The sequence below is a fragment of the Eptesicus fuscus genome, chromosome 18, assembly GCF_027574615.1.
Source record: "Eptesicus fuscus isolate TK198812 chromosome 18, DD_ASM_mEF_20220401, whole genome shotgun sequence".
Taxonomy (NCBI): Eukaryota; Metazoa; Chordata; class Mammalia; order Chiroptera; family Vespertilionidae; genus Eptesicus; species Eptesicus fuscus.
The window spans coordinates 2,059,105-2,181,000 of NC_072490.1; the positions used below are offsets into that span (position 1 = coordinate 2,059,105).

The 121,896-nt window shown below is 66.5% G+C and overlaps 14 protein-coding genes across 29 annotated transcripts; 5 read left to right on the top strand and 9 right to left on the bottom strand.

The window, feature by feature from the left end:
- The first annotated feature begins 7,700 nt into the window (after window positions 1-7,700).
- SLC38A3 (solute carrier family 38 member 3) lies at window positions 7,701-14,914 on the top strand. Its single transcript, XM_008155428.3, has 15 exons — window positions 7,701-7,801; window positions 7,880-7,961; window positions 8,289-8,404; window positions 8,859-8,932; window positions 9,018-9,110; window positions 9,202-9,283; window positions 10,118-10,200; window positions 10,291-10,349; window positions 12,216-12,368; window positions 12,440-12,519; window positions 12,732-12,832; window positions 13,278-13,402; window positions 13,480-13,624; window positions 14,611-14,714; window positions 14,810-14,914. The coding sequence occupies exons 1-15, from the start codon at window positions 7,701-7,703 to the stop codon at window positions 14,912-14,914; spliced, it is 1,503 nt and encodes a 500-aa protein (XP_008153650.2).
- A 12,885-nt stretch (window positions 14,915-27,799) lies between these two features.
- Window positions 27,800-45,788, top strand: GNAI2 (G protein subunit alpha i2). The gene is made up of 9 exons (XM_008155417.3): window positions 27,800-28,075; window positions 40,639-40,681; window positions 40,855-40,996; window positions 41,131-41,291; window positions 43,512-43,640; window positions 43,945-44,074; window positions 44,159-44,312; window positions 44,564-44,777; window positions 45,480-45,788. Exons 1-8 carry the CDS (start codon window positions 27,958-27,960, stop codon window positions 44,752-44,754), a joined length of 1,068 nt encoding a protein of 355 aa, XP_008153639.1. The 5' UTR covers window positions 27,800-27,957; the 3' UTR covers window positions 44,755-44,777; window positions 45,480-45,788.
- Window positions 45,789-50,740: 4,952 nt separating this feature from the next.
- On the top strand, window positions 50,741-61,366 carry SEMA3B (semaphorin 3B). 2 transcript variants are annotated; one of them, XM_054729936.1, is made up of 17 exons: window positions 50,741-50,790; window positions 55,221-55,378; window positions 55,502-55,564; window positions 55,946-56,065; window positions 56,133-56,226; window positions 56,369-56,488; window positions 57,259-57,404; window positions 57,493-57,604; window positions 57,720-57,789; window positions 57,869-58,013; window positions 58,319-58,538; window positions 58,746-58,837; window positions 58,914-58,955; window positions 59,186-59,343; window positions 59,435-59,490; window positions 59,572-59,711; window positions 60,637-61,366. In XM_054729936.1, the coding sequence occupies exons 1-17, from the start codon at window positions 50,778-50,780 to the stop codon at window positions 61,024-61,026; spliced, it is 2,139 nt and encodes a 712-aa protein (XP_054585911.1). In that variant the 5' UTR covers window positions 50,741-50,777; the 3' UTR covers window positions 61,027-61,366. The 2 variants fall into 2 exon arrangements, with proteins under 2 accessions (XP_054585911.1, XP_054585912.1); XM_054729937.1 differs by lacking the exons at window positions 50,741-50,790; window positions 59,572-59,711; window positions 60,637-61,366 and adding an exon at window positions 54,490-54,609 and having other exon boundaries at window positions 59,435-59,565.
- Window positions 61,367-62,545: 1,179 nt separating this feature from the next.
- On the top strand, window positions 62,546-66,514 carry LSMEM2 (leucine rich single-pass membrane protein 2). The gene is made up of 5 exons (XM_028132930.2): window positions 62,546-62,610; window positions 62,719-62,843; window positions 65,385-65,498; window positions 65,574-65,729; window positions 65,925-66,514. The coding sequence occupies exons 1-5, from the start codon at window positions 62,546-62,548 to the stop codon at window positions 66,056-66,058; spliced, it is 594 nt and encodes a 197-aa protein (XP_027988731.2). The 3' UTR covers window positions 66,059-66,514.
- Window positions 66,515-66,554: 40 nt separating this feature from the next.
- On the bottom strand, window positions 66,555-71,433 carry IFRD2 (interferon related developmental regulator 2). Of its 5 annotated transcripts, none has more exons than XM_028132898.2 (12): window positions 71,214-71,433; window positions 69,132-69,251; window positions 68,957-69,041; window positions 68,729-68,853; window positions 68,492-68,649; window positions 68,332-68,382; window positions 68,077-68,246; window positions 67,887-67,992; window positions 67,466-67,603; window positions 67,258-67,386; window positions 67,087-67,182; window positions 66,819-66,979 (listed from the first exon to the last, which is right to left on the bottom strand). In XM_028132898.2, the coding sequence occupies exons 1-12, from the start codon at window positions 71,269-71,271 to the stop codon at window positions 66,899-66,901; spliced, it is 1,317 nt and encodes a 438-aa protein (XP_027988699.2). In that variant the 5' UTR covers window positions 71,272-71,433; the 3' UTR covers window positions 66,819-66,898. The 5 variants fall into 5 exon arrangements, with proteins under 5 accessions (XP_054585406.1, XP_027988699.2, XP_054585408.1 ...); XM_054729433.1 differs by having other exon boundaries at window positions 68,729-68,874; window positions 68,957-69,053; window positions 71,214-71,423; XM_054729430.1 differs by having other exon boundaries at window positions 68,729-68,874; window positions 71,214-71,362.
- Window positions 71,434-71,812: 379 nt separating this feature from the next.
- Window positions 71,813-81,717, bottom strand: LOC103300557 (hyaluronidase 3). Of its 4 annotated transcripts, XM_054729426.1 has the most exons (6): window positions 81,608-81,717; window positions 80,266-81,189; window positions 79,857-79,946; window positions 73,079-73,987; window positions 72,615-72,704; window positions 71,813-72,500 (listed from the first exon to the last, which is right to left on the bottom strand). In XM_054729426.1, exons 1-6 carry the CDS (start codon window positions 81,626-81,628, stop codon window positions 72,225-72,227), a joined length of 2,310 nt encoding a protein of 769 aa, XP_054585401.1. In that variant the 5' UTR covers window positions 81,629-81,717; the 3' UTR covers window positions 71,813-72,224. The 4 variants fall into 4 exon arrangements, with proteins under 4 accessions (XP_054585401.1, XP_054585402.1, XP_054585403.1 ...); XM_054729427.1 differs by lacking the exon at window positions 72,615-72,704; XM_054729428.1 differs by lacking the exons at window positions 79,857-79,946; window positions 80,266-81,189; window positions 81,608-81,717 and adding an exon at window positions 78,069-78,321 and having other exon boundaries at window positions 73,079-73,223.
- Window positions 74,689-76,494, bottom strand: NAA80 (N-alpha-acetyltransferase 80, NatH catalytic subunit). Its single transcript, XM_054708123.1, is given in 4 exon segments — window positions 74,689-75,665; window positions 75,728-75,761; window positions 75,764-75,793; window positions 76,491-76,494. Coding segments are annotated over 4 exon segments (885 nt in total). The 3' UTR covers window positions 74,689-74,848.
- Window positions 81,718-86,001: 4,284 nt separating the features above from the next.
- Window positions 86,002-90,792, bottom strand: HYAL2 (hyaluronidase 2). Of its 4 annotated transcripts, none has more exons than XM_028132847.2 (4): window positions 90,684-90,792; window positions 87,625-88,609; window positions 87,093-87,182; window positions 86,002-86,701 (listed from the first exon to the last, which is right to left on the bottom strand). In XM_028132847.2, the coding sequence occupies exons 2-4, from the start codon at window positions 88,558-88,560 to the stop codon at window positions 86,291-86,293; spliced, it is 1,437 nt and encodes a 478-aa protein (XP_027988648.1). In that variant the 5' UTR covers window positions 88,561-88,609; window positions 90,684-90,792; the 3' UTR covers window positions 86,002-86,290. The 4 variants fall into 4 exon arrangements, with proteins under 4 accessions (XP_027988648.1, XP_054563973.1, XP_027988641.1 ...); XM_054707998.1 differs by lacking the exon at window positions 90,684-90,792 and adding an exon at window positions 89,387-89,482 and having other exon boundaries at window positions 86,002-86,698; XM_028132840.2 differs by lacking the exon at window positions 90,684-90,792 and adding an exon at window positions 89,387-89,482.
- Window positions 90,793-93,747: 2,955 nt separating this feature from the next.
- Window positions 93,748-95,821, bottom strand: TUSC2 (tumor suppressor 2, mitochondrial calcium regulator). The gene is made up of 3 exons (XM_008155382.3): window positions 95,349-95,821; window positions 94,111-94,231; window positions 93,748-93,962 (listed from the first exon to the last, which is right to left on the bottom strand). The coding sequence occupies exons 1-3, from the start codon at window positions 95,729-95,731 to the stop codon at window positions 93,897-93,899; spliced, it is 570 nt and encodes a 189-aa protein (XP_008153604.2). The 5' UTR covers window positions 95,732-95,821; the 3' UTR covers window positions 93,748-93,896.
- Window positions 95,822-96,475: 654 nt separating this feature from the next.
- RASSF1 (Ras association domain family member 1) lies at window positions 96,476-102,298 on the bottom strand. 2 transcript variants are annotated; one of them, XM_008155377.3, is made up of 5 exons: window positions 101,947-102,298; window positions 98,702-98,806; window positions 98,212-98,509; window positions 97,991-98,106; window positions 96,476-97,361 (listed from the first exon to the last, which is right to left on the bottom strand). In XM_008155377.3, exons 1-5 carry the CDS (start codon window positions 102,097-102,099, stop codon window positions 97,215-97,217), a joined length of 819 nt encoding a protein of 272 aa, XP_008153599.1. In that variant the 5' UTR covers window positions 102,100-102,298; the 3' UTR covers window positions 96,476-97,214. The 2 variants fall into 2 exon arrangements, with proteins under 2 accessions (XP_008153599.1, XP_054585781.1); XM_054729806.1 differs by lacking the exon at window positions 101,947-102,298 and adding an exon at window positions 99,100-100,007.
- A 2,890-nt stretch (window positions 102,299-105,188) lies between these two features.
- ZMYND10 (zinc finger MYND-type containing 10) lies at window positions 105,189-109,085 on the bottom strand. Of its 2 annotated transcripts, none has more exons than XM_008155358.3 (12): window positions 108,862-109,083; window positions 108,515-108,623; window positions 107,600-107,716; window positions 107,451-107,504; window positions 107,205-107,342; window positions 107,044-107,132; window positions 106,850-106,950; window positions 106,386-106,558; window positions 106,027-106,152; window positions 105,827-105,948; window positions 105,581-105,706; window positions 105,189-105,502 (listed from the first exon to the last, which is right to left on the bottom strand). In XM_008155358.3, exons 1-12 carry the CDS (start codon window positions 108,951-108,953, stop codon window positions 105,427-105,429), a joined length of 1,323 nt encoding a protein of 440 aa, XP_008153580.2. In that variant the 5' UTR covers window positions 108,954-109,083; the 3' UTR covers window positions 105,189-105,426. The 2 variants fall into 2 exon arrangements, with proteins under 2 accessions (XP_008153580.2, XP_027988563.2); XM_028132762.2 differs by having other exon boundaries at window positions 105,363-105,502; window positions 106,027-106,100; window positions 108,862-109,085.
- Window positions 109,086-110,109: 1,024 nt separating this feature from the next.
- Window positions 110,110-113,593, bottom strand: NPRL2 (NPR2 like, GATOR1 complex subunit). Of its 2 annotated transcripts, none has more exons than XM_054729781.1 (11): window positions 113,207-113,593; window positions 112,608-112,699; window positions 112,350-112,518; window positions 112,099-112,207; window positions 111,588-111,724; window positions 111,402-111,499; window positions 111,226-111,262; window positions 111,014-111,077; window positions 110,822-110,939; window positions 110,416-110,558; window positions 110,110-110,315 (listed from the first exon to the last, which is right to left on the bottom strand). In XM_054729781.1, the coding sequence occupies exons 1-11, from the start codon at window positions 113,282-113,284 to the stop codon at window positions 110,248-110,250; spliced, it is 1,113 nt and encodes a 370-aa protein (XP_054585756.1). In that variant the 5' UTR covers window positions 113,285-113,593; the 3' UTR covers window positions 110,110-110,247. The 2 variants fall into 2 exon arrangements, with proteins under 2 accessions (XP_054585756.1, XP_054585754.1); XM_054729779.1 differs by having other exon boundaries at window positions 111,014-111,107.
- On the top strand, window positions 113,360-116,080 carry LOC103298557 (transmembrane reductase CYB561D2). 2 transcript variants are annotated; one of them, XM_054729783.1, is made up of 5 exons: window positions 113,360-113,427; window positions 113,535-113,566; window positions 113,971-114,122; window positions 114,551-114,588; window positions 115,247-116,080. In XM_054729783.1, the coding sequence occupies exons 3-5, from the start codon at window positions 113,996-113,998 to the stop codon at window positions 115,748-115,750; spliced, it is 669 nt and encodes a 222-aa protein (XP_054585758.1). In that variant the 5' UTR covers window positions 113,360-113,427; window positions 113,535-113,566; window positions 113,971-113,995; the 3' UTR covers window positions 115,751-116,080. The 2 variants fall into 2 exon arrangements, with proteins under 2 accessions (XP_054585758.1, XP_054585757.1); XM_054729782.1 differs by lacking the exons at window positions 113,360-113,427; window positions 113,535-113,566 and adding an exon at window positions 114,866-115,000 and having other exon boundaries at window positions 114,091-114,122.
- Window positions 116,081-116,691: 611 nt separating this feature from the next.
- TMEM115 (transmembrane protein 115) lies at window positions 116,692-121,162 on the bottom strand. Its single transcript, XM_008155337.3, has 2 exons — window positions 119,789-121,162; window positions 116,692-117,418 (listed from the first exon to the last, which is right to left on the bottom strand). The coding sequence occupies exons 1-2, from the start codon at window positions 120,637-120,639 to the stop codon at window positions 117,214-117,216; spliced, it is 1,056 nt and encodes a 351-aa protein (XP_008153559.2). The 5' UTR covers window positions 120,640-121,162; the 3' UTR covers window positions 116,692-117,213.
- Between the last annotated feature and the right edge of the window lie 734 nt (window positions 121,163-121,896).

Below are 121,896 nucleotides of genomic sequence, written 5' to 3' on the forward strand. Positions count from 1 at the left end.
CTGTTCCAGGGCACCAAGTCCCAGGCCCACGTCCCAGGGGCAGACTGACAGCTGTCACCTCCTCAGAAATAAAGAAATGGGGCCGAAACCGGTTTGGCTCAGTGGATGGGTCCCAGGTTCGATTCTGGTCAAGGGCACGTGTGTTGGTTGTGGGCGTGTCCCCAGTGGGAGGTGTGCAGGAGGCAGCTGATCGATGTTTCTCTCTCATCGATGTTTCTAACTCTATCCCTCTCTCTTCCTCTCTGTAAAAAATCAATAAAATATATTTTTAAAAAAGGAAGAAATGGGGACATGGCCAGGGAGGTCCGGCACGGCAAGGCCCAAGCCGAGCCTGGCTCCCTCCTGTCCCCCGGCTCCTGTCCCATCTGTTCAGCCTCAGTCGCGTCTGAATGTCTGGGATGAAGACAGAATTGATGCAGGGACCCCCCCCCCCCGCCCCCCACCCCGCACCATCCCTACCCCACCTCTGCTTGGCGAGGGTGAGGAGGTGGGGAGGCCGGGGTGCTGCAAGCCCCCATTCAGGCATCTCACTGGCCTCAGCCCTGCGCCCTGCCCAGTCCCCACTCCGCTCGGCTGGAGGGCCCCTCCGGCTCAGGAGGTGAGGGCAGCGCCCTTGGGGGTGTAGGGGGCTCCCAGGGAGTCTGCTTCGGACAGAGGCATCCCCCCCTCCCCCCCCCCCCCCCCCCCCAAGACTCAAGCGCGCCCTCCCGGACCAGCGGCTCTCCCCCCAGGGGCTCCCTACGCTCCCGCTGCTCTGGGCCGGCCCGCGGGGCCTGGCCTCTCCGGGACCAGCCCCGCCCCCGGGCGGCGGGGGATTGGCGGGCGGGGGGCGGGCCGGGGGCGGGGCCGCTCCTTCATCCCCTGCCCCGCGTGGGGCCCGAGCAGAGAGGCAGCGGCCGGAGAGCCGAGCACCACGCGTCCCCACCGCGAAGCCAGGTACCGCCAGGGTCCGACCCCAGCCCCGCGGCGCCGCACGGGCCGAGCCCTGCGGTCCACCCTCCGCCCGCAGCCGGCTCCGGGCTGCTCCCCGCCCGCCCCGCCGCGGCCGGAGCCCCGGAGCCCCGGAGCCCCGGAGCCCCGGAGCCCCGGAGCCCCGCGCGCTGGGACGCAGGGCTGGGACCCGCGTGTCGGGCTCGGCTCGGAGCGGGAGCAGGTGTCCCGGGCGGGAGGGGCGCCTTGTCGCCCTGGCCTCGGAGCAGGGCCGGGCCGGGCCGGGCCGAGAGGGACAGCGGGGCGGGACACCCGATGGGCTGCCGAGGCCCGGCCTGTGCGGAGAGGGCCCGAGGGGGGCCGAGCGGGCCCGGAGCGACCCCGGAGCGCCGCCCCGACGGGCACCTGGCCGGCGAGCCGGCGGTTAGCGGGCGGGACCGGGCTATTTAACCCAGCTGCGCCGGCCGGGGTGGAGGGCGGGTCGGGCCGGGCCGCCTGAGGAGCTGCGGGCACACGTTGGCCCCAGAGCCTGTGCCCTTTGCAGCCGGGCCAGCGGGCATGCGGGCACCGGGCGCTGCTGGCGCACGAGCTGAGGGCGGGGCTGGATGTGCGCTCCTCTCCGCCGGGCGCTCAGGGCTCAGGACCCCGGGGCGGGCGGGGAGAAGGGGCCGCCGCCAACGCAAGGCCTGCGCGATTGTTAACACCCGGTCTGGGAGGGGGCCTGAGGCGGGGCCTGTGGGGACCCGCCCTCCCCCCCCTGACCTGAGCCCTAAGCCCAGGTATAGGCTCCAGGTCTGAGGGGGGCTAAGGCGAAGGTCCTTGCCCTGTGGGGACACCTCCACCCAGGCGCATCCTTCCTGCAGACTCCCAGGCCTGCCTTCCTCCATGAGGGCCTGGGTCCCTGGCTCCCCTGAGGCCTGTCCCGTCCCCACACCCACCCCCCGACCCGGCACCGGCTGGCCTGGGCTCCTTCCTTCTGGAAAGCAAGCGCCTGCCTCCCAGGTGCTCAGGCTGGAGCATAGGAAGCCCCCGGGGACAGTGCCCTCATAGGGGGGAGCTTCGCACAAGCCCGGAAGGGTTCCCGTAGGAAGCACCAGGGGTGGCAGAGGTCGGTGGAGGAGGCCAGGCCCCTCCGAGGCCTGGGGTGACGGGAGCGGAGTGAGAATCTTGAGTCCTGGGCATGGGGGGTGGGAACTGTCTCTGGCGGAGGGTGGGGTACGTGTCTCAGAACTTGGTTCTGCCTGGACCCAGAGAGCCCCTGTCCCCTCGCTGGCTCCTCGGGCCACCCCTCTGTTCAGTGCCGGTGCTTTGGGCCCAAAGCACACAAACCCCCACCCCCACCCCCAGTCCAGGACTCCGGGAGGCCAGACCAAGAGCGGTGGCTGCTCCTGTCCTGGTGTCTGCTGCCTCAGCCAGTAGCCTTAGGGTCCCAGACAATTGGGGAAACTGAGGCGAAATGGGACAGGCTAGGCCGGGGTTCATGGTGTCTGGGTGGGGCCAGGGCAGGTTTTTGAACGGAATGGAGTGCACTCTGAACGTCTGGGCTGGGTGTGGGGACAGGCACTCAGTTTGAGGGGAACAGGTTTTGGGGGAGTTTGGTGTCTGTGTGCAGGGGCGGGGGGTGGCCTGTGCGTTGTGGGACGGGCCCTGAGGGAGGGTGCCCCACCAGGCATGGCCGGGCCAGCTGCATTGGAGCCAGGGAGATAGGCTGGGAGCTTGCCAAGGACCTTGGACCCCTGTTATTTGTTTAACAACATTTACTGAGCACCTACTGTGCGCCCTGTGCACACTCCGTCTGGAGGGTGGAGGGTTGGCCTTGGACTTGGAATAAGAAGACAAATGCGGGGTGGGTGGGGTGCTCTAGGGGACCAGGCGGGGCTTTGGGGGCGAAGGGAAGGCCCAGCTGCTGGGGCCGGAGGGCCCTTCCGGCCGGCAGCTCGGGGGGCCGGGCTCTGGATTTCCGCTCTGCAGGCCACGTCCTGTACGGCCCCTCAGCTGGCACGTCTTCACACGTGCGGGCCCTGCGGCTGGGTCACTCCCACCGCGTCCTCTCCGCATACCTCTCCCATTGTGTGTGGCGGACACCCCGGTGCTGCGAGGGGGTGTTCCCAGCTGGGCCCGGCCTGCGGCCCCGGTGGGCTCAGCCGCACCCTCCGGATGTCCCTGCACCTGGCGGAGGGGGGCACCACCTGCCTTTGTGGGGACCTGGAAACGCCGTGGCACCTTTTTGTGGGTCCTCCAGGGTCCTGCCTGGTCACCTCTGCAGGGCGCCCTGGGTCTGCTGCCGGCTCACCTGGGCCTCTGGCTGCCTCTCGGCTCCTGGGCCGTGTCTGTCTCTCCTCTGTCCCTTGTCCCTGGCTGTCACTGACTGCTGAGCCGCCTCTGGCTGTCCGTCCATCTCTCTCCCTGTGTGAATGTCCAGCTGCCTCCCTCTGTGTACTTCCCTCTGTTTGTGTCCCTCTGTCCATCCGCACCTCTCTGACCCCCTGTCCCCGTCCGGATCAGGGCGCATGGACAGCATGTGTCGGCGTGTTTTCTCTCTGCCGCTCCGCCCTCCCTCTGCCTCTCTCCGCTTCTCCTGGGCGTTGGATGGAGCCTCTCCTCCAGGCTGACCTTGCCGTCAGCCCCCCCATCGGGGTCTCCGATGAGTCCTGAGCTGCCCCGGGCCCCTGCTCCAGCTTTCTTTGGGGCCAGAAGTCCGGCTGTCCAAATATTTGGCCGCCTCCAGGGGATTCCGGGTCAGCGGGGAGGAGGATGGGCTGGCTGGCTCGGGGTCTTCCCTGCTCCGGGGGCCCCAGGCATGTGATGTCCTGTCCTTTGCCTCAGCTGGGCCTCCGGCTACACGTCCCTCTCAGCGGGCTGGCGGCGGGGGCGGGGGCTGCTGCTGGCTCTGGTCCCGACTCGAGCCGAGAGGTTCCAGCTACAGCGGCTCCGGGGTCAGCCTGAGCGAGGAGGGTCCGGGGCTGGTGGGCGGGGAGGCCTAGGTGTCTGGGGCTAGGCCCAGCTCTCGCGTCTGCTGAGTGTCTAGAAAACACACCCCGACACAGGAAAGTCCACCTTCCGGCCCCCCGCTTCCGGACGGACGCCCAGAAAACAGAAGCGCAGCCCCAGGCACAGGGCCGGGCGCCAGGGGAGGGGACCGGTGTGGCCCCCGCAGCGACGCTCTGGTCACCGGCCTTCCCCGTGGGCCCCTCCTGCGTGCCACCAGCCGGTGTTGGCCACGCAGTGTTGTTGACAAGGAGGGAGTGGTGGACGGAGAACTGGGTCTGCTGAGGTCAAAATCGGGAGCTGTGGTGCTGGGGGCGGGGCGGGGTGTGACACCTCCCCTGTTCTGGACGCACTCCCACCTGCCCTGGTCCTGGACCCCTGGCCTCAGCGCGCAGGTTCCCGCCGATGCCTGTGGCTGCGCCTTGAACACCCGCGATCCAGACGGGGGAGTCCTGTCTCCCTACTGGCCGACAGCTTGCCTTGGGAGGGTGTGTTCCCTCTGAAGTCTGGGGAAGCAGGCGGGCAGAGGGGTGCCAGGCTGGAAGGGGCACCTTGTCTCAGCCAAGGGGGTGAGTGATCAGGATGGGGGAGCTGGAACCGGGGCAACCCTCACCCCTGAGACCCCAGGGGTAGCCACGAAGGAGCCTCCAGGCCCGCCGCCTCTCCTCGGAGACCTGGGCCGGGTTAGGGTGCCCTGGCACGAGAAGCGGGGGGCTGAGCGCCCACGAGGCTGCGGCCACGGGACCGAGGGCACAGTGAGGCGGCCTCCCGCTCCCGCCGCGGGGCTGGGGAGGAAAGCAGCGCTTCCCCCGCGGCTGACACACGCGGCGCCTGGATCCGGGCCGCAGCGTCTTTAATTAGCCAAGCTCGGCACCTGCCAAGGTGCGCCTGACGGGTTCGCACCCGTGATGGCGTGGCGCGGGGGCGGGCGCCGCCTGCTTCTGTCCCCGCACCCTTATCTCCCAGCAGAACAAACAGGCCGGGGCAGTGGCCTGGCCATCGATTTCCTGCCCGAGCCCATGCTGGCCCGTGACAGATGCCATCCTGATGACCCACCGCAGGTCACGGGACCGCCCCGCCCACAGCCCAGCTCCGAGCCCGGGCGTGCTCTGGGGGCAGTGGCCTCGCTCTGTCCCCAGCTGTGGTCAGACCTCACGGGACCCCAGGAGGACAGGCAGACGCTGAGTTCTGGGTGGGGGGTCCTCGGCCCACGGGCACGCGGCGAGGCGGGCGGCTCAGCCGGACGCAGAGTGCACTCAGCTTTCCCAGAGTGTCTGCGGGCAGCTTTCCTTAGGGGGGGGTGGTCCCCCGGAGTCCACCCCGACCCCCTGGGAGAGAGAAGCCTGGGGAGTGGCAGGCCCGAGGGGAGGGGTGAGGGTGTCAGAAACGGCGGCCGGCCTCAGGGGAGGGCTGGGGGTCCGCGTGCCAGGCCAGTGCGCATGTCCACCCTGGGCCCCCAGCCCCCAGCCCTGCACTAGAGTGAAGTACCGACTCCTTGACTTGGCCTTCCAGGCTTGTCAGGCTTGCCTGTGGCCACGGAACCTTCACTCCCCCCGCTCACAGCCTGCCTCACGCCACACCCCAGGGCCTTTGCCCAGGCTGTGTGCCCTGCTTGAATCACTCTCTCCTATTTCCCCACCGTGGGGACTCCCACTGGAATTTCAGAACTGACTCCCTCGCTGCCGCCTCCAGGAAGCCTTCCGTGGTGCCTCGCTCTCCCCTTCTTTGAGTCCCAGCACTGCAGTTCACACGCAGTTGCAGCAAGAGCCAGAAGGTGGGGGTGAGGGGCTTGGGGGGTTGTCATTTCCAGACTGAAAGCCAGTTGGGGGTCCACGTTACCCATGTCCTCTCTGGGATCCCAGGCCAGCCCAAGAGCCAGCGGGGCCTGGTTGTGAGGAATAGGCCCTGAAAGTCTAAGCTCTGGTCCTGCTGGGGGTGAGGCACCTGGAGCCCGGCCCCCAGCACTTTGGCCATGAGGCAGCGCCTGGCTGCGGGGGAGGGCTATTAGGGCAGAGAAGGGCGCTTTGAGCAGGCTGCCGACTCAGCACCGAGGGCCTGTCCCAGCCTGCCCAGGTGGGAGGCCCGGGAGGGAACCCCAGCTCAGAGCCGGGGCGTCCGGAGTGACTCAGCACGCCAGGTGCTGGCACCTCCACAGCAGCTGGGGCCTTGGAGGGCACGGGTGGCGGGGCTGGGGCAGCAGCGAGAAGCAGGCTGACGTCAGGGATCTGGTCCAGGGACGAGGCGTGAGAAGAGATGTTCACATCCAGGGTCCCATGGGCAGGGCCGGATGGAGGAGAGGAGGGTCCAGACTCCCGCCTCAGAGGAAGGAGAGGCAGATGGAGGAAGTCCGCGGGTGCCAGGCGTGGGGTCCCCGGGAACATGTGTGGCATCTGAACTCTGGTCAGTTCTGTGTGGCTGCGACCCCCAGGACACGGGGCCCGAGGCCCAAGCCTGGCCTCCCCTCCCCTCCCCAATTCCCAGGCTTGAGGCCCTGGTCTCCAGGTTCAAGACCATCGGTTCTGCGCTGGATGGAGGGCTCGGGGCAGGACCAGGCTCCCAAGCAGGGGGTGCCGCGGCGCAGGACGAAGCCTGGCTGACCTGCTTGGCAGCGCTGTCCGCTCGCTGGTCACCGCTCTGGCCTCGGCTCTCCTGCTGGCCAACTGGCCCTCAGAATGGCCTTATAGATCCCGAGGGCACTGTGCCCAGGTGCCTTCTGGTCATAGGTGGGTGGCTCCCGTCCCCAGGGTCAGGAGAGGGGCCAGCGAGTTGTCCGGGCAGTGAGCATGACGGGGTGCGGAGCGGGGCAGGGCGGGGCTGGTTCCGTGAACCCCAGCAGAGCTACGCCCCAAAGCAGGACAGGGGCTGGCCCCGGGGCCCGGGTGCCTCTGCCGCTGGCAAGGCCCTGAGCCCTGGCCTGGGGCTCCAGGAAGGGGGGCTGCTCGAAGGGCCCTGGCAGTGGGCACCTAAGGGTGGGGGCTCCCTGCAGGGAAGGAGAGGCCTGAGGCCAGGGCTGGTGGAGGGTGAGGCCTCTGTGGCCCGGAGAGCAGGGCCCGGGGCACCCATTTCCCGGAAGGCCCTGAGGGCCCCCTGCGGGCGGCGGGCAGGCAGGTCCCAGGTGTCCGGCACCCAGCACCGCCTCAGGCCTCCTGGCTCCGAGGGGGTGGCCTCCGCGCCTGCCATTCCCAGCGCCAGCTCGGAGCCCACAGAGGGGCCTTTGTTCTGGCTGCCAGCAGTGCCCGCCGGGCGGCTGGGAACCGGGCCCACAGCCCTCACCCTTTCTCCAGCCGTCGGGCCGTGCCACTCTAGGTTGGCCAGGAGGCCCCTGGCACACAGAGCGGGCACAGGAAACCGTCTCCCGGCGTTAACTTCAGGGAGGGGACAGTCCAGGCCCCCGAGTGGGACATGGGGCCGGGGACTCAGCATCCAGCCTCCTGGCGCCACTGGGCTCTGAACTCAGGGCATCCGACTGACCCTCCCTTCCCAGATGGGGAAACTGAGGCCTAAGGGCTTGCTGGGCCGGTGTGTATGTGTTGGGGTGAGCGCTGTGTACCGGCGGAGGTACCCCTCAGGACGCCATGGCGACCCAGGCGTCCAAGCTCTGGTCCCCCACAGGCAGGTTCCGGGGGGCCGCAGGCAGAGCGGCGGGCGCGGTGCCCTGGGTGCCCTGGGAGGTGCTGGGCTGGGACCTGTGGGCCCGGGGCCTGGGCGCGGGGCTCACCCAGGGCCCGTCCGCTCTGCAGGCTCCTGAGTGTCAGCGCGAGAGCGAGGCTGTTCCCGGAGCCATGGAGGCGCCTCTGCAGACGGAGATGCTGGACCTGGTGCCCAATGGCAAGCACTCGGAGGGGCTGCACCCAGCGGGCACCCCCGCCGCAGGCAACGAGAGGTGAGCGGAGGGGCGCCCGCCAGGGCTCAGCGCAGAGCCCGGGGCTGAGCTGACCGCCGGCCTGGCCTGTGCCTGCAGGGTCCCAGGCCCGCGGCGGAGCCACGTGGAGGGCGAGGGCTTCCTACAGCAAAGCCCGGGCAAGGAGCCGCACTTCACCGACGTGAGCGGGCAGGGAGGGCTCGGGCACCCTGGGGGCGGGGGGGGCGGGGGGGCAGGGAGGGGGCGCCCTGGGCGGGGAGGGAGGGAGGCCCAGGGGCAGGGAGGGCTTGGGCACCCTGGGGGCGGGGGGGGCGGGGGGGGCAGGGGAGGGGGCGCCCGGGGCGGGGAGGGAGGGAGGCCCAGGGGCAGGGAGGGGGCGCCCTGGGCGGGGAGGGAGGGAGGCCCAGGGGCAGGGAGGGGGCGCCCTGGGCGGGGAGGGAGGGAGGCCCAGGGGCAGGGAGGGGATGCTGAGCGCAGACCCCTGCTGACTCGCCCCTTCCCACCCCAGTTTGAGGGGAAGACCTCGTTCGGGATGTCGGTGTTCAACCTGAGCAACGCCATCATGGGCAGCGGCATCCTGGGCCTGGCCTTCGCCATGGCCAACACGGGCATCGTCCTCTTCCTGTGAGTGCCAGCTCCACCTCCCACAGACGGCGCCCCGGGCAGGCCACCCCCAGGACCCCCCAGTTTCCTGTCCCGAGGCCCGGGCGGCAGGGTGGGCCCTTACACGCAGCCCAAACCATGGCTAAACCAGCCCCGGCCAGACAAACGCACCTCACCTCCCAGCGGCCCGCGGAGCCCGTGGCCAGGCCCGTGTGCACGCGTGTCCTCCCGGGGAGCGCTGCCCGCAGCCGAGGGCACACACGTCTGTTCCAAGAACTCGGGAGCGGCGGGCTGGCAGGGCCTCTTCTAGGCCGCGGTCCTTCTGGGTCACACCAGCCGGGGCTCACCCCCCGGGGGCCTGCTGAGCATGTGCCTGTGGGGGTCCAGACCTGGTCCCAGACCCTCCCCCAGACCTCCCAGGGCCCCCCCGCCTCCGCTGGCCAGGGGAGCCCAGGGGTCTTTTCCATCGTCCCAGGTTCCTGCTGACGGCCGTGGCCCTGCTCTCCAGCTACTCCATCCACCTGCTGCTCAAATCCTCGGGGGTCGTGGGTGAGCCTCAGGCGCGCCTGCAGCGGGAGGGGGGGGGCGGGGCGGGGCAGGGGGGGCACTCCTGACTCCACCCCTTGGCCCACAGGGATCCGTGCCTATGAGCAGCTGGGCTACCGCGCCTTCGGGACCCCCGGCAAGCTGGCGGCCGCCCTGGCCATCACGCTGCAGAACATCGGAGGTGCGGGCGGCGGGCAGGCCCAGGCGGACGGTGAGGGGGCGCTCTGAGGGAGGGCTGGCCGCTGACCCGGTGCCTGCCCGCCCCTCCCCAGCCATGTCCAGCTACCTGTACATCATCAAGTCCGAGCTGCCCCTGGTCATACAGACCTTCCTGAACCTGGAGGAGAAAACTTCGTGAGCCCCAGGGTGGGGGGGGCTGCGTGAGGGTGGGAGCCCAGCTGGGGCTGGTGGGAGAGGCCCCGCAATGGCTGGGGGAGGGGCAGAGAGCTGCCAGGAGGGCTGACATCCAGCCACGCCTGGCCATGAAGCACCTAGTCTTAGGGGGTCCCCCCTCCCCCCCCCAGAGCCACGTGGGCGGGTGAGGACAGGGCCCTGTGGGCCTCAGGCTCAGCTCTAAGCGCCTCTGTTCCCGCTGGGCTGTGTGAGCCCCGCCCAGGACATTAAGCCCAGGGTGTCCCAGTTGCCCATCTCGGTTCAGCCGATCCGTGGCTTCAGCCACGTGGGTGAGGCGGGCGGAGAAGACAGAGGCCGCCCTCGGCCACAGCCGGCGAGCAGAGGGGCTGCCGCAGAGAGCACAACCCCTCCCCGGGCCGGTCCCGGGGGCTGGCCTTCGGACCTGCCCAGAAGGACGGTCCTGTCCCTCGTCCCCTCAGTTCCCTGAGGCCCTGCCCACGGGCGGGGCGGGAGGGACCACAGGGGCTCAGGTTGTTGGAAAGTCCCCAGACTCGCCCCCCAAAGTCAGCTTCTTTCTTCCCGCCAGGTCCCTGGGCCCCTTGGGCCGCCCCCGGGGAGGCGGGACCAGTCCTCCGGGTCCTGAGCAAACAGCAGAGCCGGATGGAGGGGATGGAGGGGCCGAGTGCCTGGGCCTCGCCTCGCCAGGGAGTGTGACAGGCTGCCCGCTGCAGACGGGGCGGGAGGCTCAGTGCCGGGAGGGGCACCGCTGGGGGGAGGCAGGTGGCCCCACGCGAGGCTGCGTGTCTGACCTCGCTCCCCGCTCCCGTCCTGCAGGGACTGGTACATGAATGGGAACTACCTGGTGATCCTGGTCTCTGTCACCATCATCCTGCCCCTGGCACTGATGCGGCAGCTCGGTGAGTGTGACAGGGCCGGGCCTGGGAGCGGGGTGCGGGAAGGACATGCCGGAGGAGACCCGTCTCACCGCGCCCCTTCCCCGACTGCAGGCTACCTGGGCTACTCCAGCGGCTTCTCGCTCACCTGCATGGTCTTCTTCCTCATCGCAGTGAGTCCCCCTGCTGGTCAAGGGAGGAGGCAGGTCCCCTGGGCCCTGTCAGAAGGAGGAGGCAGGTCCCCTGGGCCCTGTCAGAAGGAGGAGGCAGGTCCCCTGGGCCCTGTCAGAAGGAGGAGGCAGGTCCCCTGGGCCCTGTCAGAGGGAGGAGGCAGGTCCCCTGGGCCTGTCAGAGGGAGGAGGAAGGTCCCTTAGGGCCCCTGTCAGAGGGAGGAGGCAGGTCCCCTGGGCCCTGTCAGAGGGAGGAGGCAGGTCCCCTGGGCCCTGTCAGAAGGAGGAGGCAGGTCCCCTGGGCCCTGTCAGAGGGAGGAGGCAGGTCCCCTGGGCCCTGTCAGAGGGAGGAGGCAGGTCCCCTGGGCCCTGTCAGAGGGAGGAGGCAGGTCCCCTGGGCCCTGTCAGAGGGAGGAGGCAGGTGCCCTGGGCCCTGTCAGAGGGAGGAGGCAGGTCCACTGGGCCCTGTCAGAGGGAGGAGGCAGGTCCCCTGGGCCCTGTCAGAAGGAGGAGGCAGGTCCCCTGGGCCCTGTCAGAGGGAGGAGGCAGGTGCCCCTGCTGGTCAAGGGAGGAGGCAGGTCCCCGGGGCTCCTCTGTCAGAGGGAGGAGGCAGGTCCCTTAGGGCCCCTGTCAGAGGGAGGAGGCAGGTCCCCTGGGCCCTGTCAGAGGGAGGAGGCAGGTCCCCGGGGCCCTGTCAGAAGGAGGAGGCAGGTCCCCTGGGCCCTGTCAGAGGAAGGAGGCAGGTGCCCTGGGCCCTGTCAGAGGGAGGAGGCAGGTCCCCTGGGCCCTGTCAGAGGGAGGAGGCAGGTCCCTTAGGGCCCCTGTCAGAGGGAGGAGGCAGGTCCCTTAGGGCCCCTGTCAGAGGGAGGAGGCAGGTCCCCGGGGCTCCTCTGTCAGAGGGAGGAGGCAGGTCCCCTGGGCCCTGTCAGAGGGAGGAGGCAGGTCCCCGGGGCCCTGTCAGAAGGAGGAGGCAGGTCCCCTGGGCCCTGTCAGAGGAAGGAGGCAGGTCCCCTGGGCCCTGTCAGAGGGAGGAGGCAGGTCCCTTAGGGCCCCTGTCAGAGGGAGGAGGCAGGTCCCTTAGGGCCCCTGTCAGAGGGAGGAGGCAGGTCCCCTGGGCCCTGTCAGAGGGAGGAGGCAGGTCCCCTGGGCCCTGTCAAAGGGAGGAGGCAGGTGCCCTGAGCCCTGTCAGAGGGAGGAGGCAGGTCCACTGGGCCCTGTCAGAGGGAGGAGGCAGGTCCCCTGGGCCCTGTCAGAGGGAGGAGGCAGGTCCCCTGGGCCCTGTCAGAGGGAGGAGGCAGGTCCCCGGGGCTCCTCTGTCAGAGGGAGGAGGCAGGTCCCTTAGGGCCCCTGTCAGAGGGAGGAGGCAGGTCCCCTGGGCCCTGTCAGAGGGAGGAGGCAGGTCCCCGGGGCCCTGTCAGAAGGAGGAGGCAGGTCCCCTGGGCCCTGTCAGAGGAAGGAGGCAGGTGCCCTGGGCCCTGTCAGAGGGAGGAGGCAGGTCCCTTAGGGCCCCTGTCAGAGGGAGGAGGCAGGTCCCCTGGGCCCTGTCAGAGGGAGGAGGCAGGTCCCCTGGGCCCTGTCAGAGGGAGGAGGCAGGTCCCCTGGGCCCTGTCAGAGGGAGGAGGCAGGTCCCCGGGGCTCCTCTGTCAGAGGGAGGAGGCAGGTCCCCGGGGCTCCTCTGTCAGAGGGAGGAGGCAGGTCCCCGGGGCTCCTCTGTCAGAGGGAGGAGGCAGGTCCCTTAGGGCCCCTGTCAGAGGAAGGAGGCAGGTCCCGGGGCTCCTCTGTCAGGCAGCTCTCCCATCTGGTCTAGATCAGAGCGACTTCCCAGGCAGCCTTGCCCCCTGACACCCTCCTCCCACCCCACCCCACCAGGTCATCTACAAAAAGTTCCAGGTGCCATGCCCGCTGCTCTCCAACTCGGCCAACACCACAAGCAACTCCAGCCTTGGGGAGGGGACGCCGCCCCTGGTGGAGACTTTCAGCTCAGACTCCTGCACCCCAAACTACTTCACACTCAACATACAGGTTCTGACAGGCCCCGGGTGGGGGCCGGCCGGGGGGCGGAGGGGGCGGCCTGACAGTCTGCGTCTCCCCAGACGGCGTACACCATCCCCATCATGGCCTTCGCCTTCGTCTGCCACCCCGAGGTGCTGCCCATCTACACGGAGCTCAAGGAGTAGGTCGTGCCGGCGGGCGGGCGCGGACGGCGTGTCCGCGGGGCGATGGGCCCTCCGGGCGCTATAGGTGACGGGGGGGGGGGGGGGGGGCAGGAAGGAGGCTTTCTTGTCGCGCATGCCGAGGGGGCGACACCAGAGAGACCCGGGCACACGGGGTCTGTCTCCCAGTGTGGCCAGCCCGGCACCAAGCCCCGCCCCTCCCCACCCGCAGCCCCTCCAAGAGGAAGATGCAGCACATCTCCAACCTGTCCATCGCCGTCATGTACGTCATGTACTTCCTGGCCGCCCTCTTCGGCTACCTCACCTTCTACGGTAGGTGCCGGACCGCGGGGCGGGGGCGGGCCAGGCGCTCGCCACGGGCACAGCATCAGGGTGGACCCAGGCCCGAGCCCACCTACTGACCCCCCTCCCCGCCTGCTGACCCCCCTCTCGCCTGCTGACCCCCCTCCCGCCTGCTGACCCCCCTCTCGCCTGCTGACCCCCCTCCCCGCCTGCTGATCCCCCTCCCCCCCTCCCGCCTGCTGACCCCCCTCCCGCCTGCTGACCCCCCTCCCTCCTGCTGACCCCCCTCCCCGCCTGCTGACTCCCCTCCCGCCTGCTGACCCCCCTCCCGCCTGCTGACCCCCCTCCCGCCTGCTGACCCCCCTCTCGCCTGCTGACCCCCCTCCCCGCCTGCTGACCCCCCTCCCGCCTGCTGACCCCCCTCTCGCCTGCTGACCCCCCTCCCCGCCTGCTGACCCCCCTCCCGCCGCTGCAGACCGCGTGGAGTCGGAGCTGCTGCACACCTACAGCCAGGTGGACCCGTTCGACGTGCTGATCCTGTGCGTGCGCGTGGCCGTGCTGACGGCGGTCACACTCACAGTGCCCATCGTGCTGTTTCCGGTGAGCCCGGGGCGGCCGGGGCGGGGGGCTGGGCCGGCGGGGGGGCGATGGGGCTGACGGCTGATGCCTCCCGCCAGGTGCGCCGTGCCATCCAGCAGATGCTGTTCCCGAACCGGGAGTTCAGCTGGCTGCGGCACGTGGTCATCGCCGTCGGCCTGCTCACCTGCATCAACCTGCTGGTCATCTTCGCCCCCAACATCCTGGGCATCTTCGGGATCATCGGTGAGCGTCCGGCCGGGCGGGGCCCCCCGAGAACTTCTCCTCTGCACCTCCGGGCGGGTTCCGGAGCTCACGCCCCACACTTTTTACTTATTTATTTAAATTCTTTAATTAATCGGCTTAAGGGAGGGAGGGACATCGATGCGTGGATCCTCTTGTGGATGCATCATTGATCGCTCTTGTACGTGCCCTGACCCGGGACGGAACCTGCAACCCTGGTGTATCAGAACGACGCTCTAACCACTGAGAACCCGGCCAGGGCCTCCCACCCACAGGAAGTGGTGGCTGCTGGCCATGTGCACGGCGTGGCCTCCACCTCAGGTTTTGCCTGTCAGGCTGTTCTGACACCTTTTGAGGCCCCAGAACCCCGGAGGCGGTGCCTCCACGGAGGAGGCACCCGAGGTCCAGAGTGACTGAGGGGGTCGCAGGCCGTTCAGCTGGTCGACAGGGAGCCTGGATTCAGGCCCAGGATCAGGGGACGACAGTGTAGGTGCTCTGCCCGCCGCCCCAACCCGTTGGGGGCTCTGCCCTGGAAGATCAGCAATTCTGAGACATCTTGTGGGGGACCCCACTCAGGAGCCTGGCTCCCCAACTCTGCAGGGACGGCCACACGGGCCTGGGCTGAGGATCGTGGGTACCAAGGACAGGGCCCTTGGTCGTATGTATCCAAAATCCAACTCAGAGTGAATCCAGCACAAAGGGATGTATTGGCTCAAAGAGTAGAAACGCTTTCAGGAATAGCTGTATCCAGGAGCCCAGCATCCTTCAGCCTCTGCCTCTAGCTCGTCGCTTGCCTTTCCCCTTTGCCAGCTTCATTCACCGAGATTCTTCTGACGCCAGCGGAGCCAGCCTTCCACCCCAATGGGAGGGGCGGGTGGGCCCCCGGAGTCTCCCCCAACAAGGACGGTCTGCTTTCACTGGGCCCAACCCCTGAAACGTAGCCCGTTGGTGGCCACGCGCCCCTGGTGGCCATGCCTGGTGTTTCGCAGGTGCCACGTCCGCCCCGTGCCTCATCTTCATCTTCCCTGCCATCTTCTACTTCCGCATCGTGCCCACCGAGAGGGAGCCTGCCAAGTCCACCCCCAAGATCCTGGTGCGAGGGGCCTGGAGGCCGGTGGGCTGGTATGAAGCCGAGGGCACGGCTCTGGCCTCGGTCCTGACCCTGACCCCTGACCCCTGACCCCACAGGCCCTTTGCTTCGCTGTGCTTGGCTTCTTGCTGATGACCATGAGCTTGAGCTTCATCATCATTGACTGGGTGTCGGGGACCAGCCGGCAAGGAGGAAGCCACTAGGACAGCCGTCCTGTTCTGCCGACTCTTCCTGCGCCCCCGCCCCGCTCGCACCCGGGCCAGGAGGAAGGCGTGGCTAACGTGACGGCACGTGGCCCCGCCCGCGTCCTCTCTGTGAAAGGTTTTCATTTTTAGAAAGAGCCGGGGCCGCAGCGCCTTCCTGAGCTGCGCACGGGGGAGGGGGCGGGGGGCTGCACCCCTGCTCCCCTCGTGTTGCCTCAGATCCCCCCAAACCCCGTTCCCCCCTTGCACAGAGGCAGACACTGAGTCACACCGCCTGTGGGGCACAAAGAGCGGCGACCAGGCCGGCAGCCGCCCCCCACCTGGCTGCTGGGCCACGGTCCCCCTGAGGCCCCACCCCCCACCCCATCCCCTGGGCCCCTCACAGGCACTGGGGCTCAGGTCCTTGGATGCTCCTGTCCCCTCTCCCACCCCCTCCACCAGGAGCAGACCCCCCACTCTGCACCTGGAGCCAGCAGGGTCTCTGGAGGGGGAAGCTGGTGTGGGGACCCCCAGGGACCCCTGCCCGCACCTGCACCTGCACCTGCACCAGCCCTGGGGAGGCTGGGACTCCCCCACCCGAGCCTGGGCTGAAGCTCACGTTCCCAGAGGAGAGAGGCCGGGCCCCTGGGGCAGGGTGGGGCTGGCTGAGCCCTTTTATAAATATGACACACACCCTGCGGTCCGTGTTCTTGACCTCCTGGGGCCTGGGTTCCTGGAAAGCGGCATGAGAGCTGGGACGTGGGGGTGACTGGGGGCCCTCCTGCCTCTGTCCCGGGATGGGGTGGCCACGGGGCGAGTCCCCCTCCCTGTCCCGCCGCTGCGTGCCCAGACCCTGCTCTGGGCCCCGGCCAGGCTCGGCCAGGCAGCGCACAGACCTGCTTTCTCCCGGGCGGGCGAGGTGGGGAATGAATGAGGCCCAGGAAGTGGGCCAGAGAGGCTCCGGAAGGAGGCAACGTGAGGTGCATCCAGTGCCGAGGTCTCCGGAGCCGCAGAGGCCCCGCCTCCCGCCCCCCATCCCGTCCAGGGCCCGTGCCCCAGGCCCTGCGGCTGCTCTCCCCCAGCAGCAATCACCTGGGTGGCGGCGGGGAGGGAGCCTGTGGCCTGAGTGTGAGCGAGGGCGCCCAGGCCGGGCGGGGGCTGCAAGGACAGGGCAGCCCAGGTGCCCGGCCCCGGGGGGCGGAGGGGGTGCTGGGAGGCTGCCCATTGCCTGGGGCGGGCCTGAGCCAGCGGGGCCCAGCGGGATGGAGCTGCCCAGGTCTTGGCACCAAACCCTCATTAGCAGAGACCCTGTGCCCAGCGAGGCCTCCGGGGAAAGGGCAGCAGGAAAAATCCAGTTTGAACTGGCAGGGCAGTGCCAGCATGGGCGCCCTGAAGAAAGGACTTCCTCAGGCTGGTGGCTGCTGGGGCCACGGCGTGCCAGCGGGGGCGGGGGGGCCTCCTGCGCCTGATTCCCGTCAGCCCCACGCCTGGCTCCTGGGGAGCCCCGGGACCCCAGAAAGAGCTGGACACAGGGCCCTGGCGAGAGGGCCGCCCTCGGGGGCTCTGGCTTCTTCCCCATCAGAAGCTGCAGCCCAGCCTCGGACCCTGGGCTCCTGGGAGCGGGAGGCGGCACAGGCAGGGGCCGCCCTGCACACAGACCTGGGCCTGTCCTCCCCACCCTCCGTCCAGAGGGGCCGCAGGGGACATGCCCCCCGCACACAGCGGGCGAGGAGGGCCCTGCCCGGGCGGCCTCCACCTCTGCTTCCCAGCAAGGCCGCCCCTGGCCGGATGCTGGGCCACAGGTACCCGGCCACTACACTACCGACTGAGCATGAGTGCCCGCCCCCCCCCCGCCCCCCGCTGTCCAGTCCAGACACCCAGATGGCCCAGGAGGCCCCTGGTTAGCGTTAAGCATGTTTGTGTTGGGAAGAGGATCCCAGGTCTTTTTTCCTCTTTTCTGCTTTTAAAAAACTTCTCTCACCCTGGCCAGTTTGGCTCAGTGGATAGTGTCGGCCTGTGGGCTGCGGGGGCCCAGGTTTGATTCTGATCAAGGGCACGTACTTCAATTGCAGGCTGATCCCCAGCCCCAGTCAGGGCACTTGCAGGAGGCAACCAATCGATGTGTCTCTCTCACGTCCACGTTTCTCTCCTGCTCCCTTCCGCTCTCTGAAAAGCAACAGGGAATACCCTTGGGGGCGGACTAACGACCACAACAACATTTCTCTGGGAAAAAAAATAACCCACAAAAGCCACACACACGGAAACGTGTTCTGCTTGGAATGCTGACAAGATAGAGCAGCAGAGAGTCCAGCACAAAAGGCCTGGATTTCTCGTCACTGCTTTTCTTATGGCTGCTGGTCACAGGAAGTGAGTGTAGACCAGGGCCCGGCCGGCGTGTGCGGGCTCCATCCCCAGTGCGGGGCGTGCAGGAGGCAGCCGATCCATGATTCTCTCTCATTGATGCTTCTCTCTCTCCCTCTCTCCCTTCCTCTCTGAAATCAATGATTCATTTATTTATTTATTTATTTTTTGAGAGAGAGAGAGAGAGAGAGAGAGACCAGGAAGAGGCACCTAAGCCTGGGTCCCCTGCCCCTCCCCACCCACCCGTGTGCGCAGGTGCACATCCGCCTACCAACCGGAGAGGGGTCGGCCATTCATCTGCCAGGTGTTCATGTGCCCACTGAGCCAGGCGCCTCCCCGCTCCTGTGCCCACGGCAGCGCGAGGGGGAGGCCCGCCTTCCGGGACTTGCATTCTGGCTGGGGGTTCAGACCAGAGCCGGGAAACAGTCAGTGGGTTCCGGCATGTGTGAGAGGATGCTTGGTGCTGCTGTACGGAGCAGACTGGCCCGGCGAGGGCCATGGAGACGGGTGTGCAGGGGTCAGGGGGCCTCGCTGGGAACGGGGCCTGTGATCAGAGGTTTGCAGAGGGAGGAAGCCATGTGGATGCCTTTGGTGGACGTCCCAGCTGGAGGGTCAGCCAGTGCGAAGCCCTGAGGCAGAATTACCTGCCTGTGGGGCGGCCGCCAGGCCCTCACATGGCCGATGTCAGGAGAGCGGGAGGGGCGTGGGGGCCCGGAGGGAGGGGCAGTCTCTCTGGGAAAGGCAAGAGCTCCGGGTCCCGACACAGGAGGGGCAGGAAGGACTCAGCAGCGACTAGAAGCTTAAATGGATCATTCTGGCTGCTGCCCTGAGGCTGGACTCCGAGTGGGGGCTGGGGAGCCCGGGGTGACCCTGACACAGGACTACCCGGTGGTGCAGACAGAGAGCTGAGCGGCCCGGCCCCCGGGGCACCATGGCCGGGGACAGACCCCGGGCTGGTCCTGCAGGCAGAGGCGGCACGGGTCCCTGATGGTTGGAGTAAGAGGGGAGGGACACAGACAAGTCCAGGTGACGCCCAGCCCGTCTAGGGACTGAGCTGCCCCTGCACCGCTGGGGGAGGCTGGGGGAGGCTGGGGGAGGGGCGGGCCTGGGAGGGAGGTCAGTTCTGCCCGTGAAACACGGCTGGACGTCCGCATAGATGCCCAGTGGACGGTGGGCGTGTGACCCGAGTTCAGCAGAGCGGCCAGCTCTGGAGCCTCGGGTCTGGGAGGCAGAGGGAGTGACAGTAGGGGAAGCCAGGGCCTGGGGGAGGTGGGGAGGGGAGTTGGGACAGAGGAGGGCAGCAGGCAGGTCTGAGCGCGGGCACATTCCTGTCAGGTGCTGGGAGGTGAGGCGGAACCATCAAGGCCCTGAGCAGGAGCAGCCGGGCGGTGGGAGGGACCAGGAGGATGTGGGCGCTGGGAGCCCGGCCAGCATCAGCTGCTCTCGCGGACATGAGGGTGGAGGGCGGACCAACAAGCGGGCTGCCGAGGGCCTGGACCAGGGCTGGGTCGTGCAGGGAGGGCACGTGTGACTGGACCGACGGGCGGAGGAGGAGGAGGTAGGAGCTAGAGAGGCCACGGGTGGAGATGTGTGTGAAGTGAGAGGAGCAGGGCCCACGGAGGCTTTTCAGGCAGACGGGGAGGACCACGTTGCAGTAGCCGGTGTGGCTCAGTGGGTAGAGCATCGGCCTGGTGACTGAAGGGTCCCGGGTTCGATTCTGGTCAAGGGCACATGCTCGGGTTGTGGGCTCAATCCCCAGTGTGGGGCGTACAGGAGGCAGCCGATCCATGATTCTCTCCCATCATTGATGTGTCTACCTCCCTCTCCCTCTCCCTTCCTCTCTGAGTCAATGAACATATGTCAGTTAAAAAGCCTGGGAGGAAGCAGCTATGGGAGGAAGAGCTGGGGAGGCACCGTAGGATGGCGGGTGGGAGGTGAGCGAAGGACGGGCAGGGCCTGGAGGAGCCGGGGTGGGAGGCAGGTGGCGGCGCTCGGACGGTTGGCATCAGGGATGCGCAGGTGGCCACGGGCTGGCAGCGAGGGGCATCGGGGTCCACGATGCAGCCAGGGACCCCGAGGAGCAGGTGGAGGGGCCCAGGGGCACCCTCAGACGTCGGCCTGGACCTCCAGTCCGGTCAGGCAGCCACGACTAACTGTCAAACAACTGGGGACGGTAACCGTGGGCCGAAAGTGATTTAGACAGAAAGAGCAGCGGGGGGGGGGGGGGGGGGGGGGGGGGGGAGGTCGGAAAGGAGAACTTCAGAACCACGGAGGCTGCAAACCCGCCTGCCCGGGGCTCCCGGGATGCGGGCGACCTCATCCCCCGGCGCCGGCGGCGGCCTCTGCTGCCCCCTCGCGGCCGGCGCCGCAGCCTCTGGCCCGGCTGGTGGGCTGCGGGCCGCGCGGCGGGTCCGAGGTTCCGGGCGTGGGAAGGAGGCCGGCGGGAGATTCCGGGGCGGGAGGGGCGGGCCCTCCACACGGGCATCGTGGGCGGGTGAGTGAGGAGCTGCCGTCCTACACCTGGCAGGGCCCTCGGGGAGCCAGGCCGCAGCCCCCCAAGGGCTCCCTGATCCCGGAGGAAGGGGCCGGGTCCCCAGACCCAACCTTGGCCAAGTGTTCCGAGAGCCCCTCCCAGCATCACCCGCCCCGCCTCTCATCCTGCCCACGTCTTCGAGGTCAGGCTCAGCCGGGCACCCGCAGCCCCCACGCATCGCCGGGCCGTGGGCTGGGCGCAGGCGATGGGCACGGCACCCTGACCCTCGGAAGCAGGGGAGGCGACCACCCAAATCAGCGTCCCATCGACGCTGTGCATTGGGGGAGGGGGCGGCGAGGGGGCGTCCTGGGACGGGCTGTGAAGATCCGGGACCAGCAGAAGCAGGAAGGCGGGTGACCTGGGGCGGTCTGGGGGTGGGCTGGGGGTGGCGAGGCTGGAGAGGGCCCGGAGCCGGGGGGTCAGAACAGGGAGAGGGCGTCGGGGCGTCCCGGAGGCTCCGAAAGGCTGCTGCCCCGTGCAGGGGGGCCTCTCTGGCCCCGCAGCGGCGGGTCGGCGAAGACGGGTGAACGAGGCGGGAGGGCAGGCCCGTTGCGGGGTGACAGCGAGTGGGGAGGTGCGGGGCTGGGCGGGCGTCTGCTCTCGCGCTGCGCCCCAGGCCCGCCAGGAGGCGCCGTTGCCCCGCAGAACCAGCCGGGTCGCTGGCGGCCACCGAAATCCCGCCCTCGGCCTAGAGAGGCCCCGGAAGGGGCGGGGCGGCGCGCAGGGACCGCTTCCGGCTTCAGTCGGGCGGGGCGGGGCCGTGGGCGGGGCGTGTGTGGCGGAGCGCGGGGGGTGGGCTGCGGTGGGCCGGGGCCGGGCGTGTTTTCGGGGTCCCAGGGCAGCAGTGAGGGCGGGGGCGGGGGCGGGAGGCCGAAGGCGGAGGGACAGCCGGGCCTGCGAGGCTGCGCCCCAGCAGCTCTGCCCCTGCCTGCGCCTCCCGGCCTGGTCCCCGGAGGAATGCAGCCTTGGGGTTCCCGGGAGCAGGGGTAGGAAGGCCCCCGGCGATGGAGAAATGGGAGGCGACTCCAGCAGCGGGGCGGGGGGAGAGGTCCGCAAAGGTGGGGCCGCAGGGATGGGGCGAAGGGAAGCCCTTGACACTGGTTTTCTTGAAATGCTTGAGCCACGTCCATTTGGAGGAGAGGCTACGCCTGAGGGCCCAGCAGCCCGAGCTGCTGGAGGAGACAGGCCCAGCCAGTTATTGCCGCCCCCCCCCCCCATTCTCCCGGAGCTCCGTTCTCCTGGGGTCATGAGCAGCCCAGTCTCTCACCTCCTGCACTATGTGGGGGTCACCCCTACCTCCTTCCTGCCTCCTCACCCCTCCTGGAGCCAGAGGGAACTTGCAGATGGTAGATCATGTCTCTCTGCCTTAACGCCCTCCAGCCGTTTCCGTCACACTTGGAACAAAATTTGAACTTTTCCCTGCCCCAGGGCGCCGGCCTATGGATGCTCCGGCCTCTGCTGACGCCCCCCGGGCGCGGTGAGCCCGCAGGCTGGCCTGTGTGGTAACAACCCAGGCTGGTTGGTCCTCACCTCGGGGCCTCTGCCTCTGGGCAGCTTTTCTCTCTGAGCCTGAAGCAGTCCCCCGCCAGGCTCCCTGCTCCAAGTCTATCGCGTGTGTCGCAGCATCGGCTCCGGGCAGCACCACAGAGCCAAGCCGGGCTCCCCGGGCTCCGGCCCGCATCCTCCCAGCCGTCTACGAAGCCCAGGGCCCAGGGGGCTGAGCCTGCGCCTCACTTCATTAGGGCTCTGAGCTCTTTCATTGAATTACGTCCCGGGAAGCGGTGCTAATGCCCTCAGGAGTCCCGGAGGCCACCAGCCCCGCCTTTGGCCGGCGTGGCAGGGAGGGCCGTGCACCCAGGTGAGCGGAGGAGTGGCTCCGGGGACAGGGTGATTACTGCTTCCCAGGCCCCCCAAGGACCCTGGGCTTCCAGGGGAGGTGGCCTTTAGAGACTACGTATGTGGCAGACACAGTGGCCATGAACTCTCCAAGGACCAGGAGCGGGCTTGGCTCAGACCTTGGCCCCAAAGCCCTGAGGGCACCCTGGGTCCCCTCCCAAGGCCCTGGGTCCCCTCCCAAGGCCCTGGGCAGCTCTCCCCCAGTCCGATCAGCAACACCCTGAGTGCCAGGGCCAGTTGCATTCACAGGGCCAGACCTGAGTCACTGGCTTGGAGATGGCGCCTGCTGCAGGCTCAGACCACCCCCACCTCAGCACCCATCCCCTAGGGCCTGGGGGATTCCCTCCCCGCCCACCCCTCAGGGATGCCTCTGGCAGGCCGCCCTCACACACTGGCCTCGGGCGCTCACTGCACTGGCCAGGGAGCTCCTTCCGGCTCCAGGGACCCGCAGCCCCCCCTGCCCCAGAGCGTCTGCACTTGGCTGTCTCTGCCTTTCACTCTCTTCTCTGGGCTGGTCACCCCGGGGTCCCTTCTCCTTCCAAGGCCCCTCCTCAGACTGTCCCCTCCTGCGCGGACCCCAGGGGCGCTTGGGTCACTGCGTGGTTTTCTCTCCGGTTTCCTGGGCTTGCTCCCCGAGGGCAGGCTCCCAGCTCCTCCCTCACCCCAGGGCTCTCAGCACCAGCGAGTCCCAGTGAACACCCTTTGAACTCTCCTCCCAGAGCCCCCCTCCAAGTGAGGCCCCCAGCCCATCCAGAAACTTCTGGCAAGGAGTGCTGGGGCCTGAGTTCCCCGGGACAATGACAATTGTCTCTGCCGGAGGTGAATGAGCAGGAAGGGGTACCCTGGGCCCCAAGGCCCCCCAGGCTTGGGACTGCTTCTCCGGGAGGGAGAGAAGCCTGGAAGGAGGGGCTGGGAGGAAGGAGGAGAGGCCGGCAGCTGACTCCAATCTCAGAGGCTGCTGGCGGGGAAGCAGGAAGCGGAGGTCAGGCGGCCCGGAGGTGGGGCCTGGCGCGGGCTGCAGGGAGGGGCGGCTCCAGCCACTGAGGTCTCCGCAGAAGCTGCTGGGCGCTGGCTGCGGGCTGTGATTTGGTCCCAGGGCCTCCTAGGGACTCCCAGCACCGGGAGCCGAGGAAGCGGGGTGGCCGGCATCCTGGGCTCCGGGCTCCCTGTGGGGCTCTGCTTGTTTCTGGACTCGGGGTGAGGCAGACACACCCGCCCGAAACTGCCTGTGGGGAAGTCGGCAGCTTCCCCTTCTGGAGCACAGCCCACTGAGGGTCTCTGTTCCGCTCGCTGCCCAGCCCCCTGCCCAGCCCCCTGCCCAGCCCCCTGCCCAGCCCCCTGCCCAGCCCCCTGCTCAGCCCCCTGCTCAGCCCCCTGCCCAGCCCCCTGCCCAGCCCCCTGCTCAGCCCCCTGCCCAGCACCCTGCCCAGCCCCCTGCCCAGCACCCTGCCCAGCCCCCTGCCCAGCCCCCTGCCCAGCCCCTGCCCAGCCCCCTGCTCAGCCCCCTGCTCAGCCCCCTGCCCAGCCCCCTGCTCAGCCCCCTGCCCAGCCCCCTGCCCAGCCCCCTGCTCAGCCCCCTGCCCAGCCCCCTGCTCAGCCCCCTGCCCAGCCCCCTGCCCAGCCCCCTGCCCAGCACCCTGCCCAGCACCCTGCTCAGCCCCCTGCTCAGCCCCTGCCCAGCCCCCTGCCCAGCCCCCTGCCCAGCCGGTGCCAGGGCCTCAGGACACGCTGGGCCTGCTCCATGGCCAGTGGTCACCCCAAGGCTGTCCTGGCTTCCCAGGGAGCCGGCAGCGGCCACCTCCCTCCCAGCTGAAGTGCCACCAGCTCTGCTCGGTGCCACTTTATTGTCTCTTATGGTCTCGTCAGTGGTGCTGGGCTGCGTGCACAGGGTCAGGTCTAGAAAGCCACCCTGGGTCCCCGAGTGAAGGCAGCTGGTGACACCCCTCACTAGATGGCCTGGGTGGGTCCTGGCCCCTTCTGGCCTCAGTTGCCTCAGCTGCAAAGCAAGGGGTTCCTCCAGCTGTGACTGGATTTTCTCCTCGGCCCTTCCCCGAAGCCACCCGCCCCGTCCCACCTCCTGGATTGTTCTTCCTCATCCTCTTCTCCCTGTAGCTCTCCCACGGCACCCCCACCCCCACCCCAGGAAGGCTCCCGGCCCTGGTTTCTCCCTTCTGTGCACACACAACTATGGCAAATACTCCCAGTGTCCACGGGTTTAGTCCTTACACCTCTCCCAGCTCCAGACGGACGGGAGGGGTAGAGTTTGTGGGATTCATTCATTCAGTCTGACAAGTGCTCAGCCGCCCAGGGACGGTGCTGCAGCATCTGGAATCAGAGCCTGGGTGGGAGGCCCACCGGGACGCTGGGGTCTGTCCGGGAGGGGGAAGCCCAGGACACAGCCCGGGCAGGACAGCTGAGGAGGAGGGGGGAGGGGGGAAGGGGACGGGGAGCAGGCGCGGCAGAGTACTGGTGTGCTGGCCTAGTGCCAGCGGAGGGAGCTGGGGAGACCTCAGCGGGGACACCTACTACGGGGCCTTGGGGAAATTACTATTGTGGCAACTCACCCCTACTGAGGGCTTTCCATGTGCCGTGCACATCCCGAATATTTTTTAAAATATAAATTTGAGCCGAAACCGGTTTGGCTCAGTGGATAGAGCGTCGGTCTGCGGACTGAAAGGTCCCAGGTTCGATTCCAGTCAAGGGCATGTACCTTGGTTGCGGGCACATCCCCAGTAGGGGGTGTGCAGGAAGCAGCTGATCGATGATTCTCTCTCATCGATGTTTCTAACTCTCTATCCCTCTCCCTCTCTGTAATAAAATCAATAAAATATAAAATATATATATTTGAGCCCTGGCTGGTGTGGCTCCATGGATAGAGGTTGGTCTGCAGACTGAAGGGTCCCGGGTTCAATTCCAGTCAAGGGCACATATCCAGGTTGCAGGCTCAATCCCCAGTTGGGGGCGTGCAGGAGGCAGCTTATCCATGATTCTCTCTTACCATTGATGTTTCTATCTCTCTCTCCCTCTCCCTTCCTCTCTGAAATATATATATATATATACATATATATATATATATATATATATATATATATATATATATATTATATTTATATATTTATCCTCACCCTGAGGTTATGTTTTACTGATTTTTTTAGAGAGAGGGGGAGAGAGAGAGAGAGAGCGAGAGAGAGAGAGAGCGAGAGAGAGAGAGAGAGAGAGAGAGAGACATTGATATGAGAGAAGCATCAATCAGTTGCCTCTCCTATACACCCAACCAAGGACCAAACCCGAAACCTGGGTATGTGCCCTGACCAAGAACTGAAACCTCAGGCCTTTGGTGTAGGAACAATGCTCCAACCAGGGCATGCGTATTTCACATACTTTCCCTCCCTTGTCCTGACCTCAGCCTGTGCCGTGGGCAGATAGTAATATTGGGCCCATTTTGCTGACAAGAAAAGCGAGGCACAGGGAGTTTCTGGTACTTGTTCAAAGTCACATGCAGCCAGCAAGTCTGCAGACTGTTCCCCAGAGTCCTTGCGGTCAACCTCCACGCTGCCCCCTCTGCCTCCTGCCCAGTCCAAAGTGCGTGTGGGCTTCATCTCGGGGCACTGGGGAGCTACGGGAGGGCTGTAAGCCGGCTGGTGTGGCTCAGTGTTGAGCGTTGATCTATGAACCAGGAGGTCATGGCCCACGCCGGAGTTGGGGGCTGGATCCCCAGTAGGGGGCGTGCAGGAGGTAGCCGATCAGTGATTCTCTCTCATCATTGATGTTTCTCTCTCCTTCTCCCTTCCTCTCTTAAGTCAATCTACATACATAAGGAAGGTTTGTGAGCAAGAGAGTGGTGTGACTTCTTTTTTTTTAAAGATACTTTTATTGATCTTTTACAGAGAGGAAGGGAGAGGGATAGTCAGAAACATCGATGAGAGAGAAACATCGATCAGCTGCCCCCGCACGCCCACCATTGGGGGTTGAGCCCGCAACCAAGGTACATGCCCTTGACCAGAATCGAACCTGAGATCCCTCAGTCCAAGGGCCGATGCTCTAGCCACTGAGCCAAACCAGCCAGGGCTGATGTGGCTTCTTTCATCAGGATCCCCTTTGCTGCGTGTAGAGGGTGAATTGTAGGGGAAACGGAGAACCGGGGGAGGCGGGAGGCCTAGAATAAGAGACTCCAGGGACAGAGACAGGGACGCATGTGAAGGGGAGCTGTGGAGGGGAAGACATTGACAGGATGCAGGGGTGTGGCGGGGTCATGGCTCTGGATGGTGAGAGTTCATAAAGTCAGGATCCCAAGACCAGGGCCAGTGTGTGTGGTTGCGGGGGGGGGGGGGGGGGACGTGCAGTGTCTTGGGGAAGCTTCAGAGCAGTCTGGGACACGGGCTGGTGATCGGGGAGAAGCTGGGCTGGAGATGTCCGGTGGGGTTCTGAGCCCCTGAGTGGGACGTATGTGACCGGAGGAGCACGCAGAGGCCTAGCCCTGGCCCTGGGGACCCCCCTGGAGACGGAGACGGAGAGGAGAGGGCGCAGCTGGAAGGGTAGAGGCAGGGGTTGCTGGACTCTCTAGGAAAAGCACTTAACTGGAAAGGAGGAGCTCAGAGGTGGGAAGAGTGCGAGGACCCCATAACCTGACTGGGGCTGGAGGCGGCCATGCCTCCCAGGGCCCCGTCCCGCCCCGCCTCCATCCATTGGGGTCTGTGTGGGCCCACCTCTGGTGAGCCTGGCCTCCAAGGAGCTGACAGGTTCTCCCTGTTGCCCGGCAACTGCAAGAGCTGTTGGCTGTTGCTAGGAGCCCACTGGGGAGGCCAGAGGAGGGAGGATCAGCTCTCAAGCACGGGCGGAGCTGGTGGGGGGGAGAGGCGAACCAGGCTGGCTGTGTTCCCAGCTGCGGTGCCGTTTTTATGGTGTTCCGTGGGTCAGAGGCACCTAGAGAGCATAGCTCTGCGTGTCTGTGTCCCACGTGGGCATCATGTGTCTTCATGTTTGCTGCATGCTTGCGGCAGCGCCTGCCTGAGCTTTGGCTCCAGGAAGGAGGGAGGCCAGGGGGAGCCATTGGAAGACTCACAGGCCAGTGGCTCCTCAGCCAGGCGCCGCTCAGACAGGGACCCACAAGGCCGCCCGAGACCCATGAGCTGCAACAAGATGTGTGCCAGGGAGGGAGGGAGGGAGCCGGTGCTGCGGGGGTCTGTGGGACCTTCCTTGAAGTGGGTTGAGGCCTCCCCTGTCCCACTAGAAATGCATAGGGTCGCAGCCTCTGTCTAGTGGAAAGGCCATAGGTCATGGCCACTATGTTCCCAGAAGTCAGGCGGCATCTCTCTCCTTCCTCTCTCTCCTCCTCTGGGTCCCAGTTTGGGGTCCCAGGCTGCAGTCCAGGATGGCTACCTGTAGGAGGATGCCTCCTAGGCGATCAGAGAAGGATGGGAGATAAACCCTGGGTGCCAGAGAAGGTGTAGAGGGGCAATAGACTTCTTAAATTGATTTGAGAGAAAGAGAGGGAGGGAGAGCGAGGACTACCGTGTGTCCCCGGGTTTAGGCGTGGGCTGTGGTGGGGAGGGGGTCAGGAGGCCACGCTGAGCGCCTGTCCGGGAGACTTGTTTTGTTTTGTGTTTTAAACCGGCCAAGCCCTCCTGAGGACGGAGAAAGCCTCGGCCGAGAGGCTCGGGGCTCCGTGGATCCCGGAACAAGTTTATTGGGTTCATCAACTCGAAGCAGCGACGAGGACACGCCTTCCCCGCGCCGCGCACGCAACTCGCAGCAGCTCCGAGGGCTGGTTCCTGCTCGGCGCGAGGTGCCCCGGATCCCCGCCCCCGGGCTCCGCGATCCTCCCGCCCCCGCCGTCCGGCCGCGGAGCCAGGCGTTCCGACCCAATCGGAGCCCGGCCTCGCCGGCAGGCGGCCCGAGTCCAATCCCTCCCGGCTCGGCTCTGCCGCTGCGACTCTCCCGCGGCGAGGCCCCGCCCCCAGCCTGGCCCGAGCCTGGGCGGCGCCTCACGTCTCCGGTCCGCCCGCGAGCCAATCAGCGGCCCAGGATCCCCCACGGCCCCGCCCCCGGGCCCGCCCCGGCCCAGTCCCAGGCCGGCTCGCCCCGGCCCCACCCCAGGCCCGCCCCGCCGTCGGTGCGCGGAGCCCTGGAAGGCGCCGCCCGCAGACGCTCGGAACTACGGACCCGAGAGCTGCCCGGAGAGCGCCGGCGGCGGGAGCGGAGCGGGTCGCGCGGGGCCGAGCCGGGCCGGGGGCCGTGTGGGGGCCGGGCGGCGGCCGGGCCGGCGGGCGGCGGGATGGGCTGCACGGTGAGCGCCGAGGACAAGGCGGCGGCCGAGCGCTCCAAGATGATCGACAAGAACCTGCGGGAAGACGGCGAGAAGGCGGCGCGGGAGGTGAAGTTGCTGCTGTTGGGTGAGGCCGCGTCCTGCGCTGGGACCGCTATTCCCGCTCCCAACCCCCAAGGACTTGGACACCCAGGCTAGGGCTTTGAACCCCCAGACTGGGCCTGCACCCCCCGACCCGGCCTGGCCAGGATAGATACCCAAATAATGATTCAAAACGCTGGCTTGGCCTAGACCTCTGATCCATAGTCCAGACTCTAGGTCAGACCCTCATCTCATCCCAAACCCCCAAACCCACCCACTCTGCCCCTACGTAAGCTGCCCTGAACTCTGCGGGACCATCGCCCTGGGCGGACCAAACGCACAGACCCTCAGAACCCCCGTCAGCGCCCACCCTCAGGTACCACCTCTTCCCCCTACTTGGTCCTCCTATTCCCACTGGCATGAGTATCCCTGAGGCCCCTGCCAGCCCCCCCACTCCCTCCTTCCCCCTCTGTGCCCATCTCTACTCTGGACCCCATACCCACCTGTGCATCCTGACCCCAAGGGGCCCTGTGATTGGGAAAGCTGACTGCTCATGAGCCCTCTCTCCAGCTGGAACCCCCAAACCTTTAGAGACCCCTGCTCCATGCATCACTTCTCACACCCGCTCCCCCCCCCCCCCCCCCCCCGCGTCCTCTCCCACACTCTGGCCTTCCCCAGAGGCCCCCATCCGCCCTGCACCGATGGGCCGGGCGGGCGGGCGGGAGGAGAGGGCCCGACCCCCGCCGGAGACTCCACTGCCCCCCTGGGGGAGCTGCTGGGGTCTGCTCCCCAGCGCCTACGCCCCGTGGGGCTGTGAGGGAGGCCGGGGACAGGCCGAGGCTGCGGAGTTTGGGTCGTGGTGCCTTCCAGCCCAGGGAAGATGGTGGCTGCTGGAGGGGTGGGGGGAAGTGGAAGTGGTGAGACAGCCGACATGTTGCTGCCCTGGCGGGCGGGCGGGCGGGCGGGCGGGCGGGCGAGAGCTGCGGACCTGCCGGGCTTCCCGCACCCCTTCTGGGCCGCACGGCTGGGAGGGGGATGCTGAGCTCTGCGGGGGGCCGGCGGGGAGTGTGGCGCAGTGGGGGGCTCGGAGGGGGGCTTTTGCAGAGGCTGTGGGCCCTGTACTTGTCCCCGGCCAGCCTCCCGCCGCCGGGAGCAGGTGTGTGCCCCGTGGCAGCCTGGCCTGGGGGGTTTCAGGGTGCGGGGGAGCCCCCCCGCAGCAGCTTGGAGGCTGGATGGTGTGGGGGGGTGTGGCCCCTCACCCCGAGTCGCTGTGGGGTCCCCGGGCTGAGAGACGGGGCCTTCCCCGCGGCTTAGGGCCGGGGCGGCGTGTCTTCCGTCGGCCGCCCATCTGTTGACTGTCCCTGGGGGCCTGGCCTCAGGGGCACAGCCCGGAGGTTTCAAAATGGCATCCGCTCTCCGCGGGAGGAAGAGAAGGGGCGGGAAGGGGCGGCGGCCGGCCTCCCGGGCTGTTTTGCGTCGGGCGCTCGCCTCTTCCTGTCTCCGCTGCGAACGGCGGCGAGGGGGTGCCTCGCGGCGGAACGCCCGCCGGGCTGGGAGGGGGCCCCGTCCTGCTGCCTCCCGGTCCGCCCCGGCCTCCAGGCAGCCTCTTCCCGGCCGGTACCTGGGGCAGCCGAGCTGTGGGGCGGGGAGCAGCTCGGGTTGGGGCCCAGCTCCCCTCCGCACTGGGCCGGACGGGGTGCAGGGTCCGGCTCCGGGGCCCCCTCAGCTTCCTGCCCCCTGGCTTTGCTTCCTCTGTGGGACGGGCTCCCCGGGTTGGGGCCAGCGTGGTGCCTGCCGGAGCGGGGATGCTGGGACCCCACAGCGACCACGCTCTGACTGGCACTGAGGGCCCATCTGCCCTGGCCGCCCGGGAGCGTCCTGGCCGGCGGGCCCTTTCCCGCCAGGTGCCGGGAGGCGATGGGAGCCGTGGGGCAGCCCCAGTGCCGGGCGCCCGGCCCACATAGCGGGAAGGCCCCGTCCAGGCAACGGGACTCACGCTGGGTCACTGCCAGCCTGCCTTCCCGGCCAGAGCCACGCCTGCCGCCCCGCCCGCACCCTGGCTCCTTCCCGTCCCGGGGCGAGCGCCAGCGGCCGGGCACTCTGTCACCCGGGCAGAGGCCCACGTGCGCACGGGGAGAGGCTTTCCTGGCTGCGGGGTGGGGACCGGGGGGTTGATATCGGCCCCACTCCAGGGACACCGCCACCCATCGTCCCCAGGTGGGACCTGGGCCTTGGGCTGGGCGTTCGGGGAAGGGAAGCCAGAGCCTGGGTTTGGGGTGTCTCTGATTTCAGACGGGCTTGTGTGGGCCGAGGAGAGTGTCCGTCGCGGCCGGGAAAGCCTCGGCGTGTAAACACAGCGGCTCCTCAGCCCCTGGCGCTCCGCCTGCCCCCTCACTTGGTGTGTTTTCCGGTTCCACCGAACTCATGCCTCCTCTTCAAGGCTCTGCCCGGGGACCGCCACCGGCACCTTCCTGGCAGTCCCTTCGCCAAGGCTGGGTGCACCCCTGGCTCTGGCACTGCCGCTTCCCCCTCAGAGCCTGTGTCGGGGCACAGCTGCCCGCCCACCCTTGAGATGGCAGGGCAGGGCTCCTCCTGGGCTAGGCATGGAGCCTGGCACCCACTGGACGCTCCTTGTCTGACAGTTGAGTGAAGGAAGTGCTCCTGAACTTGGTCTTGGGGATGGTGGACGGAGTGAGATGAGCTACGGCCCGGCGTGTCGTGGGCCGGTAGGTGGCAAGGGCTTGGTGCCGGGCCGATGGCCAGGATTGGGGGGGTCCTGGGACAGAAGTTTCGTAGGCTTTTTCCTGCTGGTCTCACCACAGGCTGTGCCCTCCCCCCACTCCGGGTGGGACTCTCGCTGACCAGCCTGCAGCCTGTCCGGGGCATGGCACACAGTAGGGACTCCAGTGGCTTTGTGGTCAGCCCCTTCCTCTCGGGGTGACCTCAGAGGGGCCCCAGCTTGCTCAGGCTATCTGGGGACTGTCGCAGGCCTGTCTAGCTCTCGGGGCTCAGACCGGAGCAGGGCTCAGGAGTCCTGGCCTGGCCAGCGCAGACTACATGCCAGGGCCCCATTGGGGTCAGGAAGGGCGTGGGTGGCCTTTGTCCTGTCTGTGTCTCTGACAAAGGGCCTGGCCGGGTGGTGGGTGAAAGCGGGGGTGCCTCCTAGGAAGGGGCCTGCTGGGTAGTCTTGAAAAATGACATTTGCTAGGGCCAGACAAGGGGGGCCACGGGGCCCACTCTGCAAGGTACCGAGGGGGGAAGACCTGGCCTGGGTTCCAAGCCCTGGGGTGCCGGTTTCCTGGCTCACCCTCCCTGGACCAGCTCTTGGGGTCACCGGATCTGGGTTCAAATCCCAGCCCCACCTGGTGCACCGGATGGGCAGCCCAGCACGGGTACACCTGGTCCGCCCTCCCTCCAGGGCCCGAGCACCGGCGCCTGCTGCAGCCACAGGTGGGGAGTGCACCAGAGCCGTGCGGGTGGGAACGGGCCAGGGCCTTCTGCGGACCCCTGCAGAGCTGAGAGTTTGGCAGGGAGGGGTCTCCCCAGCCTCCAGGCTGCTCGGCCCCAGTATGGAGTTTTGGGAACCCCCTTCCTTGACCTCAGGCAGTTGCTCACAGCCAGTGGGGAGACCATGGCGTGTAGTGTAGACAGTTGGTGCCACCTGGAGCGACAGACTGTCCTGGGGACCTTGAGCCCCGGGAGTGGCGGGGGCTGAGCCGCCTTCCTGGGGGTCTAGGGACCCAGCCTCCCTCCAGTCCCTCCTTTTCCCCCCACCGCCTTCGCCTTCCCGGCTGGAGCTCATTAGCATTTGAATGGGGGCGGGGCAGCTTGGGCCTCCCAGTCTCTTCTTCCCACCCCTCCCCCAGGCTGGGCAAGGCTTTGTCTTCCCGGGCGGGCAGTGCGGGAGCTCCGGCACTAGGAGTGAGGGGGCTCTGATCCATTTCTGACACCTTCTGCCTGCGTCGGGCCCGGTCCCGCGAGCTCAGCCCCTGCCCGGTGCTGGGGCCGGCGGCCTGAGGCTCCCGTAGGGCGGGTGTGAGACGGGTCCTTCGGGGGATGCCCTGGAGCTGGGCGGCTGGGTGAGGCTGGGTGGCCTTGCAGAGGAAGCCACGCTGAGCTCAGCGGAGGGTGTCCCAGGAGGGTGGGCGGAGAAGCCCAGGCAGGGGGCCGCTGTGGTGAGAGGAGAATGAGCCCTTGTGGCTGGGGCGGACGGGAGGCAGCTGGAGCGCAGGCCTCCATGCCGGGCCCCGCAGCCTCGGGACTCCATTGTGCTGGAGGGCAGCCGGTCAGGTGGGATCCAGCGAGGTCCCCAGTCCCTGGCTGTGTCTCTCTTGGTCTTTGTCTCTAAAAGCCCCATTATTTTATTTTATTTTTAATATATCTGTATTGATTTCAGAGAGGAAGGGAGAGGGAGAGAGAGAGAAACATCAATGATGAGAGAGAAGCATGGATCAGCTGCCTCCTGCACGCCCCCACACTGGGGCTCTAGCTGCAACCTGGGCGCGTGCCCTGATGGGGAGTCAAACCGTGACCTCCTGGTTCATAAGTCGATGCTCAGCCCCTGAGCCACGCCGGCCGGGCACCACCCATCCCTTTGGCAGGAACAGGATGGAGGAAGCTTTGTTCACAGCAGCTCTTAGCCACCGAGGGACCGAGCCCTTGTCGCACAACCACACCCCCAGCAGGTGATGAGAGGTCTGACCAGAGCCCCAGTGCTGCCCCCCTACACCCCTTGGTGCTGTGGGGAGACAGGACTGGACAGATGGGGGTGGGGTGGGGTGGGGTGGGGGCAGGGCCCTGGCCAGTCTCTGTCCATCTTCCCAACAGCGCAGGGCAAGAGTCCCCACCTAGGAGTTCAGTGAGGGGCAGGGCTCAGCGGGTTCTGCTGGGCCACGGCTCATGGGCCGCCTAAGAATGCCCTGCAAGGTGCCCTGGGAGCTAGGCTCTTAGATGGTGGCCCTGGTACCTGGTGCTCTGAGGCAGCCCCTCCCTCAGCCATAGTCCAGGGTGGGGCCTCTGCCCAGCTCCTCTAGCCTGGAGCTCTTGTTCTTACCGAACCCCAGCCCAGCTCTGGCTGGTGTGGCTCAGTGGATAGAGCGTCAGCCTGCAGGCTGAAGGGTCCCAGGTTGTGGGCTCGATCCCCAGTGAGGGGCGTGCAGGAGGCAGCCGATCAATGATTCTCTCTCATCATTGATGTTTCTGTCTCTCCCTCTCCCTTCCTCTCTGAAATCAATAAAAATATATTTTTAAAAAACAACAAAACAGCACACCCTCACCCCAATGCTGCTTCTTGGGGCGGTGGCCATCTTGGCGGCTTGGGAAGGACAGTCTCCCTGGGACAGCCAAACGTTTGCAGGGCGCCCTGCGTGTACATCCAGGGCTTGGCAGCGAGAGCCAGGCCAGCGGGAGCCAAAACCTACAGGTGGGTGGGACAGGGCTTGTTGAGGTGACCTTGTGGCTTGGTGCGTCCCTGGTGTCACGGCTGCTACGGCTTCAAAATATGCAAAGGGGGTGGCAATGGCGGCGCCCACTGTGTCCCGGCAGGGACTGTGTCGGGGCAGGCGGAGGGCGGTGGAGGCGGCGGCTGGGGAAGTGGAGTCCGAGCCAGAGGAAAAGGAGGAAGCAGCTGGAGGAGGAGGAGCCCCAAAGAGGAAGAGGCCAGAGGGCCCCGCTCTGCTGGGGGCGGGCCGGGGAGCCGTCCACGGGGAGCTGGACGGGGAGGCCACCTGCTCGGGCTCATCGCTCCCCCTGCGCTGCCCTGCTGGGCGCCTCCGGGTGAGAGTCAGCCCGGCCTGGCCCTGCCCAGCGCCCCTGGCCTAGGAGCCAGCGGCCGCGGCGATCCTGAGGCGGCTCCCCGCCCCTGCTCTGACCACAGGAAGTGGGACGGAGAGGGACACGGGCGGCGGGAGCCGGCAGGAAGGCAGAGCTGCTGTGCGTTCCGAGCGGCCAGGGCCCTCGGGGCCGGAAGGCCGGCTGCAGGCCCATGAATGCCCGGAAGCGGAGCCGCGGCCCCGCATGAGCTCACTCCGGGTTTCCCCTGCCCGGGCTGGACAGAGGGGCCCGTGGCCCAGGGGAAGGAGTCCCCCCTGCTGCTGGCCACTGGCCTGGGCCCTTCGCTCGGCCTCTGGGGACAAGAGCAGCTGCCTGATGGAGCCTGGGCTGTCGTGGGGCCGGACTCTTCAGGGGCGGGTCTGACTTACACTCATTTCACTGATGGGGAAACTGAGGCCCGGGACATGACACGACTTACCCAGGAAGTGGAGACACCAAGGTGTGACCCGGGCAGGGGTTTTGAGCACGACCGTGGCCTCACAGGAGCCTGTGCCCAGCTGGCCGGAAGGAGGAGCCGGGAGACCAGCCGGGCTGTGGGTGCACACGCGTGCTGCTGGTCTGCGTGGGCCCATCTCTGAGGAGAAGGAGAGGGGACTGTGTGCCCCAGGGCAGGACCCGGGGCTGCGCCTGCATCCTGTCCCTGCTCCAACCAGAACCTGCCCTGGGCCGTGCAGCGCCCGTTTTTGCTTCCTGCCTCTCCTCCCAGCCCCTCCGGTCCGAGTCAGGCACCGCAGAGCTTCGCTCCCGCTCGTGTGACGCTTGCTCTCCCACCGCCGCCCGGCGAGGAGACTCGCCCACGGCTCGGGGCTGGGTCCTGAGAGGACAGGGTTCCCGCAGGGGGCTCCGCCCTGAGCCCGGGCTGCGGGGGCTCGTGTGTGCGTGCGGGACGGTGTGCCACGGAATGTGTCCCGGGCCGAGGCAGGTCCCCGTGCTGCTTGGCCCCAGGGTGTGTGGCCTCCCCGCTGCGCTGCACGGGGTCCCAGGGGCTCTGCTCTGTGTGGTCAGGGCCCGGGGCCTGAGGGGCCTGAGGGACTCAGGACACCCAAGCAGATGCCGCAGGCCTCCCGGGCTGTGAGCCACGCGGAGCCTCACGACCCCTCAGGCCCTCCGGCCCTGGAGCACCCGCTGCCCCTTCCTCTGGGCGGGACCTCAGGCTGCCCCTCCCCCTCAGGGCCCAGTGCTGGGACGGAGGGTGCCATCATTCGCAGCCTGGCCCCAGGGCTCGCGGGGACACGGCTGCTGGCTTGGGGGAGACCCTGGGCTAGTCTGGGGTGAGTGTGAGGACCAGGGAGGCCTCCGGGCACCTCCCCCAGGGCCACCATAGTGACTGAGAAGTGGGGGGTTAGGTGCTCTAAACAGCAAAGGGGTTCCTTACATGAAGAAGCAGGGGGAAGAGGGTGTGCCCAACGGCCTGGCTCCCCTTGTGCCCCGGGCATCTCGGGGGTGAGACCTGTCGCCTTAAGGCCCAACAGGCCTCAGGGCCTCCTCCAGGCCGCCTTTCTGACCCAGTGCCTCAGTTTCCCTCTGCACAGTGGGCAGGGCTCCGGGGAGGCCCGTCCTGCCCTGCACACCCTCTCTCTGTGTGTCTGTCTGTCTGTCTCTCTGTGTGTCTGTCTCTCTGTGTGTCTGTCTGTCTCTCTGTCTGTCTGTCTGTGTGTCTGTCTCTCTGTGTGTCTGTGTGTCTGTCTGTCTCTCTGTCTGTCTGTCTGGCCGGCGGGTTCCTCTGGCACAGAGAGCGCTGACTTGGCAGAGGCAGGCCGGGCCCATGGTTGGCACTTCCCTGATGGACGTCGCGAGCCCCTGGGCGCTGCTGGAGGCCGCCCCAGTGGAGGGAGGGGGTTCCGGTTTGTTGGGGCACCTAGGGGGAGGCAAGGCCCATCCCAGACGCCCTCAGCGCAGACCCAGCGGAGCCCCTTCCAGGGAGCAGGGCCCAGATCGGAGCGGCCCCTGGAGGAAGGAAGAGCTGCCGGGCGGGGCTCCAGGGCCTTTGTCTGGCGGCCCCTCCCCTCCCCCTCTCCCCCCCATTGTTCCCGGCGCTGGGTCTCCGCAGACCCCGGCTTCCCAGGCTCCGGGCGGGTGGGTGAGGGTCCAGGCCCCGCCCCCAAGGGCCCGCCGGAGGCCGCTTTTCAGAAACAGATGCTCCCCAGCACCCCCCTCCTCCCGGCCTCCGGCGCCCCCTGGTGGTGGAGGCCGGGACCTGCGGCTGCAGGAGGGGCGGGAGCCGAGGGGGGAGCCGCACCGCGGGCTGGGGCCGGAGACGTGGCACCGTCCTGGGACGGGAGTGGGAGGTGGTGCTCGGGCCGCCTTTGGGGGGGCTTCCCAGGGTGCACCCCACCTTCCCCCGTGCCCCGGGGCAGGCGGTGGAGGGTGGCGCCGCGGGGCGGGCCTGAGCTGTGGGTTGGAGCTGGGCTGCTTGCCCGCTGCCCTGTGGTCACGGCCCTGCGCTGGGCCTGCCACGTCGGCTGCGGCTCCGGCCCACGTGTCCCGGCAGCCCACCCGCCGGGGCCCTCCGAGTGCGGGGAGTGCGGAGGCCTGGGCCGTGTCCCGTGAGCGCCGGGCAGGAAGGAGCCGCTGTGTGGGGGGAAGTGGGACTCAGAGCAAAGGGCCCGCAGGGTGCGTGGCCCCGACTCACACAAGCCCCGCAGGACCCGCCTGCTGAGCCAGCGCCGCCACCATCCCTGCCCCCGGCCCCCCGGCTTTCTCGGAAAGCCCGAAGCTCCCTCCCGCCAGCCGCGGGCAGGTTGTGGCTGGAATGGCCTCGCAGCAGGTCACCGGGCGGCGCTGCTCGGCGAGCGCTCGGGGAGATCTGTGATCTTCCCCAGGGCAGCAGCTCTGCTAATAACTTTTATCTCGATTCTCCTGGGCGCCGGGCTCTGAGAGCTGCGTGCTCGCCCTCAGCCCGCTCCCAGGAGGAGGACGGTGTCCTGTTTCACCGGTGCGGTGCCAGGACCGGGCAGGAGGGGCTCGGCTCAGACCGCAGGGAGGACCAGCGTGGCACCGGGGCGGGCACAGGTCTGGGTCCCCCTCTGGGCGAAGCTCTGAAAGTGAGAGATGAGGCTCGGCAGTGTCTGCGGAGGGGAAACTGAGGCCAGAGAGGACAGTGGCGTGTCAGGGCCTCCCAGCAGGGCAGAGCCGGGGCCAGGAGGTGGAGGGTCCTAGATGGACAGGCAGCAGTGACCTGATGCTGGCCTTCGGGTCATGCAGCTGGCCTGGTGGCTGAGCGCCTGCTGCAGAGGCCCTGTGGCCTGGTCCTCCTTCCCCATCTGCTCCCTCCTCCATGCCCCCCCCCCCCCCCCCCCCCCCCCGGCGCTCGGAGTGGAAGCAGATGTTCTAGCAGACCATCCACGGGGCCAGCACATCAGGGCAATTACTGCCGCCTCCCTCCCGGGGCCCAGCAGCTGCGCCCGCCCTGGGCAAGGGTGGAGAGGAGGCGTGGCCGTGGGAACACTCTGGCCACCCCGGGCTCTGCGGGGCCTCTGCACGGCCTTCTGAGCAGGAGCGTGCATGGTGGGCCCTCTGGGCAGGAGGCCCCTGCCGCCCCCCCCCCCCCCCCCCCCCGTGGAGGCGCTTCTCTGCACCTTGGCAGCAAGCCGGAGCCGGCGAGGGAAGCCGGTGGGACTGGGTGCCCAGGGTCAGCGAGGTGCAAGGTGCAGGCAGACTCCGAGCCAAGTGCCAGCTTCTGTGGTGGCAGCACCGTAGGCCGCGATGGGAAGGGGGCCACCGGGGGAGTGATGAGTGAGACTGACCCCGAGAGCCAGGGTCCTCGTCCCCCCATCCCACCAGCGCTGTGCTGTGGTCCCACCCCCTCTGCCCCTGGCCCCCTGACCTACCCTCGCTGTTCCTGCCCCTGATTCTGTCCCCGTGTCCCCCTGCTTCCTGCCTGGCCGCCAGCACTCCGCTCTGTCCTACCACTCTCTCCTTCCCACCGAAGTCCAGGATGGGGCTCCGGGACCTTGGCTGCCCACCTGTCAAGCGGGAGTCTTTCTGCAGCGAGCCCTGCTCCGGGCAGAGTGCCCTCTGAACTCGTAGGATGTCAGGGCAGGGCCACTGAGGCTCCCCAGGGACAGGGAGTGGGCCCTCGGCTGCCGGGACAGGGAGCAAAGCATCCTGGCTCCTGCCCGCCTGCCTGGGTGCTGCCTGCCCCGTGGTGTCTGCCCCGCCAGGAAAATCAGATGCAAAGCGCGTTCGTGCTGTCATGCCCGTCACCGGGCAAGGTCCCTGCCTTGCCCACACCATTCACCAAGAGAGTGGTCCCCGGGCCAGCAGGGACACTGGCTCAGGCGGACGGGGCCGCAGTTACACCAGAAGCGACAGCCCTCACCCTGACCTCAGTCCCGAGCGGGAGAGCTGTCACTCTGCGTGTCCGTTCGCCAAGGTGGGGATGGCGTGCTGATCTGACCCATCGCCGCACATCCTGGGCCTCCGCTGCCCCGCGAGGCCCCGATCCTGGCCCTGGCCGAGACTCCGACTCTGTGGCTCCCGGCCCCTCCCGCCTGCCCCGTAGGAAGTTCCCGGGCAGGAGGGACACGCGCAGTCACTGGGCAGGGCAGTCAGCAGGTGGGTGCGAGGGCGGCGGGTCCTGGCTGCTCCGCGGTGCGGGGCAGGGTGCTGCCATCCGACCACCGCCCACGCCCAGCGGACACCGGGACGGGGCCTCCGGTGCCCGGGGACTGACCCCATAGAGCAGGGGTCCTCAAACTTTTTAAACAGGGGCCAGTTCACTGTCCCTCAGACAGTTGGAGGGCCGGACTAGAGTTTAAAAAAAAAACTATGAACAAATTCCTATGCACACTGCACAGATCTTATTTTGAAGTAAAAAACCAAAACGGCAAAAACACCCGGCGGGCCGGATAAATGTCCTCGGCGGGCCGCACGTGGCTCGCGGGCCGTAGTTTGAGGGCGCCTGCCATAGAGGGCCTCACTGCCCCCCCCCCCCCACGCCATACCCGTGCTCCTCTGCCCACGATGCCAGGCAGCTGGTGGCGCCTGTGAGGGGAGCCCAGCCCATCTTGGAGGGCCTCTGGGTTGGGAACACACCCAGGGCCACAGCTGCGCCTCGGCGCCTGGCAATGCGCGGCTCTGGGGCGCGGGGAGGTGGCTGCGGGCTCTGCTGCTGCCCGGAGGGCCCTGCGGAGACTGCATGGCGTGGACGTGGTCCGGCTGCCGCCCAGGCATTCGGGGCTGCTTGCACTCGGACAGACGGCCACACGGGACTGCGCCCTGGGAGCAGCCTCCGCGCCCCCCCGGGGCAGGTGGGCTGAGGACAGAACAGGTGGTTACTTAGCGGGTGGGATGGGCCTGGAGCAGCATCTGCTGGAGTGGGCCTGTTCGTGCTTTGCTGTGGTCATCACTGCTGTTACTCTTTTTAATCTGTTCTATTGATTTCGGAGAGGAAGGAAGAGGGGGAGAGAGAGACATCCATGATGAGAGAGAAGCATTGCTTGGCTGCCTCCTGCACACCCCCCACTGGGGATCGAGCCCACAACCCGGGCCTGTGCCCTTGGCCGGGAATCGAACCTGACCTCCTGGTTCGTAGGCCGACGCTCAGCCACTGAGCCACACGGCCAGGCTGTTGCTGTTATTCTTGTTGCTCGTGTTAGTTTGCGTGTCAGCCACTCCATCCTCTGAGGCGTCTTCACTGACCCCGAGGGCCAGAGTCCCCACATGGGACCTACCCACTCACCCTGCTGAGCTGCTCAGAGGCACAGACCTGCCGCGGTGGTCAGGAGGGTTGGGGCACATGTCGGTGGGGCGCGGGGCAGGTGCGCCCAGCAAGGAGAACTCCGTGGGCAAAGGCCGGGCAGTGGCAAGAGGCAGTGCCTGGCAGGTGCAGCTGTGATGGGCAGTGATGGGGCCGGGGTAGCGGGAACAGTGGGCAACCCTGGGAGGGGGAGCCGGGTCCGCGGGAGCTCAGGGGGGAGCAGGGGAGAGAGGGGGGGCCCTGTCCCCGCCGCTCCACCCCCTGGTCGGCACCCTCCCCTGGGGAATGCGGGCTTTGGGCCGGCCCTCTGGACCTGGCTGTGTCTGGGAGGACACCAGGGAATCTGCGGTTTTAACTCTCCCGGGCATCGGCCCACCGGGTCTGAGCCCTAACTGGAGAGGGGCTGGGCTTCTGAGTCCTGGCCCATGATCTGGGGACCAGACTTCACTTTTCTGAGCCGCATTGTCCTCTGGAAAGTGGGAGCGCTGTCCGGGCTGCTGTGCCCGTCCCAGGAGAGCTGCCAGCAGATCCCTCACCCTGGCCAAGGGGAGACACGGGGTGGGTCTGCCAGGCCAGGGGAGCACAGTGAGAGCACGGTGGGTGCCTGCCTGCATGCCTGCGTGCGTCACACTGCCCGGCCCCCCGGCCCGGTCTCCATCTGCTCAGGGCAGACCTGGGCGCCGCGGCAGAGGGCTTGGCCCTGGGCCAGGTCTGGAGACAAGAGCATGACGCCGTGCCCATCCCAGGGCCCTTGGCAGCTCCGCCAAGTGTGGGAGGAGGCCGCTGCCCTGCTGGAGCGTGAGGGCGCCTTCCTGCCAGCGCCAGCCTGCCAGTGCGATGGCAGGGCGACTCCTGCAGGCCGTGGGGAGCACGGTGGGCTGTGGGAGGCCAAGTCTGGGGAGAGGCCACTATAGGGCGCCAGTGTCTCGGTTGCCCCGCCTGCTCTGCTGCCCGCCTGCCCCCATCTCCCCGTGCAGTTGGTGGGAGGGTGAGCTCGGCCTCCAGGGCTGCAGGTGGTGGGGCCCTTGGGCCCGTGGAGCCCACGGCTGCTCCCTGACCCGCGCCCTCCGTTCCAGGTGCCGGGGAGTCGGGGAAGAGCACCATCGTCAAGCAGATGAAGTGAGTGCTGGGTGTGGACGGGCCTCCCAGCCTCGGTCCCCCCTCGGTCCCCCCTCTTCCCAGAGGCAGCCACCCGTCCTCAGGCCCGGGGGGGGGGGGGGGAACCCTGCAGGCCCCGCCCCCAGGTGGCCGCGCTCGGTGGCCCGTGGCCGTTAACCCGCCCCTGGTGCTAGGATCATCCATGAGGACGGCTACTCCGAGGACGAATGCCGGCAGTACCGGGCGGTGGTCTACAGCAACACCATCCAGTCCATCATGGCCATCGTCAAAGCCATGGGCAACCTGCAGATCGACTTCGCCGACCCCTCCCGCACGGTACGTGGGCTCCTCCCTCCCGCCTCCCACAACGCCTCAGGGCACGTCATGTCCTAGGGGACCGGAGGGTCCCCAGCCTGGGCCCCACTCCCGGGCCGCCTGCCCTTGTGACTGCTGACCCCCTGCGTCCCCAGGACGACGCCCGGCAGCTGTTTGCGCTGTCCTGCACGGCCGAGGAGCAGGGCGTGCTCCCCGAGGACCTGTCCGGCGTTATCCGGAGGCTCTGGGCCGACCACGGCGTGCAGGCCTGCTTCAGCCGCTCCCGGGAGTACCAGCTCAACGACTCCGCCGCCTAGTGAGTGCGCCCGCGGGCCGGGGCGGGGCGGGGCGCTGAAGCTGGGGCTGTCAGCTGAGGTCTTGCGGGGCTGGCTTGGGGCCGGAGGCATGGTATGTAGAGGCGGGAGGCATGGTATGTGGAGGCGGGAGGCATGGTATGTAGAGGCGGGAGGCATGGTATGTAGAGGCGGGAGGCATGGTATGTAGAGGCGGGAGGCATGGTATGTAGAGGCGGGAGGCATGGTATGTAGAGGCGGGAGGCATGGTATGTGGAGGCGGGAGGAGGCCAGGCAGGGCTTACAGAGCCCGTCCCCTGCGGGCCGCCGGCGTCTCCTCTGTCCTCACACACCGTCGTGCTAAAGGAGCGTTTGCTGCCACCTGCTCTGTGCCAGGTCCTGGGCAAGGCTTCAGGGACACGGGCGAGTGGAGCAGACAGGCCCCCAAGCAGTGACACCTCGGGTATCTGTGGTGGTGGCCGCTGGGGCAGGGCCAGCGAGGGGTGCCTCCGGGGAGTCTGCCCTGGGCTTGGGGGGATGGGCAGGGCCCGCAGGCAGCGCCCAGCTGTGCCAGCTCCCGGGGTAAAGTGCTGACTGCCTGCGGTCACGGGGAGTTCAGGCTGGCTGGGCGGGGAGACGGGCGGGGGGGGGGGGCATGGTCTGGGCAGTGACACGTGTGTGGGTGGAGCCCAGGACCCCAGCGCTCACCCTGCTGGCCCTTGGCTGAGCTCAGGACCGGCTGCGGCGTCACGGGATCCCAGGAGCCCCGGAGGCCCAGCCCGCAGGACGATGCCCTCGCCATCTTTCCTGAAGTACCTGCCACGTGCCAAGCCTGGCGCAGGGCGCCGAGTGCCCGTGGGGAGTAGGACAGACAGGCTGGCGGCGGTGCTGAGGCTGCAGGGCTGTGGGCAACACCCGTGGGCCGTGGACGGTGCCCCCCAGATAGGCTGCGACCCTGTACTCGCCTCGTCCTGGCCTGTACATACCATGCCCCACTGCCCACCCGGCCCGGAGCCCGTCCGCGGGCAGGGCCTCAGGAGGGGGTGGGAGGCATGCCACGGGCCGTGACCCCGAGCCCTGGCCGTTATGTGGACAGCCCCCGCCCTCACAGAGGTCTGAACCCCCTGTGAGCGCACCCCCCACCCCCCGCCCCACACGCTGCACAGTCTCAGCCAAACACGGGCCTCGGGGCCTCTGCGCTGCCCTCCCACGGTCACAGGCTCAGCACCAGCAGAGCTGTGGGCCCTGTCAATCAGTGCCCAGGCCTCAAAGAGGGCGGGCACGAGCCGCCTGCCAGGCCACTTCCCCCTCCTCCCCCGTTCCCTTCTCCTTCCCGTCAGCGCCCGCTGGGTGCCCAGCACTGTTCTGGGTGGGGATTCGGCAGCGAACGCGGGCCCTGCTCTCCCGGCAGGCTTATGCCTTCACTGCGGGTGGGGGGGGACAGGGACGCCCCTCTCCTCAGCCATCCTCCAGGGCCGCCCTGGGCAGCGGGTCCCTGGGGTGAGCCCTCCCATTGAGCAGGGAGAGACTGCTGTGAAGCCACCCAGGGGCCTGCAGACTGGAGGCGCTCGGGAGGGGGCGGGGCCTGGTGTGGAGGTGACAGCACATGCGTCACGGCCCCCACGGCTCTTCCTGTTTTTCTGTTCTGTCTGTGTCTCTGAGGTCATTTCCCTCTGGCCAGGCTGCTGGTGGGAACCAAGGCCGGCCTGCAGCCCTGCCCCAGGGGCAGGACATCAGCGCTGGGCGGCCTGGACCAGCCCCGGACACAGCAGGACACAGGCCGGCCCGGGGCGGGCCGGGCGGGTTGGTGCTGACACGGGAGCTCATAGGGGAGCTGGTCACACGAAGCCCCTGTTGATGCCCGCCCCTGAGGAGCCCAGGGCAGTGGGTGCTGGGCAGGAGCCCCTGGCCTGGCCGGCCCACTGCCCATCCGCCAGGCTGCTCCACAGCTGACCCCTAATTGCAGATTGGCGTCCCGAGTCCCTCACTGAGAGCTGATCTGTCCCCTCCCCCCCCCCCCCCCCCCCCGCACCTGCAGCGCTACCCCCGGGCCCCCAGCTGAGGCAGGCCTGGCTCAGACCTGGGCGGGGCGGGGCCGGCCACAGGCACCGAGCTGCCCCTCCCGGGCCTGAGGGACAGGTGGGCGCCCAGGGGTTCCGGTCCAGGTTTCCTCATCTGCGCAGCGAGTGCCATGCAGGTCAGGAGGCCCCTGCTGGCCCCCTGACGCGCCCCCCCCCCCCCAGCTACCTGAACGACCTGGAGCGCATCGCGCAGAGCGACTACATCCCCACCCAGCAGGACGTGCTGCGGACCCGGGTGAAGACCACGGGCATCGTGGAGACGCACTTCACCTTCAAGGACCTGCACTTCAAGTGAGCGGGCAGGGCGGGGTGGAGGCGGGCGCCGGCCCGGGTGACGGGGAGGGGCCTCCCCGGGGCTGCTCCTGGACCCCCAGCCCCACTCTTGCCGGCAGCCCCGAGCCTGCCCCGCTGACCCCCGACCCTGCCGGGCCACACACTCCCTGGCCCAGAGGCGGGGGAAGGGGACACGTGTGGAGTCCGTGAGGGTCGCCGCCCACCCTGAGCGGCTCTGTCCTCAGTGGCCGACCTAGGAAAGGCGCGGGGACCCTCCCAGAAGCCCCTCCCTTCCCTGGAGCTGAGGGCCCTGTGTCCGCAGGATGTTCGACGTGGGCGGCCAGCGGTCGGAGCGGAAGAAGTGGATCCACTGCTTCGAGGGCGTGACGGCCATCATCTTCTGCGTGGCGCTGAGCGCCTACGACCTGGTGCTGGCGGAGGACGAGGAGATGGTGGGCGCCGAGAGGCCACGGGGGGGAGGGGCGTGAGGGGCGGGGGGGACAGGCGGGGGGCTGACCGCGCTCTCCTGCCCCCAGAACCGCATGCACGAGAGCATGAAGCTCTTCGACAGCATCTGCAACAACAAGTGGTTCACGGACACGTCCATCATCCTCTTCCTCAACAAGAAGGACCTGTTCGAGGAGAAGATCACGCACAGCCCCCTGACCATCTGCTTCCCCGAGTACACAGGTGGGGCTGGGCCTCGCAGCGCCCCCTGCTGGACGGAGGGTCACTGTGGGGCCCTCGGTCCGGCCGGTGCTTTGGGGACTTAAAGGTGGGGCGCCCTTCTTCCCACCCTGGGGGCGGACCCTTCCGTGTGCCCGTGGGCCGCCGCCTCCCGCACACAGGTGTGTCTGCGCGCACACTCCTCCTGCGCACATGCGCGCACCCTGTCTGCCGTGGGCGCACGCAGGCAGGCCTCACCGCTCTGCCTCCCGCAGGGGCCAACAAGTACGAGGAGGCAGCCGGCTACATCCAGAGCAAGTTCGAGGACCTGAACAAGCGCAAGGACACCAAGGAGATCTACACCCACTTCACGTGCGCCACCGACACCAAGAACGTCCAGTTCGTGTTCGACGCCGTCACCGACGTCATCATCAAGAACAACCTGAAGGACTGTGGCCTCTTCTGAGGGGCAGCCGACCTGGCAGGACGGTGAGCCAGGGGGCCAGGCAGGGAGCTGGGGGGCCAGGGCGGGGCCAGGCAGGGAGCTGGGGGGCCAGGGTGGGGCCAGGCAGGGAGCTGGGGGGCCAGGGCGGGGCCAAGCAGGGAGCTGGGGGGCCAGGGCGGGGCCAGGCAGGGAGCTGGGGAGGGACCGAGCAGGGCCACTGGCCCAGAGTCGGGACGCAGGGGTCCAGGTGAGTGCCCAGGGGGAGCGGAGGACGAGGGGCGCACAGGTGGGTGAGTCAGGAGGGCCCCCCCGCACCCCCCACCCCCAGTGCCTGGCACCGAGGAGGCGGCCCAGGCGGGGGCTCTGCTGCCCGTGGCCCCCCCACAGAGGGCCTGTCTGTGCGCTGGGACAGAACCAGAGGGCTGCTGGGCCCTCCTTGGAGAAAACTCACTTCCTCACCACCAGGCCCTGGGCCAGCCCGGAGGACGCTGGGGCCACCACCTGCCGCTCAGTGACCGCTCTGTGCTCCTCCCTCTTGGCCTCCAACCTTGAGGGTCCTGAGCGGGGCTGGCTCCCTGGGGCCTGGGGAGGCGGGAAGACTCTGCCAGTGCTCAGACCCCCTCCCCCAAGGAACCCAGCAGCAGGCACTGGCTTCTGGGTGGCCGCTGTGCCCCTGGTAACGAGCGGGTGGGAGGAGTCACACAGTGTCTGCCTCATGACCGTGCCCTGCCTGCCCCCCACCTCAGGGCCGTCGCCGAATCTGCTCCCCCAGTTCCTGAGGAAGTTGGGGGCACGAGGACCACGCCCCCCACCTCCCTCCCCACCGCTTCCCCCCTCTCTCTGTTCTCGGCTCCCCGTTGCCTCCCTCAGCTCCCGAGACTTGGGGAAGGGGGTGCCACAGGCTTCCCCGTCTGAAGCCTGCCCTTGTCCCAGGTGCTGGGAACAGCTGGGGTGCCCCCTTCCTGGGCATCTGTGCTGGGTGTAGCCCTTGTCCTGTCCTGTGATGGGGGAGGGGAGCACAGCCAGCTGGGACCCCGCTTCACCCAGCCCCTGGCCCCTGCCCAAGGCCAGATGTTTACAGGGAGCCTCCTGCCCCCCCCCACCCGCTCCGCCGCTCGGAGGCCCCAAAGGTAAAGCACAAGCAGCGTGAGACGCCACCATTCCGGAGACACAGGCCACCGCTCATCCTCTTCGCTTTTTAAAAAAACGAAAGGAAAAAAAAATCGCAAACTTAGAAAACTTTTTAGAGGAAAAACTATTTAAAACTGCCCGATCCTGACCAGCTCCCCGCCCAGCCCCATTCGAGCAACTCCGTGCCTTGAGTGTGTCTGTGTGTTTACACCCGTCCTCTGCCGGCTGCCCCTGGGCGCCCCCGCCCCCCACTGCCGGGCCCGAGGGCTGCCAGCCTCACAGAGGCCTGTCCCGGGCCGGCCCGGCTCCATTAACCTCCACGCAGCCCTTAGCGCTAACCTAGGAACCGCCGCTGCCTGCTGAGGGCTCACGCCCCTCGTGCCCTCCCCCAGGTCGGGTCCTTCAGCGTTGAACACTTCCTTGCTTTTTTCACGTTTTATGGAATTGTTCACCGGGTTTGAAATAATAAAATGTAGAAAGAAAAATACCAAGAACTGCTCCGCTGCCTTCTTTGGGGGGCAGAGACCAGGCTGGTGCCACGCCGATGGTGGTGTGGACCCTCAGCCTCACGGTGGGGTGGGGCCCCGGGCGCTGGGCTGCCGGGTCAGGCCCAGGGCTCGCACTCCGTATGTCGCCCCTCTCCCCAGCACCTCTGTGTCCTGGGGGGCAGCATCCTCGCCTCGCTGGAGCGCCAGGGGGCACATTTCCAAGGAGAGGTGCCGGAGGGTGGCAGGAAACAGACTCGGCTCCCAGGCCCAGGGCCCAGGGGCTGTGTGGTCACAGGCCAGCTGGCCGCACCCCCTCACCCCCCCCCGTGTCCGTCTCCCAATCGGACGTGTTGCCCAGAGCCGAGGCGCCGTGGGCTTGACTGGACAAGCTGGGGACAGTGGGGTCCTCTGCCCAGAGGTGCCCTCCAAACCTGATGTGGGCAGGGGGCCACCCTCACCTGCACTGGGGCTAGGGCTCCAGGAACGGGAAGCTTCCGGCGGCGGCCTCTGGGGAGCGCCCCCACGTGGCCGCAGAAGGAAACTGGCTGATGGCCGCGGGGGCCTGGGGGCCAGGCCAGCTCTGCAGGACACGGCGGCCTGGCCCGTCCGGAAGCCAGCCAGGGGCGGGGCGGGGCGGGGCGCCTCTGCCCTCGGCCGCCAGAGGGCGCCTTCGCCCGCGCTCGCCCGCAGCGCGGGTCCCGGAGGCTGACGTCACGGGGTCCCGCGGAGGCCACGGGCACAAAGGCCGCTTTGTGGGGCCGCGGGGCTCCGGGCTCGCCGCGGGACAAAGCGCCCCGGGTCGGGGTCGGCGCCGTGGAGGCGGGGAGGGCGGAGAGGGGAGAGAGGGCGGGGCCGGGACCCCGCCTCCGCACACCTGCCAGTGCCCCGAAGCCGGGGGGTTGGGGGTCCCCCGATGCTGGCGGGAGAAGAGAGGCTGCAGCCGCCGCCCCGTCGGAAGGAGATGAACGCGCCCCGGCCGCGCCCCACCGGTTCCCGGGCCTTTCCTGCTCCCGCAGCCTGAGGGCTGACAGACAAGGACAGGTCCCGCCCCCAAACTTGCATCCCTGCCTCCCCCCCCACCCCCCCGCGGCCAGGCCCGGACCCCTGAGCCTCAGGAGGGCGGGGCCCGGGGCCCCCAGCAGGAAGCGGCCGCAGGAGTCGGTTCCTCTCTTCCCTCGGGGGGACCCTGCACAGAGGGACCATTGAGGGCCGGCATTGTCTGCCGGGCGCACCCAGCGCCTCCCTCCCTGGGTGGGCCACGCAGGGTCTGGCCAAGATCCCCTTGTCCCGCTTGGCAGTGGTCCTGGGTGGGGTCCTGGCCAGCAGGGCCGCCTGGGTGCAGACCACTCCCCCCACCTGCCCGTGGCCTTCCTGCCGCTGCTCCCACTTCTGGGGCACAAGGCCCCATTGTCCCAGCGCTGGCGGGGGCGGCCCCTCAATGCCTCCCTGTCCCTGGCAGTTGGGAAATTCCCAGCCGTGGAGGTGGCAGGCTGAGGGCATCCCAGGTGCCCTGTACCCCAATAGGAGGGACTCTGTGAGGCTGCCTCCTGGGGACCCCCACTGCCTGTGTCTGCCCGGTCCCTGGGAGCAGCTGGGTGAGGGGAGGCAGAGATTCAGTGCCCCCCCCAGCTGTCCCAGCCCGAGGACGCCCATCCTCCAGCCCCACCCGTGGGCGGCAGCAGCTGCGAGGCCTGGCACCTTCGGCAGGCAGGGACCCAGCTCCTGCTCCCAGACGAGCGCGGTCCCAGTGTGCGGGGTGGGGGGGGGGGTGCTGTCTCTCACCAGAGAGACCGCCCCAAGGCTGACCCCCCTTCCAGAGGGCCGCTCCTCTCCAAACACTTGCTGGGGCTGCTGCTGGGCGGCAGCAGGGTATTCTCAACCCATTTGTCCCGAGGGGTCAACGGGGAAGACAGAGACAAGCTCTGAGTCAGAGGCCCGAAGGAAGAGGGCAGCCACTCCCAGTTCCCCTGGCCCAGACCCTCCCGCCTCGGCCCCCCCCCCCCCCCCCCGCAGCAGGTGCTTCGAGGCCCAGAGACCGGCTGAGGACCGAGGGGCCTCCTTGGGGACGGGGCCTCTGAGGCTGTGGGGGCTGCGAGGCCTGGAGGAGGCCCTGACCACGTCCCGGGCAGCCCGTGGTGGTGGCTCGTCCGGAAGCAGGAAAAGCTCCTCGCCTCTCCGAGCAGCCCCTCTCCCCCACCCAGGGTGCCACGCCGGCCACCAAGGCTGGAGGCGTCAGGCCGCAACGCGACTGCAGCCACCCAGCCTGTGGCTCGGCCCGCCAGGCCCGATCGGCCCTCAGGGAGAGGGTGGGGCAGGGCTGCAGCGTCTGCCGCCTGAGCTCCGGGCCCAGGCCCCGCACACACAGCTGCCCCAATCCTGTCTCTTGCCCCAAAAGCTTCCAGGGGCCTCGTCCCTGCCGTGAGGCTCTGCCTTCTCCCAGCCCCTCGGGAGTGCCAGCTTCCACACACCCAGGTGGGCCTCAAGCCAGTTGGGATATGTGTGTCCATGCCCACCAGCCACTCGGCCCCTCAGTCCGTCGTCCCCCGGTGATGGGCGCAGGGGGCAGGGGGCAGGGCCATGGACCCCTTTCTCCCCCTGCCGGTTTGCCCCTGGCCGGCGCTACAGCCCACAGGTGATCTTGGTTAGAAAATCAGTTTGCCGTCGACGGGAAGCTGTTGACTCTGAGGGGCTGGTGCAGGGCCGAGGACAGGAGAGGTGTCCCTTCTCCATTAGCCCCCATCCCTCCGTGGGCTCCACCGGCCCTGGAGGCGGGGGGCTCCCTGCAGGCACTCCCCCCGGCCCCGGCGTCCTGGGCCTGGCCTCTGCTGGGCCTGGGGCCCCGTGATGGAGCTGACAGCTGCGGGAACCCGGAGCTCGGCAGAGCTTCGCCCGCTCCAGGCGTCAGGGCTGCGTAGGGAAAGGGCTGCGCGGAGGGGAGGGGCGGGGACGGGGACGGGGACGGGGAGGACAGCAGGTGGCAGAGGGGCAGGCCCGGCACAGCCCTGGCCGGTGAAGTCCTGGGCGAGAAGGAGCTGCTGCCCGGCCGGCCGTGGGGAGGCTGGAGCGCTGGCAGGCTGGCCGGGGCCGGGTCAGGCGGGTGGTGCGAATGCCAGGCTACAGCCTGGGCCCCAACTTCATGAAGTCTGAGTCAGGGGATGGGCGGGTGTGAGGAAGGGAGGCCACGGGGGGGCGGGGGGGGGGGGGCAGAAAGACCCGGGACACAGCCTGGGGCAGGGTGAAGGGGTCAGGCTGCAGGCTGCAGGGCGAGGAGGCGGGGCCTGTCCCCAATGAGACTGAAGGGCCTTCCAGAGCTGGGGGCTGGGGGCTGGGGGGTGGGGGTGGAGGGTGGGCTTGGGCAGGGCTGGGGGTGGCATCAGTGGAGCGGGAAGACTGAGGAGTCCCCAGGGGAGGAGGGAAGGAGGTTCAGGGGGCGGGGGTAGAGGAGTGGGGGGCTTGGTGGCCGTAGGGCAGGACGGGGAAGAGAGGGGACAGGAGAGCCGGGAAGAGGAGGTGAAGGGAAGGGGCTCCCCGAGGCCCGGGCCTGGATGCTGCAGGATGCCCAGGGTGCCAGCCCCCCGCCCCCCCCTAAAGGCTTACAGCTGCAGGACTAGTGAGGGGCTGAGGGGAGCATCTGAGAGGTTCCATTTCCCCGGGGGACGCACAGCCTGGGAGCGGAGGTGTCAGGATTCATTCCGCCCCTCCCCGGCTCCTTAGGGGCTCGATCCCTGCCCCCCAACCCGCCAGAGCCTCTGGAGCCCCCCAACAGCCCTCCGGGGAGTGTAGCGAAGTGTTAATGTCTGCTGATGAGTGTAGGGGCAACCGCGTCCGCTGTGGCCGCGTTCCTGGCAGGCCTCCCCGCCCCCCTCTTCCCCCCCCCCCCCCCCCCGCCAGGCTGTGGAGAAGGAGGGGAGAGGGAGGCCCCACCCCCGGCCCCCGGCCCCCCTCGCCGGGCAATGAGGAAAACAGCAGTGAGTGAAGAGCTGTGATGTGGCTGGTGGGGGGGCTGCCCCATCCCGGAGGGGCTGACCTCAGCCAGGGAGGAATGTGCAGGAGGCGGAGGGTAGGGGCGGAGCGGTGGGGGCAGGGCCGCAGCCGGAGGCCCAGGGTTCCTGGCGGCCCCGCCCTCGGCCCCTCCACCTCAGCTCTGACATGGCCCTCAGAAGGACAGGGGAACGGGCAAGGAAGGGAGGAGCTGATCTTTCCAAAAAGGTGGGCCAGGGGCCCCCTGGGAGCGCGGAGACCAGGCTGGGGTGGGTGGGGAGACCCCCTGGGGTGGCAGCGTGTCAGGGGATTTAGGCCTCAGTTAGGCTCTCTCCAGCGCCCCCCCCCCCCCCCCCCCCGCTTCCTGAGTCCCCAGGGAACACATCCCAGTGCCCACGTGACCAGAGGAGCACGCGGAGGGAGCCGGGAGGGAGCCGCAGCCTGATGGCTAAAGCAGGTGTGAGTGCGGCCCAGGTGGCCCAGCCAGGCCGGGGGAGGGCTGGTGCAGCCACGCTCAGGGGAAGTCCCGCCCCAGCCCAGCACCCAGAGGCCAGGCCGGCGCGGGGCAGCCCGGCGGGTGGTGCGGGTGGGGCGGCAGGTGCTGGGACTTGGCTCAACAAACCAGTCGTTTCCAGAAGGAAAAGGGAGGCCCTGGCAGCCGATGCCACTCCCGGGCGGCACCAAGCGAGAACCCAGGAGGCCTGGGCCCACGGAGGCCCAGGAGCCGGGGTGGCCCAGGGCAGGGGTGCAGGCAGGGGTAGGGCCTTTAGCTGCCTCCGTGCTGGTCTGTCCCATGCTGTGGGGACCCAGGCCCGGGCTGCCTGATTCCAGAATCCTGGGGGACTCCCCGAGCCCCCGGTGACCACAGCCTGACCCTGCTCCTAGCGTCCCTGTGAGGCCCTGCCCGGGGCCTGGCCTACACCTGGGCCTGAGGAGCAGGAAGGACACCTTGTGGGGCCGGGACAACCTGGGCTCCCCGTCCCGGGGGTCGCCCTTCCTGCCGGGAGGGGGCACATCGGCAGGAAGGAGGGCGAGGCCGGGCCTCGGGGCCCGGGGGGGGGAGGGCAGCCCAGCCCGTTGGCGTTGGCGGGCGGCGCGCTGAGCCCAGGGCTTTGGGAAGATGGGAGTGGGGGGCCTGGCCCATCTCTCAGGAGGACCACAGGGCTGGGGCAAATGGGCAGGGGCTGGCCCTGGGCCTGAAGACCCGAAAGCCGTGGGGGCAGGCAGGGGCGCAGCGGTGCGGGTGGGGGGCCCCAAAGCACTTGCTGATCTTGGCTGCCTGGGCGGAACGCTGTAAACAGCCAAAGAATTTTGTTTGCTTGCAAGGGGCGGGGGCAGCCAGGTCCGAGGCACAGAGCCTGGCGGAGGGCGAGGTGCACCCTGGAAGCCCTGAAGGTCATGCAGGGTGTGTCCCTCCTGACGCCCCTCCTTCTCCCACTGACCCTGCCCTTCCCTGCCAGCCAGCCAGCCAGGCCCAGGCTCAGGGAAGGGGCGTGACCCCACTCTGGCTGGGCACAGACACGGCTACTCCAGGGCACTCGGCGGCCACCACCTCCCTCGCTGACCCCGGGGTGTGCTGACCAGCCTTGGGGCCATTCCGGGAGGATGCCTGGCGGGGGCGGGGGCGGTGGAAGCCCTGGCATGTCCCCCCAGCTGGGCCTGAGGTCCCCACTCACTGTTGTCGACTTTCAGCCCCCAGACAGGGTGCCCACCAGACCCAGCTTCAAGCCGAGCCCCCTGACCTTCCCATCCGAGGCCCCAGGGGCAGGAGCCGTCGCTGTGCCAGCGCCCCGTTGGGTACCTTGCTGGGCGCTGGGTGAGGGGCAGTTCCTCCCCGTTTCAACCTAGACGACAGTCCCAGAGCTCACACAGGCGCCCTCAGCTCCCAGCAGGGGTGCAGGACCCCAAAGCGGGAGGCCACTCCCTCAGGCCGGGGTGGCGCCCGCAGGGCCCAGACCCTGGTGCAGTGAGACCTACCCTGTCCTCTCTGCCCTCCTCCCGCCCAGACCACGGCCAGCAGGTGGCAGGGTCCTGGCCCACGTGCAGAGGAAGGACAGGGACTGGTCCTGAGGGCCCAGCTGAGCACGCCCTTCCCTTCCCCCCACCCCAACCCTCCCATCCCAGCTGGCTCCTGGGCCCCCTGCCCCCGCCAGCGCCCCAGCTGTGGAAGGACAGGTGACCAGGGGTGACCCTACCAGCTGCCCCTCTGCCTGCCGTGCAGTCGCCTGGGGCTGGGGGCGGGTCTTTATGGCTTCTTCCTCCTTTGCTTGGACTGGGAGCCCCCCTTTCGCTGCTTGGGGCGCCCTATGGCTGTGAGCCCCGACAGGGGGTGTCGTCCCTACTCCCTCCCCCCTGTGCCCGCTCTACTGGCCACCGTCTCAGCCGTCCAGGCTGCCTGCCCAGTCACCCGATCTGCCCGCCCGTAAACTTGACGGCGCGCACGCGCGCGTGGGGCGGTGGCTGGCTTGGTGGGGGCGGGGGCTGCTCCTTAAAGGGGCCGTCGGAGGGTGCCCTTGGGCCCCTGGCTTCTCCCCTTCTCCAGAGCGAGAAGGGGCGGGGGGTGCTGGAGTTCTCGGTGGCCACCGGGGAGGCGGCTGGGTCCCCCAGCCCAGAAGAGGCAGCGGCAAGTGTCAGTGGAGGGAAGGAGGGAGGGGGCCGGCATGGGGGGGCCATGGGAGAGGTCCGCGAGCGATGGAGCTGGGCAGGGGTGCAGGGAGGGGTCTGGAACGGGCCTCCGCAGCTGTGCCCCCTGCCCCGTCCCACGCCAGGACCTGCCCCACCCAGGGCTCTGGGCCGGCACCTGCGCAGCCTGCCCGAGCCTGGCCCAGCTGGGTCCAGGGAGGGCGCCGGCTCAGCGGCGGAGGGGCTCCCAGTGGGGAGACCTGGGCTGAGGGCAGGGGAGGGAGGCTCCGGAGGGACGGGCTGCCCTCACTGGGGAGAGGCTGCCTCAGGCCCTTGGCTCTCCTGCTTGATCCCTCTTGGGTCTGAGTCTGAGCTCAGAGTTTCTGTGTGACCAGCCCAGTCCACTTCTGGGCGGGAGAGAGGCCCGCTCAGCCGGCTGCTCCCTCCATCCAGCAATCCCCACCCAGCAGTCCCCATCCCATCGGGTCCCCATCCCATCGGGCCCCCATCCCATCAGGCCCCCATCCCAGCAGCCCCCCATCCCATCAGGCCCCCATCCCAGCAGCCCCCCATCCCAGCAGCCCCCCATCCCATCAGGCCCCCATTCCAGCGCCCCCATCCCCGCAGTCTGGCTACGGCCAGGCTTCTGCCAGCCCCTGGGGCTCCTCTGAGCAGGGGTCCAGGAGTGTCTCCGGTTGAGGGCCGTGACGGACTGCGGGTGTTTTTGCTCACCTGCATGTCCAGATAGACACACACACGTGCATGTGCACACACATACATACACTTGTGACATACATACTACAGACACGTCCATGAAGTGCACACACCACGCAGACACACACCGCATAAACACGCAGACAATGCCGTGTGTGCACACACATGCACGCCACATATCTACATGGTAATAAACGCCCGTGCCACGTGGCCTCGTGCATGCACACACACCACACACACGTGCAGTGCAGACACACAAAGGGACCCTCAGGAACATCCACACTCGCGGGCTCCCGCACCACGGCTCCCGCCCCAAAGGCCCGTCCCTGGGCTGTGGGCGCGGCCGCCTGAGCCCCCTCCTGTTTGCTCAGGCACTGGCACCCGCTGACCCCGCCGATCTGAGTCCCTCGGGCACGGGGACCTGGCCGGTGTCCCCCCTGTCCCCAGCCACGTCCCAGGCTGGCGTGAAGCAGCCCCGTGTGTGAATGAATGCCTGTGAGCGAGGCTCTGGGAGGGCCGGGTTCTGGGGAGGGTGACGTGGTGGGGCGGGTGCCTGCCAGTGTGGGTGACCCCGAGGGTGTGCCCCGCGTGGTGTGCCTGTGATTGTGGCCGGCCGGGCACCCTCCAGGGAGGGAGGGCTCGGAAGCGGAATGCGCCCCCAGCCGCCTGCCCCTGGGGCTGTAACCTGATCCCGGGACTCCCCCAGCGCCGCCCTCGCCCTCGCCCTCGCTACGACTCCTTCTCCCCAGATCCCGGGGCAGAGTCCAGGGCGGCTCAAGGCTCCTCGCACAGGCACTCGCCGGCCGGCGCCTGCTGCACCCTGAGCGCCCGGGCCGGCGCGGCGGGCAGGCCGCCATGATCGCAGCCCTGGTCCTGCTCTGGACGGCAGTGCGGGGGGCTGCCTCCCCGAGCCCGCCCCGCCTCCGCTTCTCCTTCCAAGGTAGGCGCACCTGGCGGGCAGGGGCCCAGGGCGGGCGGGCGCTGCTCGCGGCCGCGCCACCTGACCTGGTTGCCACCTGCGCCGGGATCGGGAGTCCCCCCAGGCCATCGCCAGTTCACCCTGTCCCGGCCCCACTCCCCTCTGCTTTCCCAGGAAGACCCCTCGGTCTCCATGGCAACAGGTCCTGCCTCTGTACCATCCCCTGCTCCCAGGGAAGCTGAGACGTGGGGCCGTTAGAGCCCCTTCCCCGCCCCTGCCCGGAGCGGCTGCTGGGCACGGAGCCAGGCTCCTGGCAGGACGGCAGAGCCCGCACTTGACTAGGGAGTCGGTTCCGGCTTCCCCTCCATCCTGGCCTCCCCAGCCCCGGCCCCCCAGTGCGCTGCCGGAGACACTGCTGTCGGAGCGCGCCCCGAGTCAGCCCGCCTTCCCCTCGGGGCGCGGGGGGGCGGGCGGCCCGCACTGCCCACCTGGGAGCTGTGCACCTGGGTGGGCCCTCGCGGGTGTCAGCTCACGTGCGTGTGAATTCACGTGTGTGTGAGCCTGAGAGAGAGAGACTGGGCCCAGGGAGGTAGCACTGTGTCCTCAGGGGGTCCCCCCCCCCCTCCCCGCAGAGCTCCAGGCCCAGCACGGCCTCCGCACCTTCCGGCTGCCCAGGACCTGCTGCTACGAGGCGCTGCTGGTGGACGAGGAGCGCGGGCGCCTGTTCGTGGGCGCCGAGAACCACGTGGCCTCCCTGAGCCTGGACAACATCGGCAAGCGCGCCAAGAAGGTGCGCCGGCCCCGCGGGTGCCCGGGGAGCCCGGAGCCCGCTCCCCATGCGGGGGGAGCCTGAGGGACTCCCAGCCCCGAGCACCGGCGTCCCTGACCTGTGCCCGCCCCCCCCCCCCCCCAGCTGGCCTGGCCGGCGCCTGTGGAGTGGCGCGAGGAGTGCAACTGGGCCGGGAAGGACATTGGGGTGAGTGGCGGCTGCGGGGGAGCAGGAGGGTCAGCCCCGCGCCACGGGCAGGCCGCGCCGAGACAGAGGCCTGTCTGTTCGGCGGGATGGGGGCAGGGGGCTGAGGTGGCCGAGTCGGGAGGTAGTGAGTCAGAGTGGGGGCTCATGTGACGCTTCTTGGGGGCCTGAGTCACGGGCCAACACGGACCTTTGCTCCCCGTGTGCCCGTTCTGGTGGGCGGGGGGCTGGGCTGGCTGGTCACCCACAGGTCCCTGGAGCCCATGTGGGCACTTGCCTGAGCTGATGCAAAAGAAAGGAAGAGGTGGGGTGCCCTGGAGAGCGGGAACCCCTGAAGGCCGCCTCCCGGGGGGCCTCACCGTCCCGCCCCGGGCTGCCCGCTAGACCGAGTGCATGAACTTCGTGAAGCTGCTGCACGCCTACAACCGCTCCCACGTGCTGGCCTGCGGCACCGGCGCCTTCCACCCGACCTGTGCCTTCCTGGAGGTGGGCCACCGGCCCGAGGTAAGGCCAGAGCCAGGCGGGGGCTGGAGGGGAAGGAGGGCCCGGCAGTGACACCCCGCCCCCCCAGGAGCCCGTGCTCCGCCTGGACCTGCGGAGGCTGGAGGATGGCAAGGGCAAGAGTCCGTACGACCCCGGGCACCGCGCCGCCTCCGTGCTGGTGGGTGAGTCCGTCAGAACTCCGGGAACCTCACAAAGCCCCAAGGCCCTCCCTAGAGCCCCAGGGGTCCCCCACGAGCCCTCAGAGCTCCACAGGCCCCCCAGCCGAGAGCCTTCAGCTTGGCTGAGCCCTGGCCCTGTCTGCAGGGGAAGAGCTGTATTCCGGGGTGGCCGCAGACCTCATGGGCCGGGACTTCACCATCTTCCGCAGCCTGGGCCAGCGTCCGAGTCTCCGGACTGAGCCACACGACTCCCGCTGGCTCAATGGTGAGAGGCTGGGGTGGGGGGCAGGAGGGACCCTCATCCCCATCAGAACAGGTGCTGAGGAAGTGAGCAGCGCAGGCAGCCAGGTCTCACCAAGTACTACCACGTGGCAGGCCTGCGGGGAAGGCTAGATAGGCATCACGCGCCCCTTGAGTTCACAGACCTCCTCACGCGACAACACCGACCGCAGTGGTCATGGACCCAGGAGAGCTGGGGAGGAGGGAAAGGTGACGAGGTTGGGTAAAGGAAGCCGCTCTGTGAGCATGGGTGTGAGCTAATCCCCAGCGTGCAGCAGGACTGAGGGAAGAGCATTCCAAGAAGAGGGCACAAGCAGTGCAAAGGTCCTGGGGCAGGGACACGCCGAGGAACAGATTTCTGAAGAGAGCAATGACGAGGGGCCCGGGTAGTTTACTCTGGGCAATGGGACCCGGCAGAGTGTTTGCAACAGGTGTGGGGCCTCTGCTTCCTGCTAGAGAATAAGATTCGTGAGTGAAGGTAAAACCGGAGACCCCATCTCCACCCTTTCTCAAACCACTGGCCTGGGGAACCCCCGAGAGGGCTGCCACTGGCGGGATCCCGCTTCCTGCTTGCCCAGGCGGCCCGGCCTCTGCTGCCCTCTTGTGGCTGCTCTTCAGGACTCTGCCCGCCGCGCACCCTCTGAACTTGGTCCTAGAGGCTGAGGACTCTCAGATGCTGCCCCACCTGCTGCGTGAGAGGAGGGGGAGGCGGCACCCGGGTGACTGCGCTGACCCCACACCTCTTCCTGCGGCCAGAACCCAAGTTCATGAAGGTCTTCTGGATCCCGGAGAGCGAGAACCCGGACGATGACAAGATCTACTTCTTCTTCCGCGAGTCCGCGGTGGAGGCCTCGCAGGCGCTGGGACGCCGGTCCGTGTCCCGCATCGGCCAGATCTGCCGGGTGAGGAGTCCCGGAGCCCATCCACGGACCCCGCGCCACCCCGTCGCCTTTGGGGCGCGGCCCTCATCCCCTCCCACTGACCCCACAGAATGACGTGGGCGGCCAGCGCAGCCTGGTCAACAAGTGGACCACGTTCCTGAAGGCGAGGCTGGTGTGCTCCGTGCCGGGCGTCGAGGGGGACACACACTTTGACCAGCTCCGTGAGTGCCGGGCGTGGAGGACGGAGCGGGGGGCGGGGTGCAGGGGCCCAGGCTCCGGGGCCTGGCCGGCCGGCCGGGCTGAGTGCCCTCCTCCAACGAGGCCCCGTCCCCACAGAGGACGTGTTCCTGCTGCCGTCCAGGGAGCGCTGGGCCCCGCTGCTCTACGCCGTCTTCTCCACGTCCAGGTGAGGGCCGGGAGGGGGCCCCGCGCGGGGCAGCCTGGCTCCGCGGGCCCGTCATCCTCTCGGCCTCCCCTCCCCGCAGCGGCGTCTTCCAGGGCTCGGCCGTGTGCGTGTACAGCATGAGCGACGTGCGCCGCGCCTTCCTGGGGCCCTTTGCACACAAGGAGGGGCCCACGCACCAGTGGGTGGCCTACCAGGGCCGCGTCCCGTACCCCCGGCCCGGCGTGGTACGTAGCCCAGGGACCCCCCCCCAACCCACTCACTGTCTCAGGGTGGAGAACGTGGCCTGGGTTTTCCCGGTTAAATGTGGCGTCTGCCTTTCGTTATGGTGGGAAAAGTCACCTGCATCAGGCAGGGCTACTCCGGGGAAGGCCGTGTCTCCTCAGATTCCCAGACGGGGCTCTGTCCGGTCCCCCACCCCTGACCCCCACCCCGACCCCCCGACCCCCACACACTCCGGGGCTGGGAGGCCTCTGTGGAGGGCTGCCCCCCAGCCCTCACACCACGTCCGCCGGGCCTCCTCGCCCCCCAGTGCCCCAGCAAGACGTTCGGTACCTTCAGTTCCACCAAGGACTTTCCCGATGACGTCATCCAGTTTGCCCGGAACCACCCGCTCATGTACAACTCCATCCTGCCCGTGGGCGGGCGCCCTCTCTTCCTGCAAGTGGGTGCCGGGTACACCTTCACCCAGATCGTTGCAGACCGAGTAGCAGCAGCGGATGGCCACTACGACGTCCTCTTCATCGGCACAGGTCAGCCCCCGGCCGTGGGCTCCCGGCAGACCGTCCGGGCCGCGGCTGTTAGAAGCGCCCCTTGTTCAGCCCCCTCTCCGCCTTTCCCTGGGCTGTGCCCCGTCTCTGTCTCCCAGGCTCCCCACTGACCCCCCACGCCCAGGGGGAGGGAAGAGCGCCCGGGCCTGGCTGTCAGGGACACGGGCTCCGCCCCCTCTCACCCCGCAGACGCCGGCACCGTGCTGAAGGTCATCTCGGTCCCCAAGGGCAGCCGGCCCAGCGACGAGGGGCTGCTCCTGGAGGAGCTGCACGTGTTTGAGGTGAGGCCTAGCGCCTGTCACCGGGGGTACCCCCCTCCCCTCAGCCCCAGTCCCCAGCACCCCTTCTCCCTCTCAGGACTCTGCCGCTGTCACCAGCATGCAAATCTCCTCCAAGAGGGTAAGTGACCAGAAGGCTCAGGAGTGGAATGGGCACGGGGTGCCCGGGAGCCCCCACCACACGCCTCCCGTGGTCGTTTGGAGCCCTGGGTTTGTGTAGGCTCTGCCTCGGTTAGACCGCGTGACCTGAGACCTCAGTGTTCTCATCCGTGGAGTGGGGAGAGACCCCGGACCGGGGGGGGGGGGGGGCACAGGGGCCGCGGTCAGCCTGGCGCCCCTCGTGCCCCCTAGCACCAGCTGTACGTGGCCTCCCGGAGCGCGGTGGCCCAGGTCCCGCTGTACCGCTGCGCCGCCCACGGCCGCGCCTGCGCCGAGTGCTGCCTGGCGCGGGACCCCTACTGCGCCTGGGACGGGGCCGCGTGCACGCGCTTCCAGCCCAGTGCCAAGAGGTAGGCGGGCAGGGCTGGCCCGGAGGGCGCTGGGCGGGAGTCCCCGGGAAAGGCAGGGCTCAGGGGGGCTCCCATTCCACCCCCTCTCCAGGCGGTTCCGGCGGCAAGACATCAAGAACGGCGACCCCAGGACGCTGTGCTCCGGGGGTGAGTGCCCAGCCGCCGCCTCTCACCCCTGAGGCCGCCCCGCCGCCCGGCCAGCCTGAATCGGACCGTCCCCTTCCCTAGACTCGGCTCGCCCCGCGCTGCAGGAGCGGAAGGTGCTCGGGGTGGAGGGCGGCAGCGCCTTCCTGGAGTGTGAGCCGCGCTCGCTGCAGGCGCACGTGGAGTGGACCTTCCAGCGCGCAGGGCAGGGGGCCAGCGCCCCGGTGAGCCGGGGGGAGGGAGGCGTGGGGTGGGGACCCGCCCACCGAGCCCTGGTCCCGCCCACAGCCCTGACTGATGGGGCCCGGCCCGTCCCCGCACCTACTTGAGGCCCCGCCCCTCCCCGTGAGGCCCCGCCCACCGGCCCCTCCCGTCCAGCTGGGCCCCTCCTCCAGGTGAGGCCATTCCTGCAGACCAGGCTCCTGGCCGCTCCGCTCCCACCTCTCGCTCTCCCTCCTCCCTCTCTCCCTCCTCCATCTCTCCCTCCTCCCTCTCCCTCTCTCTCTCTCTCCCTCCCTCCTCTTGCTCTCCCTCCTCCCTCTCTCCCTCCTCCCTCTCCCTCTCTCTCTCTCCCTCCTCTCGCTCTCCCTCCTCCCTCTCTCCCTCCTCCCTCTCTCTCTCTCTCTCTCTCTCTCTCTCTCACACACACACACACACACACACACACACTCACTCACTCGAGAAAAGCCCCGCCTACGGAGAGTCCTGACCCGCCCCCCGCGGTCAGAAGAACCCCACCCACCGGGTTCGGGTTTCCCCGCCTCAACACCTTGGCCCGCCTGCACCGGCCTTCAGATGTGCACCTGCGCGCGCCCCTGGGCCGCTCTCATTCGGCCACCGTCGACCTTGTCCCCCGGCCCCACGCCCCTCCCGTCCCACACCCACGCCCCACGCCCCCCTGTCCCACGCCCCCCCGTCCCACACCCACGCCCCCCTGTCCCACGCCCCTCCCGTCCCACACGCCCCTCCCGTCCCATGCCCCCGTCCCACGCCCCTCCCGTCCCACACGCCCCTCCCGTCCCACGACCCCCCCGTCCCACGCCCCCCCGTCCCACACGCCCCTCCCGTCCCACGCCCCCCCGTCCCACGCCCCCCTGTCCCACGCCGGGCCGGGAGAGCGTTCCCGGCTTCACGCAGGCCCGCCCGCAGGTGCCGGCGGAGGAGCGCGCGGAGCGCACGGCGCGGGGGCTGCTGCTGCGCGGGCTGCGGCGCGCGGACGCGGGCGCCTACCTGTGCGCGGCGGTGGAGCAGGGCTTCTCGCGGCCGCTGCGCCGCCTGGTGCTGCACGTGCTGAGCGCCGCGCAGGCCGAGAGGCTGGCCCGCAGCGAGGAGGCGCCCGTCGCGCCGCCGGGCCCCAAGCTCTGGTACCGGGACTTCCTGCAGCTGGTGGAGCCGGGCGGCGGCGGCGGCGGGAGCTCCCTGCGCATGTGCCGGCCGCAGCCCGCGCCGCCCGAGCCCCGGAGGAAGGGGCGCAACCGGCGGACGCACGTCCCGGAGCCGCGCGCCGAGCGGGGGCCCCGCAGCGCAGCGCACTGGTGACGCGGCCGGCTCCGCGCCGGGAACCGGGAGCTGAGACGACGGGCTGGAGAAGGGGCGCGCGGACCCCGGGACACAGACAGCGGGGGGCGGGCACGGACCGACCGGCTCTGGCCGAGGGGCAGCCGCGCGGCGTATTTATTAACAGGATAACCCTTGAGTGTGGCCCCGGGCGCGGCGGCCCGCCGGGCGCAGGGCCGGTGGTCGGAGGAGGAGAGAAGCGGGGCTCCGGAATGGGGACCCGGGCGGGAGCTGCCGGAGCCGCCCCGGGAGAGGAGCGCAGAGCGGTGAACGGCGGGGCGGGCGGGGGCCGCTGTACTAATGCAATAAACACTTTATTTATCCCGGACTGGAGTGGCCCAGCACGCAACCGCGGTCCAGGTCTCCTGTGTGGCCTCGGGCACCTCCCTGGCAGTCGGGGACCTGTGTCCTCTGAGGGTGCTCGGTGGGGGTGGAAGGGGCGCCCTGGGGCTGAGCGGGTCTCATGGGGCCTGTGGAGATGCGGACATGCACAGTCGATCCTCAGTGATACCATTTCTGGGCTCCGTGCTCTGGCGAAAATGAAAGTGGGCGATGTGGACAGAAGGGCCTCACAAGGGGGTGACATCTGAGCTAAATGACAGGGAGCGGCCCGGCAGGGAAGTGGGCACAGGCTCGCTGTTAGGAAAGTCAGAGGCACCCTGGCCCTTTGGCTCAGGGGACAGAGTGTAGGTCGGCCTGTGGACTGAAGGGTCCCGGGTTTGATTCTGGTCAGGGCACATGCCTGGGTTGGGGGCTCGATCCCCAGTAGGGGAGGTGCAGGAGGCAGCCGATCAATGATTCCCTCTCATCACTGATGTTTCTCTCCTCCTCTCGCTTCCTCTCGGAAATCTATAAAAATATATGGAAAAAGAAGAGTCAAGGAGGCCAGTGTCAGACAGCGGAGTAAAGGTCTGGGGTGTTTTGGGAGGCAGGCCCCACAGTCCTGCTTTGTCCCCTTTGGGAAGGAGTGACCGATCTAACAGCCCAGGGTGGGCCCTACGCTCGCCACTCTCTCCGTTCAGGGCTAGGCGGTGCCCTGCACCCTCGGGCAGCCTCCTGTGAAGGGAGAGGATCCAGACACTGGGAGCACCCGTCGGGTGGCTCTCCAGGCTCCTGTGCTCTGGCAGGAGGAACCACGCCCTTCCTGTTTGCAGGTGAGAACACTGAGGTCAGACGGACAATCCTTCACACAGGGTTCGAGGCTTAGTAATAACGTACCAGCCTTCAGCTTAGGTCCTCCCCCTGAGCAGCACGGCTGCCCGCCTGGTGGGATATCGCGCCCTTTTAGGGTTCGCCGAGCCCTCACGGCACTGGGCTCCGGTTGCCCGTCACCCTGTCCCTGGTGCCAGCAGGTCACACGGTGGTGGGTGCTTATCCCACATTTGCTTGGAGACCACCCAGCTGTGGGCCGGGGCCTCGCGGGTGCAGGTGCACAGGGCCCCCATGTCCTGGCTGCCGCGTGGGGTGCTGCTGGAGGTGTGCCTGAGGCTCCGGCTGGCGCATGGATGGGAGTGACAGGGTTCCCCGGGAAGCCCTGGGCACAGGCACTGGTGGAAACCTGCCCTGGTCTGGGCTCCACCACCAGCCAAGAGTCCACACTGGCCCCGCGGGTCACTGCTCCTTCCCCTCTAAATATAGCCCAGTGGGCTGAGCTCAGCCTTATTTTGGGCCGAGCTGGGAGGCAGCCAGGCCTTCCCCGGCTTCTCCGAGGAGCCACTGCTGCCTCCATCCTGTCCTGCTTCTGGGGCTGACATCGGGCCCTGACTGCCCACCCATCATGCCAGAGGAGGCCCAGGAAGGTAGGTGACGGAGGAGGGCAAGGCCCCAGAATCATGACCCTGTGGACCAGGGAGAAATCTGCCCGTCCCACTGACCTCACTCCCTTAGTTACTCCTCAGGCACCATGTCCCCGCTGAAGCACTGAGGCCTGCACCCTGTCCCTGGAGGAAGACCACCTGAGGCCCTGTTTGCCGTGGGACGGCGGGGAGGGATTGGGGGAGCCACCCAGTAGGGGAGGGTTAACTACAGGCTGCACCCAGCGGGTGTGGGTGGGGCAGCTGCCTGGCCAGTTCAGCTCTTCCTTCAGGGAAGAAGCTGGGACTGGGGGGGGGGGGGGGGGGCAGGGTTGCAGGAAGCATTTGGGCACATGGCCCAGGGACTGGGAGGAGCTAGGCTTCTGGCTTCCTCCAACTTGGGCCTGAGTGGCCCCACCTGGCTAAGGTTGGGGTCTCTTGGCTGGTCAGAGTGACTCTAGGTAAGACTTTGATGGCCACTCGCCTGACTGCCCCTCCCATGCCACAGGGGCCGAACTGGGCCCAGCAGCCCCAGGGCCAGCCGCTGGTGAGGATGCAGGCGCTCCTTGGCTCCAGCCTGGCTCAGCCAGTCAGCGCCCCCATCACACTTTCAGTATTTTAGGGGGGGGGGGGCGGTCAGAAAAATGATTTGCCTTTGGGTGGTGGGTACACACGCAATTTGCAGATCATGTATCGTAGAAATGAACACTTGAAACTTATTTTTAAAATCAAGACAAATAACAACTGAAAGCAAATATAGCTTGCCCTAGCCCAGTGGTCGGCAAACCGTGGCTTGAGAGCCACATGCAGCTCTTTGGCCCCTTGAGTGTGGCTCTTCCACAAAATACGTGTGGGCGTGCACAACAGTGCGATTGAAACTTCGTGGCCCATGCGCAGAAGTCGGTTTTCGGCCTGGGCGAATCTATTTTGAAGAAGTGGCGTTAGAACACTCAAGGGGCCAAAGAGCCGCATGTGCCTCTCGAGCCGTGGTTTGCCGACCACTGCCCTAGCCGGTTGGGCTCCATGGATAGAGTGTCAGCCTGTGGTCTGAGGGTCCCAGGTTTGACCCGGTCAAGGCCATGCACCTAGGTGGCAGGCTGGGCCCCTGGCCCTGGTCAGGGCGCCTGTGGAAGGTGACGCCCCGATGTGTCTCCCTCACGTGGATCTTTGTCTCTCCACCTCTCCCCACTCTCCCTAAAAGTCAATGGGAAAATATCCTTGGGTGAGGGTTAGCAACGAAGAAAAAAAAACTTTGTTTTTTTTTTTTAAGAAAATATAACCTTTAGCCGAAACCGGTTTGGCTCAGTGGATAGAGCGTCGGCCTGCGGACTCAAGGGTCCCGGGTTCGATTCCGGTCAAGGCATGTATCTTGGTTGCGGGCACATCCCCAGTAGGGGGTGTGCAAGAGGCAGCTGATCGATGTTTCTCTCTCATCGATGTTTCTGGCTCTCTATCCCTCTCTCTTCCTCTCTGTAAAAAATCAATAAAATATATTAAAAAAAAAGAGAAAAAAAAAAAAAAAAGAAAATATAACCTTTAGAAATCACAAAATAAATACTTTGATGGATCCAAAAATGAGTAATTAAAATCCAGGAAAAGTACACAGAACCGTGACTGGGAAGAGGCCGTGAAGGGATGATTAGGGAGCCACACACATACCAGGCACCCCAGGCAGAGGCCCAATCAAATGGGCCAAAAAGGCCTTTTCCACCCCCCCAACTTAGCACATGTATGTGTACACGTGTACACGTGTGTACATGTACATTTTTCCAGTGGAGATGCCGAATGGTGGCAATGGTGTACCCTTTTGGGGGCTGTGGGCAGCCATTCTGGAGGACCATTTGATAGTTTTTTTTAAAGTCCCTGCTTTTGGACCCATTGATTCTGCTTCTCAGAATCTGTCCTTATTCACTACTGGGAAACGGACAGAACCCGCCAGCCTCAGCGATGCGTGTCCTCCGCTGGGTGACTGGCTTCCACAGGGAACTGGAGGCAAGGAAATGCCCGCAGCCCAGCGGGCGCCTGGGGCAGAGGCAGGTCTCCCGCTGGGGTTCTGAGGAAGAACAGCAGGGTTCCCGCGGCACAGCAGACCCGCAGCGGGGTGTTCAAAAGCACAGCCAAGGCCAGGAGGGAGGCTCCGGGCTAGCATGGCTCGGCTCCACGGGGACCAGGTCCCCAGCCTCCGGCCTGATGGCTAACTCCCAGGGACTGCCCGGGAAACTGGGAGCAGGAGGCAGGAATGAACATGGCTGTGGCTGCCCCCGAGGCTGGTGAACTCTGGCAATGAGCAGAGGAGCACCTGCGAGGCCCTGAGGTGCTTGGGAGGAAACACCTGAGCAGGCGCAGTGCCTCTCCTGCTACTGGGGGTGGACCAGGCCTATGGGGTTCGGGGTTCCCCTGGCTCCAAGATTCCGGAGCCGGATTTAGGGGATTGAGCCCATGTCCCGTTGTCCTGTCCCCACCTTCTCGGAGCCCATGCTGCCGCTGAAAGCCACCAGAAGGAAGGGGTGACCCACTGGCTGAACGAACCCTGTGCCGCCCCAGCAGACACCATGGCACCGGCACCGGCGCTGAGCCCGGGGAACCGGGCATCACTGGCCAACCACGTGCAGGAGGTGCGCCTGCTCCGGGTGGAGTCCATCAGCGACCTGCACAGCGGAGGTGAGGGGGGGCGGGCGGATGGATCGGGAGGAAAGCCAGCGCCCACCCCTCTCCTGATGCCCCGTTTGCCCGCAGGCCTGCTGTGCCCCTACCTGGCCGAGGAGGCGCAGCCGTGGGGTGAGCTGCTGGGCCTCCTGCCTCCCGGCTGCGGCCGAGGGGGCTTCCTGATGCTGCTCGCTCTGCTGGTGCTCGCCTGCCTGGCGCTGGCCATCCTGGGGGTCTACCTGAGCGGTACGGGGGCACGCAAGGCCAGCGGGAACCCAGGGCGCGGGAGTGGGACTGGAGTCCACGCGGTTGCCGGGAGCCGCTGGAGAGACGGAGGCGGTGCTGGGTGGGGTTCACGGTACCATGCGCAGAGCTGGATGGGTGGGGAGTTATGGGGTGAGGGGCACGTGGTCTGATAACCCCGTTCCTGCCACCCCGCAGTGCTGCAGAGCGAATCCCTCCACACAATGGCGCATACCCTGCACGCGCAGGAGGAGACCATACTCAGGCTGCGGCTGGCCAGCCTCAGCCAGCTGCGGCGGCTCAACGCCAGCGAGGCCCGGGGGCCCAGCTGAGACGGGCCTGGCCTGGAGTCGGGGTGTGTGTGGGGAATAAACTGGCCCGTGGCAGGTCCCTCCTCTCCCTCTGCTGCTCCACACCACGTCCTTGGGAGGTTTCTGTGCCAGAGCAGGATCTGGCCCCACAGCTGACCGCCCGCCGGGCTTCTTCGGGCTGGGCCTGGCCACGGCTCCCGGGCCAAGGCCCTGCTTCGGGTGGCCCAAGGTCAGGGGACGCGATGCCAGCGCCAGGCTCTTCCTGGGGCCGCCAGCATGCCGTGGCCTCCCCGAGAGCAGGTTCTGAAGTCTAGAAACAGCTGCCCCACCCCACTCACCCCAACCTGGCCAGGCTTCCCAGAGGGGTTCCGGCCTCAGCTCTCAGGACAGGCCAGGCTGAGCAGGAGGGCCACCTGGGGAGGCTCCGGAGGGCACAGCAAGGCGGGGCTGGGAAGAGTGAGCTGGGCCCCAGCTGGGGGGGGGTTGGGGGGGGCAGGCAAATACCCAGGAGCAGGGCCACAGCAGGCTGCGCAGTTTAATCACCTCTAAGCCTTTAAAACCCGCACATAGAGCCATGCCAGGGGCCTCCCCTCCACACCCGTGGGGACGTGTGGCCATGCCATCCCCACCGTCCTCTGGGGAGCAGTTCATCCCGGGGACAGGGCACCGGGCCGACCGACACAGGGCAGGAGAGGCCACAGGCTGAGTGCCGGGGTCCCAAGTGGCCCGGCTCCCGCCACCCACCCCCGTGTCTGTTTTTGGTTTAGCCATTAAAAAAATAAAGCGACACTTTCCGGCAGGGACCAGCTGGTGCACCGTCTTCTGTTAGGTCTGGGCCGGGGCGTGGAGTCTCCTCCCGCCTCACAGGACGTCCGCCCGCTTATCCCGCACACGGCTGCGCGCCTTGGTCCGCGCTTTGCAGGCGGCTGCGTTGTACAGGTGCTGGCGGGAGGGGGGCAAAGGGGGGATCTGTGAGCGGAGGGGGAGGGGGAGCCCCGCAGAGCGCCGGGCGGCGGGAACAGAGGGCAAACAAGGAGCCAGGGCCAAACCTTCTCGAAGCGGGAGACCTTGCAGGCCTTCCGGGCGGCGGCGTCCAGCACCAGCGCGGGGCCCAGGCCGAAGACGTCGCGGAGCAGCTCGTTGTTCTGGGCGGAGAGGACGGTGAGCGCGGCCCGTGGGCAGCGGACACGCCGGTGCCCCCGCCCGGCCCGCCTCCCCACCTGGAGGTGGTGGTGCATGCCCGACCCCAGCACATCCTTGAAGGCGGCGTAGACGCGGCGCCGGGCCCAGCTGTCCACGTAGAGCACCTCGAGGCCGAAGCGGATGGTCTCTTCCTCACACTCGCCGCCCTGCAGGGCAGAGGGGCGTGAGCGCGGCGTGGCGGGCGGGCCTGGGGACACTCTCGCCCGGACACGTTCGCACACGCACCTCCACGAAGTGCAGCACGGCGCGGAAGGTGGCGCGCTGGCGCCGGCGGTCGGCCTTGGCGCGGTACTTGTTGCTGTCGGTGGCCAGAGTGCGCAGAGCGCCGCAGAGGGCGTCCATGTCCCCGTAGGTCCGGTCCTCCTGCAGCGGCGGGGCGGGGCGGGGGTGCGACCGGAGCTGAGCTCTGCGGGCTCCACACCGGGCTGCCCGAACCCTGCCTTTCACCGAGGAAGTCACTTTCTTCTCTGCCCGGGCCCCCGAGTCCCGCCTGGACCCCTGCCTCGGCCAGACAGCCCTGCTCAGAGCCCCCGGCACAGGCCCTGCACCTGTCTCCACTCTGACCTAAGGCTGCCCTGTCTGCGGTGGCATCCCGGCATCAGCCGGGGATGGGCACGTGGTGTGGGCAGGCGCCCTCCCCTCACACCTCGAGGTCCCGGGCGAGCTCAAAGAGCAGTGCGATGGTCTCGCCGGCGGCAATCCGCAGGTTCACAGTCTCACTGGACAAGAGCTGGAGCAGCCGGGGCAGCTGCCTGGGGAGGGGGCGAGCTGAGCTACGTGTGTGGGCTGGGGGCCCCTTCAGCTCCCCTCCCGCCCCCGTGGGCAGTCAGCTCTACCTGTCAAGGATGTGGCTGATGTGGCTGCTGGGGCAGATGGTGAGCAGCAATGCCCAGGCTTGCAGGGTGGCACAGAACAGGCCATGCAGGTTGGCAGGGGCTGTGGAGCCGCCCGCACTGCAGGACCGGCTAAAAACCCCTTCCAAGCAGGTGAGGCAGGAGAGCAGGTCCTAGGGGCACAGGGAGGCGGGGGAGCGGCTCAGGGGCGGAGCTGGGGCCTGGGTGCTCTCCTCCCTGAGCCCACAGGCCACGTACCTGGACGTCAGCGGCAGCCACGTAGCAACCCAAGCCCAGAGCAGAAGCACACTGTCGGGAGACAAAGCCAGGCCCCGGTCAGAGAGGGAGCCCTGGTTCCCGCCGGGGCTCCGCCTCAGGGACGGGGAGGGAAGGGTGTCGCGGAGCACTGCGCACTCACGTGGAGCCGGGCGGAGGGGCTGGCGGCGGCATCAGTGAGCACCGACACCAGGAGGGGCTGCAGGCCGTGGAACAGCTCCTCGCTCTGGGGCCCCGGCCCCAGCTGCACGCACAGCAGGCCCAGCAGGGCGGCGGCCAGCGCCTGCTCCTCGCCCTTCCCTGCGGGGACGCCTCCAGTCAGCCGTGCACCAGGGTCAGCCCCCGGCCACTTCAGGTCCCCACGTGCCCCACACCCCACCTTTCTTGAGGCACTTCTCCAAGGCATCGGCCAGGGTGAGGCTGCGCTGCAGCAGGAAGTCGGGGAGCAGGCGGGACGCCAGGGCCAGGCGCAAGTTCTCAAGGGCACTTTGCCGCGTCTTGGCACTGGGGGGTGAAGGAGGTGTCCTGTGGGCCAGCCGGCCTGGGTCACATCTGCCACGGGCTGAGCAGGGACATGGGGCAGGGGCTGGCTGGCAGCCAGGGGTACCTCTTATCTGTGAGGCAGTCCACATACTCCTTCAGCTTCTCCTCAAGGTCCTCCTGCTGGCCCTGCTCGTCCACGGCATCCCCCCCTGCAAGGCCATCTGGTCAGCCCTGCGTCGTGCCCTGGCCCCGGAGGCCCCGCCGAGGCCCTGCCGAACCGCCCCCCCCCACGTTCTCACCGAGGCCGTCGTCCGCCGCGGCGCTGACAAGGCTGGGGCAGTCGCTGGTGGTGCTGCGGGCCTCACTGGCCGCCTCGTCCTCACTGGAACCCGAGTCCGCCTGGGCGCTGCTCTGAGCACCTGGGGAGGGCGGAACGGGCCATGTGGCCTGCCTCCATGGATGAGTGAGGGCTGGGGTACCTCATCCAGCCTCATGGCCCCCCAAGACAGGGTGCTGCCCCTCTCAGAGACGAGAAAACCCAGGCTGAGGTGGGAGGCACAGGGGCTGAGCCAGGGAGCAGGAGAAAGGAGCGAGGTCTACCAGGCCCCGCCCAGGAACCCTGGAAGAGCCGACCGGAGACCAGAGCCTCCGGAGACCGAAAGCCAGGTGGAGGCCATGGGGCTGTACAGGCCCCGGAGGCCGGTGGCCCCGCCTGAAGGGGGCGCACGCCTAGGCTCACCTGGGGGAGCTGCCACCCGCCCCGATGATGCCCTCAAACGGCCAGAGCAAGAGTCAGGGACTTGGATTACAGAATGCGACAGACCCAGGGTCAAATCCGAGCGGCACCTCTGAACAGGGGTGTAGCCAGATCAGGCGCAAAAGCATCCCTTCTGGGCAGGGCAAGTGAAGACAGCGGCGAAGGAAGTGACTAGTGAAGGGCCTTCTGGGAGCCGACAGGCTCACCCCCCACCATCAGCCCTGGGGCAGGGCCCAGGCTTCCAGCGCACTGTCTCCTGAGCTTCCCGGGTCCAGCCCGGGCCCTCAGCCCTGGGTGGGTGAGCAGAGGTTCCGCCTGCCCTGGGAGGTGCAGAACGTGAGTGGCCCCCGACTGCAGGAGCCTCTGAAAACACTAACTCGGGAGCGTCTGACTCAGCAGAACGGAACACTCGTGTCCATGGGTTCTGCGTGGGCCAGGGCGGTGGTCACAGCTGAGCGCCAAGGAGTTCTGGTCGTCAGGCTGGTCCATGTGCCTGGGGACAAAGTCCAACCTCCACGCCGGCCTCTGCTTCTCTCCTCTCCTCTCCCTCCCACCAGCCAGGCAGCCCGGCCTCCCCTCAGCTGCTCCCCTGTGCCGCGGCCCCTCCAGATGCCAGGCCTCTGCACAACCTGTTCCCTCCCGGTGGCTCTTTTTTTTTTTTTTTTTTAATATATATATTTTTAATGATTTCAGAGAGGAAGGGAGAGGGAGAGGAGAGAGAGAAACATCCATGATGAGAGAGAATCATGCATCGGCTGCCTCCTGCACGCCCCCTACTGGGGATGGAGCCCACAACCCGGGCATGTGCCCTTGACCGGGAATCGAACCCGGGACCCTTCAGTCCACAGGCCGATGCTCTAACCACTGAGCAAAACTGACTAGGGCTCCCGGTGGCTCTTTCCTTCACCTGCTCAGGACTCACCCAGAAGCCCCAACCCTGAGGCTTCCCTGGCTGCCCACCTCCGACCCTGTCACACTCCGTGAGCTTCCCCACCACCAGCCATTCTGGAACAGCACGACCCTCTTAGAGGCTCTCCCGCCCAAGCCCCGGTCTCCGCTGTGCCCGGCAGGCACCCCACCCAGCCCTGCAAGTTAACATCTGTTTGCTGCACCAGACACTCTCCTGGTCCCCGCTGATAAGCTCTCAGCCTGCCGCAGGCTCCGGGGCTCTCGTCCGCCGTCTAGGGCCAGGTCCACCCAGGCCGCAGTCCCCTGACTCCCCATCGCCCCCTCCCTCGGTTCTCCCCCAGGCCTCCCACCAACTTCCCAGTCGGGTCCAAGAAAGGCCCAGGGCTTGGGGCGGGGGCGAGCTTCCTTCTCCGTCCTGCGGGTTTGGCTGACAAAGCAGGCAACTAGGGCGAAGGAGCAAAGGGGAAACCGAGTCCGGGGGGTGCCCACCGCGTTAGATTCGGGAGCGCAGGCTCCAGACCCGAGCAGCGCGCTCCCGTTGGGCGCACACGTGGCCGCTGTCTCCTGGGGCACGTGCGGGCCGCGGGGAGTGGCGGGAAGCGGCGCCCGGCTGGTCCGGGCAGGAGCTCCCGCCCAGGACCCTCAGGGACACCGACGGGGACCCACAGAGGGACCCCCGCTCGCCGTCCATCAGTTGCCCCGAGCCCACACTTACCGCCTCTGCGGCGCTGGCCGCCCTTGCGGGGCGCGCTGCCCTTACGGGAGCGGGGCATACCGGGAACGGAGCGCGAGGGGCGCGGGGTCAGGGGCCCGGCGGACTGGGGCTCCAGACCAGCGAGACGCCGGCCGTTGCGCGGAGCTGAGGCTGAGGCGGGCGACGGGAGCCACACGCCGCGCGTACCACCATCTTCGCTAGGCGCCCCGCCCTGCCAAACCGGTCGAAGCGCCCCGCCCTGCTAGACAGGTTGCCGGGAAGGCGAGTTCCTGGCCATCCGGTCCAGACCCACAGCCACGAGGCCGGAACTACTACTCCCAGGGGGCTGTGCGCGCGTATCACGGCTGGCCACAGAGCATCTCGGGAACTGTAGTCTACTCCCGTGACCCTGAAGCCCACGACTCTAGCTATACTGTGCACCCACAATGCTCTGTGTCCTCCCCCACCCACGCCACCTGCAAACGCGCACCGTCGTTAACTTTGAAACTAAGCCGCCCACCACGCAGGACTCGCATCTCTGGACGCTTGCAGCCGGACACACTCGCGACTCGATGAGCATGGGGCGTGGGACACCATAGTGAACAGCCAAACCTCAGGCAGCGAAAGAAAAAGTGACTTTATGATGAAAGCAAAGTACAGACAACTGTTTAGCAGTACAGACCTTAGTCAAGATCATGAGACCCGCCTGTCCCCTTCCTTCGGCATCTCCATGGACCCGTGATGTGTAGGAATAGAGCCCTGGGCTGGCACCCTAACCATCTGGAACCTTCTCTCTCCCCCTAGGTCAGCTTCCTTTGTAGCAGGGATCAGGTGATGTGAGGGCCTCTGGTTTTAAAATAGTGGGAGTTTTGTTCTGGCCCCTTTCCCCTTCCACTCCCCAGGGATCCCATGGGAAGGAGGGTGTGTGTGAGAGAGGACTGTTAAGCTAAATAGAACAAGAGTGGGACAGAATCCTCAAGGGCTGCGAAATGGCGGCGGGGACAAGAGGGTCACAGCAGGTAACCCCGGGCTTTATGCTGTTTCTCTAGGCCCTGGCGTAGGCCTGGGCTCCTGGCAGGTGGGGCCCGCCCAGCCCCAGTAACAGCGGCAAGTAAAGGGCTCCCAGGCTCCAGCGCTGCCCCCTGGCTGCAGGTGCAGGAAGGCTTCCCGCCGTCCTGGGTCTCGCCGGGCACAGCGCCCATGGCCATGGCACCGCTGGTGACTGCAGGCTGTGGCCGCCCTGGTCACGTTAATCACGAAGGGGCCCAGGGTGTCCACCAGGTAGTCATGAAGGTGCCGGCACTTCTCCTGGGGAAAGGGGAGGGATGTATCAGTGTGCCTGCTCCGTGGCCCTGGCGCGGTCTCTCCCCCGCCCTGGGACCCCCAGGCTGGGCCGGTGGCAGCTGGAGGGGCAATGATCACCTCAGAGCTGGAGAGGCTCAGGTCCCCCCAGAGCACCACGCCGGCTGCCCCCAGCGCTGCGCTCACGCCGATGGTCCGCACAAGGTCGTCCTGGAGGCAGAGCGCTGCTGAGCCCGGGCTGAGCTGGCCCAGTCCGCCTGGGCCCACCTCCGCCTTCCAGAACCGTTCCTGACTCAGCGCCACCATCTGATTCCACCTCTAGAGTAGGGCCCCTTGGCACCGAGCCCCTGAGCCGCTTTCTCAGCCCTCCACCCAGAGAATGTCTCCCCTCAGATCAGGGCACCAAAGGCTGGCGGTGCCTTCCCCAGGGCGGAGCCACACCTGGCAGATGCTCCAGGATAGGACCGCCCCCTCAGAACCAGACCAGGGCCTCCCCTTCCCACCCCCGCCCCAGGCAAGGTCTTCTGCCCAGACCTTCCCAGGACAGGGCCAGGCCTCCCCACTGGACACCAGCTGTCACTCACCTGGGACAGGAACCTTCCAGAGCGTCGGCGTGTGAGGCGGGTGTAAGCCAGGACCGGCAGGGGGTGGGGGTGCCCAGAGCGGGCCACGCGGAAGGCCTCCTCCAGGCGGTGTCGCACAAATGCCTGGTGGTGAGCGGGCGGCAGCCTGGGCGGGAGGTAGATGCTGGGGAAGAGGGCGCTGGAGGCGGTCCAGAGCCAATGCAGTTGGGTGTTGCGGGCACGGGTGGCCGGGTGGCAGTGGCCTGTGTAATTGGAAGCCACACCGTGCCAGCCATTGCCACAGGCCGGGAAGCGATAGAAGCCCCAGAGCCCCCGGGGCTGCAGTGCCCGGCCCAGCCGCAGGGTGCCCTCCATCAGCGCTCGCGCCGCGTGTTCAAAGGCAGCCCGGGCCTGGCGGAGCTGCTCCTGGGGGTCCCGGTGCGGGAGTACCTGCTGTGCCCACGCCCACGAGGCTGCCTGGTAGGCTCGGCGGCGGCCCCAGTTCCCAGCCCAGAGTGGACACCATTCTTCCCAGTCCAGCACTGCCAGGCCAGCAAAGCCGGGTCTCAGGCTGCGGTGGATCTGGTAAGCGGCGCGTGCCAGGTGGCGGTCAAGGAGCACAGCCTGAGGGATGCCCCCATTGTGAGCTGTGCCCCTGGGCCCAATGTAGGGATAGAGGCCGAGCTGGTTCTTGTAGAAGATGGTGATGTTCTGCCCATGGAAACTCTGCCCACGGTTGGCAGTGATGCCCAGGGCCTCTAGCGGCAGGGGCACGCCAAAGCGGGCCCTACAGCGTGCCGACGGCACGTTCCACAGCACGGAGAAGGGGATTCCCGGGGCCCCAGGTGGGGGCTGGCCACACCCCAGGCACAGGGCCGCCCCGAGCACCAGGGCCGTGCCCAGCTGCATGGTCTTGCCCCAGGAACGGACCTGCGGGAGAGAGGGTGTGAGCTTAGGGTCCAAGGCCATGCCTTCCAGACAGCAGGGAAAGCGGGGAGAGCATCCCTAGCTCCTCCCCACAGTGGGGAAAGCATGGCCCCCAAGGGGTCCCGGAGGCCTCTCAGAGCAGCCACACCCTGGGCTGGCCTGGGCTGCTCCCCTACTGCTCTCCACCCCTGACCCCTCCCCGCCCTGAGCTCTCAAGTCCTTCCCCCCGCCCCCCGCCCCGCCACTTTCTTTCCTGCCCGAGCACTCAGCCCCAGCTGGCCGACTCGGCACTCAGGTCTCGCAACATCACCTCCCCTGGGAGGCCTCCTGGGTCTCCAGGGGGCGAGAGCACAGGGCTCCCACGGCCCCAGCATGCATCCTGCCAACTGCCGGCTGTCTGCCTCCCTACCTATCTGTCCCCCTGGGTCAAGATCCTATCTGTGGGTCTCGTTCCCCATTGCCTGTGCGCAGCCAGGGCCTGACCTAACATCTAGGAGGTGCTCAGGGAGTGGTGACGAGTGAATGGGGAGAGAACAGACACCCTTCCTCCTGAGCTGGCAGAGTGGGAGGGCAAAGGGCAGGAGTCCCTCCATCCGCGGCCAGCCGAGGTGGAGCTGGGGCTCCTGCAGGGACAGGGGACCCAAGATGAGCCTGGGAGGCGAGGGTGGGGGTCAACAAATAAACCGTCATCGCCACACCCAACAGAAGCCTTTATTCAGCCACACTGACAGCTCGGAGCCCCAGCCAGGGAGCCATGTCCTGGCCCCCCCGGCTCTCAGCGGTCCCCGGGGCCAGGGGCGGAGGCTGGGACTGTCCTGGGGAGTCCACTGAACCAGAAAGATGGTGCCTTGTCCTAGGTGCCCCTCAGATGTCCTTCTCCATCCAAAAGATGGGGCCCCCTCTCAGGTCACGGTACCCTGCCTCCAGCAGGCTGTGTGGAGAGGCCCCTGCTGGAGGGGGCGGTGAGGTGGCCAGGCACTCAGGCAGGGGAGGGGGTGGCGGCAATGACGGCCCTTTGGAGGCTTTGGGGGCAGCGTGGGCAGCCAGACTAGGGGCCTTGCAGGGTGGCCGGGGGCACGGGGCCCCGGGGAAGGCACGGAGCAGAGCGGCGGGCAGCCGTCGGCTGGTGAAGACCAGGCCCTGCACCGGCTCCCCCAGCTGGTAGCCCAGGTGGGCGTAGAAGGGCAGCTGGTCGTGGGTGGTGAGGTGCAGCCGGTGGAAGCCCCGGGCCTGAGCAAAGACCTCGAGGCCCTCCATGAGGCGGCGGCCGAAGCCACGGCCCCTCAGGGCCCGGGCCACCACCACGGTCTCCACTAGGAGGCTCTGGGGCCGGTCTAGCACCCGTGACAGGCGGGCATGCCCCACCACGATGGGGGCGTTGCCGGGCGTGGGGGGGGGGCTCAGCAGCATCAGGCAGAGGGGGAAGCTGTCGGAGGACTGGCCCAGGGAGTGCAGGCGGGAGGCGCGGCTGCGCGGCCACTGCTCGTTGATGAGGTCGGCGCAGGCGTCCAGGAGCTCGGGCCGGCAGTGCACGGGCTCCAGGGTCAGCTCAGCCAGGCTGGGGGCTGAGCTCTCCTCTGGCTGGTGTGTGGGGTCCAAGGTCAGCTCAGTCAAGCCGGGAAGGGGGGTCATCTCTGGACGGCATGCAGAACCCGGGGTCAGCGCAGCCGGCCTGGGGCTGTGGGTCCGCCCTGGTTGGTGTGCAGGGTCCTGGGGCAGCTTGGCCAGCTTGGATCTCGGGGTCAGGCAGGATCCAGAATCAACTCGGCCGGCTTGGACTCAGGATCCGCTCCAGCCAGTTGGGAGGGTCTAGGGGAGGGGTCAGGCGGCGAGGCCAGGCTCAGTGAGCTCCGGCCTACGTGTGAGACCCGGGCTCAGCTGAGTCAGGCTGGGAGCCGGGCCCCTATCTCAGGTTGCAGGTGGCTCAGTGCCAGGCTGGGGGTTCAGGCCAAGGCCTCCAGGAAGTGGCATCTCCTCAGACCACAAGGTGCCCCTCCTGTGGACACCAGCCGGGCTGGGCTGAGCCAGGAGGGAGGGCGGGCTGGGGCAGGGACGAGTGGACAGAGTGCCCGGGGAGCCATGTGCCCTAGAGCAAGGGAGGGGAGGGCTGCGCCTTGTTCCCACGCTCACCGGATGGTGCAGGTGGACTGGAGGGACCTATACCCGGGGGCGGGGGTGGGGCGGGAACTCAGTGGACAGCAGAGGGATGGCTTCAGGTGCCCTGCCCCGCGCTGGATGGAGGCCGAGGCCTGAGGCCTGGCCCGGCTGCTCTGGCTGCAGCGCTGTCCTCCCCAGGACAGTTGACCTAGCCCTGCAGCAACGCGGCTGGCTGGCCATCAGGCAGCACATGCAAAGCAGACGCAATGACCCCTTGCTGAACGCCACGCAACAAACTTGCTGTCCTCGGGAGCTCCTCCCATCCCGAATTCCAGGCCACACGTCTAAACCCCGTGGGCCATGCCCGCCACATAACTGATGGGGGGGGCCTGGTGCGCCCCTCACTCACCCATCAGGCTCCCTCCCCTCCCTGGATGGGCTTCCTGGCCTGGGACACAGCCCACGGCCCGCTCCCCAACACTGCCCAGCCCAGCCCAGCTCAGGACGTGCGTGCGCGCATGCTTACAAAGCTAAGGAATTACTGTAACAGTTTGGCAGGGCAGACACCTGAGTTGGGTCTCCCTGGGCTAAAGTGAGGTTCTGCAGGGCTGGTCCCTTCTGGGGGCTCTAGGAAAAACCCACTCCCTTGCCCTTTTCCAGCTTCTAGATCTAGACCCGTGCTCAGCAAACTGCGGCTCGCGAGCCACATGCGGCTCTTTGGCCCCTTGAGTGTGGCTCTTCCTGGGTCGGGTCAGTGTTAGGACGCCCGTGCCAGGGGGCGGAGCCTGGCAGCCCTGGGAGACTCAGGACCTGGTGGGGTGCAGCGGGCCGCGACCAGGGGTCTCCCTGGGCTAAAGTGAGGTTCCGCAAAATACCACGGCCTGGGCGAGTCTATTTTGAAGAAGTGGCGTTAGAAGTTTAAGTTTAAAAAATGTGGCTCTCTAAAGAAATTTCAATCGTTGTGCTGTTGATATTTGGCTCTGTTGACTCATGAGTTTGCCGACCACTGATCTAGAGGCACCTGCTTTCCTAGGCTCATGGCCCCGTCCCATCTTTAAAGCCAGCAACGGCTTCAGTCCAACCTGTGCGTCCACAATCACACCTCCTCTCTCAGGACACTTCGGAGGGTCATGGATCCAACTGTCCCCTCAGACGGGGCCCCAGCAGCACCAGCAAGGTCCCTGCTCACAGCCACACAGCACTGTGGCTCTTGCAAGCCTGGCTCCCCGCGGGGCTGAGTTTCTTCCTCAGCCGCTCTAGATAAGGACCACAGCTTCCTCCCTACATCCACAGGGGTCCAACGGCCACCAGGTTAGGGGCCCAGACCTCCTGCACCCAAACCCCACTGTTTGCCCATTCTGCCCCAAGCCCCGCAGCAGGAGGCTCTATGCTGGGGGGTGTCTGGCGGTGGGGGTTGAGGCAGGCGCGCTGGTCCCCACTATGCTACTCACCTTCTCACCAGAGAAGACGTCCTGGCTCCCTTCCCCAGCTCCCCGGGAGCCCCCTGAGCTGGAGGCCAATGTCAGTAACAGGTCGCCCCCTCCCCTCACGCCGCATTCCACTCAGAAGGCTGTACGCCCCTCACCTGCAATCAGCCACCTCCGCTGCAGCCGCACCCCTTGACCAGGAGGGAGGAAGCCCCAAGATCTGCATCTAGACCAGGAACCCCAGGCTTCCCCGCGGGCTTAACCCCTTCGTACCACCCCAACCCACCGTGGGCGGGGTTCCTGGTTCTCAGAGACAGGCGGTCCCCGCTGTGCCTCGGTTTCCCCCTCCCTCCTAGTGGGCCATAAACCGTGGAGTTCTGGGGGTGGGGGCTTGGAAACCTGACAGTGGTTGGGTGTGGCTCAGCATGCTCCGGAGGGAACCCCAGACACAGGGAGAGCGAGAGGAGCGACACAGCCACGCGATCTTACGCACGGAGCGGACAGAAGCGCGGGGGGCAATGATGCGGACACGCCGCGCGTGGGGAGGGGGCGGTACTGACATGTTGAAGCTGGGCTCCGGGATGCTCGGCGTCCCGCTCCGCACAGGTCCAGATCTCGTGGTCTCTGGCCCGGACTCCTTCATCCGTCCGCGCTGCCCCCTAGCGGCGCGGCGGAGGCACTGTAGCCGTCGCGGCCCGCTGCGCCCCACCAGGTCCTGAGTCTCCCTGGGCGGCCAGGCTCCGCCCCCCGGCGCGTGCGTCCTAACACTGACCCGGCGCAGGCCCCGCCCACTGGCGCTGGGCCCCGCCCTGCTCCCTGCGCGTCGCAGCTCAACGCCTGCTCCGCCTCCCGTTGGCCCCGCCTCCAAGGCCCCGGCCCGCCCCCCCCGCCCCGCCCCGGCCCGGCTGTGGTTCCACGCGTCGCCGCTGAGGACCCGCCTCAGTTCGGCTCCCCGAGCCCCGCCGGCGCCCCGCGTGCTACCCCTGGGCCGGGCGCGGGCCCTTCCTCCAGCTGCCCCCGTTTCCGCCTCGCCCCCGCGCCGCTCTGTCTCGGCTCCCGCCGGCCTCCTGCCTCCGTCAGGCGTGGAAGCGGCCAGTGGAGCTTCCTCCTGAGAGTTGGGTCCCAGCCTGGAAGTAGCCGCCCCGGGACAGACGTCAATCCGAGAGGAGCCTCCCCGTGCCCTCTGGGTCCGGAGCTGCAGTGTCAGGCGCTCAATACACAGCTCTCGAGTGAGAATCACGTCTGCTTTATTGACAGGCTGCAGGCTGCTGACCGTGCACCCGCGGAGCCAGGCTCCGCTGCAGCCGACGCCTGGGGGGAATGCCAGCCTCTCCGGTATGGCTGTGCCCCCTGGGAGAGGTTCCCTCCGGGTATGGCTGTGCCCTCTCCGGGTATGGCTGTGCCCCCTGGGAGAGGTTCCCTCCGGGTATGGCTGTGCCCCTGGGAGAGGTTCCCTCCGGGTATGGCTGTGCCCCTGGGAGAGGTTCCCTCCGGGTATGGCTGTGCCCCTGGGAGAGGTTCCCTCCCGGTGATGCTCAGCGCCCTCTTGGCGGCGCCCGAGGCTGAATGAGTCGGCGCACTTCTCGTGCTCAGCACGGGGCTGGGTGAAGGGCAGGCGCTCAAGAACGTCCGTTCTTGTGATTGCTGCGGTTTAAAGACGGGCCCCCCTGTCTCTGAGGTGATGTTAGAGACCCCGAGGTGGGTGCCGGAGACTCCCGGGAAGTACCTGGTAGGTGAGCATGCCAGGCAGGTGCTCCTGACTGTACCCCCGAGTGTGCCCGACGTGGGTAGCTGGGCCTGACCTCGGGAAAGCCTGGGCCCCGAGCGCACTGTTACACGACCAGGTGGCGGCAATGTGTGCACCCTGGGGTGTGCCCAGTCACCACGTGCCCCGCTGCTCACACCAGGCGCCCCTCCAGCCCGGGTAGCAGTGGCATTGGAACTCCACCGCCATCCGTTCCCGATCCTCAGGGGAGAGGGCGCCTCGTAGGGTCAGGGGCCCTCCGCCAGGCGGGCGTTCAATGGAGAAACTCGAGGGGCTGAGGAGGAGGAGGGCCTGGGGGTGGCCGGGGCGCCGGGCACAGCGGCCATGGCCGGAGCACAGCGCTTCGCTGCACAGACGCGCCCCACTGGTCACGTTCAGGACGAAGGGCCCCAGCGTGGTGTCCACGTACTCCTTGATGGCCTGGCACGACCCCTGGGGGGAGGAGGCGCGTCAGGGCCATGCGTGGGCCCCCCTAGGGCACTGAGGCCCTCACTGGCCCGCCCGCAGGACTGCAGGGTGGAAAGGATGGGCCCGGCCGGGTCTCCCCGGCCGACCTCTGCCCCCCGCCCGGGCCTGAGCTCACCTTGGTCTTCGTGTTCTCCCAGCTCACCCAGAGCACCGCTCCCGCCGCTCCCTGGGCCGCGCTCTCCCCCAGGCTGTGCTCCAGCTCGTCCTGGGGGGAAGCACAGGGTGGCTCTGTGGCCCTCCCGTCCTCCCCAGGCAGCGCTGGAACCCCACTGGATCAGCCAAACGGTCCCTATTCCCTGCCTGGGGCCGCCCCGGCCCTGGGGCCGGAGGCCAGCCCGTCCCGCTCTAGCCTGTGTGCCATGCAGGCGGGGACTGCGTCCTGGCACAGCCTTGGCACACAGTAGGTGCTCAAGGACGTGAGAATGAAGGGAGGAAAGCGCCACCCGGCTGTGTGGCATCCGTTGCTGGACCGAATGCCTGACGAGGTGGGCTGAAGGGGGGCAGGGCCACGGGAGGAGACTCACCAGGGACAGGAAGCGGCTGGTCATGTCGTAGAAGATCTGGACATAGGGCAGCACCGGCAGACTGGGGTTCCCAGCACCCCCAGCCACACGGAATGCCTCACCCACTCGGTGCCGCACATACGCCTGTGCCTTCCCTGTGCCCTCCAGCGCTGCGGGGAGGTAGATGCTGGGGTAGAGGGCGCGGCTCTGGGCCCACAGCCACCCCAGCTGGTCGTTCTGGGCACGGACGCCCGGCGGGCACTCGCCGGTGTAGTTGGGGCTCAGGAAGTCGTAGTTGTAGCAGTCAGGGAAGCCGTAGAAGCCCCAGAGGCCGCGAGGCCGCAGGGCCCGCCCCAGCCGGAGGGTGCCCCCCATCCAGGCCTGGGCGGCCCCCTGGAACTGGGCCTGGGCTGCTGCCTCCACCCAAGGAGCCGGCCAGTCGGGGTGCTGCCCCCGAACCAGCGCCCGCGAGCGCTGCCGGTAGATGTCCTTGGCGTCCCAGTTGAAGGCCCAGCGTGGGCGCCAGGCCTCCCAGTCGATGACCGCCAGCCCCGAGAAGCCAGAGGCAGGCATGGCGGCCAGGACGTCGCGGTGTGCGCGGGCCAGGTGAGCGTCCAGGCTGGCGTTCTGGGGCAGGCCGCCGAACACGGGCTCCCCGGCGGCCGTGTAGTAGGGGTAGGTGCCCAGCTGGGAGCTGTAGAAGATGGTCATGTCCGGGCCGAGGAAGGTCTGGCCCGGGTTGGCCACCACGTCAAAGACACTGACGTCCACGTCCACGCCGTGCCTCTCCAAGCACCACTGCGTGTTGGCGTTCCAGACGGTGGTGAAGGGCTGGCTGGGCACCACGGGGTCCCCGGAGCCGGGGGCCGTGCCCAGCAAGGTCAGGAAGAGGGCGCAGCTGGGAAGCAGGTGGGCCGCCATGGCACCGGGCAGGCCTAGGGCAACCTGGCCGGGGGAGGCAGAGCTGAGGGCCGGCCTTGAACTCTCTGGCCCTGCTCGCTCGGGGAGCAGCCAAGTGCCTTGCTCATCAGCCCAGCCCTGCTCTGACTTCAGGTGACACTGACTGGCAGGGCGCAGGGAAGTCAGGGGCCAGGCAGCGGTCTGAGGCACATCTGCGTGGCCTCTCGGGACAGGCCTGGCCCTGCCGAGGCTCACCCCCCGCTTCCCCAAGGGCCGCAGGAGCCAGGACAGCTGTTTGGAGGAGAGAGCAGAGAGCCAGGCCTGCCCCAGGCTGACCAGACTGTGGGGCTGGGCCCTTCCTGTCTCTTCCCCCAGGAATCCCCGCCAGCCACCGGAGGGGATGCTCAGGGACCGAGGACAGCCTCCTGTACCCCCGCCAGCCTGCCCGCTCGTCCCTGCTGACCTCCGGGCTGACGGGCCTCATCCTCCAAACTTCCCGACTCAGAGGGCAGGACTCTGTTCCTCTGGGAGGAAGTCACCACACCCCGTCTGGGGGCGGGCTGAGGGGTGGGCCCGGGGTGGGCGGGCTGGGCCAGGCAGCAGAGCCACCTCACTACCCCCAGCAAAGTGCCCTCGTCGGGGGTGGGGCCTGGGCCGGAAGTGCCCCCCCCCCCCGTCAGCACTAGGGCAGGGCTTTGTGGCTTTATTTGGCTGGGGGGGGGGGGCAGGTGGAGGCAGTGCAGGGGGAGGCCTGTGTGGTACTGGAATCTGGCTATCTTGGGGCTGATACCCAGGGAGGTACTTGCCCCCCACGTGGCTGCATGAGTCCTGGGCACTTTCGCCTTGGTGGGTGGGCCCCTTCCTAAAAAACATTTTTTTCTTCTGTTTTTTTTTTTTTTTTTATATATATTTTATTGATTTTTTTTACAGAGAGGAAGGGAGAGGGAGAGAGAGTTAGAAACATCGATGAGAGAGAAACATCGACCAGCTGCCTCCTGAACGCCCCACTGGGGATGTGCTGGCAACCGAGGTACATGCCCTTGACCGGAATCGAACCCGGGACCCTTCCGTCCGCAGGCTGACGCTCCATCCACTGAGCCACACCGGCCGGGGCTTCTTCTGTTTTTTAAAAATATTTTTATTGATTTCAGAGAAGAAGGGAGAGCGATAGAAACATCCATGATGAGAGACAATCATGGATCGGCTGCCTCCTGCATGCCCCCTCCTGGGGATGGAGCCCACTACCTGGTCATGTTCCCTGACTGGGAATCGAACCGTGACCTCCTGGTTCATAGGTCTCTATTCAACCACTGAGCCATGCTGGCTGGGCAAAACAAAATTTTTTTTTAATATTTCATTTATTGATTTTAGAGAGAGAGGGAAGGAGAGAAACATCGATTTGTTGTTCTACTTATTTATGCATGCATTGGTTGATTCTCTATGTGCCCTGACGGGATTGAATAAAAAAAAATTAAAAATATATATTTTACAACTATGTTGGTATAAAGACAAACACACTCCAGACGGAATCCATTACATATTCATTATTTATATATATATATATATATATTTTTTTTTTTTTTGCATTAAAAACCTTTTTATTTAGCCGAAACCGGTTTGGCTCAGTGGATAGAGCGTCAGCCTGCAGACTGAAGGGTCCCAGGTTCGATTCCGGTCAAGGGCATGTACCTTGGTTGCGGGCACATCCCCAGTAGTGGGTGTGCAGGAGGCGGCTGATCGATGTTTCTCTCTCATCGATGTTTCTGACTCTCTATCCCTCTCCCTTCCTCTCTGTAAAAATTAATAAAATATGTATTTTTTAAAAAGCCTTGTTATTTACAGGTTGTTGACAAGGATTCTGCAGACAAACTAAGCCTACGTTGCACAGGTATCTGTCTGACCGAGGGGCTGGGGTGGGGACGGGTGTGAGCCTCCGCCACTGAGGAGTCTGCCCATTCCTCTTCCATTAGAATGAAACACTGATGGGCCTCTACGTGCCGTGGCCTCGGCCCCACCTCGCTTTGGGGGCCTGTGTGAAAGGCACCGTGTGCGTGAAGCAGGCTGTGCTTCACCCTCTGTCCACGTGCTGGGTCAGCGGCTGTGTCTGAGGCCCCCAGCTAGTGCCCGTCGGGGCCTCGGCACAAACCAGCAGAGCGTACGTGTGAGTGTGGGGCGCTGTCTTCTTGTGACTGTGAGGCCTGGAGGCCTGTCAGGGTGACCACATGCCTGCTCATTCCTGATGATTCCACATGTTTGCTGATTCAGAAACTAGTGATTGACGCCTAGCGGGTGCGCAGGCCCAGGCTTGCCTGCCAGACCCGGGTGGAGGAGCCAGCAGGTCCCTGGCTCCGGTTGAAGTGCTGTCTGGGTCTGCAGCCTGGTCTGGGCCTGAGCCAGTGGCATGGTGGGCACCAGAGCAGTGGCACAGCTGGCTGCCACCTGGGCTTGGTCCTCCAGGCTGGCAAGGCTGCAGAGAGGAGCGTCCAGGGTCCTGTGGGCACGTCGGCTGCAAGCCGAGCGCAGGATCTGGCCAGCGGTGGTGGCTGCTGAGCCTGTTCAGAAAGCCGGGTCCCAGAGTGATGACCATCAGGCCCAGGGCAGCCTGGACCCCTCTCCCTGAGCTCCGTGCTGCCTCCTGCTGCCCCCGGAGACCGAGGGCTGCACTCGGCACAGTCCAGCCCACCAGCAGGCCATTATTCTCGCTGGCCTCGGTGCCAGGGAGAAGCTGTAATGGAACAGCAGGAAGCAGCTGGGGTGCCTGCGGCCCTGCCCCACCCAGGGTGCCACCCACAAGCTAGCCTCTGCAGAGCTGGTCTGGTCCGAGTGATGTGTGTCTGGGGTGCGAGGAATAGAGTGAGGAAGTAAAATGGAGTCACTAGAGTCAAGCTGTTGAAGTACCACAGTGAAGTAGGAGAGCCGCGAGGGAAGACTGCTTTGTTTCACCTGGCCTGGGACCTCAGTTTTGAACTTACCCATCCTGCATCAAGGCCTAGACATACCTCAGACCCCAGACGTGAACTGGCCTTGCTGTGCACTGTCCAGGCCACACGTCTGATAACCATCTCAGGCAGGTCCAGAGGCCGCGGCTGCAGAACTGATTCTTCTTAGGAAATTACTTTTTAAGCTGCTCACAGGTGAGCCAGCTTGCGGGTCCAGACCTGCCTGCTCTCTCGTCGGGCACTGATCCCCAGGCCTGATTCCCTCGCTCCCCCCCCCCCACCTGGCCACCCATTGGCCAGTCTGGCTAGCCCCTGGCTGCCCTTTCCCCAGGTGACTTCCAGGTCCCCCAGGGGGAGCGGTGGGAGGTGCTCACAGGTCTGTATGGAGGGGTCATAGTGTGAAAGGAGGGCCCTCAGCGGGGGGGATCAGAGCTTCGCATGTCGGGGGCTCTGTGTATGTGGACGTCAGAGGCGGGAAAGTCCAGGCGCACGGGTGGGGCCTTAGGTATGCCTCCGTCACCGGGGTTGGGAGGTGACAGGTGGGAGCAGGGTAGCTCACAGGTGTGCACGGATCACATGTGTGCGGGGCGGTCACAGGCGTGTGGGCTCACAGCGCCCTCTCTCCGCTGGCTCCATCAGCTCATGGTCTCATTGACCAACGCCCGGGTCCTCTCCCCAGCAGGCCTGTCCCCACCACCACCAGGAGCTCCGGGGACCCTCTCACCTCGGGACCCGCCTCCACCAGGGGACGACGCTGCCTCCCAGCGCGACCAGCAGCCCCTTCCCTGTTCTCTGCCATCACCTGGCAGAGGGACGGGCTGGCTGTTGGTTCAGTGGCACTGGCTTTTGCGGGCTCTGCTCCCCTCCCCACGCTCCTCGCCCCCTGCTTCTTCGGGGAGCGCGGTCTTCACAGGCGGTGCGCACCGCCCTCTGCGCGGCCACCGCGCAGGGACAGGGAGCGTCCTCACGGCGTGACTCCCGGCCGCATCCCTCGTAGCTGGCCCGGCACTGGCAGGTGCGTGTGCTGGTTACAGAGCAGCCAGCCAGGAACCACCCTCGGCAGCCAGGCTGTGCGGCTCCAGGGCCCCTCCTGCCTCTGCCTGATAAGAGGCCCCGCCACACCCCGCCTGTGCTGGCATCCCCGCTGAGTTCAGCTCCCGCCACCTTTGCCCCTGCTTCGTTCCTAGGGCTGAGTCATCTGTGACTAGGACAGGGGCACCCAGGTTTGGGTGGGGTGGCTGAGGCCGGGGAGACCCACCCAGGGAACTCCCTTCGGGGGCAGGGAGTGGCGCAGGCCAGAGCAGGTCTGACTGCTCCAACGGCTTCTGCTCTCCCGGGGTCAGAACAGGGCTGGCCTGGAGGATGTCTCTGCTCCAGGCCCTGGGTACCCCCTTTGCCCCATCAGGCGACTGCAGTGCAACAGGGACTGGACTTCAGAATCCACACCCCAATCCCTTCTTGCCTCCTCGGACCATTCCCGGTGGAGGACGGTGGCCCAGAGGGGTGAGGGGTGAGGGGTGTGGCTGGAGTCCACCGCCCGGGAGCTGTGGGGACGGAGGGAGAGTGGTCTGGTCGCTTGCCCAGCTGGGGAAGATCAAACATCCACTCCCCCTCTCGCCCTGGGTGGGCAGGCGAGGCTGCCGGCACCAGCCCAGCTGGTCCCTCACAGAAGGTTGGGCTCCTCCGCATTCCAGTCCATCCGGAGAGCAAGGCCCTGGGCACGGGGGCGGCACGGGTCCCTCCGCTCCCAGGGCCCGTCCCAGCAGGTCAGCTGCAGGCCTGGGTGCCAGTGAGCACCCTGACCGATGACAAGTCCCTCACACAGAGGTTTCACAGGACGGAGCTGGGCTCCAACCTCGGGGAAGCGTCTGGAATCACTCACAGGCCCTGGCCCAGGGGCAGACAACCCAAGCACAGAAGCAGTTGTTTTATATTTAATTTACAAAAGAGACCCCAAATAATAATAATAAACTACCCAGGAGCAGGGGAGTAGGCCATGCGCCCCTTCCTGTGGCAGGGACAGAAGGGGTCCCCCAGGGGACTGCCCCTCCCCCTTAGAACAGGGGGTGAGAGCTGGTGAGGACGCCCTCCGGGCATCCCAGGGGCTCTGCCCCCTCTGGACTCAGGCGTCCACCCTGGGCAGGCCCCTACCTGCCCGGCAGAGCCCTGGTGGCAGAGGCCAGCTTGCCCGAAGCCAGGTGAGATCCCTACAAGGTCCAGGTGAGGGCTAGGGCTGCCGCGGCCAGCGGGCCAGTGAGGTGGGACCCAGCCCAGGCCCCACCGGCACCCCCGGCTGCCCGCCCACGGTCCCACTGGCATTGCTCGCCGCCCCAGCCTAAGTAGCATTGGCATTGAAAGTGCTTCTGCAGGTGGTCGAGGTCGGCCCAGCTGAGCTCCCCCTCGGGCCGCAGCGGGGGCTCCCCCGGCGTGTGGCTGGGCACCAGGCGGAAGCTGCTGGCACTGAGGTGCAGAAAGGTGTTGGTGTCGGGGTCTCGGCGCACGCAGCGCCCGTGGCCGTGGCACTGGGCCCAGCTGCAGTAGTGGGCCGCCCAGGACACGTTGACGACATAGGGGATCAGCAGCCGCATCAGGTAGTCCTTGAGGTACTGGCACGTCTTCTGGGGGCAGAGGCCAGGAATCAGGTCCGCTGCCTCCGCCCAGACCCAGACAGACACTGTGCCCACGATGTCGTGCCCGCACCTTCTTGAACCGGTGACGCGCGTATACATGCAGTTGTGCCCGAGCCCTCACTGTCCCTGTGCCCACTGAGAAGGGGTCGGGCAGAGGCTGGAGCCTGCAGGCCAGCAGGGAGGGGTAGGCCAGCGTGTCCCCGTTCCCGGGAGCAGGGGAGGAGGCCTCGTCTTCTGATGGCACCAGGGATGTCTTGGGTAGGAGACAGACGAGGGGGCCAGACTAGGTTTGCCCACCTTGAGGTTTGGCAGCCCAAAGCCCGAACACTCACCCTGCTCCTGCAGAGCCTGCAGGCGGGAAGGCTGGGGGGTCACTTACCATGCTGGTGGTGAAGCCTGCGTCGCCCCAGAGGATGACCCCGGCCGCGCCCAGGGCGGCGCTCTCGCCAATGGTGGAGATGAGATCCATCTGTGGGGACAGCGGTCACTGGGGCTGAGGCGCAGGGAGGAGGGCACACGGTGGGCAGGCCCCTCCTGTTCTGACTCGGTGGCCTTCCCCCAGCCCAGTCCTCCCCTCTCGCTCTCAGGCAGGGGCCCCCTTTCACTCTCTCTTAAGTGTTTAAGCCGTTTCCACCCCCGCTTTCTGGAGCCTAGGATGTATCTACCAAGAGAGACTCCAAAATCAGCACGCCCACGCCCACGCCCCTGCTCTGTCCTGGGTCTCCTGGCAGCTTTGGGGTCGGTTCTCAGCATGTCTGGGCCCTGATTTTCTCATCTGCAACATGGAGCTACGATGCTGCCCTCTCACCAGGTTACAGAGAGACTGCGGGGAGGGGAGGGGAGGGAAGGAGCCGGGGCAGGAGGGGCAGGAGGCCCCCCAGGAGGAAGGCAGGGCCCCGGGAGGCGCGTACCTGGCTCAGGCCCGTGAGGCTGCGGCTGTAGGTGGGCCGCGTGAAGACGTAGACGGGGAGCGCGTGGCTGGCGTGGTGGGTGCGGGCCACACGGAGGGCCTCCTGGACGCGGAAGCTGACGAAGTTGCGGCCGTGGGCGGTGGAGGCGAGCGTCTCGTCCAGGTAGACGGAGGGGAAGAGGGCCGTGCTCTCGGCCCACAGCCAGGCCAGCTGGTCGTTCCGGGAGACCTCCACGTCGGGGCAGCGGCCCGTGTAGGTCTCCCAGTTCTGCACGTAGTCGTGGTTGTAACAGTCGGGGAAGAGGTAGAAGCCCCAGAGGTGCTGAGGCCGGAACCTCTTGGCGGAGCGCAGCGTCCTCAGCATGAACTCGCGGGCGCCGAACTCGAACTCGTACTGCGCCTGCTTGACCACGCGGTCCGGCGGCCAGTCGGGGTGGCGGCTGGCCACCAACTGGCGCGACAGCTGGCGGTACACGTCCTTGTCCTGCCAGTTGCGCACCCACACGGGCCGCCAGTCCTCCCAGTCGATGACGGCCAGGCCGGCGGGCTCCTGCCGGCGGATGTAGTGCTCCACGCGCTCCTGCAGCAGGTCCAGGTGCGCCCGCAGGACGCTGTCGTTCTGGGGCACCCCACCGTGCACCGGCCGCCCCGCCGCATCGAAGTGCGGGTACAGGCCCAGCCGCTCCCGGTAGAAGATGGTGATGTTCTGGTTCACGAAGCCCTCGTTAGGGGAGGCCTGCACGTCGAAGGCTTTCTCCTCCAGGTCCAGCGGCACCTTGAGGCGGGGCCCGCAGTCCTGGGTGGGCACGTCCCAGGCCACCACAAAGGGCCGGCCGGTGAAGATGGGCGTCGCTGTGGGCTTGAGCTCCCTGGCCCATGCTACCGCCAACGCCAGGGCCAGGGCCAGGACGATGGCGGGGCTCAGGCCTGCCCACATGCTGGGGGCTGCAGGAAGGCGGGGTCACCTGCCTGGCACGGCTCAGGAGCTGAGGAAAGGGAGAGAGAGGGCAGGTCAGCCTAGAGAACCTGGAGGTGCCAACCCCTACCCCACCCACACCGCCAAAGCCCACGCGGTGCGGGGCACCGTGCCCAGGGCTCTCCGGGCCCTGTGACATGGCTGTAACAGGTCTGAGGGGCCTCAGGCCCCCCGGGGGCAAGCCTGGCCCCCAGCTCACTGCAGGAGCATCAGCAGGTGGCCTGGGCTGGGAAAGGACCTGTGAGGTCTGTGACCCCCGAGAACTGGGCGAAGGGAGCTACTGACTCGCTGCCCGGAGACACGCAAGGCCCGCACACCACCCACACGTCGCTTCAGGGCGCCCAGACCCGAGGCCCGCTGTGTACCCGGCGAAGCGCTCTCGGTCCAGGGACACGCCAGCATTCGGGCGAGGCAGGCAGGGCAGCCCGGCGGCGGCCGCCAGCTGGAGCGCACCGCCCGGACCAGGGCGGCTGTCAGGACTTTGTCTCCGGGCAGTCCCGCTCCCGAGCTCCGGGAGGCCCCGCGGGGACAAAGGGGCGGCGGACCTCCCACGGCGGCGCCGGCGGCCGGCCCTTCCCTCCACAGCCACCGGGAGTGCGCGCGCCCACCGCCAGGCGGGTCGGGGGAGAGCTCAGTCCGCCGGGCCTTTGTGCGGGACCCCGCCCCCGCCCCGCACGTGGGGCCCGAGCCCGGCCCGGTGGGGGTGGGGTCCCCGTGCCGCCTCCCTGGGGGTTCGGAACCCAGCCCGTGGGAAGAGGGCCGCCAGGCTGGCATCGCCCGCCCTCACCTCGCGCGGGGTACCGCCAGGACCCGCGCCATAGCCACCGCCATCCTTGGCCCGGCCCAGCCCACTTCGGCCGCTTGCCCGGACCCGGCCCGGCTCGGCGCCTCTGCTGGCTCCGCCCCCCGGCTCCAGGGCCCTTTAAGAATCCTGCGCGGAGGCGGGCCCGGGGCAGGACTGGCGGCCGGGGCGGGGAGGTGCGCCCCATTTCCGCGCCGCCAGGGCGGTGTTTTGGACTCTAGCGTCCCCGGAACCTCCTCCAAGGAAGGTGGGGACCCATATAGGGCCGTGAGGCCCCTCCGAACGGGGGTTTCTCCTGGAGTCTCAGCGGCCGACGCCAGTCAGGCCGAGACACCCCCCGCCGCCTGTGCGGGTGGTACAGTCCTCCCCGTTCCGCGGCGCGGCCAGCCCCTTAAAGGGACAGCAGCATAAAGGAGGGGGATCGGGGAGGCAATAAAGGAGGTGGTATCCCCCACTCAGCCGCGAGGAGGTGCTGGGGGACCCCGCGGCCTTGCTTTGGGGGCAGCCGCGGATCTGGCTCTGCACCCCTGAGTGTAGCCCCAGCCGGCGGGGGGGGGGGGGGGGGGGAGGGGGAGAGGGGGCTTTGTGTGGAAAGGGAGACGGTGACCAGAGCCGATCTCCAGACTCCCAGGACAGTAAACCCTGTGGATCGGGCTCCCCTCCCCCGTCCAGGGTCTGAAGGGGAGCCCCGCCCCCTGCTTGACTGGGGAAGGGGGTCGAGCGCCCGCCTCTTAGTCCTTTCTGGGCTGGCTGAGGCAGTGGTTGTCTTGGCAACATGAGCTGTGGGTCTCAGCTTGGCCTGCGGGTTGAGGGCCTGTAAGGCCAGCGGGCCCTCGGGATAGGGCACCCCCCTTCCAGGGACAGGCATCAGAGACTGGCCAGACCCTGACTCCCCTGCCCTTCTGCTCAGTCTCGGAGGATGAGGGTGGGGGGCTGTGGAGCCCCCAAGGCTTCCTTTCAACCCTGAGGAGGTGGCGGCCACCCTTGCAGAAGGTCCTGGTGGGATCGCAGAGAACGCTGGCCGGGCCAGCGGGGCTCCCCAGGCCTCCACCCGGTATCCGGATCCCATCTCCCCGCAAACCCTGCCGCTGGGTAGCGGGCTTGCAGCTGGACGGGAGCAAGACCCCCTTGCCTCTACCTAGATCCGCTCCCCGCGCCGTGCTCAGCTCCCGAGGGGCCGGGGCCGGGCCGGCACCACCAGCCCATTCCCGCTCGCGAGCAGGGGAGAGGGAGGGAGCACAGCGGAGAGCGGGGCGCAGACCAGTCCCTGCGCTGGGCTCACCTGTGCGCGAGTCCTCGGCTCCGCAGCTTAGAGCCTCTCCAGTCCCGCTACTCGCGCCAGCTGCTGCCCAGTGGGCAGCCCCCGGCGACTTGATAAACCCCATCCCCTCCTCCTCGCTCCCGCCTTCCACCCCAGCCCTCTCTCCTCACTTCCTGCTGCCCCTTGGAGAGGAAAGGGCCAGGAATGGCGCGGGGGAGGGGACCGCTTTGACCCTGTTTCCCTAGGGTCTGCCCCACTGGCCGACGGTCCTCCCCACCCGTCTCCCCTAGGTCCTGCCCAGGCCGAACTGGGCCAGGTGACAGGAAGGCTGTGGGATCCCATGCAGGTGCCAGCCTCCCCCAGGCGGAAGCTTCCTTAACACTGAAAGCTCTTCTCCCCGACTTTCCTTTGCGGTTGAGACCATCCCAGGATCCAGCAGAGTGCAAGGGCCCTGGTGTTGGGGGGTTGGGGAGTCAGACGATTTGGGGGATGCGTGGCTGGTGTTCCCCTAAGCAGGTGATGAAGGGAAGCGGGGTGTCTGGGAAGGGGTTGGGAGAAATTCCCGGAGCTGAGTCAACCTTTTCCACTGAGAGCGGAAGTATCCTAAGTTTGACGAATAGACAATATGCTGATGTGTGTGGCGGTGGGGGAGGGGGAGGGGGCTGGGAGCGGCCTGCAGGGTGTTCTGCCCGAGGGATTTCACCAACCTGTGGGAAGTAGGTGCCCATGTGTGGCTGCCCCAGCGAGGTGTGGACAAATGTGCACCCTTCAGATCACTCTGAACGTACCCCTCCCCCAGCCTTTACCCGGCTGGCCCACTTCCCTAACGCCCAGGCCTCTTTCCTGGGGGAAGTGGGCACATACCCTGGAGTCTGCCCCTGAGGACCAAGGAGCCCAAGACTTGGCATGGGAGGGTGGCGTCCCTATACCACCATGCTGGCTCCACAAGGGACACTGGTTTCGAAAGCTTCAAGGGTGGAGCCCCTGGGGAAACAAAGACCAGGCCAGACTGTCCCAGGGTAGGGACACTTCCTCAGGCAGGCAGCAGGAAGGAAGTGAGCACAGCCCAGCGGGAGGGTGTGGGGAAGTAGTGACCTGACCCCCATTGTTTCCAGCTCTGGGGTCAGCTGGGGCAGGCCCAGCACAGCGAGTTCTCCCACACTGGGACAGTGGTGCTAGGAGATAGGGTGCCATCTGGCCGGGCAGAACCCTGTCCCCGGGGCAGACAGTAGGCGGGACAGCAGGTGACAGGACCTTGTCTGGTATCTTACTGGGAAAACAGGCAGATGCCCAAAGAACTGTAATCCAGGTTGCAGTGTGAGGCTGCCAAGTGGGACCTCCAGAAGGCTAGCTGGCCAGCTCCCCAGACCAGAAGCCTGTGCCTGAACGCCCTCCCTAACGGGGGCTGGGCTGATGGCCAAGCACTGGGCAGAGCCGTGAACGGGCCTCAAGCAGGCCCTGAGAGAGAGAGGCGGAATGTCCGCAGCGGGCAGGCGGCAGGTCAGACAGCTGGTGGCAGGGGGCACAGCACTGGGTGGCTGGGCTTTGCTGGAACAGAAGCCCCAAGGCACTCTCCCGGTGGGACCCACAGGCAGCCCAGGAGGAGGCAGGGGGACAGGGGATGCAGAGCCTGGAAGTGGACCAAGGAGCGGTGCCCCCATCTGGCTGCTGTCCACTTAAGGCTGGGCCTGGGAGGCCACAGGGTTAGGCTGTGGCTCCAGGGAGGGTCAGCTGGCACTGCAGGGGGCAGGTTAGTTACTGCAGACCTACATGAGGTCACACTCTCACCTCAGGTTAGGCAGATGAGGCAAATTCCTAATGAAGTCTCCCAAGACCTTTCAATTCCAGGGATACCCACCTACTGAAGGCAAATCCAGAGGAGTGGCCTCCACCCTGAGGGATCCTGTGATAAGGTGTGTGTGAGTACACTGCCACCTCCTGGTCATGGCTGGGATGGCTGCAGACCAGGTTCGGGCTTGTCTTTGCTCTAGATGGGGGGCCAGCGTCCTGGGCCCAGGCCTACGCACTGAGCCCAGGTGGTGGTCTGGGTGCCGGGTGTCACAGCCCCAAGGATGCCACTCTTGTCTTCAGGGTCTACAAATAATTTTATTGAAACTGAACCAATAACACAACAGCCTTCCTAGATTGGGGGCCACCCTCCCCACACCACTTCCCATACTCTGGAAGCACAGAGCTTGCACAGTAAGGAATTAAAAAAAAAAAAAAAAAAAGTCATTTCTCTGTAAAAATCAGACTCTGCCCCAACAATGTCATGGACTAGACTATTTACAAACTTTCACATTTTATGCCTTTTATGGTTGTTCTCTGTCCCTACCCAGGGGCTCCAATACTTCCCCCTGATTGATCCTGAAGGGATGGGCATACTATAGGGGAAGGGGTGGTGGGCTCAGAGCTATTGGGACCACCGGGTGGTGTCCTCCCAATGTGTGTGTGGGGGGGACTGGTGCAAAAGGCAAGGGGGATCACATGGAGTAGGTAGGTAGGGGCACCCCCCAGAGGCACAGGCACCCAGAGCCCTACCTGATCCCATCCTATGGGGGGAGGGGGGAGGACGACTCCAGGGGCAACTAGTTGCAGTGGGGAGGGATCAGCCCAGTCCTGGGCAGAGGGAGAAGCCTCCCACACCAGTCCCTCCTCCTGCTAACAGCCAGCAACTGTCCCTCCATCTGGGGCGGGAGCACAGGGCAGGCAGGTAGGAAGAATCAGGCGTGTGTTGCCCCAGCCTCTGTCCAACAGAGGAGGAATCGAGGTAGCAAATGGCTGAAATGCTCCAAGGACCGGGTAGAGGAAGTGAGGGAAGGGAAGTCCCCACTGTGTACAGCTCCCACAGCCCAGGGGCTGGAAGAAAGACCTTACTTGTAAAGTGCTGTAGCCCCAGGGGGGTTGGGCCCCAGGCAAGCTTGGAAGCAAGCAGGCCAAGCCGGGGCGCAGGAACCACACATCCCCATCAGCATCTGCCCCGCCCGGCTCCGTATCCGGATTGCCGGAAGGTGGGCTGGTAACGCCGCTGTCAGCCCTCACCAGCCACCTCTCATCCGAAGACAAACCAGCACCCGACCAACACTGCGGGACTGCCCGGCTCACGGCGGCGGCGGCCAGGCCGTGGAGTTTAATCGGGATAGTGGCTTCAGCCTAGCTCCTCGGTGGAAGCCACGCCTTGAGCCTGAGGGTTTCTTGCTGAGGCAGGAGGTGCTTAGGCCTGAACCCCCAGGCTCACACCTCGTAGAGGATCACAGGGAAGTCCACGTGGATGCGGGGGGTGTCCAGCTTCACGGTGCCCTGCCAGGGAACGGGGGCCGGTGAGGGTCAGCTCAGGGCCCCGACTCCAGGAACCCTTCCTGTCCTCCCAGCTCCGCCCCCACCAGCCCCACCATCCGGGTCTCCTTCACACTCAGCACAGGCGCCAGGACCACTGCCCGCCCCTCACCTGAGGAATCAGGTTCTTATGCACCCGCCTCAGCTTGGCGCGCTTCTGCCCGTTCTTGGTGACGATCGTCTCCTCGTAGAACTCGTGAGCGAGATCTCCATCCTCGTCGTAGAACATGGAGCTGCGGGAGGAGGGGAACGGGCTGGGCTGGAGCCTCACACCTGTCAAGGCACCGGCCACGGACCACCCCGAGGTGTGCCACCTCCAGAGGGAGGAGCAGCTTGGCGGGAGGGGAGGGAGAGAACAGCCTGGAGACGGGCTTAGGGTCTGGGGCTGCGAGAAGGAAAGGCAGCGAGGAGGGGGCAGCGGCCAGTGCTCCTGTCAGGCCCCAAGAAGAGAGGCTACACCAGAGCACGCTGTCCAGGCAGCCACGCCAGTTCTCATCGCTGTTTGTTCAGCAAGAATAGCCATTCCAGCACCAGGCCCTTGCCTTCACCCAGGACTAACAGAATGGGCAGGATGGTGGCTGAGCATATTGGTCCAGAAGACACGGCTGGCCCAGGGCCAAAGCCTGAGACAGCAGATGCCTGAGCTGGGAGGGAACCGAGAAGGAACAAGGCTGCATCCTTCCCACCCACCCCAGGTGGCCGGTGCAGCCAAACTGCCACTGTTGGCTCTCCCCAGGCCCTACAGCTACATCTCCAGCATCACCTGAGCGTCAGTCCCCAGGGGACCACCAGGGCCAGTTCAATGTAAAGCTCCTGCTGAACCCCTGGGGAGAGCGGGGAGGTCAGGGCTCCAGATCTGGAGGACATATTGGGGTGTGTCTTTTTTTCCTAGGCCCCATCCCCAACTCTAGGGCCCAGTCCTGCTTTCTCCCCCCACCCCGCCCCTGCCCTCAGAGGTCCAACCTCACCACCGTGGGAAACCGTAACAGCCAACACAGGGGTCACTCCCCCTCAGAAGAATCAGGGAGAGGGAGGCCAGGAGCCTTCAACGTGCTGGCTGGGCTTAACGGGGTGAAAGGAAGAAGTCCTCGAGTGTCAGAGGCCCTCTCTGCGTTCCGCCGCGCTAAGGCTGCCTGCCCAGGCACAGCCTCAGGCCCCCTCTTCTCCACGGGAGCTCCGAAGAGCAGCAGGCCTCCGCGAACCCACTGCCCGGCGCTCCCTTGCTCCAAAAGGGGCCTGAACATGGGAGTCGTCCTAGCTCCGCGCAGAGGATACGGCGCGGGGCGCTACTTATGACGCACGGCACCTGGCCGCCAGCCTGCCCCCCGGGGCGGAACCCCGCGCCCTTACCCTCGGCGCGTGAATACGAAGGGGGGCACGACTCGGCCTCGCGGACGCACCAAAGCCTGCTCCGCGGCCACCGCCTCCGGGCCGCCGCCCCCCGCCGCCGAGGCGAAGGGCCACAGCCCTCGAGCTTTGGAGCCGCTGGTGCCCATGTCAGGGCCGCCGGCACATGGCGGACCCCGCGGCCGCTTTGCTCTCACAGGGCAGTCCGCGCCACCATTCCTGCCCCGGCCTCCGCTCGCAGGTGCCGCCGCCGTCTTCCGCAGGGTCGGCTGTCTCCACGGAAACCTCATTTCCGCTTCCGCCCGTTCCTCATGCTGCCCCCTGATTGGCTGTTCCTCCTGCCGATCCGCAGAGCGAGACCAATAGCCTCCCCAGACATCAGGCATCCCAGGATGCACTGCGGGACGTCAGGTCCCGGCAGGCCACCGTCTCCAGCTGGGGCAGCTCCCACTCGGGAAGGCGGTGGCTTGTCCTGCGCGCTTCTTTGGCGTGTATGGCGCCTCCGACGTGCGCGTGCGTCAGTCAGGTCCGGCGGACCTGCCCAACCACCAGTGTCCCCCTAAACCAGCTCTGTGGGACTTGACCCCCAGGCCAGGCCACGGTGCCTGACTGGCCTCATTCTGTTCCCTTTTGTGACCACCACTGGCACGTGGAGAAGAAACGGAACCTATGGGAAGTGAAGGAATTGGCCAGATGTTGTAGAGCCACATTGAGGCCTGAGAAGTCAAATCCAGTGTCTCCCCCGCGCCCCCCCCCCCCCCCAAAAAAAATACCCAGCAGAAGGTATGCTTCAGGAGGGCAGGGCTTCCAGTGCCATTAGCAGGGTTGTCCGTCCACAGAGCGGCTCCCACAGCTCTGGGGGGTGTGGTCTCCCTAAGCGCTAGCTGCAGCTCTGATGATCTTGCCCAAACCAAGCCCTGAGCCCCAGGGTGCCGAGAGAGGACTTACATATCTGTACCCCGAATCCTTCACAAATTGGTCCCATAGTGACCTTGAAAAAGTGTCTGTGAGCCTGTCCATCACCTTGGGCAGCCACTGGCATGAAGAGCAACTGGGGCTGCAGGCCCATATAGAGTCCAAAAGCAGGAGGTTCTTGAATCTTTATTCAGCCAAATTTCCCCCAGCCCCCAGCCCCGATGATGACGGTCATTCCCACCCCTTTCCCCCAGGAGGCATTCAGCTGAGGCCACAAAATATACATTCACACACATCATCAAAAATACCCAAAGTAAAGACCCTGGCTTTGATTGGCAAACAAGGCATGGACCTGAGCCAGTGCCCACGCAGACCCCAGCCCAGGGACATCCTCCTTGGAGGCACTGAGGCACTGTTGCTGCAGTGGCAGCCAGCACGCCGACTCCAGGGTGCGCAGAGCCAGAGGGCACTGCAGAGGGAACCCTGATTCTTCCTCGATGCCTGCCTTATCTTGAACACCCACCATTGGCTTTGACAGGGCTGTCCTGAGACCCCATCCAAGACACACAACCCTTCCCCATAGATGAGGGTCCTCATCCCTGCAAACATGACCCTATTGTTTGTTGGGTCTCCAAGATTCTCGTGTCTGAGACACAGACCAAGGAGACTGCTGTCTGCTCTGCCCTTGCTGCAAGCCGGGAGCGGCTTCCCAGGGCAACCCCGTCCCACCACGACTCAGTGCATGGAGGGCAAGGGGTGCAGAGCTTGTCCTGCGGCTTCCTTGGCGCAGGGGTGGACGCAGGGAGCCCGCTCCTTTGCTGTTCTCCGGGTTCACTCCGCCAGGCAGATGAGGGCCTCCATGCACACTCACTCCTCAGGCCAGACAGGCCCGGTCACACTCACACGGCACACCCTTTGTGCTGCCTACGCTCCTCCTTCCACCCAGGGGAGAGGTCACCCCAGGGGGCAGGCATGCAGGGCCTCCTGGATCTTCTGGCGGCAACAGGAGTACTTGTGCAGGATCTGGCGGAGGTGCTCCTCTTCCTCCCGCTGCAGGATGCGCAGGAAGTTGTGGAGCTCAGGCATGCTGAAGGCGTCCCACTGCAGGGGGAGGGGAGCAGAGGCTGCAGCGGGCATGGCCAAACCAGCGAGCCCTCCCCCGAGAAGACCAGAGCACCCTGGTCCCACGTGGGGCTTTCTAATATCAGGCTCTTGCCCCATGGCCTGTGCTAGGACTCCCACCAAGGCTGTCTAGAAGACGGGTCCCACACAGTAGGGCCGTCACCCCACAGGCAGGCAACCAAACCGGACGTTCCCAGTGACCACAGGCAGGCCACGCTCACACTCAGTCTAATCCCACTTCATGGGCCCAACACATCACAACCAGAAAGCTTCCAGGTAGAAAGTCCCAACGTCTGGAGGGGAGCCAGGACCACCTGGGGCCATCTGTGTGGCTGGCCCTGGCCTGGGATCACCGCAGCGTGAGACGGACTCCTCACCTCCCGAGGACTTCCGCGATGGGAGGGAGCAGAGCGCCAAGGCCGTTCTCCCTGGCTCCTTAGGCCCAGACTTGGCACGAATGGCCAGGAAGCCTCCTCAGCCGCAAGGCTCACACTCGGAGAAGCGTGGCGGGGCTTGTCCTTCCCCCTCCTCCTCCTCCTCGCCTTACTGCAGCTGCAGCCCTCAGCCCTGCCTAGTGACACCCAGAGTGAAGGAGGCTGTGTACTCACGTTCACCTCCCCCGAATCATTCTCCTTCAGCACGAAGCTCAGGGCCTTCTCACTGGGCCCTGCACGGAGCCGGAGCCGCAGGGGCTGCTCGTCATCCGACAGCTTCCGGAGGTACACTGAGGCAGGCAGGGGGGAGCTGTTAGTCAGGCCCGGCCCCCTCACCCTGCATGCACAGCTGCGTGCACATGCACCCTCTCACAGGGGTGAGGTGGAAAGCCCACCTTGGCCGTGGCGCTCAGCCCGCTCAAAGAGGGCGAACTTGCGGGGGTCATCCACCACCAAGAACTTGCGCAGCAGGGCCTCGATGACCTCGCGTGCCCGCGTGCGTGACAACACGTGCAGGTGCTTGACAGCGTCCTTGGGCAGGTAGAAGGAGGTGCGGCGCCTCACGGCTGCGCTCCGCCCTGGGCCCCGCCGGGCGTCCTGCAGGGTGGGAGGCCTCTTGCTGGCAGGCACGGAGACAGGGCGCACCAGCTTCAGCTGCACCTTGATGAAGCCCGTGTAGGAGCCGTCCTTGTTCTGCAGAGAAACGAACCATGACGGCTCCAGGCGAGAAGGGACAGATGTGGCACTGCCAGTCCACAGGGGCCCGGCTGGATGTGCGTCAACCTCTGCTGGGCCCTCCCACAATACCTCAGCTGTGACCCTTCAGGCATCGGACACACAGCTGGGCCCTGCCCCTCCCCACCCCTTCCCAGGCTGTCAACTCACCAGGCTCATGAAGAGGTTGCTGTTGATCTGGCCATTGTACTCCTTGATCTTCTGCTCAATCTCAGCCTGAGAAAGGTCAGGTGTCTCCCACTGCACGAGCTCGTCCTGAAAGATGGGCCAGCAGGGACCCTTAGGAACCCATCCCGTGCGGCAATGCACGCCGCAGGCAGAGGTGAGCCTGGGTGCGCCGCCGAGAAACGGCCTCTGGCGCAGCCTTTGGAAACTGACAAAGCGTGAGCCTGATGAGAACCCATCACTGCTCCGGGCTCTGCGTGCTACGGATGGAGACAGCGAAGGCTGCTCCCTGCCCCACGGGACAAGCCAGGCGAGACGCTAAGGCAGTGATGGGCAACCTTTTGAGCTCGGTGTGTCAAACTTCGCCAAAAAACTGAGCATACCTCGGGTAGTGTGTCACTTTGAGGAAAAAACTCCAAGACTCTAGTTGCAAATGCTTCATCCTCAGGAGCAGCAAATGTTTCATCCTCGGCATGTGGCCGCGTGTCATCAGAAATGGCTACGCGTGTCAGTGCTGACACGCGTGTCATAGGTTCGCCATCACTGCCCTAAGGGCACCTTAAAACCAAGGCACTGAAGCACAAAGCCCGGGGTCAGGGGAAGAAAGGGACATCGAGAAAGGACTCTAACTGCACAGCCCGATCCCAGCACTTGAGGTGGGTCGTGTGTGTCCTGGAGAAGGAAGCCCACTTTGCCCTCACCCTGGCAAAGGGCCCGGGCCCACTGCATGGTGAGAAGTGTGAGGGCTGGTGCACAGCAGGAGCCGGGCCACCAGTGGGCAGAAGGGGAAGGGAAACCTCTAAAACGTCAGCGCCCCAGCAGAGGGCCTGGGCCAGCCGCCCGTCTAAGATCTGGTGCGGAAACCGCTGTGACATGCCATTTGGAGCTTGACCCGGGCTGCACAAAAGGTAGCTTCAGGCCAGGTTCCAGGTCGCCTCCTGCTAGCGCCTGTCCAAGTGCCAAGCAGGTAGGTTTCTGCACCTCCTTCCAGCTGTGTGGATGGATGTTTAGTGCCAAGATGTAGCGCCACCATTCAGCCCCTCCCCCACTCCTCCAGGAACTGGATTCTTATCGGAAAGGTGTGGTATGGACCCGGGCAGTCGGGCACTGAATAAACTTTCTCCTACCAAACTGCCCTGGTCCCATTGCATCAGCCTCACTTCCTTTCCGGGTGACGTCAGACAGGCCCTAAAAGGAGTGGGCGTGTCACAGACACAGCTGAGATCATGGCTGACTAACGTCTTGTCCCAAGTCCCCAGGGAGTTCCCACCAGAAGGTCTCTTACAGAACAACCCTGTGCCCAGGCTATGCTTTGGAGCCCCTTCGCTTAAACCATCTGACGGGGTCGAATGGGGAAGACAGGTGAGGTCGCAGGGTGGAGTCGGCCTTTTAGCCACAACTCGCCGCTGTCCAGCAGAGCAAGGCCGGGTGCTGAGGGCTGTGGGCTCTCCAGGAAGGTTCTGGGAGGTGGGAACTGAAGCCTGTTTGCCTCCTGAGCTCCCAAAGATCTTGTGGACAGAGGAGAGCATCGAGAAGTGAAACTTCAGCACAAGCCGTGGGGACAGTGGGCGGCCCCTAAGGCTGGTAAGAACACACGTGTGGGCCCTGGAACACAGGGATTCTGGGGTGGGGGTAAAGGAGGGCTGGAAGCTGGGAATAAAGGGTGGGTATGTTTGGTCAGGCCCGAGGAGAGGGCCTGGGACCGAGGGGACGCCTCAGTGAGGAGCGCAGGATGAGAGGGGTGCTAGGGGCAGGAGGAAGCTGAGCGGACTCTAGTGCCAGGGCAGGAAGGAAGAGAATTATGGTCACAGACAGGGTGGGCACAGGGACGGCACTAACTTATCCCCCGGCCTGGGATGGCTCTGAGCTCCAGCCTGGGAGTGAGAGAACTTGCTCCTTCCTCTTCCTTTCTCGGGGAAGCCAGGGCCCTGGACTGGGAGGCAGTGGCTCCGTTCCAGACCCTTTCCTTCCCAGGTGGCCTCCCTCGGTCTATTCGCTCCTAAAACAGGGCCTGGGACAGGAGGCACCAAAGCTGCCTGGTGAAGGGGATTCCAACAGCCGTCCCAGAGGGATGCCCAGCAGGATGCCCATCTCCATCCCCTAGCACAGCAACCCCGCGCCACTCCGCCACTGTCCAGTGACCGGCGGTCTTACTCTACACACAACTGGGCCGCCCGGGCTCCTGGCCAATGGGAGAGCGTCTTGTGGATGTCTCACCTTTCCACAAGGGAAATAGCTCAGGCCCGAGTGACACAGAGGCAGTTTCAGGGATCCACACTCGGAGCTCGGGGCTGAGCGCCTGAGGTCTAGTCTTCATCTAAAGCATACCCACGCCCCTTCTCTTGGCTCCTGTGAGGAATTCGCCTCCATGGCTGCAGGGTCCTGAGCTTCATAGTCCCATCTCTCTTCCCCATGCTCTCTGGTCAGGGTGCTCCCCAGAGGTGACCAGCTCCCCAGCAGCTAGTTATCTGAGCCTGGCAGTCACACTCATGGCACAGGGCACAAAGGTCTCCAAGGAGGGGGACCCCAGGAGACTGCCTTATATCCTGGGTTAGTAACCCCCCCGCCCCCTCACCCCTTACAGGGAGTTTACAATCTGGCCTTCCCCGGATGCTTATGGTCCCAAACAAGGCTTCCTTCCCATCCATGCCCAAATCCCGGGTCTCCAGATCCACTCCACGTTCCGTGTATGTGCTCCCCAGGGCGCACTCCGCGTCCACCGAGGGTGGGGCTCAGAGCCCTCCACAGCCCGGCAGCTGTGACAGGCCAGGACCCGCCAGAGGTGGAGACTCAGCTCCATCCGGGAGTGCAATGGAGGGGCGCACACCACCCCTGGCCTCTCCCCTAAAAACACTCCTCACTTCCCGGCGAGGACTCCTCCCCCGCCACTTCCTCCTGGTTTCTTCCCGGGGACCGAACGCGGAAACCGAGGTCTAGTCCAGCCCGCGCAGGGGCCTTAGTCATAGGCGGACAGTGCTCGTCCCTCGTCTGCCCCACGCCACGTAGCTGCTTCCCCTGGTTGGACCGGTCTGTGCCCCGGCCAGGCCGCGCTGCCAGGACCCACGCGCTGAGAGCCCGACACACGGTTCCACCGGCTGCCCCGGGTCGGCCCGGGATCCACGCTTCCGGGAGCGCGGGGCTGCCCACGAACTCTGCCCACGGAAACTTACCGGGCAGGGGCGGGGTCCCGCGACCGCCCCCGGCCCGCCGCCCGCCGCCTCGGCCCCCACCTGGTCCCGGCGCGGCCGGCGCCCCAGCGAGGTGCGCGCCGTGAAGTACTGCTCCAGCTCCGAGTCCGAGTCCTCCTGGCTGCAGTAGCCACTGCTCGTCGTGCTGCTCCAGGTCATCTCGAAGGAGGGCGTCCCCGCGTCCGCCTCGCCCATCGCCGCGCCCGCAGCCGGCAGCTCACCGAGCCGCGCTCCCGGAGCCTCCAACCACCGCCCCGAGCGCGCGTGCGTCCCGTGCGCCCTTGTGCGCGTGCGCCGCCCCGTGTCCGCGCGGCAGCCGTTACCGCTGCGAATGGCCAGCGGCGTCTGCCTCGCTCCCCTCTCATTGGAGGAGGAACTCTCAGGGGGCGGGGCTACTCGCGCCCCGCCCCCGGGGATGATCTCATAGCCCATGCAGCTCGGCTCAACTCCGCCGCGGATCTCACTTCCCTGGGGCAGCCAGTCGGCGCGTGGGCGCCAGTGCGCATGTGCACCAGCGTGGCCGCGGGGCCGGATGCGGTGGCGGGAAGGCGCGGAAATGGCGCAGGCGCCGTGCCGGGCGGCGGGGTAGTCCGCGCGGAGGCAGTCCGCCCGCACCCCTTCGAGCCCGCGCCTCTTCTCCACTCTGCCGCGGGGAAGTCGCGTAGCGGGGCCAGCCCTAGGCCGCCGGCGGTGGGGCCCGCTCGCCTGCGCGTCCCGGCCTCGCCCGTGCGCCCGGCCCCAAACTCACCACGTTGGTGTCCCGCTCCAGCGCCGGCTCCCAGCCCAGGTCCCGCGGCCCGCAGCAGTCCAGGCAGACGAGCGCGCGGCAGCGGTAGTGGCAGGTGAACTTGCAGTCTGCGGAGGGGACTGGCGTGAGGCCGAGAAGCGACCCACGGACGGAAGAGAAGCCGCAGGGAGAAGGCCGTGACCGCCCACCGCTCCAGACTGGGGCTAGTCCCGGCGGCGGGACGGGCGGAGGCCGGGCGGTGAAGGGACCAGGCCTGCTCTGCAGTTGGAGCTCCAGCGCTGACCTTACGCCCTCCCCCCGCCCTTGAAGGGAAACGCAGCAATGTCTTAACCATGTCCCTCTAGTTGTCACCTGTCTCTACTCCCCTCAGACCAGAACATCCACTCCGATGCACTTGCATCATTCCTGGCCTGCACCCCTCTCCAGGAGACCGCCCTGTCGGGTCCTCAGCACCCCGGGTACTGCCCAGGCCCGCGGTCCTCTCCACCCTCACCTCAGCAGGGTTTGATGCTGCTCCCCTCGGTTCCCAGGGGCCCCCACGACCCCGTATTCGACTTCCCCGCAGCTCCTTTGGTCAACACCCCGATGTGAGGGTAGAATGTCATGGACGCCCAGTCTTGTCACTGCCCTGCTCTGTGCACACTCAGCCAGCCCAGACCCAAGGCTTCCCTCACCGGCTCCCCGCTCAGGCCAAGTCCTGCGTGTCAGGCCCTTCACTTGGATGTCTGACATTGCAACCAACATGGCCGCACTGGAGCTTTTCTCCCAACTCACCCGGTTAACCCTCACCAGAGCTCCTCGTCTCAGCAGAAATGGCTACTATTCTCCCAGCTGTCTGAGGCAAAACCCCCCAGGTCAGCATCGATTCCAGCCTTGTTCCTGCCTCTGACACGCACCCAAGTCGTCCTGTTTTTAATTTCCATGGCCACTGTTTTCTCGGGAGCACTGCAATGTCCCAGCCCTGTTCATGCTCTCTATTCCGTCACATCTCCCGGGTCTGCTCCCAGCTGAATTCAGGACAGACTCCTGTACTGGACGGAGGGTCTCCAGGCACAGGCAGGGATCTTCCGTAAGTTCTTAAATGGGCCGAGCAGTGATTTGCAACCCAGGCTGCACATTAGAAAGAGGTTTTAAAAATCGCTGATACACTCCCAGTGACGGATTCAACAGGTCTGAGGTAGGTCCAGGCACGGGTTCGGAGGGCTGTAAAGCATCCCCGTGATTCCGGCTGGTGTGCAGCCAGTGGGAGAGCGGCCCCTGCTTGCTGCTGGGACCAGGGAGGCAGAGGACCACAGGGGGGTGGTGCCGTGTTTCATGTTTTATCGCCTGTTTGACTTGCCCTGTGATAAGAATCTGCTATAGGAAGACAACAGAATCCCTGCTTCCCGGGGCCCACCCAAGGTTCCCCTTTTCCCAGGCCGCTTTCCATAGTGGGCAAATGCCCACCGCCCCAGTGATCCTGGGAGGAGCCGTGGTGAATGAATCTTGGGAAGGGGCAGGCCTGGGAATATGGACTTCAGAGACTGGTAGGCACAAAGCCTTCCTCAAAAAGGGCCAAGGGGCCGTGGCTGAGCGTCCACTGAGGAACCAGGAGGTCAGGGTTCGATTCCCAGTCAGCGCATAAGCCGGGCGTGCAGGAGGCAGCTGATCAATGATTCTCAGCATCGATGTTTCTCTCCCTCTCCCTTCCTCTCTGAAATCAATAAAAATAAAAGGGCCAAAGTACTTTGAAGATGAGCAACTGGAAAGCAGCACCGTGGTGCTCACAGGCAGCTGCCTTTGCCCAGCTGGGCCCCAGGCACAGGTGCAGTGAGTGTGGCAGGTATGAAACGTGTGCCACTCTCTTCCGTGACGGTGACGGGGGAGGTATTGGACCTGCGACAGGGGCGGCCCAGCCACCCCACCCCCACCCGCCCCGCCGAACCCGCAGCAGCTGTGCTGCCCTTTGACCACCCGTCTCGCTCTCGCCAGCACTCGGGCCGCTACTCACGCGCGCACTGCAGGCCCTTGCGCACGACGCCCCAGATGAAGTCACCGCAGAGGTCGCACCACGTGTGCGTGGTGGGCCCCGCCGGCTGGAAGCGGTGGCCGCGGCCCAGGACCGGCTGTCTGGCTGGGTTGCGCGCTGTGCCGGGCGAGATGCGCAGCGCGTTGGCGCGCTCCAGACGGGTGCGACCGGGGCCGGCGCGTCGTGCGGGTGCCAGGTCCCGCAGCTCAATGAGCTCAGGCTCAGACATGGCCCGGTCGGCCGGGCTCGGGCCAGCTCTGGGAGCCAGCGAGCGTTCGCGGGGCGGGCGGGCCCCGGGGCGGGCCCCGACGCAGCGCCGCCCCGGAGATCCAGGCGGAGCGGCGATCCAGGCGGAGCGGAGGGGAGCGGCGCACGGGAAACCTGGGTGCCGGGCGGTGTGGACCCGCAGGCGGAGTGGGGTGGGGCGGGGGGCACCGCAGGGCACTCTCTCGAAGTTCCCGCCCTCCCTTCACCCTGAGCAGCTCCCCGCCCCTCGCGACGCGGAGTGCAAGAGGCCACACGGAGACGCGCGTTTCTGGAGAGCAGCTTTACCGAGCGGGAGGAAGAGGGTCCCCACATCCGGTCCTCGCCCTCGCCCTCGCCCGCCCAGGCGGCCTTCTGCCCCGGCTGAGGCAGCGCCCTGAGCCTGCCCGCTGGGTGGGGCAGGAAGCGGGGGAGCACGGGGCTGCCTGCTCTCCTCACCCCGAGGCTCAGGCGCCCCTCTGGCGGGTGGCATGGCCCTGCGGGGGCGCTCAGCAGCTGCGGCTCACTTCACTCTGTCACCCGGGGCTACCCGGACGCACGCCTTCCGGTGCGTCTCCCAGTGCTTGACCTGGCACTCCCTGCAGGCAAGGGGGCCGTGAGGAGGCAGAGTCGTGGTGGGCGTGGGGCTGAGGGGCCGAGTCCCAGGATGCCCTCACCTGCAGCAGTACCACTCATTCTGGCATCGCGAGCAGCGTTTGGAGGCCTCTGCGCTGCAGTAGGCACAGCGGGGCCGCTCTGGAGCCACGGCCTCCAGCACATCCAGCCTGTAGGTCTCAGCCCACCTGGGGAGAGGGTCAGGAGGCCTGGCTGGCCTGGTGTGTGTGGGGGGATCCCCCCACAGGAGCACCCCGCCCACCTCCACGCCTCTGCGTCCCTCCCACGCTGCAGCCCCGCAGCCTCACCTCTGCGCCTGCAGCCGCAGGTCCTGCTCCGAGGGGCTGAACACGTGCTGCAGCTGGTGCTTGGCCATGGCCTTCCACTTGCCTTTGTTCTCCCGCTCGAGCCGCTCCCAGATTTCGGGGATCTGGGGGGAGAAGTGCAGAATGGCGGGAGGAGCAGGCAAAGTGGGCGGTGGTCCTGAGCCCCAGGTCCCAGTGCCTACCTGCTCAAACACCAGGTCCTTTTTAGGGGGCTGAGGCTCGGCCAGGGCCAGGTGGGCCAGGAACCCCTGCAGGTCTGCCAGGGGGGGCAGCTGGTCGATCAGAGTGTCTGTGAGGAAGGCCCGAAGCTGCGGGGGGCCAGGGGAGGCCCGTGTGAAACGGTGCTGAGCGGCGGGTCCAGGAACAGGGACGGCCTGGGCTGGGCGAGGGTGCCTTTGGGCCTGCGTCCCACTAATTGCTGTCACCTGAGGCCCCAGGTCTGGAAACGGGACTGGGGCTGAGGTGGGTGGGCAAAGACCAAGAGCAAGGGTGGGGGAGGCTCGGTGCTGGGGCTGTGGGGTGGGTGCGAGGGGTTCCCCACCTTGAGCAGCTGTCCTTTGGCGAAGCTCGTGAGGCAGTAGCGGGCCCGGGCCTCAGGGCTCAGCAGCAGGTTGTACAGGGCGATCCACACCTGCCCGTCCAACTTGCTCATCTTTTGCTGCTCGGAGGGGGCCACGGCCTGCCAACGGCCCCCCTCAAATTGCTGCAGCTTGCCTGCGAGAGGAGCAGCATTCTGGGTGCAGCAGTGCATGCTCTGTGAAGGAGCAGCTGCAGGGGCTGGGGGACTGATCGCTCCAGCGTGGAATGAGACCTTGGTCGTGGACACGTGGGCCCTGCCTGCTGCAGAGCCTGGGTCGAGGCCCACTTCTGGCTCAGCCATCCTGACGCCCTCTGTGAGCCAGGGGCACAGTTTGTCTACCTGTGTGCATGCTGCCCACCCCACAATCCTGGAGGACACCCCGGAAGCCCCGAGCTGGGGCTTCGGCAGGTGGAGGAGGACCGTACCTCCTTCCCTCCGGGTCCAGGGACTGTGCTCCAGCAGTTCCACCAGGAGGCAGGGCAGGTTGTGGGTGCTCAGCATGCGGCTCAGGGCGCTCAGGGACAGGCTGGCGGTGGGGGGTGGGGGGGGGGGGGTGAGCAGAGGTGACAGGCCCAGGCTCCCGCCCTTCACCGAGGCCCGAGGCCGCAGGGCAGCCCACCTGTCCACGCAGTCCGTGACGTAGCGGAGCACGGAGAGCGCCTTCAGTGCGATCTCAAATTCCATCAGCTCGGCCTGCGTCTGCAGCTCCTGGGGAGCACGCGGCGCTGAGGCCTGGGGAGCCGGGGTGCAGCCCCTCCAGCCCCAGGAACCTCAGCCCACCTTCATGGGAGGGACGTGCTCGGCCTCCTCCTCCTCCGGGGGCTCGCCGCTGCCGCTCCGGGCCACCAGCAGGGTCAGTTTGCGGTGGCAGTAGTCCACCAGGTCCAAGACGGTGTCCTCTGCGGACTCACACACCTCCTGGGGGCGGGGGGGGGGCATTCTCTCTGACGGCTCCTCCCAGACACAGCCCCTCTGGCCCCCGGGCCCGGGCCCCCGGCAGGCGCCAGTGGGCGGGGCGGGCCTCACCTTGTGGAAGAACACGGTCTCCAGGAGGTTGATGACGGAGGCCTCGTGGTGCAGCTGCAGATAAAGATAAACGGGACGGTGCAGCTGCTGACCGAGGGGAGGGGCTGCCCGCGGACGGGGTGGGGCGGGGGGCGGGGACGGCCGCTCACCACCATGTAGATGGGGAAGGTGTTCTGGGGCTGGAAGTCCTCCAGTTTGCACAGCACAGGGAACACCTTCTGCTTCCACATCTCCACGGCGATCAGCTCCCCCACCAGCGTGGGGATCTTTGGGGGAGGGGCAAGCACAGGGACGAGGTGGGCCTACCTTGGCCTAGCAACCCTGCCATCCCTGGCTCAGCCTACCCAGCTCTCCTCAAACTCCCCTGGGCCCCTAGACCCTCCTGTGCCCCACGAGGACCTTCCTGACCTCTCTCCTGCACCTTGACCTTCGTTTCCAGCTGCCCCTGACACCTGTGGGGACATCCCCACGCTTCCTGTGCGGGCCCTGGCCTTGTTCCCCTGTACATGTACGAGCCGGTGTTCCCCCCTCTACATTCAGGGGTCTCTTAGGCCGGCCCTCCCGCGCGTCCCTGTCCTCTGTGCCTTGGCCTCACCCTCAGCCAGGGCCCTTCGGAGCGCCCCACTCCTACCCCCTGGCACGAGGGGCTGTACCTTTCCTTGCGGAGGAACCCTTTGGTCAAGTGACACCTCAGGTCATCTATGGTGCCATACTCCTGGTTCGCGTCCCCACCAAGCCAATCCTCTCTCAGCCTCCTCCCGTGCCAAAGTCCGCCCGCCTTGGCAGGGACACCCTCGGGTCTGAGACCTGCTCAGGAACCCTTTACAGCGTGGGCCTCCTCTGCAGGCGAGGCTGTCCTAGGACCATGGCTCCCTCCCTAGTCAACCATACTGCACCCGCTCGGCACGCCACGGCCGTGTCCAGCAGGGGTGCCAGTCAAATGAGCAATGCACTCCTCCTCCTCCTCCTCGGGGAGGGCAGGGTGCCAGCCGGAGGGAGGAACTGAGGGGGAGAGTGGTGGGTGGGGTGGGGGAAGGCAGACACCGGCCCTGCCCCCCGCGTACCTTCCCGTGGGTGACCAGCAGCTCCTGGATGGGCTCCCCCTGGCTGGCCGTGGCATCCAGGATGGCCTGCATGTTCAGCTTCTCCAGGCTCTCATGCTGCTGGTTCCACCTGCCCAGAGGGTGTGTGTGTGTGTGTGTGTGTGTTTGGGTGCACATGTGTGCAGTAGGAGTGGGGTGGGGGCTGAACCCACCGAAGCTAACCTGATCCTGAGGGGCCAGAGAGGGCTCAAGACCCTGTACCCCTGGGCGCCCCTCCACACTGGGCGACCCTCCCTCCAATGTCGGAACTGCCTCCACTCCAGGGCTCTGACCCCACGACTCCGCCTGACCCGGACCCGCTGCCTCACCCTCCGGAGCCCATCTCGAGCAGCGGGAAGCTGCGGAGCCCCCGCACCAACACCTCAGCCTCCCCCGGCAGCAGCAGCTCCAGGTCGCTCATGTCGGGGCCAGAAAAGGCGGGGTTCCGCTGACCCCGGGCCGCAGCCGGCGCTGAGGTGCGGTTGGGGCCGAAGTCTGGGACTCGACAGTTGTGGAGCAGTTGAGGTGCGTGGGCCTCGTCGCCATGGAAACGGCTAGCTCGAGTCTGCGCAGTGTGGCCTGGGCCCCGCCTCCGGGGCCGGGGCAGGTCCCCACCCCCTGCCCGCCGCCCCTGCTCGGGGGCGGGCAGAGCCCCATTGGGCCTTCCGGAGCTTTCTCCCCCACGACCGGCTGCGGGGCACGGGCCTCCCGAGCGCCAGACGCTGTGACCCGGGCCCCTCCGCGTCCCGATGCCGAGTGGGCCCGCCCCGTCCCGGGCTCGCGCGGCTGCCCCCCAGCTCACACCGGCTCCACCTCGGGGCTGGACTGACCTTCTGCGCAGGGCCCACCCCGGCTCTCCATCCCCCTCCAGCCTGCCAGCGCCTCGCGGGGTCTCTGCTGAGCCTGTTCACTGGGCTTTGCAAGGTGCACACGGGACGTTACTGGAGGGCGCCTCTGGCCCTCAGAATCCTGTGTCACAGCAGCTGCATCAGGCTCTGCTCCCTCTCCTTTTCCGGGACTCTCTCGTCCCGCGACCCCTGCCTCCCAGGTTCCGGCTCCATGGGCCTCCCCAGACATCCCCAGGGGGCCCTGGCCTCAGGGTTCTGCAGCCGTTCCCTCTGCCTGGACTACCTCTTCCTCCCTGCGGGCTAAGTCAGCCATCAGGGCCGTCCGGGCCCAAATAATCCAGCCCCCGCTCATCCCAACTCACTCTCTTTTTCTTTAAATTGATTTCAGAGAGGAAGGGAGAGACAGAAACATCAATGATGAGAGAGAAGCATGGATCGCTGCCTCCTGCACGGGGGATCGAGCCCGAAATGGGCATGTGCCCTTGACCCGAACGGAACCCGGGACCCTTCAGTCCACAGGCTGACGCTCCATCCACTGGGCCAGCCAGCCCCGCCCAACTCACTCCCTTTACCACAACTTCCTGATCGTTGGTTTTTAAATAGGGGACACATTTACTTGGCCATTGTCGGCTCTGCCCACCAGGTGGCGCTCCAGGGCGCCGGGACCATGGCTCTTTCTCTCACTGTGGGTTCCCTGGGGGCCGGCTCAGAGGTGGTATCCAGGAAAGGTAGGGTGAAATGGGTGACTTTATTTACAGACGTGGGGTCAACATTGAGACAGGAGAGGCGAGGCTGCGGGTCTAGCCTCGGGCACCAGGCAGGCTTGGCAGGAGAGTAGCTGCAGCTGTTCCCCTCCAGCCTCACTTCTCACTTCCAGCAGATGATGATGTTGGGGTCATTTTCCAGCCGCTCATCCAGCTCCTGGTAGCTCATGCCTGGGTGGCGGCGGGGAGGTCAGCACCATGGGCTTGGCCTCCTGGCTGACCCCCCCCCCCCCCCCCCCCCCCCCCCGCCCAGCACCCTGCCTGCCTCCACCTGTCTTGCAGCAGATCTCGTCGTAGCTGTGGCAGCCGGTGTAAAGGCGGGCAGGGTGGCTGCGCTCCTCCCGGGACACCCGCACTGGGTACTTCTGTAGCCTCCGGATGAGGTTCTTCATCAGCCCGAACTGGATCAGCTTCCTGGGGTGCGGGTCGAGGGAGAGGGGTGAGGCCTGGCCAGGCCTTCCTCCACCAGGCCAACCTTTTCCTGCAGTCTCCCCTCCCATGCTGTCTCAGTGAGCAGACCGGCTTCCGAAGCCCTCACCTCCAGGGAGCCTGCCTGGACTAGCAGTGCCCCAGGATTCTGCTCCCTGGGAATCTCTCTAACCCAGGGCTCCCAAGAGACACAGAGGGTGTGTCTGCCTTCAGGCAGACCCCTCACACCCCAAAGGATCCCCTCTGACCGTTCATCAACGCGCTGCAGCTGCTGGGGGTGGCGGCCAATGAGGTCTCTCACGGTCGTGCCGGGGCTCAGGCTGCAGTACAGCTGGAACACATCCCGGAGACTGGCCCTCTTGTGCCCTGTGGGGGCCCAGGGTCCGCTCTCCAGGTGGCCCTGCCCTCCCCGAGATGCCCTCCCCAGAGCCCCCCATTACCTTGTTTGGTCACGTAGGACAGACACTCCTCTTGCAGGGACTTGTCATCCACCAGGTCCTGGACCTTGGGCGTGGGGCAGTACACGTTGGAGTACTGGAGGGGGGTGGCAGGAGGCACAGGAGCCTGAGCGAGGGGCTTGGAAGTCTGACGGCCCCCATGTGGCCCAGCCACATGATCCCCTCTCCGCATAACCAGACCCAGACTCCCCTACCTGGAGGATGGACGCCAGGGTCACAACGCCGTAGTACCTGGGAGAAGAGCTGTGCTCAGCTTCGGAGGGCCTCGCCCCAGCCCCAGCCCTACCCCCAGCCCCAGCCCTACCCCCAGCCCCAGCCCTACCCCCAGGCCCCGGGGGCAGCGCTCTCCTGGTGTGACCGCCCCACTCACAGCAGGTTCTGGACGGCGATGCGCACCAGGTTGAGCTCCACATCTGCCTCGGCCGAGATCTTCTGGACGTGGCGGAAGCCATCAATGTAGGGCAGGATCTGGGCGGGCAGGGCAGTCAGTAGGGGTGGGGTGAGGCCAAGGATGAGGCCAGCCTCGGCTGATGACACCCGGGGAGGGCTGGCACACCTGCTGTGTGGTGAGGTCCCACTGGGAGTTGAAGAAATCCTCCTTGTCCTTGGTGAAGACAGGCACATCATACTCCTGAACCACGGGAGGGTCCGGCCGCTGCTCAATCACCTTCAAGTGGATGGTGTTGGACTCATCTGCAGGGGGTCCCACCCATATTCTCAGCGCCCTCTCTGCCAAGAGGCCCTCCATTACCCTTCAGTCCGGCCAGCAACCCTTAGGCAGGCAGAGGGCTCCGGGTGGGGCCCATCTTCCCCTTTTGTAAAGCCAGAGACGGAGTCCAGAGAGGGGAAGGAGCAGGCCCACGGGACAGCTGGAGCGCGCTGCTGGCCTCCCCAGCCCCATCCCGTCCTATCATGCACTGGGCCCTGCACGTCATCAGCTCAGCTCATGGCTATTTCCTGGCCACGAATTTGTTCATGAGTCTTGTCCTTGGCTGGGCTCGCCCTCCCCTGTCACTTTCCCATCCCTCCTCTCCCCCTCCGCTGTCCTCGCAGAGGCTGGGCCGTACCGATGGGCAGAGTACACCGGCCTGAGGCATTGAGCTCCTCCAGCAGAATGGTCATGATGGGCACCAGCTTCTGCTTGCTCTCCTCCGATGACACGAAGCTGCTCTCCAGCTGGATGGAGCACGGACAGCATGGTGGGCACCCCCCAGGCTTCCTGCCCTGGCAGGGTCCTAGGTCGGGAGGGCTTTGGAGACATGTGAATACCTTCCCCGACTCTGCCTGCCCATCCACCCAAGCCCAGCGTGTTGCAGACCTCCAGTGTGGTCAGGTAGCCAGCCAGCTTTTTGACGATGGGCTCAAGGGCACAGGTCTTGGCCTGGGCGTCACACACAAAGCCCAGGTTGAAGAGCAGGGCATTGCGGCTGTACTTCTTGTGCTCGATGCACACAGGGCAGCCAATCAGTTTCTTCTCCATGGCTGTGCTAGATAGGGGGGCAGGGGGGGCCAGAGTCAGGCTCCTCCCGCTCCCGAGCCCGTCCACTCCTCCCCGGGCCCCCAGCTAGGGCCTCACACAGTGATGAGCTTGTTCTGCAGCTCTGGCTTGGTGATGATGTACACCTGGACCGTGTCAAACAGCTCCCGGGAGATGAAGTCCTCAGGGACCTGGGGAGGGGGCGGCAAAGGACTCAATAGTGGACCTTGGAACTAGGCAGAGTAAACGGGAAATCCCGCAAGACCTAAGCCCGCTTCAGCGTTTCTCCTCTCTCCCATCCACCCAGGACTCCTCCTCCTTTGTTTGCAAGCACACGCTCTGTTCTCACTTGCCTCCTGGCTTTTGCACATGCTGTTCCCTCTGCCTGGCCCACTCTCCTCACTCACCTACATCCCTATGCAGGGAAACTAATGAACCACCCACCCCCACCTCGTGGGACCTGGCATCTCTCCTGGGTCCCCACAGCCTGATTTCCCACAATCACTGCCTATGTGGTCTGTCTGCTCCCTCACGCCGGGAGCCTGGGACCTGGGTCCGAGCACCCTCTGGGTTCACGATTCTCGGCGAAGGAAGGAGTAGCGGGCCTACGTGCAGCGCGGGGACAGGCATCCGCCGCTTCCAGACAGCGGACTGAGAGGGTCCCGATTTCCCCACCAAGCCCGCGAGCCCGACGGCACCTGATAGGTGATCTTGGGTCCCAGCGTGGGATGGAACTCGCTGAAAAATATGCATTCGATGCGGCAGCCGCTGCCCATGGCGCTAAAGGGACCGAGTCCTCGGGAACACCAGCTCCCAGGCCTTGGCCACTGGGTCAAGCACGCCTGCGCACTCGCACCCTTCAAGACAGCTGCTCAACAGCGCATGCGCAGAGCAGCTCAGAGGCGTGGCTACGGAGGAGGTTGGTCCAGGAAGTCCCGGTGGGTAGTCGTCACACCCGGAAGTGAAGCGGCTCCCCTACGGGGCGGCGGCTCGCGCGGCAGGATCCAGAGTATTCTTCTTTCTCAGGAGAAAACCACCGCGTCCGATCGGCGCTGCGGGTGAGGCAGGAGAATTTCTAGCGTGGAGGGGCAGCATGCTTGCGGCACGTGAGGAAGCTGCGCGGGAAGGGATTCAGGCTGCAATTTGGTCGCAGCTGGGAACTACAATTTCCGTAGTGCTTCATGCCCTATTAGCTGGCGCTCCCGCCCGGTGACGGCGTGGTGCACTCTGGGATTCGTAGTCTATTACACGGCTTTGCGCATCCTACCGGGAAGGTGGGCCAGTGATCAGTGCCAGTTCAGATGCAGGTACATGCTGACATGCCGCCGGTCCTTGACCATTGCTGGTGTCTGTCTTTCTCCCTTCACTTCCTGGGAGAGAGTGGCATCCCTGCCCTGAAGCACTTGCTCCAGTGAGAAGAGTGGACCATCCGCGGCCCTTGCTTACTCTCCTATGCTTTCAGGCTACAGCCACCGGCCTGGTTGACCATGGCTCTTTCTGTGGAGACCGAGTCGCACATCTACCGAGCTCTACGCACTGCCTCTGGGGCTGCTGCCCACCTGGTGGCCCTGGGCTTTACCATCTTTGTGGCTGTGCTTGCCAGGCCTGGCTCCAGTAAGTGTAATTTATAATGAACTTCTGGGGAGGAAAGTGCCACTTGTCCTGGGGAGCAGGGGCAATAGGAAATCTCGGGCCTGACTCCTGGGAGAGGCATGGGTGGCTGAGGGACATACGATGTTGGAGGGATAAGTGGGTGGAGTAGATGAGTGTGGGGGATTGGCCAGGCCCCCAAGTACCTGGCTCTCTTTCCTTGCCTTGGTGTTCCACTTGGCTGTCTCTTGCAAAGTGCAGGGAGGACGGCCAGAGGAGTGGCAAAGCATGGCCTCTGACCCGGAGGGACCAGGAAGAGGCCAGCTTGTTGCAGCGAGGGGGCTCCCATTTTGGCAGCACTCCCTTGGGTGACGGACTGCTCATTCCCGCAGCCTGCAGTTGCGGCTGCGTTCTTCCTCCTCCGCCTTACACGGCCTCCTCTTCTATTCCAGGTCTGTTCTCCTGGCACCCCGTGCTCATGTCTCTGGCTGTAAGTAGTGGGCCTGGCCAGCTCGTAGGGGTGGGAGGGAGCATACGGATGGGTGGTGGGTGGCCTCCTTATGGTCACTTACTATCGGGAGGGGTAACATGTGGAATGTTGGAGTCTGCCCGTGGCACATAGATCCCAGACTTGAACCAGAGTATTGAGGACCCAGGGTAAATGGGTAGGGCTTGTCTAAGCACAAAATGAGGCGACTCCCACCTCGACAGGAAGCTTAGAAAATCCACTTGGGGCTACTTTTGTCCCTTTTTACCTTAACTTACAGTGATGCACCCCATTTTCCCTGACACACTGCACCTGCTTGGCCAGCTCTGCCAAGAAATTGTATCCAGTCCTGTGTCAGGGAAACGAAGCTTGTGAATCATTTATAAGTGCCACATCTCCGACCTGTGTTTGCTGGGTAAGAGATGCCATTTCAGAACAGCCCCTGAGGAGGACTATGGAGGCACCTCTCGCGGGGTACTCGGGCAGATGTTCTGCCCCAGACGGAGTTCTCCATTCCTGCCCCTCCCACGGCTACTCTTGTCGGCGGGGAGAGAATGGAGGGGAATCGGCCCAGGCTGACTGGCAGCTTAGGTCACCTCCATCTTTCTTCCCTTCTGCTGGGCAGCACCCTCACTTCGTTTCCCATGCGGTCTCTCCCCAGTTCTCTTTCCTGATGACCGAGGCCCTGCTGGTGTTCTCCCCTGAGAGCTCGCTGCTGCGCTCCCTCTCGCGGAAAGGCCGAGCCCGCTGCCACTGGGTACTACAGCTGCTGGCCCTGCTGTGCGCGCTGCTGGGCTTGGGCCTGGTCATCCTCCACAAGGAGCAGCTTGGCAAAGCCCACCTGGCTACCTGGCATGGGCGGGCAGGGCTGCTCGCCGTGCTGTGGGCGGGGCTGCAGTGCTCAGGCGGGGTGGGGCTCCTCTACCCCAAACTGCTGCCCCGATGGCCCCTGTCCAAGCTCAAGCTGTACCATGCCACTTCTGGGCTAGTGGGCTACCTTCTGGGCAGTGCCAGCCTCTTGCTGGGCATGTGCTCACTCTGGTTCACTGCTACAGTCACTGGGGGAATCTGGTACCTGGCTGTGCTGTGCCCTGTCATCACCAGCTTGGTCATCATGAACCAGGTGAGCAATGCCTACCTGTACCGCAAAAGGATTCAGCCGTGAGCTCTTCGCAGTCTCGAAGCCTGGACTTGCCCCTCGTGTAGGAGCTGGCGCTGGGACATCCTGGACTCTGGACTGACGAGGTCACAGGGACACCCCAGGCCCTGGGGCACTCAGGGTGGGAGTCCTGTGTGTGGCATTTGTGCTTGCTTCTCACACTAGGGCCTCCTCCCCCCCCCCCCCCTCTCTCTACCATCCCAGAGGAGCTCATGGATCGTGTGTCTGGATGAAACTGGGGTTGCAAGATTGCCTCCCCAGCAACTCAGCTCATACTTGTATTGGTATGTCCAGAAATTACAGGACAAAAAAACTAAAATAAAAATTAAGAAAAGACTGGAAAGACTGGATGGGGAGAACAGCCCAGAGTTGGGGGATAATTCTCACTGACGCCATCAGGATGAAAAAGGGGCGCTGGGCGCCACGGATCCTGTTCCTGGCTGCTCACTGTGGAGCCGACGCTCTCCCCAGCACACAAGCCCCAGGATCAGGCTGCCGAGCAGCCCGTGTTACCCAAGGCCCTAGAATGCCCTGGGGCTGGGGCTGAGTGTCCCGCCGGGTCCTCTCGGTCTCCCAGCTGCCCACTGTGCTGTTAGATGTGGGCAATGACAAGATGGGAGCTGGGGCTGGCTGGCTCCATAGGTGTCAAGCACTGAGCACCGGTCTTGGAGCTGAGCCCTGGGTAAGAATTCCCGATGAGGGGGAAGCCCTCTGTCCGCAGATCCCCTGGGCAGGGCCTCCCTCACGGGGATAGGAGGGAGGGAGGAAATGAGTAAGGGGGGAGGTGACAGTGGGCATGTGGTCGGGAAGGGAGAGGGGGGCAGTGGGCCTCTTCTCCGGCTGGAGTGGCCATGGGGACTGAGCCCTTGGGCCTGGAGTCAGGTCCCTAACTTTGCGGTTGAGCACGATGAGGGGCTGCACGAGGTGGTCTGACAGCCCAGGAGCCATACCTCAAAGAACGCTTTATTGACTGCGGCTGGGCCCGCCGCCCGCTCAGTGGTCTGTACAAAACGCTGGGAGCGGGCCGCTCTGGGCTAGGGCAGCGCGGCCACAGCGGAGGGACCGGGAACCTCGGTGAATACAGTCCTGGGGGGGCAGGGATGAGCAGCCTGGGCGGCTCCTACACTGGCTGGACCCCCAGGACGTTTTGGCAAATCCTTGCCTCGGCTCAGGGCTCTCGGCCACCAGGATCCGGTGTGAGGGTTGGCCCGGAAGCCGCGGCACCAGGATCCCTACTGCCACTGGCTTGGGGCGACCTGCCGAGGTGCGGTCTTACCTCACAGCCTCGGCGGGCTGGTCCTGACAGAGTGGTTGTCTGGAGTTGTAACCAGGGAGCAAGAGTCCTGGGTAGTGTTGGCGAGAGACGGCAGGAGGCCGCGGAGACCCCCAGCAGCCCACCTTCCCTCCTCAGAGCGCTGAGGAGGTGTCGGGGGTGGGAGAGGAGGCGCTACACTCAAGGAGGTCTGGAGTTACAGCTTCGGGGGAGCGGCCTCAAAGGTGATCAGGCTGGATTCTGGGGCAGCCCCCTTCCCGGGGAGGGCGGGGACCTGGTCTGAGGGCAGAGGGCTGTCCACCTTGGCCCCCGCCTCCTCTTCGTCGTCGTCCATGCTCGGCCAGACGGACTGGTCCTCCACTCGCTTCAGTCGTTCGTTGAGGGCCTTCAGGGCCAGCTGCCTGGGGTCAGAGGAGAGGGGACGGTCACTCTGGGTTTGGACTTGGCTTGTGCCTCCTCGTCCCCAGGAAGCTGCCCCCCCCGCCACTCGGCTCCTCTCTCAGCAGCATCTCAGGTGTCCCCCTCCCCACGCAGCCCATGCTCCCCGGGGCCTGGATCGGGCCCACCCGACCATCAGAACTAGGCCCTAAAGGCTGAGCGCCCTCCTCCCCCAGTGGAGGCCCCTCCAGCCTGAGAAGGCCAACGGGGGGCTGCCAGCCTGCCCACCAGGCCCGCCCAGGGGTGGTGGTTCTGGGGCGGCGTCTAAAGGTGGCAGAGCTGGTGCCCCAGGTAGACGGGGAGAAGGGCAAGTCCCTGCCAGTTTCTGCCTGGGCACTGGCATCACTGGAGAGGGTTAGTACTTCTCCCCCCATTCCTTTTTAGGGGTGTTTGAGCCTCTTGGCAAGGGTCTTTAGAGAAGGCTGGGACTCAAACATCTGCTCTGGAAAGTGGGCCAACCTGGGTCAGCCCACCCTCCTAAGGGATTTAATACTCTTCCCAGAAGAATGCCCAGAGCCGCCAGGACCTGTGCTGAGGTAGGAACGCACCGAGGCCTTGGCAGGACGAGAGGAAGGAGGAACAGCCCCGTGGGGAGGGCACGGCCGGAGCCCACTGGTTCTACTGGCAGGTTCTCAGAGACCCCGCTCAGGAGGAGGCACTAGAAGGTCTATACGGGCACCTGGCACCCTGCCCACAGGAGGCGGAATGCTCCAGGTGACACTTCTGTGGGCCTGATGCGCAGCCTCTCTGTGCCCCCAGCGTGGGGACAGTCGGTACAGCCTCCCGAGTTCCAGCAGAGAACGCCCGCACACCTCCACTCTGCCCTCGACTGGCACACGGCAAGCTGGCAGACAGGGCAGCCCTCCTCTGCACGCCCAGGCCCCATTCTGGAGGCTGGCTTGTCAGTTCTGTGCGAGGCCGCCAAGGGACTGAGGTGGTGACTTGCCAGTCACTTCCTCACGAGGGTCAGACAGGAAACCCTGCGGCCCTTTGCATCTGGGAGTGCATGCAGCCCGCTGTCAGAGTGGATGGAGTAACCCCACCCCAAGCAAGCTCACAAGCACAGGCTGTGCCAAGAACCTGCCTCCTGCTGCCCCTGCCCCCACCCTCCCCCACCGTCCATTTTCTTGGGCCTGAGCAGAGGTGTTTTCCATGTCCAGCCAACCCCAGCAAGACCTCACTGGCACAGGGACCGCCCCGGGGCCTGGCCCACCTGAAGGGCTCTGAGGACAGCCCAGTTCCCACCAGGCCCAGCCCTGCTGGCTGCAGCCCCTCCTCTGGGGAAGGTGAAGGCAGACCTGGGTCTTCAGGGCCCCTCAGCCAGAGACACGACTGCCGAGCAGGGCCCACCATTCTGCCGGCAGCACCGCCACCTGGGACCACGGTGATGTGTGGCATGCCCGGCTGGGAACTTTCCAGAAAGGGACGTATCCCATACTCAGCCCCGCAGCCCCAGCGGGGAGTCAGCACAGGCCCGGCTCCTCGGCTGAGTTCACAGCGCGGCCAAGAAGCCCCTCCACAGGTGAGCAGCAGCAGAGCCTTGACAAATGCAGGAACGGAGCCTGCTCAGATTTCACTGCTCCAGCAACCGCCTCAAAAATACCCAGGAATAATGTTGGCGACGGAGCTGTGGCCGCTCTACTGAGGCCGCAGACCGGGGAGAGACGGAGCCGGATTTAAAAGGCCCGTCCTGCCCGGCCAGGTGCGCGGAGGAACTCGCCGGGCCTGCTGGTGCCGATGGTGCCGAAGGCTGGGTTTACAGGTAATGAGAAGGCGGGCTGCAGGCCCGTCACGTGGCCAGGCCCCGGGTTGGGTAACAGGCCTCCCTGCAGGAGGCGGGGAGGTCTAGTCACACCTCAAGCTCCCCTCGCAACAGGTGGCAGAGAAGCAAGTATCTCAGTTAAGGCCCAGGAACAGGCCCTGGGTCAGCAGCTGAAACTGGGGTGGCCAGCGCCTCTGCAGCTCCCCGGTCTCTGTGTCCCTCCCTCTCACAGACTCTGGCTCCTCAGAACCCGTGTCTGGGGTTCCCAGGCTCTGAGACGAGGCCAGAGGGATGTGTCCCTGGCCCTCCACCGGCTCCCACCCAGCACCCAGGAGACTGGCTGTTTGCTGAGACGCAGTAGGCACCCTCGGCGGGGAGCAGAGCAATACCCCCGGCGTCGGAGGGCGCCTACGGGAGCCCAGACACCTACGGGCTGAGTTCAAGGCCACGAGCCGGATGCGGCCTCTTTCTGAATCCGCCCCGACACCTGGCCCTTGACACCCCGACAGATGGGATGTGACTTGATAAACGCTCCCCCAGCTCAACAAGGTTTCAGGAGATGCCACGGTACCTTCTCCGCTCCGCATCCTGAGGGTCTGTGCCCGGGAGGCTGATGGTGATGGAGGATGGCGCCCCCACGTCATAGCGCTTCACTGTCTTCTGGCAAATCTTCACCTTCACCAGGAGGCTGTGCACCAAGTTCGCCAAGAGCCCCACCACGGGCTGCAGGATCTCCGGGAAGAAGGTGGCGAAAGCAAAGTGGTCCGCCATGTCCCCGCGGCCGCGGCTGTGGCGCTGGTAGAAGCGGAGGTACACCCAGCTGGAGAGCAGCCCGAAGCCGTAGGAGGCCAGCGCGGGGCTCTGGAGCAGCGTGGCCAGCCGCAGCAGCAGCAGCAGCGCCAGCAGCAGCATGGGCGCCACGCTGAGGCGCACCTGGGGCACCCGCAGGACCACGCAGTCCCCCATGGTTTGCTTCAGCGCCACCAGCACGCCGCCCAGGAAGCCCAGCGCCCCGTGGATGCGGACGGTGAACAGGTACACCAGGTTGAAGGAAGCCATGTAGGTGAGGAGGTAGGCGAAGGCCCCCAGCAGCCCCACGGACACGTTCACCACCGAGAAGAAGATGAGCAGCTCCAAGGCCCCCCAGAGGGGCTCCAGCAAACGCCCGGCCGCCACCACCGTGGCCAGGCTGAGGGCCACGTCCCACACGTGCTGCTCCATCAGCCCATGGGTGGCCAGGGTCCAGATCCAGAAGTTGGGCGGAAAGAGGTAGCCTGGGGTGACCGCCAGGCAGCCCGTGTCCACGGCGAAGGACAGCAGGTAGAGGAGCAGCACCGCCGCGCACAGGGCCTTCACCACCACGCTGGCGCTGGCCAGGATGGCCCCCAAGTGCTGGCAGGCGCCGGGCAGGGCGCGCTGCATCTTCTCGGCGGGCGTCGGCCTGAGGGGCGGGTCTAGTGGGCGAGGGGCCTCCCCGGGGCCTCGTCCCACTCCGGCCCCGACGGGAGGCCCGGGCCCGGCCTAGTCACTGGCCTAGGGCCCCGCCCCGGTGAAGACTCCACTTCTGGTCGGGTGGACTCCGGAGCCAAAGGGCCGGGCCGGGCCTGGTTGCGGGGCGGGGCCTAGGCCCCTCGCCCGGGACCTGAGGGGAAGCCCTGGGCGGCTTCGGCTCGCCTGCCCGCCCGCCCTGTGGGCCCCGAGCCAGGCCCAGGGGGCTGCCGTTGGTCTCAGGGCTGGGCCTGCTCCATCCACTCCGAGGTCCTACGGTCCGGCCCGCGCGGGACTGGAGCCTAGTTCTGGGCCCGAGTCAAGTCAGGTTCGGCTCCGGCTCGGCCTGGCTCTAGCCTTCGACCGTACCTCCTCCCTTCTCAGGCGCCGACAAACAGGGGTGCTGCGCCTGCGCGCCCCGGGAGGCGGCGGGACGCCCTCTCTGCATAGGTCTTCCGGGTCCGCGCCATGCTGGGACACCGAGTCCTCGGCCGAAGCTGGGGACGAGCGGAAGTCAGGGTTCTGGGTAGAACTACAAGTCCCAGGAGGCTGTGCGCGCTGGCCGGGCAAGTCGGTGGTGAGAAGAGGTGTTGCTTGGGAATTGTAGTTTTCAGGACCGTTTTCCACCAGCCCTCGGGAGGTGGGAGTGGGTGAAGAAGCATCGCTAAACCTGGGAAGGCGGCGGGTACCGGCGGCACCACAGCTGCATGCCACACACTTGCTGAGCCCCCCGGGAAGAGTGGCTCCTTGGCATGTACATCTGAATGGGTGTGTCTTCGTGGGTAGGTGTGTGGGTGAGAATGTTGTACCTATTAGTAGTGTGCGGAACTGGGACTCCCACGGTCTGCAATAAGCCTGACTCAGGTTTGGGGTGCGTGGGGCCTGACTCGGGCTGGAATTCTTGCCCTGCTTGTGCTGCCCAGGCCGCCCTTGTTACAAGTCAGGTGGAGCCGCGACTCTGACTCAGGTTTCCTGCCCCCACACACTTCTGCTTGCTGGCCCAGAGGAAGAGACGTCTCCCCACCGACTTGGACGAGGCTGGCCCTGGGTCCCCACTTCAGTGCAATAGTGGCGCTGGCAGGTTGTGTTCTGTGCAAGCTGATTTTTTTTTTGTATCTTGAGTTACTTTTAAAAAATGTGCATATGATTAAATAATTACCTGACAAAGTACATTTATAAAGTGCAGAACCC

Coding starts and splice junctions, on each gene's coding strand:
- SLC38A3 (XM_008155428.3), top strand. CDS start 7,701: ATGGAGGCGCCTCTGCAGACGGAGATGCTGGACCTGGTGCCCAATGGC. Junction 7,962..8,288: donor AGGAGCCGCACTTCACCGAC/GTGAGCGGGCAG, acceptor TTCCCACCCCAG/TTTGAGGGGAAGACCTCGTT. Junction 14,715..14,809: donor AGTCCACCCCCAAGATCCTG/GTGCGAGGGGCC, acceptor CTGACCCCACAG/GCCCTTTGCTTCGCTGTGCT.
- GNAI2 (XM_008155417.3), top strand. CDS start 27,958: ATGGGCTGCACGGTGAGCGCCGAGGACAAGGCGGCGGCCGAGCGCTCC. Junction 43,641..43,944: donor TTCAAGGACCTGCACTTCAA/GTGAGCGGGCAG, acceptor CTGTGTCCGCAG/GATGTTCGACGTGGGCGGCC. Junction 44,075..44,158: donor TGGCGGAGGACGAGGAGATG/GTGGGCGCCGAG, acceptor TCCTGCCCCCAG/AACCGCATGCACGAGAGCAT.
- SEMA3B (XM_054729936.1), top strand. Junction 55,565..55,945: donor GGGCCGGGAAGGACATTGGG/GTGAGTGGCGGC, acceptor GCTGCCCGCTAG/ACCGAGTGCATGAACTTCGT. Junction 58,838..58,913: donor AGGAGCTGCACGTGTTTGAG/GTGAGGCCTAGC, acceptor TCTCCCTCTCAG/GACTCTGCCGCTGTCACCAG.
- LSMEM2 (XM_028132930.2), top strand. CDS start 62,546: ATGGATGGGAGTGACAGGGTTCCCCGGGAAGCCCTGGGCACAGGCACT. Junction 62,611..62,718: donor ACTGGTGGAAACCTGCCCTG/GTCTGGGCTCCA, acceptor TTTTGGGCCGAG/CTGGGAGGCAGCCAGGCCTT. Junction 65,730..65,924: donor CCTGGGGGTCTACCTGAGCG/GTACGGGGGCAC, acceptor GCCACCCCGCAG/TGCTGCAGAGCGAATCCCTC.
- IFRD2 (XM_054729433.1), bottom strand. CDS start 71,271: ATGCCCCGCTCCCGTAAGGGCAGCGCGCCCCGCAAGGGCGGCCAGCGC. Junction 67,183..67,257: donor GCATGCACCACCACCTCCAG/GTGGGGAGGCGG, acceptor CTCTCCGCCCAG/AACAACGAGCTGCTCCGCGA. Junction 66,980..67,086: donor AGGTCTCCCGCTTCGAGAAG/GTTTGGCCCTGG, acceptor CCCTCCCGCCAG/CACCTGTACAACGCAGCCGC.
- LOC103300557 (XM_054729426.1), bottom strand. CDS start 81,628: ATGAGGCCCGTCAGCCCGGAG. Junction 79,947..80,265: donor CCAGCCGCTTCCTGTCCCTG/GTGAGTCTCCTC, acceptor GCTTCCCCCCAG/GACGAGCTGGAGCACAGCCT. Junction 72,501..72,614: donor TGAGCCTCTCCAGCTCTGAG/GTGATCATTGCC, acceptor CCCTTTCCCCAG/GAGAAGTGCCGGCACCTTCA.
- HYAL2 (XM_028132847.2), bottom strand. CDS start 88,560: ATGTGGGCAGGCCTGAGCCCCGCCATCGTCCTGGCCCTGGCCCTGGCG. Junction 87,183..87,624: donor GCCTCACGGGCCTGAGCCAG/GTACGCGCCTCC, acceptor CTGTCCCCACAG/ATGGATCTCATCTCCACCAT. Junction 86,702..87,092: donor CAGGCTTCACCACCAGCATG/GTAAGTGACCCC, acceptor CTCTGCCCCCAG/AAGACGTGCCAGTACCTCAA.
- TUSC2 (XM_008155382.3), bottom strand. CDS start 95,731: ATGCCTGATGTCTGGGGAGGCTATTGGTCTCGCTCTGCGGATCGGCAG. Junction 94,232..95,348: donor TTCGTATTCACGCGCCGAGG/GTAAGGGCGCGG, acceptor CTCCTCCCGCAG/CTCCATGTTCTACGACGAGG. Junction 93,963..94,110: donor ATAAGAACCTGATTCCTCAG/GTGAGGGGCGGG, acceptor GTTCCCTGGCAG/GGCACCGTGAAGCTGGACAC.
- RASSF1 (XM_008155377.3), bottom strand. CDS start 102,099: ATGGGCGAGGCGGACGCGGGGACGCCCTCCTTCGAGATGACCTGGAGC. Junction 98,510..98,701: donor GCAACCTCTTCATGAGCCTG/GTGAGTTGACAG, acceptor GTTTCTCTGCAG/AACAAGGACGGCTCCTACAC. Junction 97,362..97,990: donor ATGATTCGGGGGAGGTGAAC/GTGAGTACACAG, acceptor CTCCCCCTGCAG/TGGGACGCCTTCAGCATGCC.
- ZMYND10 (XM_008155358.3), bottom strand. CDS start 108,953: ATGAGCGACCTGGAGCTGCTGCTGCCGGGGGAGGCTGAGGTGTTGGTG. Junction 107,505..107,599: donor CCTTCCCCATCTACATGGTG/GTGAGCGGCCGT, acceptor CTTTATCTGCAG/CTGCACCACGAGGCCTCCGT. Junction 106,559..106,849: donor CTGGACCCGGAGGGAAGGAG/GTACGGTCCTCC, acceptor CTCCTCTCGCAG/GCAAGCTGCAGCAATTTGAG.
- NPRL2 (XM_054729779.1), bottom strand. CDS start 113,284: ATGGGCAGCGGCTGCCGCATCGAATGCATATTTTTCAGCGAGTTCCAT. Junction 110,559..110,821: donor CTGCAGCGCGTTGATGAACG/GTCAGAGGGGAT, acceptor CCCGCACCCCAG/GAAGCTGATCCAGTTCGGGC. Junction 110,316..110,415: donor CGAGATCTGCTGCAAGACAG/GTGGAGGCAGGC, acceptor GCCGCCACCCAG/GCATGAGCTACCAGGAGCTG.
- LOC103298557 (XM_054729783.1), top strand. CDS start 113,996: ATGGCTCTTTCTGTGGAGACCGAGTCGCACATCTACCGAGCTCTACGC. Junction 114,123..114,550: donor GCTTGCCAGGCCTGGCTCCA/GTAAGTGTAATT, acceptor CTTCTATTCCAG/GTCTGTTCTCCTGGCACCCC. Junction 114,589..115,246: donor CCGTGCTCATGTCTCTGGCT/GTAAGTAGTGGG, acceptor GTCTCTCCCCAG/TTCTCTTTCCTGATGACCGA.
- TMEM115 (XM_008155337.3), bottom strand. CDS start 120,639: ATGCAGCGCGCCCTGCCCGGCGCCTGCCAGCACTTGGGGGCCATCCTG. Junction 117,419..119,788: donor CAGGATGCGGAGCGGAGAAG/GTACCGTGGCAT, acceptor CTCTGACCCCAG/GCAGCTGGCCCTGAAGGCCC.